This window comes from Chiloscyllium punctatum, chromosome 1 (genome assembly GCF_047496795.1).
Source record: "Chiloscyllium punctatum isolate Juve2018m chromosome 1, sChiPun1.3, whole genome shotgun sequence".
Classification (NCBI taxonomy): domain Eukaryota; kingdom Metazoa; phylum Chordata; class Chondrichthyes; order Orectolobiformes; family Hemiscylliidae; genus Chiloscyllium; species Chiloscyllium punctatum.
This window is the reverse complement of record NC_092739.1, coordinates 35,771,197-35,915,375: the sequence shown is the minus strand read 5'-3', so window position 1 is coordinate 35,915,375 and position 144,179 is coordinate 35,771,197. Positions and strand designations below refer to the sequence as shown.

General features: G+C 42.3%; 3 protein-coding genes and 1 pseudogene across 6 annotated transcripts; 1 reads left to right on the top strand and 3 right to left on the bottom strand.

Moving 5' to 3' along the window:
* Nucleotides 1-10,040: 10,040 nt before the first annotated feature.
* Nucleotides 10,041-13,437, bottom strand: LOC140492529 (interleukin-8-like). The gene is made up of 4 exons (XM_072591495.1): nucleotides 13,309-13,437; nucleotides 12,919-13,048; nucleotides 12,632-12,711; nucleotides 10,041-11,705 (listed from the first exon to the last, which is right to left on the bottom strand). The coding sequence occupies exons 1-4, from the start codon at nucleotides 13,367-13,369 to the stop codon at nucleotides 11,686-11,688; spliced, it is 291 nt and encodes a 96-aa protein (XP_072447596.1). The 5' UTR covers nucleotides 13,370-13,437; the 3' UTR covers nucleotides 10,041-11,685.
* Nucleotides 13,438-45,449: 32,012 nt separating this feature from the next.
* LOC140492450 (interleukin-8-like) lies at nucleotides 45,450-66,762 on the bottom strand. The gene is made up of 5 exons (XM_072591374.1): nucleotides 66,505-66,762; nucleotides 48,462-48,627; nucleotides 48,064-48,196; nucleotides 47,773-47,852; nucleotides 45,450-47,014 (listed from the first exon to the last, which is right to left on the bottom strand). Exons 1-5 carry the CDS (start codon nucleotides 66,553-66,555, stop codon nucleotides 46,995-46,997), a joined length of 450 nt encoding a protein of 149 aa, XP_072447475.1. The 5' UTR covers nucleotides 66,556-66,762; the 3' UTR covers nucleotides 45,450-46,994.
* Nucleotides 66,763-78,969: 12,207 nt separating this feature from the next.
* On the top strand, nucleotides 78,970-80,522 carry LOC140482186 (interleukin-8-like; annotated as a pseudogene).
* A 32,600-nt stretch (nucleotides 80,523-113,122) lies between these two features.
* LOC140492225 (interleukin-8-like) lies at nucleotides 113,123-139,780 on the bottom strand. Of its 4 annotated transcripts, none has more exons than XM_072591252.1 (4): nucleotides 137,916-138,161; nucleotides 129,435-129,561; nucleotides 127,069-127,142; nucleotides 113,123-114,093 (listed from the first exon to the last, which is right to left on the bottom strand). In XM_072591252.1, the coding sequence occupies exons 1-4, from the start codon at nucleotides 137,971-137,973 to the stop codon at nucleotides 114,074-114,076; spliced, it is 279 nt and encodes a 92-aa protein (XP_072447353.1). In that variant the 5' UTR covers nucleotides 137,974-138,161; the 3' UTR covers nucleotides 113,123-114,073. The 4 variants fall into 4 exon arrangements, 2 of the variants coding, with proteins under 2 accessions (XP_072447353.1, XP_072447272.1); XR_011963571.1 differs by lacking the exons at nucleotides 113,123-114,093; nucleotides 137,916-138,161 and adding exons at nucleotides 122,335-123,037; nucleotides 139,670-139,780; XR_011963544.1 differs by lacking the exons at nucleotides 113,123-114,093; nucleotides 137,916-138,161 and adding exons at nucleotides 122,335-123,037; nucleotides 138,873-139,077.
* Between the last annotated feature and the right edge of the window lie 4,399 nt (nucleotides 139,781-144,179).

Here is a 144,179-nt window from a genome sequence, read left to right as displayed (position 1 = left end):
AAATCTGAAATCGACTGCTCACAAGGCCTGTTTGAATGTTTACAAAGTTACGCAGAGACAACCTGTCCCTTGACTGCAGACTTCAGCAGGTTGCAAACTGTCAGAAAAGTTTTACATTTAGTAAAGCATTTCAGATTTCAGATTTGTTAATTTTCCATTTCACATTCCCAGCACCACACTCTCGGCTCTGATCTCCAGCATTTGCAGTCCTCACTTTCTTCTATCTATGTACCTGTCCAAATCTCTTTTAAATGCTGTAACTGGAACGACACGTATCACTTCCTCTGTTTTATATATGCACCAGCCACTGTGTGAAAAAATTGCCCTTCAGATCCCTTTTCAATCTTTCCCCTCATCTTAAATTTATGCCCTCTAGTTTTGGACTCCCCTACTCTGGAGAAATTATCTTACCTATTCACCTTCATCATTTCCTTTGTGAGTGTGACACCAACCTGATTGAAATTGAATGCGTTATCATCTATTTATGATCTATGCCCTCCATACCTCTACGTATTTTACCTGGATTGACAATTTAAATGACAAAGTTTCAAATTAGAAGAATTATCCTCAAATGACGAATGTGTTCAGCTAAACAATGACATTCCTCCTGTTGTGTGCAGACACACAGAGATGTGAAATAAAGATCACAAAACATACTGAAGATCCTCTGCAATTCTGGCAGCATCTGTTGATAGGGAAGTAGTTCATGCTGTAGATCATCAGATTTGACAGCTGGAATGCTTGTTCTTAATCTCACAACTGGATACACAATTGGTAAGTTGTTGAACTCCAGAAACACTTAGTGGGGCAAGTCAAACCATCAGAATTTCTTAGGAACTGAGTAACAGTCAAAGTGTCCCTGCTGGATGACCCACAGTGCTGTGATCTCTTCTGACTGTCTGCATGTGCCCTTTCACCTCGTCCACCCACTACTACATGGGGACACAACCAATCATTGAACAGTGACATGGAGAATAAAGTATCTGATTTCCTAGAATTCACACGGCTTCATCAACACCAGCTGCTGTTGAATGAAATCTGACTCTGCAATATTACTAACCACTGTACAAACCCAGGGGAGGAGTCAGCACAGCTGCAGGCCCAACACTGTTACAAGCATAAAATGAAACTTGATTCAGTTCCAGGCACTCTGGAATCTTTTATTGCCTCAGGGATAACATTTTACAGTTGTCATGATCTACATTTGGCATTGATTCCTGGGATTATATGATGAAGGAAGCACACACCTGAGTTGAAAGTCATGAATTGCATTCTGGGAAGAGTTACCTGGCAGTTTGTGTCACGATGATTCAGTCTAGGAACAGTATCCCTGCAGTCAGTGTCACAGTGAAGCATTCTGGGAAGGGTGTCGTCATATTTGGTGTCATGGTGAAGCAGTTGGGGAAGGGTAAAAACAATGACTGCAGATGCTGGAAACCAGATTCTGGATTAGTGGTGCTGGAAGGGCACAGCATGCTGCCTGAACTGCTGTGCCCTTCCAGCACCACTAATCCAGAGTTTGGGAAGGGTGTCAGCACATTCCTTGTCATGGTTAAGCATCTTGGGAAGAGTGTCCTTGCAGTTAGTGTCACAGTGATGCAGTCTGGGAAAGGTGCCCTCGCATTCAGTGTCCATGTGAAGAATTCTGGGAAGAGTGTCCTCGCAGTCGATGTCACAGTGAAGCATTCTGGGAAGAGTGTCTTCGCAGTTGATGTCACAGTGAAACAGTGTGTGAAGGGTGTCATGATGAAGTGGTCTGGGAAGGGTGATATGAGCCGTTCCAGTGCAGTGGTTGATATGGTTTTGTTCCAGCATCAACAAATGTTTTCTGTGACGTTTCATGTAAATTAACAGTAGAGGAAACAATCCTTGGATATAGCAGGCTGGACTCTGGATCAACATTGGGGAGCACTTGAAAATAATCTAGGACCAGAAGTCATTCCAGATTTTACCAGCACAAAGATGAAGTGTCAGCATGGTTGAGGAAAAGGAAGAGCAAGTTGCCACGAAGGACACTAAGAAAGCAATGAATAGGTCTCAGGCGAAGAGTGGCAAAAAGAGGAGAAACTTAGAATTTAAAAATCCCTACAGTGCGGAAAGAAGCCATTTGGCACGTACAGTCTGCAATGACCCTAAAAAAGCAGATTCCACCCTCATGTCATAACCCTGTATTTACCATGGCCAGTTCACCTAACCTGCACATCCCTGGATTGTGGGAGGAAACCAGAGCACCTGGAGGAAACCCATGCAGACACGGGGAGAATTTTTGTTTTTTTTATTTTAATAGAATCCCTCACTGTGGAAACAGGCCCTTCGGCCCAACAAGTCCACACCAACCCTCCAAAGTGTATAACCAATACCCCCATTCCCATTACTCTACATTTACCCCTGACTGATGCACCTAACCTACATATCCCTCAACACTATAAGCAAGTTAGCATGGCCAATTCACCCAATCTAATCGTTGGATTATAGGGGGAAACCAGAGCACCAGGAGGAAACCCACGTAAACAAAGGGAGAATGTGCCAACTCCACACTCTCTGTAACTCAGCTCAGCTGGCAGTCACTCAAGAGTGGAATCAAATCCAGGTCTCTGGCACTACAAAGCAGCAGTGCTAACCACTGAGCAACTGTGCTGCCCAAACATTATGGCACTCACATCTACACACTAATGAAATAGGTTTAGCCCAATACTAGGATCTCCTCCAAGGCCATTAGCTTCATGCTCTCAATTGTTAATCATATTTGAGAGCAGGGGGAGGCTTCCGGTCTGGCCCATTACAACCAGTGCAGTAACATCAGCTCCCTGGAGATCCACACCAACATGTACCTTCTGCTCCCACAGGAGCTGGCAAATTATGCTGTGGCAGATGGGGCAAAGTTCATCAGCTCTATGTGAAACACAACATTGTACTGAAATAAAACTACACCCAGTACTAAATAATACATGGAGTGATGTGTTGCAACTACATGGGACAAGGTGAACATCAGAGGGCCTACATGGACTAGGAAGAGATTATCAGGTTCATGATTGAAATTGGATAATTTGTATGAGTGCATTACACATGTTCATGAATATGGGACTGTGGTCATTAATTCATGTGGCTAAGTCAGCACAAGGGGTTCCATTGTGTGAGAAGCTTGATATATCTTGTAGTGTTGGTGTGGACTGGGAGTTTTGTTAGAAATCAGAAATATGCTTACAATTAGGTAAAAGAATGAGATTAGAAATGTCCTGAAATCTTCCCAAAGTTCTTGTAACAAACCAGTGAGATGATTGTTTTTAGGTCATGATCAATCGACCCAATCTGAAACATCGCCCTCAGCTGGGTAAATTCTTTATAACAGACAGAATGCATGTACACTTATTCTGTTCATAATTAGTATGTTTTACATGGTAAAAAAACCTGTGTGCATTTTCATACCATTGGTGTGTGTTTTCCAATTAAAAATTCATGAGTTCATGAGTTGAAAATGAAAGAAAGTTCATATACAGGGAAAAAAAAGTCAAAACAACAGCAATTTTAAAAGGGAGAAGAGCAGACAAAGGAAGCACAGGGTGAGGACAGAGAGAAAGAGAGAACCTGCATTTACTGCCTTTGCTGTTTGAATTTGTGTATCACTGGACATCGGAGTGCATCTGGGAAAATTAACAAACAGTGAAATTCACAACTGATCTTGGAGGAACTGTTGGGTGAAGTTCACAGCACAGAATCAGATAAATTAATTGTTGTTTTAAGTCTGTCCAAGAGAAAGGCTGCAGTAGTGAGTACAGTGGATTCTTTCTTGATTATATGCTTTTGGAGATAAGTCTTGTAATTAAACTTAAAATATAAGCCATAGCTATTAATTTAACCTGGGGCAGTGTTTGTAGAGGAATAAGACGGTGTTATTTTCTGTAGATTGTGAAGAAGCAAAAATGGCCTTTGCAGTGATATGTACTTCTTGTCAGATGTGGGAGTTTAAAGGGTTACTGTGGATTATATCAGCCATATATGCTGTTGGATGTGAATCTTATCAGATCGAGTGGATCAGCTGGAGAGACAGATAGAAGCGATGAGGAATTTGCAACAGCAACAGTATGTGATGGATGGCAGTTATAGGAAGGGGGGAATGTCTCAGATACAGTCACATAGATGGGTTAACTCCAGGAAGGGTGAGACAGGTCAGCACCTAGGGCATGAGTCTTTTGTGGATATACTCATTTCAAACAAGTATGCTGTTTTGGAAAATGTAGGGGGTGATGGATTCTCAGGGGAACGTAGCACAAACAACCAAGTTTCTGGTATTGAGACTGGCTATAACGCAACGAGGGGTACATTGGCTTCCAAGAGATCAATTCTGTTAGGGGATTCTGTAGTCCGAGGTACAGACAGACATTTCTGTGACCAGCAGAGAAAAAGCAGAGTGGTGTGTTGTTTCCCTGGTACCAGGATCAAGGATGTCTCAGAGCGGGTGCAGAATGTTCTCACGAGGGAGAAGAGGCCGGCAAGAGGTCATTGTCCACATTGGAACCAACGATATAGGAAGGGAAAAGGTTGAGATTCTGAAGGGAGATTACAGAGAGTTAGGCAGAAATTTAAGAAGGAGGTCCTCAAGGGTGGTAATATCTGGATTATTCCCACTACTACGAGCTAGTTAGGGCAGGAATAGGAGGATGGAGCAGATGAATGCATGGCTGAGGAGCTGGTGTATGGGAGAAGGATTCACATTTTTGGATCATTGGAATCTCTTTTGGGGTAGAAGTGACCTGTACAAGAAGGACGGATTGCACCTAAATTGGAAGGGGACTAATGTACTGGCAGGGAAATTTGCTAGAACTGCTTGGGAGGATTTAAACTAGTAAGGTGGGGGGATGGGACCCAGGGAGATAGTGAGGAAGGAGATCAATCTGAGACGGGTACAGCTGAGAACAGAAGGGAGTCAGGGCAGGTAGGGGCAAGGTAGGACTAATAAATTAAACTGCATTTATTTCAATGCAAGGGGCCTAACAGGGAAGGCAGATGAACTCAGGGCATGGTTTGGAACATGGGACTGGAATATCATAGCAATTACAGAAACATGGCTCAGGGATGGGCAGGACTGGCAGCTTAATGTTCCAGGATACAAATGCTACAGGAAGGATAGAAAGGGAGGCAAGAGAGGAGGGGGAATGGCATTTTTGATAAGGGATAGCATTACAGCTGTGTTGATGGACGATATTCCCAGAAATACATCCAGGGAGGTTATTTGGGTGGAACTGAGAAATAAGAAAGGGATGATCACCTTATTGGGATTGTATTATAGACACCCCAATAGTCAGAGGGAAATTGAGAAACAAACTTGTAAGGAGATCTCAGCTATCTGTAAGAATAATAGGGTGGTTATGGTAGGTGATTTTAACTTTCCAACCATAGACAGAGACTGCCATAGTGTTAAAGGTTTAGATGGAGAGGAATTTCTTAAGTGTGTACAAGACAATTTTGTGATTCAGTATGTGGATGTACCTACTAGAGAAGTTGCAAAACTCGACCTACTCTTGGGAAATAAGGCAGGGCAGGTGACTGAGGTGTCAGTGGGGGAGCACTTTGGGGCCAGTGACCATAATTCTATTCATTTTAAAATCGTGATGGAAAAGGTAGACCAGATCTAAAAGTTGAAGTTCTAAATTGGAGAAAGGCCAATTTTGATGGTATTAGGCAAGAACTTTCGAAAACTGATTGGAGGCAGATGTTCGCAGGTAAAGGGACGGCTGGAAAATGGTAAGACTTCAGAAATGAGATAACAAGAATCCAGAGAATATATATACCTGTCAGGGTGAAAGGGAAGGCTGGTAACTATAGGGAATGCTGGATGACTAAAGAAATTGAGGGTTTGGTTAAGAAAACTAAGGAAGCATATGTAAGGTATAGACAGGATAGATCGAGTGAATCTTTAGAAGAGTATAAAGAAAGTAGGAGTATACTTAAGAGGGAAATCAGGAGGGCAAAATGGGGCCATGAGATAGCTTTGGCAAATAGAATTAAGGAGAATCCAAAGGGTTTTTACAAATATATTAAGGACAAAAGGGTAACTAGGGAGAGAATAGGGCCCCTCAAAGATCAGCAAGGCGGCCTTTGTGTGGAGCCACAGAAAATGGGGGAGATACTAAATGAATATTTTGCATCAATATTTACTGTGGAAAAGGATATGGAAGACATAGACTGTAGGAAATGTCCAGATTATAGAGGAGAAAGTGCTGGATGTCTTGAAACGGTTAAAAGTCGATAAATCCCCGGACCTGATCAGGTGTACTCGAGAACTCTGTGGGAAGCTAGAGAAGTGATTGCTGGGCCTCTTGCTGAGATATTTGTATCATCGATAGTCACAGGTGAAGTGCCGGAAGACTGGAGGTTGGCAAACATGGTGCCACTGTTTAAGAAGGGTGGTAAAGACAAGCCAGGGAACTATAGACTGGTGAGCCTGACCTCGGTGGTGGGCAAGTTGTTGGAGGGAATCCTGAAGGACAGGATGTACATGTATTTGGAAAGGCAAGGACTGATTCGGGATAGTCAACATGGCTTTGTGTGGGAAATCATGTCTCACAAACTTGATTGAGTTCTTTGAAGAAGTAACAAAGAAGACTGATGAGGGCAGAGCAGTAGATGTGATCTATATGGACTTCAGTAAGGCGCTCAACAAGGTTCCCCATGGGAGACTGATTAGCAAGGTTAGATCTCATGGAATACAGGGAGAACTAGCTATTTGGATACAGAACTGGCTCAAAGGTAGAAGACAGAGGGTGGTGGTGGGGGGTTGTTTTTCAGACTGGAGGCCTGTGACCAGTGGAGTGCCACAAGGATTAGTGCTGGGCCCTCTACGTTTTGTCATTTACATAAATGATTTGTATGCGAGCAAAAGAGGTGCAGTTAGTAAGTTTGCACATGACACCAAAATTGGAGGTGTAGTGGACAGCGAAGAGGGTTACCTCAGATTACAACAGGATCTGGACCGGATGGGCCAATGGGCTGAGAAGTGGCAGATGGAGTTTAATTCAGATAAATGTGAAGTGCTGCATTTTAGGAAAGCAAATCTTAGCAGCACTTATACACTTAATGGTAAGGTCCTAGGGAGTGTTGCTGAATAGAGAGACCTTGGAGTGCAGGTTCATAGCTCCTTGAAAGTGGAGTCGCAGGTAGATAGGATAGTGAAGAAGGCATTTGGTATGCTTTCCTTTATTGGTCAGAGTATTGAGTACAGGACTTGGGACGTTATGTTGTGGCTGTACAGGACATTGGTTAGGCCACTGTTGGAATACTGCACGCAATTCTGGTCTCCTTCCTATTGGAAAGATATTGTGAAACTTGAAAGGGTTCAGAAAAGATTTACAAGGATGTTGCCAGGTTTGGAGGATCTGAGCTACAGGGAGAGGCTGAACAGGCTGGGGCTATTTTCCCTGGAGTGTCGGAGGCTGAGGGGTGACCTTATAGAGGTTTACTAAGTTATGAGTGGCATGGATAAGATAAATAGACAAAGTATTTTCCCTGAGGTTGGGGAGTCCAGAACTAGAGGGCATAGGTTTAGGGTGACAGGGGAAAGATACAAAAGAGACCAAAGGGGCAACGTTTTTAACGCAGAGGGTAGTATGTGTATGGAATGAGCTGCCAGAGGAAGTGGTGGAGCCTGGTACAATTGCAACATTTAAGAGGCATTTGGATGGGTATATGAATAGGAAGGGTTTGGAGGGATATGGGCTGGGTGCTGGCAGGTGGGACTAGATTGAGTTGGGATATATGGACGGGTTGGACCGAAGGGTCTGTTTCCATGCTGTACTTCTCTATGACTCTATGACTTAACTCAATCTACTGCATCATCCTTTCACCTTTCACCTTGCACCACCTGCTCTACCAAACACACAGAGACACACAGGCTCTACAACACACACACTCATACCCAACACACACACGTGTATAACATAAACATATATAGACTCAGACACACACACACACACAATCACTGGATACATAAAAATGTACAGCAAACATAGATGCAGATCAGGTAGAAATTAAAATTAAATCAGTCTCTAATTATATTCCTTGGTCTCCCACATAATCAGGCTTGTAGAGTTTGAATGTGTTTAATGTTTTACAATTGTATAGGGCATTCTGTAAAGTAAAAGATTAGTTGTAGGTTTTAACATTGGTTGTTTTTAGTGCAGTTTCGTGGAGGATTGTTCCACGAAATTAATTTGACTGTTTGATGACTTGTATCGAGTTTGTGATGTGGCCCTCTTCCCAATGACTGCTGGTGACTGACTGCAAACAGCTCTCAGCTGATTTTGTAAAATAGACAAAAACGTCACCATGAGGTATCAGGAAGACCATCTGTGCTGCTGCCACATGGGGAACCCTCTTTGCTTTGTGATCATAACCACCCAGGCTCCATGATTGATCTTACATGCAGCAGCTCGGCCTGGGTTTCCAGGCTTCGATCTAGTAAATTGCATTGGATTAGCAGCGTGGTCCCCTTGCCCAGCTCACCAGCTGAATGTATGATCAGGCTTGTTTGTGTGGCTGCCCAAAGGCCAAATCACCCCATATTCTCATGTTGAGGGACACTCAGCCCTGACCGGCCTGACAGTGTTCAATTGGAACACTCAATCTATCATGTTGGTTTATATAATGTTGCAGACTCTGAAAATTCTTGAAGATGAAAAGCTATTGCTTCTAATATCTAAAGATATAGTAGCTCTACTGTATTTACAACTGACCCTGAGCTTTTAAATGAACAAATGTATAGAATGATTATCCTCTTTTGCCACAACTTTCTTCACCAAAGCAGGTTTTGAGTTTTGAAAAAGACTTGGATTGCCAATTCAATAGGTACTTCACTGTGTAACACTAAGCCAGTCAGCAATTTGAGTTCAACAAGTAATATTTGCTAAAAGGTAAAAATAATTTCATAATGTTAAAAATGTACAAGTATATCCTTTCTCTGTTAACACGTGCATACATAATCAGCCACAAAGTATTCATTACAGAGTACTCGAGGTTGAACCTGGCCAAGTATGATGTAGATTAAACTGAAGGGAAGTCAGTAAAGATTCACTGATTTACCGACTGCTGCTGTTTTCCAGCTGAGGTTGTTGGTTTGAGGTTTCCCCAACATTTTCTGTTATCATTTCAGATTTCCAATCTGTTCCTTTCAAAAGAGTTAAACATAGTGGTCAGGAGACTGGCACAAAGTGAGATGCTTATTTGGAGAGTTGGGTGGCTTCTTCCTGCATTGTAGCAATCTTGTACTGTTGCAAACAGATTTATTAACCTGGGGCATCTTTGATTAAGGGAATATTACCATACTTAATTTGGGAAAAAAATTAATATCCTGCTATTGAATATCAAAAAATCCTCAACTAATCGAACCTCTTTCCCCAATGACAATGTGACCCTGTTTTATCTGAAAGTTAGTGTTGTGCTGAAGGAAATAGTCCAAGGGAGGTGCTATGAATGTGAGTCCAAAGCAAGACTGAAATTCATGGATTGAGGATGGTGTGGGTGGGGATACAGGGGTGGCCAGGAGACAGGGAGAATCTGGAGAACGCTCCATGTCCTTGTCACAAGATGAAATCCTCAGTTAAGATGATTAAGCTGCTTCCCACTGTCTCCACTGGTCATCTCCTCGACTCCTGCAGTGACCTGTCTGTTAGTTGGCTCAGGTTGACTTACTATTATCATAAATTCACGTTGAATATAGGATACACCCTGCACAGTTATTTTGAGATGAGTTACAATGGAAGGAACATGCACACAACTGTACCATCACAGACTCTGATAACATTACACATTAACACCCTGTTATTCAGCTCACAGCAGCGCCACTCTAGTGGATTAAGTCAGTGACTAGCCATGATACAGCCCATTGAAATTTGCCTGAATTGCACAGTTGTTTAGCTGAAGATTGTGAAATGGTGACAAGGCATTTTTCATGACATCTTTTTTATTTTAGTCACTTAAATACACTAAGTAGAAAGGTACAAAAAATACTTCAAACAATTATTAAACATACAATTCTAATGCATTTCTCAACTTCTCTGACTGACACTCATATTTACAACACAACTTTTACACAAAGTGTTCTGAGACTTGCAGTCAACGTAATTCAAGGCTGAAAATCTCTCAATACAAAAAATACCCCTTCACAGAGATGACTTTTACGTCATTACTTCCTAATAATATTACATGATACGTAGCAACATCTCACAAAACATAACCTTTTCACTTGCACATCATTTCTAGAAGATTTTCTTTCTATAGACTTCAGCTTTGGACAGATCCTGAGGTTTGATATCATATAAACAAAGTCCCGGGATACACTTAAAATGCCAGTGATTGATTATCACTGCAGCAATATCATGGAAATGCTAATGTCAGTCACTTGACCTTGAACTTTGACTGGAAACATTTCATTCAAACTGGAACAAAAGGATGTTTAATCAACAATTCAAAGTTTTACCTATATTTTCTCATCAATATATCATGTTGGATGCACAGGCTTTCAACAGCAAAAGAAAGATTGGTTTAAATTTGCATTGTAACTTCATTTGAAACAATGTCACATGGCAGTATTTCTAAATTCCCCCCAAACACTATGTCCATATTCTCCTATATTGTTCCAATACAACTCAGCATTGACTCATAAAACATTACCTCAATTTTATGACAGGACACTTGACAACCTCCAGAATCAATGTTAAAAAAATCACACAACACCACATGATTGTCACCTGATGAAGGAGCAGCGCTCCAAAAGCTAGTGTGCTTTCAGTTAAACCTGTTGGACTATAACCTGGTGTTGTGTGATTTTTAATTTTGTACACCCCAGTCCAACACCGGCATCTCCAAGTCCAGAATCAACACTATGGTAAACAGTTTCCAATCACAATCCCTGCTCCTCCATCTTCTCGTTGGACTGTAGCAATTTGTTCGCCGTTCTGTATTTTCCCATTTATACCTCCTCGTAACACAGCTCTTATTCCTTCACTTGTCCCATTGCTGTCTATTTTGCCTTGCTTTGCCATCAGATCTCTCCTCTCCTCACAGCCAGAAGAACTGCAGCAGATCAGCAAAGTCGCTTACCAGCACATTGACATCTGCATAAAGGAATGGGGGATAAGTGCTGGCTTTGGCAATGATGCACAAATTTAGTGAAATAATTTACCATGAATCAATAAATCAAATTATTGGAAAAATGACATCAATTGTCTTAATAACAAAAAGCATTTGAAACCTAATAGATCGGTTTCATTTTGATTCCTGCCATAGTATAAAAGTCTTTTAAGATTTCCTTTACTACCTGCAACTTTTTTTGATTGAAAATTATTTTCCAATACTTATGGAGATGGCTAACAAATTGCTATCGCGCAACAGCGCCAGACCACTTCAGCAAAATCGTACTAATCACATTCCATGAACAGAATCCCTCCAGCACTGTACAAATTTTCTTGATGGCAGTCTGATTTCTTAGTTCTGTGTAAACAATTATAGTACAAGAGGGTTGAACACTGAGTTAGATTTCAGAGAATCAATGCAGGGGAACTGCTCAAACAACATATTGAACAGTGATGTCAGAAAGTGAATGCCCTTCAGGGAGCTTCCTTCATTTCAGTGTTCACTGTACAGCAACTTCCTCAGGGGACAATCAAAAGAATCCCATTGCAGCTTCAATTCTCAGTTACGTCGTCTGGAACCTGAAATACAATTAAATAAAGTATTACTTTTCTCACAGCTGCAGATATTTACTTGGACAGTGAGGACAATGTTTTCGCCAAACATAATTATGGGACATTATCAATTGGGCTGACAAACAACATTGCAAACTTAAAAATCACAAAACACCAGGTTACCGTCCAACAGGTTTAATTGGAAGCACACTAGCTTTCGGAGCGAAAGCTAGTGTGCTTCCAATTAAAGCTGTTGGACTATAACCTGGTGTTGTGTGATTTTAAACTTTGTACACCCCAGTCCAACACTGGCATCTCCAAATCAACATTGCAAACAGTTGTGATTTTGTTAATAATTCAATAATTATAGAATATTATATTATTACATACAGTATCCACGGAAGGTGTGGCACCGACCTTAATTTGCACTTCAAAGGTTAATATAGAACAGATAGAAAAAGGTTTAAGAATTAGGCACAAGGGCTGTTTACAATGCAGAGCAGAATATCATGGAGCTGACTGTGAGGGAAGGAAGCATGAAAAGGAGTTGAAGTCCCTGTTTTGATCACTGGGTTATATTGAATAGGATGACCTCAGCTGGCTGCTAAAGGTATGACAACCATGGGTGCTGGAACATGGTATCGCTGAGCATTCCTGCACCTGATTACTAACCAGAGACACCCCATCTCCTCCTAGATTTACCACACATGGGTGATGGTGAGAATAGTGTAGGATTCAGTCCTTATGCGACTGTGGTTGAATAGCTTGTTAGCATTCACTGTCACAGCTCACGTGTAAATACCAGATTTTGGGACAGAGTAACAGAATGCACCAGGAGCCTGCACGATTGGGCAGCAGACTGGTATTAAAGCCTTGGCGAAGGAGCTGGAGAAAAGCACTACATTCAAGCATGTTTATTCAAAGATAACATATGTATGTTTAGAAGCACCAACCTTTTCTGGATTTAATGATAATCTTCACCCACTTGGCATCAGGGTTCACACAAACTTTCTGCTCATTTTTCTTGGTGATGCTGTTAACAGAAGATAAACCGTCAAAATCTAATTCACATAATTTGGATATCTCTCATGCAAGGTTAAAATCACAAACACAATTCATAAAGTCTGTTACGTAAAGAAACTGCGGATGATCCAACATGTTCATAAAAATGTTACAGCCATCTAAATTGAAATAGGAAAATAAGGAACATTAAAGGTGATATTCTGACCCATTTACTTACATTATCTCCTGTGTCTCACAATGTGGTCCTTTGGGAATGTATTGTAAATTCTTGATGGTCTTCAGACTGATAAAACTAGAGCTGGTTGTGGGACATTGACACCGTCCTAGAGTACCTGAGATTGGAATACCTGTGAATTAAGTAAATTGAATTTCAATTTTATGTTTGATTGCCATTAACAGAATCTTGATATTATACCTAAGCATTAAATTCAGTATTAAAACAAGCATTGTATTATCAATAACATGTACCATCAGTGACTATAAATCCTTTAACGAACAACCAACTAGCACACAGATATGTGTGCCTTCTCAGTAAATCAGCAGAAAGACTCCTTTCCATATGATATTGCAAGAAAAGCCAAAGCACAAGATAGAAATACTGACACACCTTGTGCAGCAATAGCACACAGGAGCAGGATGGCAGTCAGTACAGCTGTTGCTCTGTTCATTCTTGACTTTGTTGCTGAATAGATTTCTGCTGAAGATCTTCTGTCTACTTCAGTGTCACTCTCTCTGTTGAATGAAGTTCTGCTGAAGACAGGTCCAATAATTCTCCTATTTATGGAGCTCCCTTACTTTCATTTTGAGTAATCTCAAATGATGAAATCTTTCAAAATTCTGTAAAAGGGAATTTCCCTGCTCCTGAGTCAACGTTTGGAGTTTTCATGAGATTCAGGAGGTTACGTAATTCACAGCAGCAACAGGCAGGCCAGGTAAACTGAATGAATTAAATCTGGATTTTAAAATGTTAACTGCAACTTTCAGAAATTGTCACCTTTGCCAAAATACAAAAAAGGCATGGGCAGAGACAATGGCAAACTTGCCTTTGTTTTAGAAGCCAGTTTTGGTCCCCACACCTCAGGAAGGACATACTGGCACTGGAACGTGTCCAGCGGAGATTCACACGGATGATCCCTGGAATGGTAGGTCTAACATATGAGGAACGGCTGAGGATCTTGGGATTGTATTCATTGGAGTTTAGAAGATTAAAGGGAGACTTAATAGAGACGTACAAGATAATACATGGCTTGGAAAGGGTGGATACTAGGAAATTGTTTCCGTTAGGTGAGGAGACTAGGACCCGTGGACACAGCCTTAGAATTAGAGGGGGTAAATTCAGAACAGAAATGTGGAGACATTTCTTCAGCCAGAGAGTGGTGGGCCTGTGGAATTCATTGCCGCAGAGTGCAGTGGAGGCCGGGATGCTAAATGTCTTCAAGGCAGAGATTGATAGATTCTTGTTGTCTCGGGGAATTAAGGGCTACGGGGAGAATGCGGGTAAGTGGAGTTGAAGTGCCCAGCAGCCATGATTGAATGGCGGAGTGGACTCGATGGGCCGAATGGCCTTACTTCCACTCCTATGTCTTATGGCCTTATGGTCTTATGGGTGCCAGATCTACTGCTGAGTGATGGACGCATTTGTCAATTTTCCAAACACATTTAAATTGAATTATTTTCCCAATCATACAAGGTGTTTTTGTAATTAAGATACAATCAAGTCCTTTTGGTGTGGTCATAATACCTTTCTTTCAGTTAGCTTTCAATGACAATAAACAACTGTAAAACTCAAACAGTACCAGTTTTATGCTTTGTATTAATTTCCCAAAGCAGATTAACATCAGATGATCTGCAGAATATTCCAGTTCTTGATTTTACACCTCAATCACTGGGGACCTCTTCATCAACATAACATTAAAAATATTAATGGAACTGTATTTTAAAACGTACAGGGAATATTTCTGTTTTTCACTGGCTTTACTTTATGATGCGACTTTAAGATGGCATTCTGGATTTGTTTAGAGATTGCAGTTTTAAATCAATTTTAGATTGAGGATGCTGTCATGTTAGCTCTGGAAAGAAATACCTTCAAAATGTTTGTTCAAGCACAGAGGTGCAAGTCATTCACTCGACTTTATTTTGGTTGTTTGTTGTTCTAACCACATTATTAACATATTTACAAAGAATCAAAAAGTTTGCAGCAATCGCTTATCAAAATAATGTGGATTATAATTTAGGTATTCATCCCCTAAATGAATAGTTTCAAATTGACTGTGGCCAGTTTTAGTTCCTGATTTTGCAAGTGACCCAGAGTACAGCGTCAGGTTCTCCACTCGGACTGACCTCTGGGGATTATATGAGGAAGCTAGATCTGTAAATCGTGAATTACAAGAAATGGATCGTCCTATATTTGATAATACAAGCTACACAACTTGCTCATTTACAAAGCTCAAGTATCAATTGCAAATGCGGCGCATGTTAAAATAATAATTTTCACCTACAAAGCATTTTCAAAGTCTGCAACATTACTTAAGGCGAAGTGAAACACTTAGTATTTTTATGTAACAATATCAGGGTGATTAGGAATGGACTCACAGATGTGAAAGAGAAAAGGGCAAAGCACACACGGGCTCAGCCGCTGTTCGAATGAAATCTGATGAGGTTATCTCGCATTCAGCAGTAGCCACCCCTGGCGGATAAGGGTGTCATTGCAGGGGACAGGGTGAATGTTAGAGGGTCAGAATGGAGTAGGAGTGAGCATCAGGAACCTGATGGAACGTGTTAGATTATGTGACAGCACAATGCTAAATGCAAAAACCCCAAGAGTTTTGAACATTTGGGAAAGGTCAGCACTGAGGTTGGAGGGTGCTAGAATATGTTTCTTGTGGTGAATATTGTGATCATAGTCCATGTGCAGCACATGTCGTCTGTTTGTTTCAAAACAGTCGTGCATTGTAATAAACAGCATTTCCCTTTGTCTGATTGAAACAAAGAAGGCTCTAACAGGGTTAACCCAGCAAAACTCGCCGTAGTCTTGAGGTTGACTGCTTCCCATGGGTCTGACAGCCGTTAGTCATATTGCAGGGTCAGATTTCATTCAGACTGCAGCTCGTGTTGATGAACTCGTGGGAATTCCAGGAAATCCGATTGCTTTATACTCCCATGTAACTGGGTCAATAATTGACTTTGCTCCCGTACAGTAGTGGGTGGACGAGGTGAAAGGGCCCTTGCAGGCAGTCAGAAGAGATCACAGCCTTGTGGGTGGTCTAACAGGGACACAAAGAACTTTACTACTCACTTCCGAACAAATTCTGATGGACACAAAACAAAAATGCTGGAGGCCATGGGACAGGCAGCATCCATGGAGAAAAAGCAAGTGAACGTGTCCAGTCTAGAAGACACTTTATCGAGACTCAAAATGCCAGCTTGCTTTCTTGTCCATGGATGCTGCCTGACCCGCTGTCATCTCCAGCATTTTTGTTTACAGTACTGATTCCAGCATCTGCAGTAACTTGCTGTAACTTTTATTGTTATTCAGTACAGAACAAATTCTGATGGTTTGTCTTGACTGTGTATTTGGTTGTGAGATTAAGAAAGTTGTTAGCTCTGATTACCATTCCAGCCACAGGACACCAGGCTTCCTTGCTGCAGCATGAAAGATGGATCGCCAACAGAATAACATCAAGTGTACCAATTGAACGTGCCAAACATACTTGAGTCACACCTCTTACTGTCTGTAAACAGATTGAAAGGAGAAACACTGATAGTATCTCATGTCAGAGTCACATCAGATGTCATTTTGGAGACTTCATATTACAACGTTGAAGAAGCAATGACACAATGTTTCAGATTGATTAAGACTCCAAGATTGGTTTGTCTTTCTCAGTAATTATGATTCAGGAAGAGAGATCTTGAACAGGAATGCCATCCAATCATTTAACAGGGAAACAATCAACATTCCAACACTGAATATCAAAGACCTCCATTCAGATCAGCTCTTTCTTTTCATCCTGATGAGATCAACTCTTACAGATACAGGTTTGGACTGGGTAGTTTGTAATAGAAGGAAAATCTCTGAAATTCAACTCCACTGCTGACCATTCTCAAATGTTCAAAATTCCTGACGTTTTGGATTTTAGCATTGTGCTATCACCTAATCTATCAGGTTCCTGATGCTGTCTCCTGTTCCCTTCTGACCCTCTAACATTCACCTATCCCATGCAATGACACTGGTATCAGGCAGGGTTAGCTATTGCTGAATGTTGTCAAAACATGCTTTGTACAGTTCAATGCCACCTCCTGCCCAGAACCGATCCATCTCTGTCTTAAAAACACTGAATGACATGGTCTGCACAACCCTCTGCAGTAATGACTTCCAAAGATTCACCACTCTCTGGCTGAAGAAATTCCACCTCATCTCCCTTTACTTAGGCTGTGCCCTCAGATCCTAATCTCTCTAACAAATGGAAACATCTCCTCAACATCTACTCTGTCCCCCCCTCTCAGTATTCTGTAAGTTTCAATCAGATCCAATCCCCAATCCATATAAACACCAGCAAATACAAGCCCATAATCCTCAACCACTTCTCACATTACACGGCCTTCAGCCTTGGGATCATTCTTGTCCATATCCTCTGGACCCCCTTCCAAAACGAACACATTCTTCCTTAGTCACAAGGCCCAAAACTGCTTTATAGAGAATCAGCAGTGCAATCCTGCTCTGGTATTCTAGCCATCTTGAAAATGAAGGCTAATGTTGCATTTCCTTTCTAATTACCAACTAAACCTACATATTAACCTTAAGACAATCCTGAACTCGGACTCCTAAGTCCATTTGTGCTTCAGATTTCTGAAGTCTTTCTCCCTTTAGAAAATAGTCTACACCACATTCTTCCTACAAAAATACATAACTTCACATTTTCCCACATTATATTCTATCTGCCATTTCTTTGCTCACTTGCTTAGCATGTCCGAATCTTTGTAGCCTCCTTGCTACCTCAACACGAACTGTCCCTCCACCTACCTTTGTGTCATCTGCAAATTTACCAGCAATGCCCTCAGTTCCTTCTTCCAGATCATTAATGTATAACTTGAATAGTTGTTCTAACAATGATCCAGCAAAACGTCACTGGTCACAGGCTATTATCCTGAAAAAGGCCGCCTTTATCTCCACTCTCTGCCTTATACCAGTCAGTCAATTGATGCCAGTACCTTGCCCTTAACATCATGGGGTCTTACCATATTTAGCAGCCTCCTGTGTGGCACCTTGTCAAAGGCCTTCTAGAAATTCAAACAGATCACATTCACGAACTCTCCTTTGTCTAACATAATTTGTTACCTCCTTAAAAGTCCTAACAGATTTGTCAGGCAAGACCTCTCCTTGATGAAGCCCTATTTTACTATGCACTTTCAAGTACATTGGACTGTCACCCTTAACAATGGATTTAAATCTTACGAACAACCGAAGTCTTGTTAACCAACCAATAGTTTCCTGCTTTCTGCCTCCCTTCCTTACTAAACAGAGGAGGTACTGTAGCCATTTCCAATCCTATAGGACCCTCCCTGATTCCATTGATTCCTGAAAGATCATCACCAATGCCTCTACTTCTCCAACCACATTTTCCAGTGTACAATTCCACACTAGCCTCTCCCTTACACTTTAGGTATCTAAAAAAGTTCTAGCAATCTTCTTTTATATTGCTAGCTAGCTTATCCTTATGTTTCATTTTCTTCCCCCCTTATGCTTTTTAGTTACCCTCTGCTGGTTTTTAGAGGTTTTTAATCCTCTGGCTTCCCACTAATATTCACCACATTGTCTGCTTTTCCTTTTGTTTTTATGTTGTCCCTGACTTCACTTGTCAACCGTGGTTGCCTCATCTTCCTTTTAGTACGTTTCATCTTGCTAAAGGATGAATTTCTGCTGTCCATCCTGAATTACCCCAGAAACTCCTGCCATTGCTGCTCCACTGTCCTCCCTGCTAGAGATCCCTTCCAATCAACTCTCACCTTTTCCTCCCTCATGTCTTTGTAGTTACCTTTACTCAATTGTAATACCGTTACATCTGACTCCAGCTTCTGCCTCTCAAACTGCTGCTGAACTCTGTCATATTACAGTCATTGCCCGCTAGGGGTTCCTTCACTTTAAGCTCCCTAGTCAAGTTTGCCTCATTACACATCACCAAATTCAGAATTGCCTGGTCCCCACCACAAGCTAATCTAAAAAACTATCTCACAGACTTTTCACAAATTCCTTCCATTCGGATCTGCTACCAAATGATATTCCCCAGTCCACCTGCACATTGAAGTCCCGTAAGATGATTGCACGCCTTTTCTATCTCATGATTTATTTCCTGCCGCACATCCTGACTAACTGTAGGAGGCCTGTACACAATTTCCTTGAGGGTCTTTTTCTCTTTGCGGTTCCTCAACACTACCCATGCAGATTCTATGTGTTCTGACCCGATCTCACTTTGTACTATTGGCTTAACTTTACTTTGTTACTAACAAGATAACCACTCTGCCCATTAACCTGTCCTTTTGATAGGAAGCATATCCCTGTATATTTAGTCCCCAGAGCTGATCCCCTTGTAGCCATGTCTGATGCCCATAACATTGTATCTGCCAATTTTAACCTGGGCTACAAGCTCATTTATCTTTTTTGGAATATTGTGTGCATTTAACTACAACACTCTCAGTCCTACATTGACTGCCCTCCTTCTCATAATTGTTCCCTTATCTGCTGTCCTGAAGTTAGATTTATGACCTTTTCCACGCTTCTGTCCCATTCATTGCTCTGGTAGATTAGATTACATTAGATTACTTACAGTGTGGAAACAGGCCCTTCGGCCCAACAAGTCCACACCGACCCGCCGAAGCACAACCCACCCAGACTCATTCCCCTACATTTACCCCTGCACCTAACACTACGGGCAATTTAGCATGGCCAATTCACCTGACCTGCACATCTTTGGACTGTGGGAGGAAACCGGAGCACCCGGAGGAAACCCACACAGACACAGGGAGAATGTGCAAACTCCACACAGTCAGTCGCTTGAGGCAGGAATTGAACCCAGGTCTCTGGCGCTGTGAGGCAGCAGTGCTAACCACTGTGCCACCGTGGTAGTTAACTTCTTTTGTTTTCCTGATTCCTGTCAAGGAGAAAGTGAGGGCTGCAGGTGCTGGAGATCAGATTCAAAGAGTGTGGTGCTGGAAAAAGCACAGCCGGTCGGGTAGCACGCGAAGAGCAGGAGAATCGACGTCAATTCCTTTTGATTATGACTGAATTTCTGCATTCAAGGTGGTAAACAGTCATTTTGTTTTGTTGTGTAGAAGGGTCACAGGACCCAAAATGTTAACTCTGTTTTCTCTCTATAGATGCTGCCAGACCTGCTGAGACTTTCCAACAATTTCGGTTTTTATTTCAGATTTGCAGCATCTGTAGTTTTTTTGTGTTACCTTTGCTTTTTGCTGTTCAGTTCAACGAGCAAACGCCAGTAGTGCTGAAACTGTTTAGGTTAACCCCTGCCCTTATGTATTTTTCTAAATTCAACCTCTTCAGATGAATGATGACACAACTCAGAGCAGATAGGACTTAAACCCAGTCACTGTGCCGCAGGGAGCCCTCTTGTCCTTAAATAAACTTCAAAAGAGAAACCACTAGAGGTGTCTGGAAAATAATCCACGAGGATGCTTGCTGCTGAGCATGGGATGATTAGCCCCTTTTTACCTTTAGGGTCATGAGATCACAGCCTGTTTTGACTTGTCATTCCAAAATGATCCAGCCCTATTAACTCCAGAGTCATCCATTCACAACCTTGATGGGTTAGGAAAGAGCAGTTCATACTAGAGGAGTGCCATCTGCTTATAATGGGGTCACAGTAGAATTTGTATCTCAATGGAATATTTGTATCTCAATGGGTCCTCTCGTGTGCAAATGAGCAGCCACTTTAAGTTCATGTCAGTTTTGCAAAGCCACACTTTTTAAAAAGTTCTATGTATGACCATCTAACGAAATGATTATTCTAAACTTGACATAGCACATCTTCATGACAGCTGAAAGAGTCACATAATTAAAAACAGCCAGTGAAAGGAAGAAAGATTTCCTGTAAATCACAGGCTTTACTTCCACTAATTGGTCTGTGCTTTCTTTGACTTCCATATATGTGTAAAATCAGGAACTGCAGGGGGCCCACCCAGTCAGTTGGGCTCTGCTGACACCTCAGCAGAAGAGCTGGATAGTAAATGTACAGACTTGTATATAGGAAAAATAAATTTTGATGTCTGTATGTAAAGCAATGTAATGTGTGCACAAGAATGGCATGACCAATTGTATAGAGATCCAAATAATGTTATGAATAAAGTCTATTTTTGAAATAAAAAAAAGTAAAATCAGGAACTGGATTTCTCTACAAATTATTTGATACTCCTTGCGCGCGGGGCAGCAGTAAAATCATCAAATTTTTGAGACTTGAACTTACCAATATTTAGTTGTTGTTTAAAGCTTCTCCATTCAATATGTGGCTATTAGGATATGGGACTAAAATATTGCAATAAAATTCAATGATTTTTTTTATTTCAAAAATATACTTTATTCATAAATGATTTGATGGTCTGTACATTGGATCATGCCATACATATGTCCATATTTACAAACACAGATTCGACTTTATTCTTGTCCTTTACAATCCTGTGCATTTTTTCAATCTTGTATATATACATATATTTGGCTGAGGCATCAGCAGAGCCCAAAAAAACGTCTGTATGGGCCCCCTGTTCTTCTTTCGGCAGGCCGATCTTACACGGTGGTCTTTCCCCACCGCGCCTTGGCGGCAGCTGCCCCAAGCTTCAGCGCGTCCCTCAACACGTAGTCTTGGACCTTGGAATGTGCCAGTCTGCAACACTCGGTCGGGGTCAACTCCTTCAGCTGGAAGATCAACAGGTTTCGGACCGCCCAGAGAGCGTCCTTCACCGAGTTGATGATCCTCCAGGCGCAGTTAATGTTCGTCTCGGTGTGAGTCCCGGGGAACAGGCCGTAGAGCACGGAGTCCCGCGTCACGGCGCTGCTCGGGACGAACCTCGACAAGCACCACTGCATTCCTCTCCAGACTTCCTCTGCATAGGCACATTCCAGAAGGAGGTGTGTGACAGTCTCGTCCCCCCCGCAGCCACTTCGAGGGCAGCGTGCGGTGCGGCAGAGAGTCCGGGCGTGCATAAAGGATCTCACAGGCAGAGCCCTTCTCACCACCAGCCAAGCCACGTCTTGGTGCTTGTTGGAAAGTTCTGGCGATGAGGCATTCTGCCAAATGGCTTTGACAGTCTGCTCAGGGAACCGCTCGACAGGATCCGCCCTCTCCTTTTCCCGAAGGGTCTCAAGGACACTACGTGCTGACCACTTCCTGATGGACTTGTGGTCAAAGGTGTTTTTCCTCATAAATTTCTCCACGAAGGACAGGTGATACGGAACGGTCCAACTACTCGGAGCGTTCCGCGGCAGCGAGGCCAGGCCCATCCTTCGCAACACCGGGGACAGGTAGAACCTCAGTACGTAGTGACACTTGGTGTTTGCGTACCGGGGATCCACGCACAGCTTGATGCAGCCACACACAAAGGTGGCCATCAGGGTGAGGGTGGCATTGGGCGTGTTTTTTCCCCCATTGCACCGGTCTTTGTACATTGAGTCTCTTCGGACCCGGTCCATCTTTGATCTCCAAATGAATTGGAAGATGGCCCGGGTGACTGCGGCGGCACAGGTCCTGGGGATAGGCCAGACCTGTGCCACATATAGCAATACTGAGAGTACCTCACACCTGATGACCAGGTTTTTTCCCGCGATGGAGAGCGACCGTTGCCCCCATCTGCCTAGTTTCTGTCTCATCTTCCTGATCCGCTCCTCCCAGGTCTTGGCGCACGCCCCAGCCCCCCCGAACCAAATACCCAGCACCTTCAGGTGGTCAGGCCTGACGGTGAAGGGGATAGAGGATTGGTCGGCGCAGTTCCCGAAGAGCATGGCCTCGCTCTTGCCTCGGTTTACCTTGGCCCCCGAGGCCCGTTCGAACTGGTCGCAGATGCACACGAGTCTGTGCACGGACAGCGGATCCGAGCAGAAAACAGCGACGTCATCCATGTACAGGGAGGCCTTAACCTGCAGGCCCCCGCTGCCAGGAATAGTCACCCCTCTCAGGCTCGCATCCTTCCTGATGGATTCGGCAAATGGCTCTATGCAACACACAAACAAGGCGGGTGAGAGGGGGCATCCCTGCCTGACTCCAGATCTTACAGGGAAGCTATCTGATTCCCACCCATTGATTGAGACTGCACTGACAATGTTGGTGTAGAGCAGTCTGATCCAATTTCCGATTCCCTCCCCAAAGCCCATTTTGGAGAGGACATCCCTCATATATGTATGCGATATCCTGTCAAAGGCTTTCTCCTGGTCCAGGCTGATGAGGCAGGTGTCCACCCCCCTGTCCTGCACGTAGGCGATCGTATCCCTGAGGAGTGCGATAGTCTGTGTGGAAATTGGAGATTGCCACATCTGTCATGCATTAATTCACCTTAGATCAGTAGGCCTGGCATCTAGATCTCCCTTACAGTGAAGCTGATTGAATGTAATTTCAATGAATTATCTGAAATCTAGACATACTTAATTAAGAATCTATAATAACCAGCTACATGTCTGTGAGTGAGGTGAGTTGCAGAAAATTGTGAATATAATTCAAACTACAAAAGTGAAAGGAAGTTGTCTCAGGAGCAGGGAGATTCCCTGACACAATTTTGACGGTGTTCACTTCTCGAGATTATACAAAACAAAAGGTTTTCAATATATAGGAGTTTATTGGACCTCTCTTCAGAAGAACTTGATTCAACAGAGAGAGTGACACTGAAGTAGAGAGAAGATCCTTCAGCAGAAATCTAATCAGCAACAAAGTCAGAGATGAACACAGCAGTAACTGTAGTGTTATCCTGCTTCTGTGTGCTATTGCTGCACAGGGTATGTTAACATTTTCAATGTGTGGTTTATCTTTTTATTGCATTGTAGTGCAGAAGGAATCTTTCAGCTGACGTATTAATAAGCCATACATGTCTCAGTATGCTAGTTAATGGTTCATTAAAGAAATAAATGGTCAATGATCATATGTGCTACTGACAATATAGTGCTTGTTTTAACATTGAATTCAATACTTAAACAAAATGCCAAATTAGTGACACCAGCAATCAATACCTATCTTTAAGGTCTATTGATTTTATTTGCAGGTATTCCAATTCTAGGTACGCAAGGACGGTGCCCATTGCCCCAAGACCAGCTCTGAATTTATTATCCAGGAATCATCAAAAGTTTGAAATACATTCCCAAAAGATCGTATTGTGAAACACAGGAGATAATGTGAGTAAATGAGTCAGAATATCATAGTCTTTGAATCATACAGTCCTTTGGCCTAAGTCAGCCATGCCAACTAAATATCTTAAACTGAACTAGTCCCAATTTGCCTGTATTTGGCCCACATCCCTCTGAACTTTTCCTATCCATGTACCTGTCCAAATGTCTTTCAAATTTTGTAACTGTACCTTCATTTATCACTACCTCTGGCAGCTCATTCCACACATGTACCAGCCTCTGTATCAAAAAGCTGCCGCTCATATTCCTTTTAAATCTTTCCCCTCTAACCTTAAACCTATGTCCTCTAGTTTTGGACTCCCCTACCATGGGGAAAAACCTTATCTATACCCCACATGATTTTATAAACCTTTATAAGGTCACCCCTCAGCCTCCTATACTTCAGGCAAAAAAGTCCCAGCCTTTCCTTATGGGGCAGTCCCTCCATTATCGGTAACAACCTTGTAACTCGGTTTTGGATCCTTTGCAGGATAATAACATCAGAGTGACCAGAACTGTACGCAATACTCCAAATGTGGCCTAACCAATGCCTTGACAGCCGCAACATGATACCCCAACTCCTATACTCAATGCTCTGACTGATGAAGGCATACGTGACAAATCTGAAAAATGTGTTGCTGGAAAAGCGCAGCAGGTTAGGCAGCATCCAAGGAGCAGGAGAATCGACGTTTCGGGCATAAGCCCTTCTTCAGGAATGAGGAGGGTGTGCCAAGCAGGCTAAGATAAAAGGTAGGGAGGAGGGACTTGGGGGAGGCGCGTTGGGAAAGTGATAGGTGGAAGGAGGTTAAGGTGAGGGTGATAGGCTGGAGAGGAGGTGGGGGCGGAGAGGTCGGGAAGAAGATTGCAGGTCAAGAAGGTGGTGCTGAGTCCGAGGGTTGGGACTGAGATAAGGTGGAGGGAGGGGAAATGAGGAAGTTGGAGAAATCTACATTCATCACTTGTGGTTGGAGGGTTCCTAGGTGGAAGATGAGGTGCTCTTCCTCCAGGCATCATGTAGCCATGGTCTGGCGATGGAGGAGGCCAAGGACCTGCAGGTCCTTGGGGGAGTTAAAGTGTTCAGCCACAGGGTGGTTGGGTTGGTTGGTGCGGGTGTCCCACAGGTGTTCTCTGAAACGTTCAGCAAGTAGGCGGCCTGTCTCCCCAGTGTAGAGGAGGCCACATTGGATGGCCTCCTCTACACTGTCTCCCCAGTGCAGCGGATGCAGTAAATGATGTGTGTGGAGGTGCAGGTGAATTTGTGGCGGATATGGAAGGATCCCTTGGGGCCTTGGAGGGAAGTGAAGGGGGAGGTGTGGGCGCAAGTTTTGCATTTCTTGCGGTTGCAGGGGAAGGTGCCGGGAGTGGAGGTTGGGTTGGTGGGGGGTGTGGACCTGATGAGGGAGTCGCGGAGGGAGTGGTCTTTCTGGAATACTGATAGGGGAGGGGAGGGAAATATATCTTTGGTGGTGGAGTCCATTTGGTGGTGGTGGAAATGATGACGGATGATACGAGGTTGGTGGGGTGGGAGGTGAGGACCAGTGGGGTTCTGTCCTGGTGGCAATTGGAGGGGCGGGATTCAAGGGTGGAGGAGCGGAAAGTGGAGGAGATGCAGTGGAAAGCATCGTTAACCACATCTGAGGGGAAATTGCGGTCTTTGAAGAAGGAGGCCATCTGGGTTGTTCGGTATTGGAATTGGTCCGCCTGGGAGCAGATGCGGCAGAGGCGAAGGAATTGGGAATTTGGGATGGCATTTTTACAGGGGGCAGGGTAGGAGGAGGTGTAATCTAGGTAGCTGTGGGAGTCGGTCGGTTCATAGTAAATGACCGTGTTGAGTCGGTCGCCTGAGATAGAAATGGAGAGGTCTAGGAAGGGGAGAGAGGAGTCTGAGACGGTCCAGGTAAATTTGAGGTCGGGGTGGAAGGTGTTAGTAAAGTGGATGAACTGTTCAACCTCCTCATGGGAGCACGAGGTAGCGCCGATACAGTCATCGATGTAGCAGAGGAAAAGGTAGGGGGTGGTGCCAGTGTAGCTGCGAAAGATGGACTGTTCCACATATCCTACGAAGAGGCAGGCATAGCTGGGGCCCATGGCTACTCCTTTGGTTTGGAGGAAGTGGGAGGATTGGAAAGAGAAGTTGTTCAGAGTGAGGTCCAGTTCAGTCGGTCGAAGGAGGGTGTCAGTGGAAGGGTACTGGTTGGGTCGGCGGGAAAGGAAGAAACGGAGTTCTTTGAGGCCTTCATGATAGGGGATGGAGGTGTATAGGGACTGGATGTCCATGGTGAAGATAAGGCGTTGGGGGCCGGGGAAGCGAAAATCATGGAGGAGGTGGAGGGCGTGGGTGGTGTCCTGAACATAGATGGGGAGTTCTTGGACTAAGGGACACAGGACCATGTTGAGGTATGCAGAGATGTGTTCGGTGGGGCAGGAGCAAGCTGAGACTATGGATCGGCCGGGGCAGTCAGGTTTGTGGATTTTGGGCAGGAGGTAGAACCGGGCAGTGCGGGGTTGTGGGACTATGAGTTGGAGGCAGTGGATGGGAGATCCCCTGAGGTGATGAGGTTATGGATGGTCTGGGAGATGATGGTACGTGACAAATGCCTTCGTCACCATCCTGTCGGCCCGTGACGTCACTTTTAAGCTTCTCCTACTTTATTTAGAAGCTGTGCTTTTTATTGAAAACCTGTTGGATTCACCTTAGTTTGTTTTTGAGATGTTTTTAATTTGTTCATGGGATGTGAGTGCCACAGGCTGGACCAGTATTTATTGCCCATTCCTAACTGCCCTTGAGGTTGCTGGTGAACTGCCATTTTGAACCACTGCAGTCCTGGAGAGTAGAGTCACCTACAGTGCTGCTGGGAAAGAAGACCCAGGAATTTGACTCAGCAATAATGAAGGAATAGAGAATTATTTCCAAGTCAGGCTGGTGTGAGTCTTAGAGGAGAACTTGCAGGTATATTGCCATGTCTTCACTGCCATTGTTTTTCTAGGTGATGGTGGTGATAGATTTGGAAGGTACTCAGAGGTGTCTTGGTGAGTTGTCACACAGCATCTTGTAGAGAGTACACACTGCTACCATTATGCATCAGTGATGAAGAACGTGAATGTTGAAGGTGATGGAAGGAATGCCAATCAATTGGACTGCTTTGTCCTGGATAGTATAGAGCTCATGAGAGTTTTCAAACTGGATTCTGGAGCATATTTTATCTCATTCTTGACTTGTGCCATTAATATGGTTAGGTCGGCTTTTGGGAACCTGAAAGTTAATTACTTGCTCAGGAATTCCTCATCTCTGAACTGCTCTTGTAGCCACAATACTTATATGGCTGGTCCACTTCACTTCACACCCAGTGAAAGGTAATGCACAGGATATCGATTAGTGGAGGATTCAGTGACAGTAATGCTAATGAATGTCAAGAGAGAATGGTTTGATGTCTTCCTTGTTGGTTTCTCTCTGACTTGCATTGACTCCAGTTTTTCTAGCGCTCTTAGATGCCACACTCAATGAAACATTACTTTGATGACAAGGCAGTTGGGAGACATCCAATTTTAAATATTTATGTTCTCTTCACAGTGTCACCATGAAAAATGGGAATAAATCATGTGTGAGTCCTAATGTAGAGTGGGTTAAGATTATCACTCAAGCTCAGAAAGGTTGGTTTGGTGCCTGCTTTTTGACATAATTCAGATTCTCATGTGAATAAAAGTAAATACAATGAACTGTCTTTTTAAAATCATATTTGTCCTCTTGTGGGAAAGAGCATTAACTCCTGTCTTTAGCCCATTCCCACATGTTCTCAGTGTATTCTGACGCTTTGCCCAAGTGTCCTGTATTAATGTATGAGACATGAGACTCAATACTACAAGCTATTCAACCACAGTAGACATTAGGACTCGGTCTTACACTGTTCTCATCCCGTTTCTACACTTGGGAAATCCGGGAGGAGGCAGGAGTGTCACTGGATAGCAAACAGGTGTAGGAACCAAAAGAGAAAATGCTGGAAAATCTCAGCAGGTCTGGCAGCATCTGTAAGGAGAGAAAAGAGCTGATGTTTCAAGTCTAACTGACCCTTTGTCAAAGTTAAAAAATGGGAGAAAGAGGGAGGTATTTATACTAGGCTGAGAGAAGGTGAGTCATGGCTCCAGAAGCAAAGGTAGCGATAAAGAGGTGATAATGACAGTGCATAGAGAGATTATAGGGAGATTAGGAGCTGTGAATGACCAAGGCTGAAGCCAGTGTTAAATGACAAAAATATGTGGGGGATGGGTGAAGCTGAGGCAAAATGGAAAACAGGGGAGAAGGGTAGCAAAGGGGGAAGAGGAGAGGAAAAAGGTGATGAGAGAATGGGGAGCAAGAGAAAGAGAGGCAATCAAGAAATAAGAAGTACAGAACAGTGAAAAAATATTTTAAAAAAAGATAATTAAAGTAAATGAAATAAAATTGTAGAGCAGAATGAAAACAGAGGGGTCGAGATAGGATAATCATCTGAAGTTGTTGAATTCAATGTTGAGACCGGCAGGCTGTAACGTGCCTAGTTGGAAGATGAGATGCTGTTCCTCCAGTTTGCGTTGAGCTTCACTGGAGCATTGCAGCAGGCCAAGGACAGACATGTGGGTATGGGAGCAGGATTGGGTGTTGAAGTGGCAAGCCACGGGAAGGTCCGGGACCTGTTTGCATACAGACTGAAGATGTTCAGCAAAGCGATCACCCCAGTTGGCGTTCTGTCTTTCTGATATAGAGGAGACCACATTGGGAGCAACGAATGTAACAGACCAAATTGAAAGAGGTACAAGTGAAATGCTGTTTAATCTGAAATGAGTGTTTGGGGCCTTGGATGGTGAGCATGGAAGAGGTAAAGGGGCAAGTGTTGCACCTTCTGCAATTGCATGGGAAGGTGCCGTGTGTGATGGGAGGGTGCCGTGTGTGATGGGAGGGTGCTGTGTGTGTTGGGAGAGGTGTTAGGTGTGATGGGAGGGTGCCGTGTGTGATGGGAGAGGTGTTAGATGTGATGGGAAGGTGCCGTGTGTGATGGGAGAGGTGTTAGGTGTGATGGGAAGGTGCCGTGTGTGATGGGAGAGGTGTTAGGTGTGATGGGAGGGTGCCGTGTGTGATGGGAGAGGTGTTAGGTGTGATGGAGGAGTGGACTAGGTTGTCCCGGAGGGAACGATCTCTGCGGAATGCAGACGGGGGAGGGAAGGGAAGACATGTTTAGTGGTGGCGTCGTGTTGGAATGCTTGGTGATATCATAACACATAGGAATGGAAGTAGGGCATCAGCCATCATATCTGCTCTGCCATTCAATGAGATCATGGTTGACCTGACAACAAGAAAAGTGACAACTTATTTCATTCAGTAAGGATTCACAGAAGGATTTTCTGCTTTTGTTGAGTGTGTAATTTTATAGAGACTGCAGCCACAGCCTGAACTGAACTAACTACAGACAAGCTGAATTCAAGCTTGCAGCATTGGAAACCCAATGTCTCAACTGTGCCATCACGTCCAGCTTTCAAAAATATTATTTGCATTCCTCCTGCAGGGCAGCCTAAAATTCCACCACGAACCACCAATGCAACTAACGTTTTGTTGAGTTGATGTGCAACGCTCTATTACGCACAATATTGTGACCAATTCTTATAATTTCAGCAGCCAGCTGAGGTCAGCCAGTGTGACACATCCCAGTGAAATAGGGACTTTATCACCTTTTCATGTGCCTTTTTCGCGGTCAGTCTTGTGATGTTCTGCACTGCATTGTAAGCAAATCCTATGCAGATTACCTTTAAATTTTAGTTACCTGTTTGGTGTTACTCCTTCATGTAATATTCGACTGAATTCATTTTTTTCGAAAATTACTTGGCTCCTGCATGTGCTAAATCATTTTGTAAAAGCATTAATAAAATTGCAACCATTAACAACGCTGGAAACAGACCAGTCTATAATGTCCCGTAATTGCGTAGGGTGAAGTCATAAGTCCTTGATCTTAACTAAAATAAAAATCTGCTTTTAGAAGAAAATAATATTTTGTTTGATTTTATTTCAGGCGCCAAACCAAAACAACTGAGAAATGAACCTGCAATGGGATTCTCTGGATTTCACATTGAGCAATTTGCTGGAGAGTGAAAACTGAAATGAAGGCAGCTTTGTGCAGGGTGTTCACTTTCTGATACTACCTTCCAATGGGTTGTTTGTGCAGTTACCTTGTACTGATTCCTGAAACATCTTTAACTGTTTAATCCTGTTACAGTGCGATTGGTTACACACAGCCTAAAAAATCAGGCTGATGTTAATAAATCTTGTGCAAAGAATTCATTTTTTTTGCCACACTATATACAATTATTCAGAATTAAGTCTGGCATTGTTAAAATTTACCCTAGGGCTGACGTTAAACAATTCTGCAAAGTTTTTGGAAAATACAGGTTTTTTCGAAATATCAAAAGATGCGGGTACGAAATGAAATATGAGGGTGTCTCTTAATTTATGGAGGAATCAAATTTAAATAAGTTCAGCTGCTAAATTTTAATGGCTAAACTATAAGTGGGAATTAATACCAACTGGGAAATGATTCAATCTTTTTATTTATTATTTCATACAATTCATGTGCCTGTGCCAAAGCCAATCCTTACTGCTCAGTCATCATTTCCTTAATGATTATGGTGGTAGGATGGCATTCAACTGCTGCTATTGATGTAGTAAAGATGCATGCAGATAGTTCTGATGCTAACCTGATTCAAATTGATGTATGCCCTCCATACTTATATTTATTTTACCTGGAATGAGTGTGACAATTCTTAAAGTTTCAAATTAGAAGAATTATCCTCGAATGAACAATGTCATTAACCAAGCCAATACATTCCTCCTCTTGTTTGCAGACATACAGAAATGTGACATAAAGATCATAAAACATATTGAAGGTCCTCAGCAATTCTGGCAGCGTCTGTTGACAGGGAAGCAGTTCATGCTTTAGGCTGAAAGATTCTCAGCAAAATTGAAAGGTACCTAAAGATGTAACAGTTTTGAAAGCAGACATAGAAATTGGTTGAGAACAGGAAACAAAAAGAAAAGAAAATGTAGAACTTTTGTAGATAGATGTAATGACAAACTGGATGATGTAACAAGGCCAGCAGAGAGAGTAATGGGCCTGAGCATCTTCTTCCATGTCCTTTACCCACCTCCACACCCCAGGCATTGACATCACATGGGCTTGCTTTCAGTACAGCCAACCCATTTTCACTCACTTATGACCACCATCACCGGCTTTACTCCTTCCCTGGCCGACTGTTACCCATCCCTTTGTTTGCCCAACAGTTTTTCTCTCCCTTGGGCTCTGTCTGTTTGTATCCTCTCATTCTTTTACCCACACCTACCCAACCTCTGTCTTCAGCATACCACATTTTCTTAGCTATGATTAGTTCTGAAGAAGGAGTCAAATGTTAAATCTGCTTTGTCTCCACAGGTGTTGCCAGACCTGCTGAGTTTCTTCAACAATATAGATTTCTGTTAGAGGTAGTAATGGGGCAGGGAAAGAAATAAAAGTTATGTCTAGAGTAGGTACAAATGAGAAAATGCAGAATAACTACCAACCACTACAGTTGAAAGAAAAGGTATAGGGTGAGTGTTAGGTATGGAGGAGAGGTCATGGTCTGAAATTATTCATCAGAACGTTGATGCAGACGTCTGTAAGATGAGTAGTGTAAAGAAGAGGTTATGATACCTCAGTTACACCAAGTGTTTTTGGAAGCTTGAGTGTATCAGAATAAGGAGTTCCGAGTGAAAGTAAAGTGGAGATTTCCTGAATTGTGTAATGTCAAAACCAATCTGATGCAATCTTGTTTTTGCTGTCAAATGTTGCTATTCCATATGATATATTGATAATAAAGTATATACAGTAAGACAAGTGTTTTACTTGTAGACCAATTCCAATTTGAATGAAAGCTTTAAATTAAAATTCAATTCTTCTTAACAGTGATTCCAGTTTAGTGCAGAATTTATTGCTCATTGACGTTTTTACTGAACTTAGGGATATTATTTATAAAACTTTAAATTTTACGACCTATCTGAAACTAGAGTCTGTGAATAGAAATGATATTGTTTATAAAATATATTCATTTTAGAATGCTGCTTACATGAAATTAATGGGTGTAAATTGCTCATGTAAATAAATAAGGTTTTGGGTCTGAGGCAGTCCTGATCTGTGCAACTCATGCAGTTGTTTAACTCAATTGGGTTTCACACCCATCTCTGCACTGGTTTCTCTTCCAGTCACAAGCTGCCCCAGGCCAAGCCTGTCCTTTGGAAGAATTTCTCCAGATCGCAACCCAGACATAAGGAATGGTTTGATTTTATCATCCCATGTGAGAAGAGTCATCAGTTTAAAGATTTTTTATGTTCATTGTCAGGATCTCCATAGTTTCCAGTTTAAATATAGCAAAATCGATGAACTGAAGGTGTTCTCATTTATAAACTATCTTTCTGGACCATTTTGCTAAGAAAACCAAATCAATACCTGAATTCTGAATTGAGCTGAAATATTTTTGTTCGATTTTTTGACATTTTGATTACCAAATCTCCCAAATGGAATTTTAGTTGTCTATGATATGAAACATTATCACCTAAATGAAAGGAAATACAGCAATGCTGGAATTCTGAAACCAGCTCAGAGAATGCAGGAGAAATCTAACCCTTTAGACCCATCATAATCTGTTTGCAGACAGCAGAAGGCATTCCAAGTATAGTTAGCAGGTTTAAAGGATGTTTGATGTTGTTTGTGTGGTATAACCTCTTTCATGTTATGTCAAGCAAGGCATGGTGTGATTATCAGATTTGACAGTTAGATTGTTTGCTCATAATCTCACAACAGAATATGCAATATTGAAAAACACCAAGTTATTAAAAGCCAGGAACAGGCGGGGATGGGAGGTGGCCAGGGGAAGTCAAACCATCAGAATTTGTTACGAGCTGAGTAACAGTCAAAGTTATTTGTATCCTGGCTAGATCACCTGCAGTGCTGTGGTCTCTTCTGACTGTTTGCAAGGGCCCTCTCACCTTGTCCACCCACTGCTACAACCAACCATTGAACAGCTCCATGGAGTGTAAAGTCACCTGATTTCCTGGAAATCACACAGGTTCACCAATGCCAGCTGCTGTTTGAATGGAATCTGACTCAGCAACATTACCAACCACTGCACAAACCCAGGGGGAGGAGTCAGCACAGCTACAGTCCCAACACTACGTTACAAACATAAAGTGAAACTTAAATCAGCTCTGGGCAGTCTGGAATCTTTTATTTCCTCACGGAAATGCTGTTGTCATGCTCTCCACTTGGCACTGATTACTGGGATTATATGATGAATCAAGAACACTTAGCACTGCTGCCTCACAGCACCAGGGTCCCAGGTTTGATTCCAACCTTGGGTGACCGTCTGTGTGGAGTTTGCACATTCTCCCCGTGTCTGCATGGGTTTCCTCCGGGTGCTCCGGTTTCCTCCCACAGTCCAAAGATGTGCAGGTCAGGTGGATTGGCCAAGCTAAATTGCCCATAGTGTTAGGTGCATTAGTCAGAGGGGAATGGGTCTTGGAGGAGCGGTGTGGACTGGTTGGGCCGAAGGGCCTGTTTCCACACTGTAGGGAATCTAATCTAAACACACCTGAGCTGAAAATCATGAATTACATTTGGGAAGCGTGTCCTCGTATTTGCTGTCCATAAGATAGGAGCAGAAATTGGGCCATTCAGCCCATTGAGTCTGTTCCGCCATTCAATCATGGCTGATAAGTTTCTCAACCCCATTCTCCTGCTTTCTCCCTGTAACGGTTGATCCCCTTGATAGTCAAGAGCCTATCTGTCTCCATCTTAAATATACTCAGTGACCTGGCCTCCACAGCCTTCTGAGGCAATGAATTTCCATCGATTCATCATTCTCTGGCTGAAGAGGTTTCTCCTTTTCTTCATTCTAAAAAGTCTTCCCTTTCCTCTAAGGCTATACTCTCAGGTCCTAGTCTCTCCTACCAATGGAAACATCTTCTCAAAATCTGATCTGTCCAGGCTATTGAGTATTCTGTATGTTTGAATTAGATCCCTCAAACACAGCTCCCACCATCACCCCCCTCCCCACCCCCCAATCCATTCTTCTGAATTCCATTTTGTCCTCATGTATTAAGCTTTTGATTCCTGGAATAATTAACAATTATGGTGAACCTTCTCTGAACATTGTCCAGGGCCAGTGTCACAGTGAAGCGTTCTGGGAAAGGTGTCCTTGCAGTCAGTGTCATGGTGAAGCATTCTGGGAAGGGTGTTACGAGATATTCGAGTGCAGTGGTTGATATGATTCTGTAAAGTCAGTGTTGTTCCAGGGTCAACGATTGCTTTCTGTGAGATTTCATGTAAATTTACACTAGAGGAAACAAACACTTTGATGTTGCAGGCTGGATGGATTCTGGATCAAAATTCCAGAACATTTGAAAGAGATGTAGATGAGGAAGTCATTCCAGATTTTGCCAGCGCACAGAGCTTTGTTAACATGGTTGAGGAAAAGAAAGAACAAGTTGCCAAGTAAAATGCCAGGAAAGTAGTGAACCCATCTCAGGCAAAGAGTGAAAAAAGAGGAAAAGGTTAGGATCAGAGACCTAAGAATAGAATCGCTACAATGTAGGAAGAGGCCATTTGGCCCATATTGTCTGCACCGACCCTCTGAAATCAGACCACCCAGATCCCACCCTATCACCATAACCCTGTGTTAACCATGGCCAATCCACCTAACCTGCACATCTTTAGACTGTGGGAAGAAACCGGAGCACTTGGATGACACAAATGCAGACTTGGGGAGAAAATACAAACTCCACACAGACTGTCAACCAAGGCAAGAATTAAACCCATGTCCTTGACACCGTAAGGAGGCAGTGCTAACCACTGAGCCACTGTGTTGTCCAAATGTTACACCACCAACATCGATAAACTCATGAAGCAGGTTCATTCTGACACTGGGATCTCCTCCAAGGCCATGGGCTCCATGATCTCATTTGTCAATTATATTTTAGAAGATTACACAGGGAGGATTCCTTGGTGCATTACAATCAATGCAGCAACATCAGCTCCCAGGAGATCCAGACCAACATGTGCCTGCTGCTGCCAGGGAGCTGGCAAGGTACGGAGGGGGCAAAGGCAGGGACCAAGTTCACCAGCTCTGCATAAAACAATACATTGTACTGAAAAAAACACACACAGAGGTAGGTAATGCATGGGGTGATGTGTCGCAACTGCATGGGACAAGGTGAATGTCAGAGGGCCTGGATGGACTGGGTAAGAGACTATCAGGCTCATGATTGAAATTGGAAGATTTGTATGAGTGCATTGTGAATGTCCATGAATCTGGGGCTGTGGTCATTAATTCACGTGGCTAATCAGCAAAAGGGTGAGAAGCATGAAATCGCATGTAGCGCTGCTCAACTGGGAGTTTTGTTAGAAATCAGAAATATACTTACAATTAGGTAAAAGAATGAGATTAGTGCTGTAGGTTTTGTTTTCCTGAAATGTTCCTAAAGTTCTAATAACAAACCAGTGAGATGATTGTTTTTATGGCATGATCAATCAACCTGATCTGAAACATCGCCCTCAGCTGGGTAAATGCTTTGTAACAGATGGAATGTATATACACTCATTCTGTTCATAATCGCTACGTTTTACATGGAAATGAAATATGTGCCTTTGGAGTGTGCTTTCCAATTAAACTTCAACAGCAAGTTTCATGAATTCAAAATGAAAGAATTGTATTTATTCAGATAAACTTACCTCAATCTAATGTAACATCACTCACATTTTAAGTAAACCCCCCCCCCAACTCCTTGCCCCACAACATACTCGCCTATCAACAAATTCACACACACCTGCATATACATGCCCCACAATACACACGTGCTCATACACAGGCACACACATACCCACCCCACTCACAAACACACACACATACCCACCCCACTCACAAACACACACACACGTGTGCACACGAACACACTGAACTATGACTGAGTGCATAAAAATGTACTGCAAACACAGGTGCAGATCAGGAACAAATTAAAATTAACTCAGACTCTAATTTACTCTTCTTGGTCTCCCATGTAATCAGGCTTATGGATTTTGAAAGTGTTTACTGTCTGACAGTTGAATAAGGCATTCTGAAAAGTAAAAGGCTCATTTGTAGGTATTAATGTTGGTTGCTGATAGTGCAGTTTCTCAAAGAATAGTTCCCAGGTGAACTTTAGTTTGAAATAGGTTGGAAAGGAGACCATCTCTCTATAGGGTGCATTGAATTGAGTATATTGACAACCTTAAAATGACACAATCCGATGCTTTGGGGTACAAGACCAGGGAATATTGAACAGTTGGAAGGAGGACTGCCATCAGACCAACAGCTGCAAACTGTTAGTTATAACTCTCTGAGAGGTACCTGTCTGGAGAAGGAGTTTGTATAGAGAAAAAGATCAACACTAACCTGGAGAGCCAATCTAGCGATGAAGATAAAGAAAAGATTCGACCGCTGGCTGGTTTTAAAATTTGAACTTTTCTGTAAAATTTAATCGTGAGTTTTATCAGACTAGTATTATAGAAGTGAAGGTAAAAGATAGGTTAGAGAAAGGAATTGTAAATAGTTGGCAGATAATTATTCTCTGTTTTTTTTATTTCAAAAATATACTTTATTCATAAAATACTTTAATGGTCTGTACAGTTGGACATGCCATACATATGTAAACATTCCATTTGTTTGCATACCGAAACAGAGTAATCATTCCTATTTACAGGTCGGTATGATTACATTTTTAGCTGAGGCGTCAGCAGAGCCCAAATGACTGCGCGGGCCCCCTGTTCTTCTTTAGGCAGGCAGATGTTACACTGTGGTCTTTCCCCACCGCGTCTTGGCGGCAGCTGCCCCAAGCTTCAGCGCGTCCCTCAACACGTAATCCTGGACCTTGGAATGTGCCAGTCTGCAACACTCAGTCAGGGTCAACTCCTTCAGCTGGAAGATCAGCAGGTTTCGGACCCCGCCCAGAGAGCGTCCTTCACCGAGTTGATGATCCTCCAGGCGCAGTTAATGTTCGTCTCGGTGTGATTCCCGGGGAACAGGCCGTAGAGCACGGAGTCCCGCGTCACGGCGCTGCTCAGGACGAACCTCGACAAACACCACTGCATTCCTCTCCAGACTTCTTCTGCATAGGCACATTCCAGAAGGAGGTGTGTGACAGTCTCGTCCCCCCCCAGCCGCTTCGAAGGCAGCGTGCGGTGCGGCTGAGAGTCCGGGCGTGCATAAAGGATCTCACAGGCAGAGCCCTTCTCACCACCAGCCAAGCCATGTCCTGGTGCTTGTTGGAAAGTTCTGGCGATGAGGCATTCTGCCAAATGGCTTTGACAGTCTGCTCAGGGAACCGCTCGACAGGATCCGCCCTCTCCTTTTCCCGAAGGGTTTCAAGGACGCTACGTGCTGACCACTTCCTGATGGACTTGTGGTCAAAGGTATTTTTCCTCATAAATTTCTCCACGAAGGACAGGTGATACGGAACGGTCCAACTACTCGGAGCGTTCCGCGGCAGCGAGGCCAGGCCCATCCTTCGCAATGCTTCAAACCCACAGCACTCCAGCAAAATCTTCTTCACGAACAACGTCCGATCGACCGATGTGTGCTCCTCCACCTTCTTCACAGTCACCCTGACTGTAGTTCTTGGCCATTCAAATTTTTACAGATTACTGCACGTTTAAATCTTTTCTGTGTTGTTGGTTTTAAATTAAGCAGGACGGTTTACTGCATGTCGTAACAGATTTGGGGGCTCTTCTGACATTTGACCTGCTTTCGACAGATTCAAATAGATTTTGGAGTATGAAAATCCCAGCACATTTAAGCACTTACAGGTTGGTGTCCTAGCTCTTTAAATAAAACATAGGTGAGGCAATTGTTTTACTTTCAGTGACTTCTGGTTGGTTAAATTAAGAGTGAAAGAAATGGCTCTTAAAAGTACTAAAGACGTTCTGGGATTTGAATATGACTCTCAAATTTGCTAAGAAAGTTTAGAAGGAAAGAAAAAGGCTATACTTTTAGAATTAGCAAATAAGTTAGATTTGGGTTTAACCGAGGACCAAAATAAAGCTGAAAGTGTCAGGGAATTACTCAAACACTCAGGTGTGTCAGAGAAACAGACAAGTGCAGTAGAGGTATAAAAACTTAAATTACAATTGAAGAAAATGGAGTTCAAAGATAAACAAAGAGAGAGGGAGAGAGAAAGATAAAGTGAGAGAGATGAGAGGGAGAGAGAAAAAAGAGAGAGGAAAGCTTCTTGGCTGAGCAAAGAGAGAGAGAAGAAAGAGAGAGAAAAAGAGAGAGAGAAGGGGTGAAGACAGAGAGAGAAAGTTCTTAGCTGAGCAAAAAGAGAGAGAATTTGAGCTTGAGAAGTTGTGACTTAGTCAGCAAAGTCAAGTTAACAGGATAGATATTAAAAGAGAAGGTAATGATGTATATAACCAAGTCAAAACTCTGTCACATTTTGATGAGAAAGATGTTGAAGCCTTCTTAATTTCATTTGAAAAATTGACTAGGCAGATAGAGTGGTCTGAGGATTTATGGACAATGCTAGTTCAGACCAAACTGGTAGGCAAAGCTAGTGAGGTATTTGCTGCACTGTCAGATGAGAGGTCAAGAGATTATGAAGAGGTCAAACAGGCTATCTTAAGTGCTTATGAATTGGTACCAAAAGCATATAGACAGGCGGTTCAGAAACACAAAGAAGGAACCAGGTCAGAGATATGTTGAGTCTAAAGAATTAAACATACTCATTTTGATCGATGGGTACGTGCTTTGAAAATAGATAAGAATTTTGAGGCTCTAAGAGAGATTATTCTGCTGGACAAGTTTAAAAACCCACATCCAGAGAAGGTAAGATTTCACGTGGAGGAGCAGTAAGTTCAGGAAGTGAGGTGGGCAGCAAAATTAGCAGATGAGTACATGTTAGTGCATAAGACAAGTTTCCGGCCAGAATTTCGTCCTGTGAGGGATAGAAGTTGGGAGAAAGGGATATTCTACACTACGAAACCAAGAGTCGAGCGCACTGGTAAGATTTTACCACAGCTTAAAGAAGCCCATGAGGGTGTACAGGAGGTGAAAGCCCTCAGGTATTTTCACTGTAATGGAGTGGGACACAGAAAATTACAGTGCTGGTGGTTTCAGAAGGGCACCGGGAAAAGGTGTTTTCACTGTCAGAAGCTGGGATATGTAAAGTCACAGTGCTGGTTGCTAAGGAAAGGCAATGTGAGAAAAGATGTGGTAAAAGAAACTAAGCCATGGCATTAGTAAAGGTAGTCAAGGAGATCCCAAGAAGAGATGAGGAGCTCCAGGAGAGTGCACAGCCTAGGCAGGGGCTGGGTATGGAGTTAGTACCTGATCTCGACAAAGAATTTGTCTCTGTGGGTAAAGTTTACTCAGAAAGAACAGGGAGAGAAGGACAAGGAGTTATAATTTCGAGAGATACAGGATCTGACCAGGCGTGATAGTAAGGGATGAGCGAATATGCATTCTTTCTGACCTGTTACCCGAGAGTTTAGTAATTTGTGGGATCGACGGACAGGAATTTAACATTCTCCTATATAAGATCAGGTTGGAGTGCCAACTCAAGACTGGGGAGGTTACAGTGGGAGTGATTGACAGTGTGTCAGTTTCAGGAATTCAGTTTGTTCTTGGGAATGATTTAGCAGAGTCCAAGGTGGGAGTGACACCCCTTGTTGTGGAGCAGCCCAAGGAAGACCAAGAAACTGAGGAGTTAAAACAGAAATATCCTGGTATTTTCCCAAACTGTGTGGTAGTCAGATCCCACTATCATAAGTCACAGCACAAAATGAAAAGTAAAGAGAAAGATGAAGAAGTTGAGGTTCAGTTAGTGGATGCCCTGTTTGACATAATGGTGCAGGAAAAACCCTGAACAGGAGAAAGTCAGACAGAAGTGTTTACTCCTGAAAGACTAAGAGACTTTCAACACCAAGACAAGACAATAAAAGATATATATGTGGATGCATACTCTGAAATGAGGCCGAGAATATTCCGGAGGGTTATTATCTGAAAGATAGTATCCTAAGATGGAAATGGAGACCACAGCAGGTTAGTACAGAGGAGAAATCAGCCAAAGTGCACCACATTGTGTTGCTGGTAGCATACAGACAGGAAGCGTTACGGGTAGCACATGAACTATCCGTAGGAGGTCACCTAGGGATACGAAAGACTCCGGCTAAGGCACAAAAACATGTTTATTAGACTGGAATGCACAAGGATGTAGTTAACTTTTGCCGTTCATGTCATACATGCCAAATGGTAGGTAAGCCACAGATGGTAATAAAACCACCACCTTCATTGCCAATTTCCGCATTTGAAGAACCTTTCACATGGGTTATAATTGATTGTGAAGGTCCTGTACTGAGAATTAAAAATGAGAACCAGTACTTTTTAACCATAATGGATGCGTCTACAGATTTCCGGAGGCAATTCCCTTATGGAGTATCAAGATAAAAATGGCTAGTAGTGGAGTTAGTAGCTTTCTTCACATGGTATGGGCTACCCAGAGAGACTCAGTCGGACCAAGGGTCAAATTTTACTGCTAGGTTGTTTAAGGAAGTTATGGATAGCTTAGAAAAGCAGCACTTTAAATCCAATGAGTATCATCTGAATCCCAGGGATCTTTGGAAAGGTAGCATCAGATTTTGAAGACCATGTTGACGGCATACTGTCAGGATTACCTGAATGATTGGGATAAAGGTATCCCATTTGTATTGTTTGTCATTAGGGATGCCCCAAACAAATCTACTCAGTTCACTCCCTTTGTGTTAATATTTTGTCATGAAGTGAGAGGCCCTTTGAAATTAATTAAAGAAAAATTGACAGGACCAAAATCAGAGATCTCACACTTAGATTATGTATCAGAGGTGAGGGAGAGATTAAATAGAGCAAGTGAGTTAGCTAAACAGCACCTAAAAAGGGCACAGTGTAGAATGAAACAGTGGCAGATAAAAGCTCTGAGACTCAGATGTTTTTTCGAGGGGATGACAAGTGGTAGGCAATCCCTTTGAAGCCAGGTTTAGTGATCCCTATCAAACTGAGAAAAAGTTGAGTCAGGTGAACTATCTAGTAAAGATGCCAGATAGAAAAAATAGGTATTGTGTTTGTCAGGTGAATATGTTGAAACTGTATTATACTAGAGAGAAAGAACTGGAGAAACAGGTGTTAGTTACTGCCCCTCATAGTGAGGAATTAAATCCAGATGATATGGATTTTGATGTGCCTCAAAATAGATTAAAAATGAAGACATCCCTGAGGAATAGGATGGATTAGTAAACTATGTGTCTCAGGAGCACAGAACGCAGTTCAAAGATTTGTTACTGCAGTGCAAGAACATATGTAAGAAATAGATGAGGAGGACTAATGCTATTGTACTTTAGTACTTTGTGTGGAGCTGCAGAAAATGGGGGATATACTAAATGAGTATTTTGCACCAGTATTTACTGTGGGAAAGGATATGGAAGAGATAGACTGTAGGGAAATAGGTGGTGACATCTTGCAAAATGTCCATATTGCAGAGGAGGAAGTGCTGGATGTCTTGAAACGTATAAACGTGGATAAATCCCCAGGACCTGATCAGGTGTACCTGAGAACTCTGTGGGAAGCTAGAGAAGTGATTGCTGGGCCTCATGCTGTGATATTTGTATCATCAATAGCCACAGGTGAGGTGCCGGAAGACTGGAGATCGGCTAATGTGGTGCCACTGTTTAAGAAGGCTGGTAAGGACAAGCCAGGGAATATAGACCAGTGAGCCTGACGTCGGTGGTGAGCAAGCTGTTAGAGGGAATCCTGAGGGACTGGATGCACATGTATTTGGAAAGGCAAGGACTGATTCAGGATAGTCAATATGGACTTCAGTAAGGCGTTCAACAAGGTTTCCCATGAGTGACTGATTAGCAAGGTTAGATCTAATAGAATAGAGGGAGAAATGGCCATTTGGATACAGAACTGGTGCAAAGGTAGAAGACAGAGGGTGGTGGTGGAGGGTTGTTTTTCAGACTGGAGGCCTGTGACCAGTGGAGTGCCACAAGGATCAGTGCTGGGTTCTCTACTTTTTGCCGGTCAGAGTATTGAGTACAGGAGTTGGGAGGTCATGTTGCGGACGTATAGGACATTGGTTAGGCCATTGTTGGAATATTGCGTGCAGTTCTGGTCTCCTTCCTATTGGAAAGATGTTGTGAAACTTGAAAAGGTTCAGAAAAGATTTACAAGGATGTTGCCAGGGTTGGAGGATTTGAGCTATAGGGAGAGGCTGAACAGGCTGGGGATGTTTTCCCTGGAGCGTTGGAGGATGAGGGGTGACCTTATAGAGTTTTCCAAATAATGAGGGGCATGGATAGGGTAAATAGGCAAACTCTTTTCCCTGGGGTCAGGGAATGCAGAACTAGAGGGAATAGGTTTAGGGTGAGAGGGGAAAAATATAAAAGAGACCTACGGGGCAACATTTTTGCACAGCGGGTGGTACGTGTATGGAATGAGCTGCCAGAGGAAGTGGTGGAGGTTGGTACAATTACAACATTTAAGAGGCATTTGGATGGGTATATGAATAGGAAAGGTTTGGAGGGAAATGGGCCGGGTGCTGGCAGGTGGGGCTAGATTAGGTTGGGATAACTGGTCGGCATGGAGGGGTTGGACCGAAGGGTCTGTTTCCATGCTGTGCATCTCTTTGACTCTATGACTCTATCAGTAATCGTAGTGGATACTGCTCCAATAAAACAACAGCCCTATTGGCTTAATTTTTTCAAAGCCAAACAGGTCCAAATGGAGGGTGAGGCCATGCTCGATGAGGACATCCTCAAACCCAAGCCAAAGTTCACCAATCGTCTAAGTTCCCAAACCAGATGGGACTCAACGATTCTGCATGGATTATCGGAATGTCAACACCATTACAAAATCGGATTCATATACGATTCCTAGGTTGGAGGACTGTATCGAGCAAGTCGGACAATCCAGTTACATCACTAAATTGGACTTAATGCAGGGTTACTGGCAGGTATCTTTATCAGAGACAGCCAAAGAAATTTCTGCATTTGTAACCCCAAATGTGCTATATCAGTTTAAAGTGATGTCCTTTGGAATGAAGAATGCACCCGCTACATTCCAAAGACTCATGAAGAGAGTTGTAGCTGAGTTAACAAACTGTGCAGTCTATTTGGATGATGTAGTGATTAGATTAGATTGGATTAGATTACTTATAGTGTGGAAACAGGCCCTTCAGCCCAACTGACCCACCGAAGCGCAACCCACCTAGACCCATTCCCCTACATTTACCCCTTCACCTAACACTACAGGCAATTTAGCATGGCCAATTCACCTAACCTGCACATTTTTGGACTGTGGGAGGAAACCGAAGCACCCGGAGGAAACCCACATAGAAACAGGGAGAATGTGCAAACTCCACACAGACAATTGCCTGAGACAGGAATTGAACCCAGGTCTCTGGTGCTGTGAGGCAGCAGTGCTAACCACTGTGCCACCGTGCCACCCATCTTTAGTAAGTCCTGGAACAATGACGTGGTAGAGTTGGCAGAGCTCTTTGAACGAGTATGAGAAGTAAAACTGGTGACAAGCTTCGATAAAACTGAATTCGCGAAAGCAGAGGTGACGTTCTTGGGACATAACAGAGGTTGACCCCACAGAATGCAAAGACGAATGTCATCAAGGAATTTCCAGGAACAACCTCAAAGAAAGAAGTGCTTCAATTCTTTGGGCGTGGTGGATTCTATTGGAAGTTTGTTCCAAACCTCAGCAGTGTAGAGGTGCCATTAACTAATATGCTGAAGAAAAACACAAAGTTTTGGAGGACAGAACCATGCCAGGAGGCATTCGACCATTTGAAATCAATATTAACCACCAAACCAGCTTTAGCTCCACCAAACTTTCAAAACCTTTTGAGGTCGCCATTGATGCTAGTGACATTGGAGATGGAGCTGTACTCCTACAGGAAGATGAGGGTGGGATTGAACTGCCTGTTAGTTACTTTGTGAAGAAGATCAAAATGCACTAAATGAAATACTCCACGATTGCAAAAGGCCTATTGAACTTGGTATAGGCCTCACAACAATTTAATGTGTATGTCACGAAAAATATATTGGAGATGGTTGTGTACACTGAACACAATCGGCTTACATTCTTAGAATACTTTAAAAACAAGGATATGAGACTATTTTATTGGAGTCTTATGTTACAGACTTTTAATTTAAAAATCGTACATGTTGTGGGTCAGAAGAATGTAATCGCAGATGCGTTATCGCAGATTTAACTGATAGAGTTTAGATGAGATTTGTCTTTATTTAATGTTAAATATAGATATATGGGAAGAAGTTAATGTGAACTTATATTAAGTTTGTCTATATGTTAGGGTAATGTGTTTAAAATGTAGAGAAACATCTTTTCATTATGATGGTTCATTTTTTCTTAAGGTGGGGGGGGGAGCGGTGTTATGAAGACGTGGATGTACCGTACCTTTGAGACCGTAACAACTAGCATTGACAGTACCTAGTGTTCTCAATAAGACACAATGTAACTGGGGTAGCTAGTTGACTGGAAATGACAAAAACAGACTCAAATTAGGCCAATCAGTTTAAATTATTCCCTGAAAAATACCAAATTCCAATCAAGTTTGAATTGAGAATACTGACAATCTTAAAAACCAATGACACCATCCGACATTTTGGGGTATAAAACAGGGGAAACTTGAAAAGCTGGGAGGAGAACTGCCACCAGACCAATGGCTGCAGACTGCTAGTCAGAATTGTCTGAGTGGTACCTGTCCAGAGAAGGAGTTTGTACAGAGAAAAGCGTCAACACTGACCTGGATAGCCAATCTAGCGATGAAAATAAAGAGATGTTTCAACTGCTGGCTGGTTTGAAAATTAGAATTTTTCTGCCAATCTTAATTGGGAGTTTTATTGGACGAGTATAATAGAAGAGAAGGTTAAAGATAGGTTAGAGGAAGGAACTGTATATAGTTGTTAGTTAATTATTCTCTGCTATTGAGGTTGAATGGAAGGAACATGCACCCAACTTTCCCACCATAAGTTTCCACTGTAACAGCCTGTTCATTCAGGTCACAGCAGTGCCGGTCTAGGGGAGTAAGTCAGTGACTACCCATGATCAAACACATTGAGATTTGGCTGAAGGGTAATCTACCTGCTTTCACGCTGTCAAGGGTAGACTGCAACAGTGATATTTTCAGTCAGACCACGGAATATTTTGACTCAAGACATGCACAATTGTTTAGTTGAAGATTGTGAAATAATGACAAGGCATTCCTCATGAAATCTTGTTTATTTTTGTCACTGAAATACACTTAAAGATAAAGGTATAAAAATATCAAACAATTTATAAACGCACAATTCATATACAGTTTGCAATTTTTCTGAGTGAGAATCACACTCACAACACAACTCAACTTCTGAAACTCACAGTCAACATAATTCTAGGCTGAAAAATCTCTCATACAACAAGGTCCCTTCACAGAGATAGCTTGTATTTATAAATACCATTACTTCCTGTTAATATTACATGATAAGCACCAATATCTCCTAAAATGTAAGTATTTCACACACACATCATTTCTGCAGAGACATTCTCTCCACAGACTTCAACTTTGGAAAGATTCTGATATTATATCAGCAAAGTCCCGAGGTTCACTACAAGGTTAGTGATTCATAAACACTGCAATAAAATCGTGGCACTGTTAATGTCAATTAATTGAACTTGAAGTTTGATCTTAGTTCACACTGGAACCAAAGTATGTTTAGTCAACAATTCAAAGCTTTTACCTTTAGTATGCCATCAATACATCACGTAGGATACATAGGCCTTCAACAGCAATAGAAAGATTAGATTAAATTTGGATTGTAATTTAGTTTAAACAATGTCACATGACAGTATTTCTGCATTGCCCACCACCAGTTTCCCTCCCACCCTGCCACATTATCTCCATATTCTCCTGGATTGTTCCAATAGAGAGTAGCATTTGCTCAAGAAATCTTCTAACAACTTTGTGAGAGGGCGCTTTATTGCCTCCAGAATCAACACAGTGTTAAACAGTTTCCAATCACAATCCCTGTAGCGATTTGTTCGCTGTTCTATATTTTCCCATTGACAACTTCGCAAAACACAGTTCTTGTTCCTTTACTTGCCCCATATATTTTGCCTTGCACTCTCATCCTTTTTGCAATCAGACCTCTCCTCTCTTCAGAGCTACAAAGCTTGCAACAGTCCAACAAAGTCACTTACCAGCACATTCACATGTGCATAAAGGAATGGGGGATAAGTGCTGACTTTGGCAGCGATGCACAAATTTAATTAAATAATTTACTAATAGTTAATAAGTCAAATTATTAAAAAACAGTACTAATTATCTTAATAACAAAAGCATTTGATAACCAACAGATCTGTTTTAGTTTGATTCTTCCCTAAGTTCACAAGCATACTAATATTTTCTTGTCTAACTGCACCTTTGATGACCGGAAATAATTTTCCAATACTAACGGAGAAAGTTAACAAATTGCTTTCAGTTGTACAATATCTGCTCCAGTGCCAGACCACATTCAGAATAATCGTACAAATCACATCCCGTAAAAAGAATCTCTCCATCACAGCACAACATTTCACAACAGCAGCCGGGTTTCTTAGGCTCTGTGTAGACAATTACAGTGTAAGTAGGTTAAACAATGAAGTACGTTTCAGAGGATCAATACAGGGGAACTGCTCGAACAACATATCGAACAGTGATATCAGAAAGTGAGTGTCCTGCACAGAGCTTCTTCATTTCAGTGTTCACTGTACAGCAACTTCTGCGGGGAGGGGGCAATCAAGTGAATCCATCGCATCTTCAATTCTTAGTTATGTCGTCTGGAACCTGAAATACAATTAAATAAAATATTATTTTTCCCACAACTGAAGATATTTCCTTTGATAGTGAGGACAATGTCTTCATCAAGTATAATTATGGGGCATTATCAACTGGGCTGTTAAACAAATAGGTGTGATTTTGTTAATAATTCATTGATTTTACAATATGATATTATTACTTACAGGATCCAAGGAAGATGTGGCAAAACGTTAATATTTTTCAAATATCACTTTAAATATTAAAATAGAACAGATAACAAAAGGTTTAAGAATTATGCCCTGGAGCCTTTACAATGCAGAGCAGAATATCATGGAGCTGACTGTGAGGGAAGGAAGCATGAAAAGGAGTTGAAGTCCCTGTTTTGATCACTGGGTTATATTGAATAGGATGACCTCAGCTGGCTGCTAAAGGTATGACAACCATGGGTGCTGGAGCATGGTATCGCTGAGCATTCCTGCACCTGATTACCAACCAGAGACACCCCATCTGCTCCTGGATTTACCACGCATGGGCGATGGTGAGAACAGCATAGGATTCAGTCCTGATGCTACTGTGGTTGAATAGCTTGCTAGCATTCACTGTCACAGCTCACATGTAAATACCAGATTTAGGGACAGAGTAACAGAATGCACCAAGAGCCTGCACGAATGGGCAGCAAACTGGTATTAAAGCCTCGGTGAAGGGACTGAGGATCAACATGAGAACAGCACTTCACTCAAACACATTTAATCACAGATAACATATGTATGTTTACAAGCACCAACCTTTCCTGGATCCAATGATAATCTTCACCCACTTGGCATCGGGGCTCACACAAACAATCTTCCCAGTTTTCATGGTAATGCTGCAAAGAGAAGGAAAATCTTCAAAATCTATTTCACAGAAACTGGACATTCCCATGTAAGGTGAGAATCAGTGACATAAACATAATCCTTCAGATCTGCTACCTAAATAAACTGTGAGTGACCCAATATATTTACCAACATATTACAGCGTCTAAATGGAAAGGAGAATACGAGGAAGGTTAAAGATGGTGTTTTGACCCAATTACTCACATTATCTCTTGTTTCTCACAGTATGATCCTTTGGGAATGTATTGCAAACTCTGAATGGTTCTCGGATGAATAAAATTGGAGCTGGGGTTCTCAGGGCACAGACACCGTCCTTGAGTACCCGGGATTGGAATGCCTGTGAATGAAATAAATTGAACTGAAATTCTGACTGTGATTGTCATTAGCAGAATGCTAACATTTTATTTAAGCATTAAATTCAGTATTAAAACAAGCATCATATTATCAATAGCATGCACCATCAGTGACTGTTTAATTCGTTAATGAACAACCAACTGCCACACAGTCCTGTATGGCTGCTCAATCCATCAGCAGAAAGACTTTTTTCCCCCACTTTGTATTGCAAAGAAAAACTAAAACACAAGACAGAAATGCTGTCATACCTTGTGCAGCAATAGCACACAGGAGCAGGATGGCAGTCAGTACAGCTGTTGCCCTGTTCATTTTTGACTTTGTTGCTGAATAGATTTCTGCTGAAGATCTTCTGTCTACTTCAGTGTCACTCTCTCCGTTGAATGACGTTCTGCTGAGGACAGGTCCAAACAGCTCCTATTTATGGAGAACATTAACTTTCGTATTTCGTAATCTTGAAAAATGAAAGCTGACATAATTCTGTAAAAGGGAATTTCCCTGTTCCTGAGTCAGATTTGTTCATTTTGCAATTTTAATGAGAGTCACTATGTTACATAATTCACAGCAGCAACAAGCAGACTAGATGAACTGAATTAATTAAATGTAGATTTTAAAATGTTAATCACAGCTTTCAGAAATGGCCACTTTTGCCAAAATGCAAAAAGAGGTGTGATCAGGCACAAAGTCAAATTTGCCATCCGAAGAGTTTATTTATAAAAGCAATATAGCTGCCACATCTACTACTGAGTGATTAACATATTTGTCAAATTTCCAAACACATTCAAGTTGAATTACTATCCCAATCATTAGAAGTATTTTTGTAAGTTACCATAGAATCAAATCCTTTTGTGGTGGTCATAATACCTTCCTTTGATTATTAGTTAGCTTTCAATGTCAATAAAAAATTGCTAAAATGCAACCACATCAGTTTTAGGCTTTTATTGATTTCCCAAAGCAATTAACATCCAATGTTCTGCAGAATAATCCAATTGTAGATTTTACACCCCAATCACTGGGGACCTCTTCTTCAACATTTCCACTTTATATATTAACAATCTCAATGAAGGAATTGAGGGCATTCTGGCTAAGTTTGCTGATGATACAGAGATAGCTAGAGGGTCAGGTAGCGTTGAGGACTTGGGAAAGCTGCAGAAGGATTTGGACAGGTTAGCAGAGAGGGCAAAGAAGTGGCAGATTCAGTACAATGTGGGTAAGTGTGATGTCATGCACTTTGGTGGGAAGAATAGAGGTGTGCTCTATTTTGTAAATGGGGAGAAAATTCAGAAATCTGAAGTGCAAAGAGACTTGAGAGTCCAGGATTGTCTCAAGGTAAACTTTGGTGTATTGTGCGCAGTTTTGGGTCCCTTATCTCAGGAAGAATGTGCAAGCCTTGGTGTGTGTTCATAGGATGTTCAGGAGAATGATACAAGGAATGAAAAGCTTAACATACAAGGAATATTTGAGAATTCTGTGACTGAACTTGGTGGAGTTTAAAAGGATGAGGTGGGATCGAATTGAAACTTACAGAATACTGAATGGCCTGCACAGAGTGGATGTTGGGAAGCTGTTTCCATTGGCAGGAGAAACTAGGATCCGAGGGAACAGCTTTAGAATAAAGGGGAGACCTTTTAGAATGGAGATCAGGAGAAATCACTTCAGCCAGAGAGTGGTGAATCGATGGAATTCATTGCTACAGAAGGCTGTGGAGAACAGATCACCAGGTATGTTTAAGACTGACATAGAAAAGTTCTTCATTATCCAGGGGTAAAAGGCTACAGGGAGGAAGCGGGCGAATGGGGTTGAGAAACTTATCAGCCAAGATTTAATGGTGGGGCAGACTCAATGGGCTGAATGGCCTAACTTCTGCTCCTATGTCTTATGAACTTATGGCCTAACATAACAGTAAACACAGACAAATCAATGGAACAGCATCTTAAAATATTTCTGTCTTTCATTGGTTTTCCTCGATGATGTGTCTCATTGACCTGAATGTTCAGGTTTGGAAAGAGGAGAAATGGTGTAAATGTCAGTTTGGATTGGGTTAGATTGAGCGTGCTGTAACGTTAGCTCTGGAAAAGAAATATCTTCAAAACGTTTGTTCCAGTGAAGATGTTTAAATCATTCACTGTCAGATTTTATTTTGGTTGTTTGTTATAGAGGCAGAGGGCCATACAGCATGAAAACAGACCCTTCACTTCAACACATCCATGCTGAACATGTTCCCAAACTAAATTATTCCCACCGGCCTGTGTTTTGCCCATATCCCTCCAAACATTTCCAATTCATGTACTTGTCCAAATGTCTTTTTTCATTGTAGCTACACCTGAATCCATTACTTCCTCTGGCAGTTCATTCCATACACTAAACATGGTTTTTGTAAAAAGATGGCTGCCCCTCATGTCCTTTTTACATCTTTTTCCTCTCACCTTAAAAACATGACCCCTTGTTTTGAACTCCCCTATCTTAAGGAAAAGAACTTTGCTATTCATCTTATCTATGCCTGTCATAATTTTGTAAACTTCTATAAAGTTACCCCTCAACCTGCTTCACTTCAGTGAAAAAGGTCCCAGCCTATCCAGCCTAGTTTTATAACTCAAATCGTCCATTCACGGCAATAGCCTGTTATATCTTTTCTGAACTCTCTTCAATTTAATAATATTCTTCCTATAACTGGGCGACCAGACCTGCACACAGTACTCCAGAAAAGATCTCACCAACATCCTGTACAACCTTAACATGATGTCCCAACACCTACTCTCAAAGGTATGAGCTATGAATGTCAGTGCACTAAGCACCTTTCTAACCATCCTGTCGACCTATTACACAAATTTTCTTGAACACACTTAACGAATTCCTTACCACTCAAATCTTTAAGACTATAGCAGTCCCAGTCAATGTTTAGAGAATTAAGATCCCCAACTATTATACTCTTAGTATTCTTGCATTTATCTGGTATCTTTCTATGTATTTGCTCCTCAATTTCCCTCTGAATATTAGGGACCTATGGTACATCCCATCAGCTGATCATCCATTACATATTTCTGATTTCAACCCATATATTTTCACTGGAATATCCTTCAGAAATATTCTCTCTAATTACAGTAGTAATGTTTTCCTTCATCAAAAACGTACCTCCTTCTCCTGTCTTGCCTCCCTTTCTATCCTTCATATAGTATCTAAAACCCAGAATATTGAGCTGCCAGTCCTGTGCTTCCCTCAGCCAAGTTTCTGTAATAGCTATGACGGCCCAGTGCCATGTTACAAAACATGTCCTGAGTTCATCAGCCTTACTTGTAAGACCCCTTGCATTGAAATAAATGTAGGCAAAAGTGAGGACTGCAAATACTGGAAACCAGAGTCTAGATTAGAGTATTGCTGGAAAAGCACAGCAGGTTAGGCAGTATCTGAGGAGCAGGAAAATGGCCGATTCAGGCAAAAGCCCTTCATCAGGATTTTCGATTTTCCTGATCCTCAGATGCTGCCTGATCTGCTGTACCTTTCCAGCAGTACTCTAATCTAGACTCTTGAAATAAATGTAGTATAATTCTTCAGAGTTACCTTGTTCTCTGATTTGCTCTTTTCTGTTTTTTCCAATTATCTTACTCTTCTTCTGGTTTAGAACCATCCCCATCTGCTTTTCTATTTTCACTGTTACTCAGAAATCCCTTCCCCAACCCCCATATACCGTCTGCCAATACTTACAGCAGGGTCCTGAAATAAACTCGCAAATCTCCCCGAAGGACATAGGTCTCTTTCCAGTTCAAGTGCAACCAATCCCTTTTCTATTCCAGAACAGATCCCAATGATCTCAGAATCTGAGCCCCTGCACACTGCATCACTGCCTCAGACATTGAGTTATTTCTCGAGTATCAATCGTAAATGCAGTGGATGTTAAAGTAAAGACTTCCATCTGCAAAATCATTTTCAAAGTTTGCAACGCTACTTAAGGAAAAATGAAACATTCTAATTGAATGGCGCAGTGGGAGCGTGCTGGGCCCATCAACCGGAGGTCAATGGATCAAAACCATTCTCTGCTATTATCGAGTGAATCCTTAGAAGAGTATAAAGAAAGTAGGAGTATACTTAAGAGGGAAATCAGGAGGGCAAAACGGGGACCTGAGATAGCTTTGGCAAATAGAATTAAGGAGAATCCAAAGGGTTTTTACAAATATATTGGGACAAAAGGGTAACTAGGGAGAGAATAGGGCCTCTCAAAGATCAGCAAGGCAGCCTTTGTGTGGAGCCACAGAAAATGGGGGAGATACTAAACGAGTATTTTGCATCAGTATTTACTGTGGAAAAGGATATGGAAGACATAGACTAGGGCAATAGATGGTGACATCTTGCAAAATATCCAGATTACAGAGGAGGAAGTGCTGGATGTCTTGAAACGATTAAAGGTGGAAATATCCCAGGACCTCATCAGCTGTACCGGAGAACTCTGTGGGAAGTTAGAGAAGTGATTGCTGGGCCTCTTGCTGAGATATTTGTATCATCGATAGTCACAGGTGAGGTGCCGGAAGACGGGAGGTTGGCTAACGTGGTGCCACTGTTTAAGAAGGGCGGTAAAGACAAGCCAGGGAACTATAGACTGGTGAGCCTGACCTCGGTGTTGGGCAAGTTGTTGGAGGGAATCCTGAGGGACAGGATGCACATATATTTGGAAGGGCAAGGACTGATTAGGGATAGTCAACATGGCTTTGTGTGTGGGAAATCATGTCTCACAAACTTGATTGAGTTCTTTGAAGAAGTAACAAAGAAGACTGATGAGGGCAGAGCAGTAGATGTGATCTATATGGACTTCAGTAAGGCGTTCAACAAGGTTCCCCATGGGAGTCTGATTAGCAAGGTTAGATCTCATGGAATACAGGGAGAACTAGCCATTTGGATACAGAACTGGCTCAAAGGTAGAAGACAGAGGGTGGTGGTGGAAGGTTGTTTTTCAGACTGGAGGCCTGTGACCTGTGGAGTGCCACAAGGATCAGTGCTGGGCCCTCTACCTTTTGTTATTTACGTAAATAATTTGGATGTGAGTAAAAGAGTTACAGTTAGTAAGTTTGCAGATGACACCAAAATTGGAGGTGTAGTGGACAGCGAAGAGGGATACCTCAGATTGCAATAGGATCTGGACCAGATGGGCCAATGGGCTGAGAAGTGGCAGATGGAGTTTAATTCAGATAAATGTGAGGTGCTGCATCTTGGGAAAGCAAATCTTAACAGGACTTATACACTTAATGGTAAGGTCCTAGGGAGTGTTGCTGAACAAAGAGACCTTGGAGTGCAGGTTCATAGCTCCTTGAAAGTGGAGTCGCAGGTAGATAGGCTAGTGAAGGCGTTTGGTATGCTTTCCTTTATTGGTCAGAGTATTGAGTACAGGGGTTGGGAGGTCATGTTGCGGCTGTACAGGACTTTGGTTAGGCAACTGTTGGAATATTGCATGCAATTCTGGTCTCCTTCCTATTGGAAAGATGTTGTGAAACTTGAAAGGGTTCAGAAAGATTTACAAGGATGTTGCCAGGTTTGGAGAATCTGAGCTACAGGGAGAGGCTGAACAGGCTGGGGCTGTTTTCCCTGGAGTGTCGGAGGCTGAGGGGTGACCTTATAAAGGTTTACAAAATTATGAGAGGCATAGATAGGATAAATAGGCAAAGTCTTTTCCCTGGGGTTGGGGAGTCAAGAATTAGAGGACATAGGTTTAGGGTGAGAGGTGAAAGATATAAAAGCGACCTAAGGGGCAACCTTTTCACACAGAGGGTGGCACGTGTATGGAATGAACTGCCAGAGGATGTGGTGGAGGCTGGTACAATTGCAACATTAAAGAGGCATTTGGATGGGTATATGAATAGGAAGGGTTTGGAGGGATATGGGCCGGATGCTGGCAGGTGGGACTAGATTGGGTTGGCTTATCTGGTCGGCATGGACGGGTTGGACCAAAGGGTCTGTTTCCAAGCTGTACATCTCTATGACTCTAATTTACCAAGGTCAGGTGATCAAGGATTGATCAGGAATGAACTTAGCCATGGAATCAGAATATGGAGCAGATCTAGAATTTGTATAATCACACAAAGAGACCTCTACCCAAAATAACCAGATTCCCGGATTACACACGGATTCACCAGCAACCGGTCGCTGTTTGAATGAAATCTGATGAGGATGTGAACAGTGACTGCGGTGAACTTCTGTTGCTTCAAAAGGAATGATATCTGAAAAGGTTTCCATCCGTCAGTAGTCAGTCTCTCATGCTGTTTCACGGGTTAACAAGGGGAAGTATAAAACCTGAATCCGAAAGTATTGGTGAGGGGCTTCCCCGAGAGTGGGTATCAGTGGGATTGTACAATGTGGGCACTGGTTTCGCAGGTGGTTCCAGTGTCTGGGAACAGTTTCAGCAGAGAGGGAAATACAACTGTGTAAGGTGTATCACAGTTTTAGAAGTGCCATGTGTGAGATTATATCGCAGCTCAAAATGCAGCCAATTGCAGACCTGGGGAGAGTACAAATATCTGGAGTAATTTGTAGGCAATCCAGATTCAGAAATGGTCCAGATTCTGACAGCATTCAGCAGTAACCACCCCTGGTGGATAAGGGTGTCATTGCACGGGATAGGGTGAATGTTAGAGGGTCAGAATGGAGTAGGTTTGAGCATCAGGAACTTGATGGAAGTTGATAGATGATGGGACAGCACAATGCTAAAACCCAGGATCCTGGGAATGAGGAGTTTTGGACATTTGGGAATAGTCAGCAGTGAGATTGGAGAGTGCTAGAGTGTGGCTTTTGTGCTGAATATCACAATCATAGTCCACAATTAGCTCATGTAATCTGTTTGTTTCAAAACAGTCGTGCACTCTAATAATCAGCTTCCAGATTGTCTGGAGCTGATTCAAGTTTCACTTTATGCTTGTAACAGAGTGTTGGGCCTGTTGCTATACTGACTCCTCCCCCTGGGTTTGTATAGTGGTTAGTAATATTCCAGGGTCAGATTTCATTCAAAAAGCCGCTCGGGTTGATGAACCACGTGACTTCCAGGAAATTCGATTACTTTGTATTCGAAGCGGCTGTTTCAATGATTGGTTTTGTTCTCATGTAATAATGGGTGTATGAGGTGAAAGGGCCCCTGCAGACAGTCAGAAGAGACCACAGCATTGTGGGTGGTCTTGACAGTGTGTTTGATCGTGAGATTAAGAAAGCTGTCAAGTCTGATAACCTCTCCATCACCAGACTTCCTTGCCACAACATGAGGATGTTTTGAAGCAAACAGACCACATGTACTACATATGGACTGTGATCACAACACTCATCACAACAGCCACACTCCAGCACCCTTATGAAGGATGTTATTAGATTAGATTACTTACAATGTGGAAACAGGCCCTTCGGCCCAACAAGTCCACACCTACCCACCAAAGCGCAACCCACCCATACCCCTACACTTACCCCTTTTACCTAACACTACGGACAATTTAGCATGGCCAATTCGCCTGACTTGCACATCTTTGGACTGTGGGAGGAAACCGGAGCACCCGGAGGAAACCCACGCAGACACGGGGAGAATGTGCAAACTCCACACAGTCAGTCGCCTGAGTTGGGAATTGAACCCACGTCTCTGGTGCTGTGAGGCAGCAGTGCTAACCACTGTGCCACCGTGCCGCCCACAGAATAACATCCAACATCAAATTACCCGTTGAACCTGCTGAACAGATGCAGATCATCCCTCCTGCTGTCTGCAAACAAGGTAATTCTACTCTGATTAGATTAGATTAGATTCCCTCCAGTGTGGAAACAGGCCCTTCGATCCAACAAGTCCACATCAACCCTCCAAGGAGTAACCCACCCAGACACACTTCCCTCTGACTAATGCACCGAACACTATGGTCAATTTAGAATGGCCAATTCACCTGACGTGCAAGCTTTTGTGGGGGAGTGTGTTGGCGTGGAATTTGCAGATTATGTGACAGCACATTGCACAATTCCTCCTATGATTCTATAGGAGGAATAATCCCTGTCCTTCTAGGTTGAAGTGGTTATCAGTTTGGAAAGTGTTCTCCAAGGATTATGGGTGAATTTCTGAAGTACATCTTGTAGATGGTCCCTGCTGTTGCCACTGTGCATCAGTGATGGAGAGAGTGGATGTTTCCAAATGTGGTTTCAACCAAGTGACCTGCTTTGTCCTGGAATGTGACAAGTTTCTCAAGTGCTGTTCGAGCTGCACCCCTGAGGCAACTGGAGAGTATCCTGCCACACTCCTGTCTTGTGCCTTGTAGATCATGAGCAACTTTTACAAAATCAACACTAATACACTCCCCATCCTGACTTGGAATTTACATCAGAAAATGTTGGAGCAACTCAGCTGCTTCAGTTCCAAAGCAGAGTATTATTAGGCTCAAAAGGTTAACTCATGTTCTCTCAACACAGATGTTGCTAGACCTTCTAACGTGCTGCAGAACTCCCTGATTTTATTCCAGACCCACAATATCCACAATACTTTCAACTTGCCATTCACTGGGTCAATGTCCTGGATCTCCATCCCAACACAAATCACTACACCATACTGACTGCAGCAGGTCAAGAAGTTCACTTACATTTCCCAGGGTCATTAGGAACTGGTAATAAATGTTGGCTCAAATAGTAAAGCCCATAACCCCTACATAAATTAAAACCAATCACCTCGGCAGTGTCTTTTCTCAGTGTGAGGTTCTTGGTGGGCGTAGGTTTTCAGAGAACAGCCAGAGACAGGTAGCAGTTGCAAATGCATAAGCAAACTATACAGATCCTTTCTTAAATAATAACTCCACATTTTCTGTTGTTTCTTCTGCTTACAGTATCATCTCCTCTGAATAGAAACTTCAAATGAACATATATATAGAATTAAAATTTCTATAAAGCACAACCACATGCTCTGAACCACCACTGCTCCTGACCTTTAACACAGAATGAATTCTTGGCTGGTGATTTTTCCTGTTGCTGGCTTCTAAATCCCACACCCATTCTTAATCCTCCTGACCAGTCCTTACACAACACCAAAAGGTTTAGGGCAGGAGGAGACTCTGAATGTATAAAAATGTACAGATATGATAATAACTGACATATCACTGAAGTCCACAGGGGCTTTCCTTCCACCCACAATCTACCCCCAGACCAAACTTGTTTCTCAGAGCTGATTTCATCAGACTGAGAAGAAAGAGTTTGATTTACACACGATAAGTGAAAGGAGACAGGGCTGACCTGAATGGAGGGTTTGATGTTCAGTATTAGGATGTTGATTGCTCTTGAGTTAAATATGGCAACCAACCAAATGAAATATGTGCTCCTGTTCAAAATGTCTCTTCCTGAACCATAAGTACTGAAAAGTACAAATCAATTCATGAAGTCTTCATCTATTTGAAAAAGTATCATTGTATTTTTAACTTTGTAACAGGCAAAATGACATTGTGAGATCGTGTTCAAATAATGACTGACATCAGTGAGTGGTGAAAATAACCACATGTAGCACAACTTCGAGGTGCGAAACCCTCTGAAAATACAGTTCTAACAAGTGACTCTTTATACATAGTTCTTACATATATTAAAATTCCATTACTATGGTGTTACATCGTTTTATGTATGTTAGAAAAATGGGCTTCTGTCGGTCGGTTTACTATGAAACGACCAACTCCCACAGCTACCTAGACTACACCTCCTCTCACCCTGCCCCCTGTAAAAACGCCATCCCATATTCCCAATTCCTTCGTCTCCACCGCATCTGCTCCCAGGAGGTCCAGTTCCGATACCGTACAACCCAGATGGGCTCCTTCTTCAAAGACCGCAATTTCCCCCCAGACGTGATCGACGATGCCCTCCACCACATCTCCTCCACTTCCTGCTCCTCTGCCCTGAGCCCCGCCCCTCCAATCACCACCAAGACAGAACCCCACTGGTCCTCACCTACCACCCCACCAACCTCCATATACAGCGTATCTTCCGTCGTCATTTCCGTCACCTCCAAATGGACCCCACCACCAGGGATATATTTCCCTCCCCTCCCCTCCCCGTTCCGAAAAGACCACTCCCTCCGTGACTCCCTCGTCAGGTCCACATCCCCCACCAACCCAACCTCCACTCCCGGCACCTTCCCCTGAAACCGCAAGAAATGTAAAACTTGCGCCCACACCTCCCCCTTTACTTCCCTCCAAGGCCCCAAGGGATCCTTCCATATCCGCCACAAATTCACCTGCACCTCCACACACATCATTTATTGTATCCGCTGCACCCGATGTGGCCTCCTCTATATTGGGGAGACAGGCCGCCTACTTGCGGAACGTTTCAGAGAATACCTCTGGGACACCCGGACCAACCAACCCAACCACCCCGTGGCTCAACACTTCAACTCCGCCTCCCACTCCACCAAGGACATGCAGGTCCTTGGACTCCTCCATCGCCAGACCATAGCAACACGACGGTTGGAGGAAGAAAGTCTCATCTTCCCCCTAGGAACCCTCCAACCACAAGGGATGAACTCAGATTTCTCCAGTTTCCTCATTTCCCCTCCTCCCACCTTGTCTCAGTCAAATCCCTCGAACTCAGCACCGCCTTCCTAACCTGCAATCTTCTTCCTGACTTCTCCGCCCCCACCCCCACTCTGGTCTATCACCCTCACCTTGACCTCCTTCCACCCATCGCATTCCCAACGCCCCTCCCCCAAGTCCCTCCTCCCTACCTTTTATCTTAGCCTGCTGGACACACTTTCCTCATTCCTGAAGAAGGGCTTATGCCCGAAACGTCGATTCTCCTGCTCCTTGGATGCTGCCTGACCTGCTGTGCTTTTCCAGCAACACATTTTCAGCTCTGATCTCCAGCATCTGCAGTCCTCACTTTCTCCTTCTGTCCTGAGAGACAGGAGATGGGTTAAAACATGTGCTAAGTGTTGGCTGCTATTTCTGATGGGATTAAGAGTGTGTGCCTGCTCTGCTTGCGTAATTAAGAGGTGTCAGTCTTTTTGCCTTTTACGTTAGTAAATATTAGTAAAAAATACTAGGCTTGCATGCTCTAAATAGGTTAGAAATTGTACTTGTACTTAATAAAGGAATAAAGGATATTAAACACATTACCACAGCTGGGTTGTGAGATCTGTATACTATTTGCCAGTGTGAGTTTCATACATTCATGCAATTTCATGGAAGTGCTGTTTTGTCAGTTAGTTTCTTTAAGGAATAACAGCCCAGATCAAAGGTATTTAATAAGTACACTCTAACTGGGAAACTGGCGGTTTGTAATGTGTTCAGGTCTGGGAGATTTTTGGTAAAGGCTGATTAACATTATAATGTTTTGCGGAGATATGATGGTTGGGATGATATTGTTCTGTACGCTACTCTTATTCAGATGTAGCAAGGGCTGATAAGTTGTGAAAATGCCATAATGGTATTGAAAAGGTTGTCTTGATTAGAAGGGGTTGTTTTAAATTTGGTCTATACTACAGACCAGTGGTTTTATGAATGAATACATATTATTTTTTAAGATTAGATTAGATTACTTACAGTGTGGAAACAGGCCCTTCGGCCCAACAGGTCCACAGCGCACCCAGCGACGCGAAACCCACCCATACCCCTACATCTACCCCTTACCTAACACTACAGGCAATTCAGCATGGCCAATTCACCTGACCTGCACATCTTTGGAGTGTGGGAGGAAACCGGAGCACCCGGAGGAAACCCACACAGACACAGGGAGAATGTGCAAACTCCACACAGAGAGTCGCCTGAGGTGGGAATTGAACCTGGGTCTCTGGCGCTGTGAGGCAGCAGTGCTAACCACTGTGCCACTGTGCCGCCCATAAAGTAAGTAGATGTTTTTGGGTTTTTCCCCCATTCTGACAAGCACAATTTAACTGATTTTTGTTACATAGGTCAGCATGAACGAGGTTTAAATTCTGTTAGCTTTCTCCCCCATTTACTTTGTTTTTGTTGCTGATGCAGAAATTTGGTGGTGTTTCCAGGTGTATGGATAATTATAGTAGGGAGTTATGAATGAATGAAATGGGAATGCAGTATTTGCTTGTGAGTGGGTTAGTGAAGGGGTTATGAATGAATAGACATAAAGCACTTGTGAGTGGGAAATACGAAGCATTTGTGAATGGGGTTAGTAAAGGGACCTAGAATACAATATCTTACAACATCCTATATGACTTTGACATGAGACACTATATCACTGTGACATTGGCCCTGGAGTGGGGGGTTCAGAAGCGGTTCATGAAAATGGTCCCAGGAATGAGAAGCTTAACATACAAGGACTCTGCGTTTATACTCAATTAACTTTCGAAGGATACGGGAGGATCTCATAGAAACATACAAAATATTGAATAGTCTGACACTGTAGATGTTGGGAAATGTTTCCATTGGGAGGAGAGACTAGGACCTGAAGTCATTCCAGACTATGCCAACACAGAGAGCTTGTGTTAACGTGGTTGAGGAAAAGATATAACAAAATGCAAAGAAAAACACTAGGAAAACAGGGAACCCACCTTAGGCAAAGAGTGAAAAAAGAGGAGAAATTTTGAATCATAGAATAGACAAGGATATCACTGTATATCCTTTCCAATCTGTTTACAGACAGCAGGAGAGATGGCTCAAATATACCTGGCTGGATCAACATATACATTTGATGTTTGATGTTATTCTGGTGGTGGACCAACTTTCATGTTGCAGTAAGGAAACCTGGTGTCCTGTGGATGGAGTGGTTATCAGAGCTAACAACTTTCTTAATCTCACAACCAAACTCACTGTCAAGGCAAACCATTAGAATTTGTTAGGAACGGAGGAACAATCAAAAATTATTTGTGTCTCTGTCAGACCACCCATAATGCTGTGATCTCTTCTGACTGTCTGCAATGGGCCCTTCACCTCGTCCACCCACTGCTACATGGAGACACAACCAATCATCGAACAGCTACATGGAGTATAACGTCATCTGATTTCCTGGAAATCACGTGGTTCACCAATGCCAGCTGCTGTTTGAATGGAATCTGACTCAGCAACATTACCAACCACTGCACAAACCCAGGGGGAGGAGTCAGCACAGCTACAACCCCAACACTACGTTACAAACATAAAGTGAAACTTGAATTATCTCCAGCTCTCTAGAATCTTTTATTTCCTCATGAGCTAGCATTTTGCAGTTGTCATGATCTACACTTTGCACTGATCCCTGGGATTATGTGATGAAGCAAGCACACACCTGAGCTGAAAATCATGAATTACATTTGGGAAGGGTGTCCTCACATTCGGTGTCCATAAGATCATAAGGCATAGGAGCAGAAATTGGGCCATTCATCCCATTGAGTTGTTTTGCCATTCAATCATGGCTGAAAAGTTTCCTAGCCCCATTCTCCTGCTTTCTCCCCATAATCCTTGATACTCAAGAAGCTATCTATCTCCATCTTAACTATACTCAATGACCTAGCCTCCACAGACTTCTGTGGTAATGAATTTTCATAGATTAACCACTCTCTGGCTGAAGATATTTCTCCTTATCTCTGAAAGGTCTTCTCTTTAGTCGAAGGCTGTGCCCTCAGGTCCTAGTCTCTCCTCCCAATGGAAACATTTCCCAACATCTACAGTGTCAGACTATTCAATATTTTGTATGTTTCTATGAGATCCTCCCGTATCCTTCGAAAGTTAATTGAGTATAAACGCAGAGTCCTTGTATGTTAAGCTTCTCATTCCTGGGACCATTTTCATGAACCGCTTCTGAACCCCCCACTCCAGGGCCAATGTCACAGTGAAGTATTCTGGGAAGTGTATCATCACAGTCAGTGTCATGGTGAAGCATTCTGGGAAGGGTGTTACGAACTAATTGACTGCAATGATTGGTATGATTCTGTAAAGTGGATGTTGTTCCAGGGTTAACAAATGTTTTCCATGAGGTTTCATGTAAATTAACAATACATGGATGTTGCAGGCTGGATGGATTCTGGATCAAAATTCCAGAACTTTCGAAAGAGATGTAGATCTGGAAGTCATTCCAGACTATGCCAACACAGAGAGCTTGTGTTAACGTGGTTGAGGAAAAGATATAACAAAATGCAAAGAAAAACACTAGGAAAACAGGGAACCCACCTTAGGCAAAGAGTGAAAAAAGAGGAGAAATTTTGAATCATAGAATAGAATAGAATCCCTTCAATGTCGGAAAAGGCCATTTGGCCCATATTGTCTGCACCAACCCTCTGAAATCAGACCAGCCAGATCCCACCCTATCACCATAACCTTGGGTTAACCGTGGCCAATCCACCTAACCTGCACATTTTTGGACTGTGGGAAGAAACCAGAGCACCTGGATGAAACAAATGCAGACTCAGGCAGAAAATACAAACTTCACACAGACTGTCATCCATGGCTAGAATTAAACCCAGGTCCTTGACACTGTAAGGTAGCAGTGCGAACCACTGAGCCTCTGTGCTGCCCAAACGTTACACCACTTACATCGACGAACTAATGAAGCAGGTTCACACTGGCACTGGGATCTCCTCCAAGGCCATGGGCTCCATGATCTCATTTGTCAATTATATTTTCAAGCACATCACAGGGAGGCTTCCTGCCTTGGTGCATTACAACCACTGCAGCAACATCAGCTAGATAATGCATGGGATAATTTGTTGTAACTACATGGGATATGCTGAACATCAGAGGGCCTGCATGGGCTTGGAAGAGACTATCAGGCTCACGACTGAAATTGGAAGATTTGTATGAGTGCATTACACATGTCCATGAATCTGGGACTGTGGTCATTAATTCATTTGACTAAGTCAGCATGAGGGGTTCCACAGTGTGAGAAGCATGATGTCTCTTGTAGCGTTGGTGTGGACTGGGAGTGTTGTTAGAAATCAGAAATCTGCTTACAATTAGGTAAAAGAATGAGATTAGTGCTGTCTGTTTTGTTTTCCTGAAATCTTCCTTAGATTCTAATAACAAACCCGTGAGAGGATTGTTTTTAGGTCATGATCAATCGAATTGATCTGAAACATTGCCCTCAGCTGGGTAAATGCTTTGTAACAGGTGGAATGCAAATATACTCATTCTGTTCATACTCAGTATGCTTTATATTGAAATAAAATATGTGCCTTTTTATAGACTTGGAGTGTGTTTCCCAATTAAAAATTCAGCAGCAAGTTTCATGAATTCAAAATGAAAGAATTGTATTTCTTCGTGTCCAATTACCTCAGTCTAATGGAACATCGCACTCATTTTATGTATGCATCTCCCACACTCTACCCCACAACACACTCGCCTCACAACAAACACACACGTACCCACATATACATGCGTGACAATACACATGTGCTCACACATAGGTACAACCCATGCACACCACCAGCGAGGCCCCCACACCCTACCACCCCACTCCATCCCAACACACCCACCCACCTCCACCCCCACACACACACTCTCAGCAATGACAGGGTGAATAAAAATGTACTGCACACATAGGTACAGATCAGGAAAAAATTAAAATTAACTCAGTCTCTAATTTACACTCCTTTGACTCCCATGTAATCAAGCTCCTGGATTTGAATGTGTTTAACATCTGACAGTTGAATAAAGCATTCTGTAAATTAAAAGGATCATTCTAGGCTTTAATGTTGGTTGCTGATAGCGCAGTTTCTGAAAGGATAGTTCTCAGGTGAACTTCAGTTTGGAACAGGTTGGAAAGGAGACCGTTTCTCTATTGGGATGCCTTGCTTTCAATTAGCTTGGCTGTTTGCTGACTTGTATCTAGTTTGTGATGTGGCTCTCTTCCCAATGACTACTGGTGACTGACTGCAAACAGCTCTCAGCTGATTTTGAAAAATAGACAGAAATGTGTTGCCTCACCATGAGGTATCAGGAAGACCATCTGTGCTGCTGCCACATGGGGAACCCTCTTGCTTTGTGATCATAACCACCCAGGCTCCATGATTGATCTTACATGCAGCAGCTTGGCCTGGGTTTCCCGGCTTCGATCTCGTAAACTGCATTGGATTAGCAGCGTGGTCCCCTTGCCCAGCTCACCGGCTGAATGTATGATCAGGCTTGTTTGGTGTTTGTGCGGCTGCCCAAAGGCCAAATCACCCCATATTCTCATGTCGAGGTACACTCAGCCCTGACCGGCCTGACAGTGTTCAATTGGAACACTCAATCTATCACGTTGGTTTATATAATGTTGCAGACTCTGAAAATTCTTGAAGATGAGAAAATATTGCTTCTAAGTATCTAAAGATATAGTTGCTATACTGTATTTATAACTGACGTCAAGTTTTTAATTGAGCAAATGATTATCCCCTTTTGCCACAACTTTTTACACCAAAGCAGGTTTCGAATTTTGAAAAAGACTTGGACTGCCAATTCAATAGGTACTTCACTGTGTGACATTAAGCCAGTCAGCAATGTGCGAGTTCAACAAGTAACATTTGCTAAAAGGTAAAAATAATTTGAAAATGTTGAAAACGTACAAATATATCCTATTCCCTATTAACACGCGCATACATAATCAGCCACAAAGTATTCATTACAGAGTACTCGAGGTGGAACCTGGCCAAGTATGATGTAGATTAAACTGAAGGGAAGTCAGTAAAGATTCACTGATTTACCGACTGCTGTTGTTTTCCAGCTGAGGTTGTTGGTTTGAGGTTTCCCCAACATTTTCTGTTATCATTTCAGATTTCCAGGAGCTGCAATCTGTTCCTTTCACAGAGATTGGCACAAAGTGAGATGGTCTTTTGGAGAGCTGAGTGGCTTCTTTCTGTATTGTAATAATCTTGCACAGTTGCAAACAGATATATTAACCTGGAACATCTTCAGTTCAGTGATTATTATATGTATTATGGAGAAGATTAATATCCCGTTATTGCATATCAAATGTCACTAATCAGATGGAATGCCTTTCCCCACAGATATGACACTGTGACCCAGGTCTAATCTGACCACACACGAGTGAAAGTTAGTGATGTTCTACAGGAAATAGTAGAGAGGAGATGCTATGAATGTGAGTGAGAAGCAAGACTGACATTCATGGTCTCCACGGGATTGAGGATTGTGTCGGTGAGGAGACAGGACAATCTGAAGAATTCTCCATGTACTTGTCAGAAGATTCGTTCCTCAGTTAAGATGATTAAGGTGCTCCCTATATCTCCACTGGTCATCCCGTTGACTCCTGCAGTGATCTGATTGTTGTTTGGCTCAGGCAGACTTGTTATTATCATAAATTCACATTAAAGGTCGGATAAACCCTACACAGTTATTTGGAGTGGGTTTGAATGGAAGGAACATGCACCCAACTTTCCCACCATAAGGTTCCACTGTAACAGCCTGTTCATTCAGGTCACAGCAGTGCCGGTCTAGGGGAGTAAGTCAGTGACTACTCTTGATCAAACACATTGAGATTTGGCTGAAGGGTAATCTGCCTGCTTTCACGCTGTCAATGGGAGACTTTAGCAGTGATATTTTCAGTCACACCACGGAATATTTTGGTTCAAGAAATGCACAATTGTTTAGCTGAAGTTTGTGAGATAATGACAAGGCATTCCTCATGAAATCTTGTTTATTCTAGTTACTGAAATATACTTAAAGGTACAAAAACATCAAACAATTCATAAACTCACAATTCAGATACATTTTGCAATTTTTCTTCATGGGAATCATTATATAGCACAACTTGTCTTTTGTAACCCATAGTCAATATAATCTCGGCCTGAAAATCTCTCATGTAAACAGGTCCCTTCACAGAGATGAATTGCATTTATAAGTACCATTACTTCCTGTTAACATTACATGATAAACACCAATATCTCCTAAAATATAAGTATTTCATACACACATCATTTCTACATAGGCATTCTTTTCACAGACACTAACTTGGAGAAATCCTGAGGTTTAATATCATATGAGCAAAATCCCAAGGTTCACTTACAATGTCAGTGATGGATATACATTACAGAAAAATTGTGGCAATGTTAATGTCCATCAATTGATCTTGAATTTTGACTTGAAAGGTTTTGTTCACACTGGAACTAAAGTATGTTTAGTCAACAATTCAAAGCTTTTACCTATAATATGCCATCAATATATCACATCGGATACATAGGCCTTTAACAGCAACAGAAAGATTAGATTAAATTTGGATTGTAAATTAGTTTAAACAATGTCACATGACAGTAAGTCTGCATTGCCCACTGCCAGTTTCCCTCCCCCCGCCCCGCTAACACTATGTCCCTATTCTCCTGGATTGTTCCAATACAGCACAGTGTTTGCTTAAGAAACATTACTACAATTTTTTGAGATGACACTTTATTACCTCCAGAATCAACACGATGGTAAATGGTTTCCGATCACAATCCCTGCCCATCCATCTTCCGGTTGGACGGTAGCGATTTGTTCCCTGTTCTGTATTTTCCCATTTACACCTCCTCACAAGACAGCTCTTGTCCCTTCACTTGCCCCATTGCTGTCTGATTTGCCTTGCACTATCATCCCTTTCGTCATCAGATCTCTCCTCTCCTCACAGCCACAAGGACTGCAGCTGTTCAACAAAGTCGCTTACCAGCACATTGACATCTGCATAAAGGAATGGGGGATAAGTGCTGGCTTTGGCAATGATGCACAAACTCAGTGAAATAATTGACTAATAATCAATAAATCAAATTATTGAAAAAGCTGTAACAATTATCTTAATAACAAAAGCATTTGAAAGCCAACAGATCTGTTTCAGTTTGATTCCTCTGTAAATTCACAATTCTGCTAATATTTCCTTTACCACTCGCACCTTTTGACTATCGAAATTTCTTTTTAATATTATGGAGAGAGTTAACAAATTGCTTTCAGTTATCTAGTATCCAGTAACCCTGCCGGACCACATTCAGAATAATCATACATTTTACATCCCATTAATAGAAATCCTTCAGCTTTACACAATATTTCACAACAGCAGCCTGATTACTTAGGCCCTATGTCGACAGTTACAATATAAGCAGATGAACCACTGATTTCGGTTTCAGAGAATCAATGCAGGGGAATTGCTCAAACAACATATCGAACAGTGATGTCAGAAAGTGAATGCACTTCAGGGAGCTTCCTTCATTTCAATGTTCACTGTACAGCAACTTCCTCAGGGGACAATCAAATGAATCCCATTGCAGCTTCAATTCTTAATTATGTCAGCTGGAACCTGAAATACAATTCAATAAAACATTATTTTTCCCATAGCTGCACATATTTACTTTGATAGCAAGGTGTGGGAAAAGATTTGTTAATCCATGATAGGTTCCCAAAAGCAAAATTGGGCAACTGTACCAGAACACCCAGAATTCCCGAGCAGCTCTCAAGCTGGGTCAGACAGCACGCAGACAATGGAATACGCTTTAAGCTCCCATGGACATGACAGAGCATTGTAGATATCTCAAAGCCTTGAGGGCAGTTTTACAACCCGGCAATACCAAAGCCACACAAAGAGCAGGTCAGACAGAAAGGCATCAGCAAAGGACATGATCCCGGAACAGGACAATGGGATCACCTCACCACTTTAGAAGAGACTTTAACATCTACCTGTGGAGATGAATGGAACCATGATACTGTCAGGATGTTGCATTGTGTGAAGGAACAGGACAGTCATCCGATTAAACTGTTTTCCAATTAGCACCCTTGTAACTAAATTACTCCATTTCCAGAAACATTGTAGTTTCCCATTCCTTAATCAGTGTCATTGTGCAGCATTACTATAAAACTGGTCTCATCCTTGGCTCTGGGAGGAGAATTCTGATCTACCTGTAACAGACTGTCAGTTCAGTGTCAGCCTGGGTCAATTTCTCTTCCAGTGATATAGCTTGCAATAAATTGTTTGTCAATTTCGCTTCGAGCTGTGTTTTGTGATCTCTAACCTATTGGGCAAATTTCTCTGACAAAAGGACAATGTCATCACCAAATATAAATATCAATGAGCTGTTAAACAACATTGTAAACAGGTGTGATTTTGTTAATAATTCATTGTTTTACAATATAATATTATTACATCCAGGATCCAAAGAAGGTGTGGCCAAACATTGATATTGTCAAATATCACTTTGTACATTAAGATAGAACAATTAGGAAAAGGCTTAAGAACTATGCACTGGAGCCTTTACAATGCAGAGCAGAATATCATGGAGCCGACTGTGAAAGAATAGATTAGATTAGTTACAGTGTTGAAACAGGCCATTTGGGCCAACAAGTTCACACTAACCCTCCGAAGAGCAACCCGCCCAGACCAATTCCCTTACATTTACCCATTCACTTAACATTACAGGTAATTTAGCATGGCCAATTCACCTAACCTGCACATTTTTTGGACTGTAGGAGGAAACCGGAGCAACCCCACGCAGACAGGGAGAGAATGTGCAAACTCCACACAGACAGTCACCTGAGGGGGGAAATCGAACCCGGCTCTCTAGGGCAGTAGTGCCAGCCACTGTGCCACGGTGCCACCCCATGGAGAGAAGCATGAAAAGGAGTTGAAGTCCCTGTTTTGATCACTGGGTTATATTGAATTGTCTGACATCTGCTGGCTGCGAAAGGTATGACAACCATGGGAGCTGAAGCAAGGTATTACCCAGCATTCCTGCATCTGATTACCAACCAGGGACATCCAACCTTTGCCTGGATTTACCACACATGGGCGATGGTGAGAACAGCACAGGATTCAGTCCTGATGCCACTGTGGTTGAATAGCTTGCTACCATTCACTGTCACAGCTCACATGTAAATACTAGATCTAGGGACAGATTAACAGAATGCACCAAGAGCCTGCACGACTGGGCAGCAGACTGGTATTAAAGCCTCGGCCCAGGAACTGAGGATAACCATGAGAACAGCACTTCACTCAAACACATTTATTCGCAGATAATATATGTATATTTACAAGCACCAACCTTTCCTGGATCTAATGATAATCTTCACCCACTTGGCATCGGGGCTCACACAAACAATCTTCCCAGTTTTCATGGTAATGCTGCAAAGAGAAAGAAAATCTTCAAAATCTAATTCACAGAAACTGGACATTCCCATGTAAGGTGAGAATCAATGACACAAACATAATCCTTCAGATCTGCTACGTAAAGAAACTGTGAGTGACCCAATATATTTACAAACATATCACAGCGTCTAAATGGGATTGAGAATGGGAGAAAGGGTAAAAATGGTGTTTTGACCCATTTACTCGCATTATCTCTTGTTTCTCATGGTGTGATCCTTTGGGAATTTCATTGCAAATTCTCAATGGTTCTCGGATTAATAACTTTGGAGCTGGTGTTCTCAGGGAACAGACACTGTCCTTGAGTACCCGGGATTGGAATGCCTGTGACTGAAAGAAATTGAACTGAACTTTTGAGTGAGATTGTCATTGGCAGAATCTTAACAATTTATTTGAACTTTGAATTCAGTATAAAAACACGCATCATATTATCAATAGCATGTACCATCAGCGACTGTTTAATTCGTTAATAAACAACCAACTGCCACGCGGACTTGTATGGCTACGCAATAAATCAGCAGAAACACTTTCTTTTCCCACATTGTATTGCAAATAAAAACTAAAACACAAGTTAGAAATGCTGACAAAGCCTTGTGCAGCAATAGCTCACAGGAGCAGGATGGCAGTTAGTACAGCTGTTGCTCTGTTCACTATTGACTTCAGTGTCACTCCGTTGAATGAAGTTCTGCTGAGGACAGGTCCAATCAGCTACTATTTATGGAGACCATTAATTTTTGTATTTCATAATCATGAACAGTGAAAGCTAACAAAATTCTGTAAAAGGGAATTTCCCTGCTCCTGAGTCAAAAACTTTCTTTCATTTTGCAGTTTTAATGAGATTCACCATGTTACATAATTTGCAGCAGTAACAGGCAGGCCATGTAAACTGAATTAATTAAATCTAGATTTTAAAAAGTCAATCATAGCTTTCAGAAATTGTTACTTTTACCAAAATGCAAAAAGAGGTGTGGTCAGGCACAAATGGCACAAATTTGCCAAACAATGAGTTTAATTGTAAAAATGATATAGCTGCCACATCTACTATTGGGTGATTAACATGTTTGTCAAATTTCCAAACACATTCAAGTTGAATTACGATCCCAATCGTTTGAAGTGTTTTTGTAAGTTATCATAGAATCAAGTCCTTTTGTGGTGGTCATAAGACCTTTCTTTGATTATTAGTTAGCTTTCAATGTCAGTAAAAAAATGCTAAAATCCAACCACATCAGTTTTATGCTTTTTATTGATTTCCCAAAGTAATTAACATCCAATGATCTGCAGAATTTTACAGTTCTAGATTTTACACCCCAGTCATTGGGGATCTCTTCATCAAAATTTTCACTTTATACATTAACAATCTCAATGAAGGAACTGAGGGCATTCTGGGTAAGTTTGCAGATGGAAAAAAGATAGGTAGAGGGACAGGTAGCATTGAGGAGGTGTAAAAGCTGCCGAAAGATTTGGACAGGTTAGCAGAGAGGGAAAATGATTGGTAGATGGAGTACAACTTGAGAAAATGTGAGGTCATGCACTTTGTTAGGAAGAACAGAGGCATGGACAATTTCCTGAATGGGAAGAAAATTCAGAAATCTAAAGTGCAATGAGACTTGAAGAGTCCAGATTTTCTGAAGGTAAACATGCAGGTTGAGTCAGTAGTTAGGGAGGCAAATGCAATGATGGCATTTATTTTGAGAGGACTTGAATATAAAAGCAGGAATGTACTTCTGAGGCTGTATAAGGCTCTGATCAGATCACATTTGGAGTATTGTGCACAGTTTTGGGCCCCATATCTCAGGAAGGATGTACTGGCCCTGGGGTGTGTTCTAAGGAGGTTCATGACAATGGTCCCAGGAATGAAAAGCTTTACATATGATGAATGTTTGAGGACTCTGGGACTAAACTTGATGGACTTTAAAACGATGAGGTGGGGATCAAATTGAAACCTACAGAATACTGAATGACCTGCAGAGCGTGGATGTTGGGAAGTTGTTTCCATTGGTAGGAGAAAAGAGGACCCGAGGGCACAGTCTCAGATTAAAGGGAAGACCTTTTGGAATGTACATAAGGAGAAATCTCTTCAGCCAAAGAGTAATGAATCTATCGAATTCATTGCTGCAGAAGGCTGTGGTAAATATGTCATTGAGTATATTTCAGACTCAGATAGATAAGTTCTTGATTGTTAAATTGATCAATGGCTATGGGGAGGAAGCAGGAGAATGGGGTTGAGAAACTTATCAGCCAAGATTGAATGGTGGGGCAGACTCAATGGGTTGAATGGCCGAACTTCTGCTCCTATGTCTTATGACCTGATGGCCTAACATAACGGAAAACACAGACAAATCAATGGAATAACATCTTAAAATATTTCTGTCTTTTATTGGTTTTACTTGATGATGTGTCTCATTGACCTGAATGTTCAGGTTTGGAAAGAGGAGAAATGGTGTAAATGTCATTTTGGATTGGGTTAGATTGAGGGTGCTATAACATTAGCTCTGGAAAAGAAATATCTTTAAAACTGTTGTTCCAGTGAAGATGTTTAAATTATTCACTGTCAGATTTTATTTTGGTTGTTCGTTATAGAGGCAGAGGGCCATACAGCATGAAAACAGACCCTTCAGTTCAACACATCCATGCTGAACATGTTCCCAAACTAAATTAACCCCACTAGCCTGTGTTTCCCCCATATCGTTTCTAAACCCTCTCCAATTTAATAATATTTTTCTTATAACTGAGCGACCAGAACTGCACACAGTACTCCTGTACAACCTCAACATGATGTCCCAACACCTACACACAAAGGTATGAGCTATGAATGCCAGTGTACTAAGCATGTTTTTAACCATCCTGTCGACCGATTACACAAATTTCTAACAATGTCTCGATGTCACTCTGTTCTCCAACACTATTATAGCCCTATCATTAATTGTATAAGCCCTGTCCTTGTTCATTTTATTAAAATGCAATACCTCGTATTTATCCAAATTAAACTTCATCTGCCACTCCTTAACTCATTGACTCAATTGATTAAGATCTCTTTGTAATCTTAGACAACATTCTTACTAACTATGCCTCCTGTATTCTCATCCAAATTATTTATATAAATGACAATTAAAAGTGAACCCAGTACTGATCCCAATGGAACACCGTTCGGGGTGACAGGCCTCCAGTCTGAAACACAGTTCCCCACAACCACCCCCTGACTCCTACTGTCAACCCAATTTTGTATCCAATTGGCAAGCTCACCCTGAATCCTATGTGATCTAACTTTACTAATTAGTCAGGGGTAAATATAGGGTTGGGGAATTGGTCTGGGTGGGTTACTCTTCGGAGGATCGATATGAACTTGTTGGGTTGAAGGGCCTGTTTCCACACTGTAGAGATTCAATAATCTATGAGGTAATTAGTCTATCATGTTGAATATTATCAAAAGATTTACTAAAGTCCAAGTAAACAACATCTTCCTCACTGCCCACATCAATCGTTTTGGTTACTTCCTCAAAATACCCAAACAAGTTTGTGAGAAACGATTTCCCTCAAACAAAGCCTTGCTAATTGTCCCTGATCATTCCTTGCCTCTCCAAATGCATGCAAATTCCATCTTTCAGAATCACCTCCAAAAACCTGCCCACCACCAATGTCAGATTCATGGGTCTATATTTCCCACGTTTCTCAATACAGCCTTTCTTAAATAAAGGGACAATATTAGCCAGCATCTAGTCCTCTGGCACCTCACCTATGTTTACAGATGATACAAATATTTCTGCTAGAGGCCCTGCACTTTCATCCTTAACTTCCCACAATATCCCGGGATACACTTGTTCAACCCTCAGAGATTACCCACCTTTATGTTTTCTAAGGCCTCCAACACTTCATCTTCTGTAATTTCAAAACATTAATATTCATTTCACTGACTTATCTAGCTATCATTTCTTTCTCCACAGTAAAAGCTGATGTGAAATATTCTGATTGAATACGTCTCTCATATCCTGAGCTCCTTGGTACATATGACAATAAATTCAATTCAATTCAAGAATGACAGCCATGTGGTCTTTAAGGGCCTTATTCTCTCTAGTTGCTTTTTTGCTTTTAATGTACTAATACTATCTCTTCGAATTGTCCTTCATTTTATCTGCCAATGCCATCTCAGATATCCCCTTGAAACCTTCCTGATTTCCCTCTTAAGAATGCCCCTACACTCTTTTTATTCTTCCAGTGATTTGGTTGATCCCAGTTGTCAATATCTACGATATGATTCTTTCTTATTCTTGACTAGAACCTTAATATCTTTATTCATCCATTGTTCCCTCATCTTACCAGCCTTACCTTTCACTCTGAAAAGAACATAATCCCTCTGAACTCTTGTTCTCACAATTTTGAAAGCTTCCCACTTGTCAGTCATTCCTTTTCCTGAGAACAGTCTCCTATAATCAACTTTTGAAAGTTCTCTCATACCATTAAAGTTTGCCCTATTCCCAATTAAGAGCTTTAAGGTTTATGGAAGGCTTATCCTTTTCCATAACTATTTTAAAACTGATAGCATGATGTTCACTAGTCTAAATGTTTCCCCTGAATAACACTTACCCTGCCTTATTTGCCAAGAGAATGTCAGGTTTTGCTGTTTCTGTAGTAGGAACATTTATATATTGATAAAGAAGAGTTTCTTGAACACACTTAACAAATTCCTTACCACCCAAACCTTTAACACTATGGCAGTCCCAGTCAATGTTTGGAAAATGAAAATCCCCAACTATTACAACCCTATTATTCTTACATATATCTAGTATCTCTCTTTGTATTTGTTCCTCAATCTCCCTCTGACTATTAGGGGCCTATGGTACATCCCATCAAGATGATCATCAGTTTCTTATTTCTCATTTCAACCCATCCATTTTCACTGGATGATCCCTCAGATTGTTTCTCTCTAATTATAGTAGAAATGTTTTCCTTCATCAAAAACATGACTCCTCGTTCTCTCTTGCCTCCCTTTCTATCCTTCATGATCTAAGAATCTGAGGTCCTGCACATTGCATCATCGCCTCAGACATTGATTTATTGCTCGAACTGCATTATTAAACACAATTAAAATGTCGCAAAAGGTTTGCAGCCATCACTTATTAAAGTAAAATAGACTACATTTTAGGTATTCATCCCATAAATTTATAGCTTCAAATTGACTGTGGAAAGTTCTGCATTTTGCAGGTGACCCTAAGAACAATGTCATTTTCCACACTCCCCATTGACCCCTGCATGATGAAGGGGCCTGAGCTGAAAGTCCCAACTTACAAGAAATGGATCATTCTCTAATTTGACAATAAAAGCTGCAGAGTTTACTCATTTATAAAGCTCAAGCATCAATTGTAAATGCAGTGGATGTTAAAATAATGACTTTCATCTTCAAAAGCATTTTCAAAGTCTGCAACACTACTTAAGGCAAAATGAAACATTCTAATTTACCAATGTCAGGGTGATCAAGGATTGCTCAGGGATGAACTTAGCCATGGAATCAGAATATGGAGCAGATCTAGATTTTGTACAATCACACAAAGAGACCTCTACCCAAAATAACCAGGCTCCCTCGAATACACACGGGTTCACCGGCAATCAGTCGCTGTTTAAATGAAATCAGATGAGGATGTGAACAGTGACTGCAGTGAACTTCTGTTGCTTCAAAAGGAATGATATCTGCAAAGGTTTCCATCTGTCAGTAGTCAGTCTCTCATGCTGTTTCACGGGTTAACAAGGGGAAGTATAAAACCTGAATCAGAAAGTATTGCTGAGGGGCTTCCCCGAGAGTGGGTATCAGTGGGATTGTACAATGTGGGCACTGGTTTCGCAGGTGGTTCCAGTGTCTGGCAACAGTTTCAGCAGAGAGGGAAATACAACTGTGTAAGGTATATCAAAGTTTTACAAGTGCCATGTGTGAGATTATATCGCAGCTCAAAACGCAGCCAATTGCAGACCTGGGGAGAGTACAAATGTCTGGAGTAATTTGTAGGCAATCCAGATTCAGAAATGGTCCAGATTCTGACAGCATTCAGCAGTAGCAACCCCTGGCAGATATGGGTGTCATTGCACGGGATAGGGTGAATGTTAAAGGGTCAGAATGGAGTAGGAGTGAGCATCAGGAACCTGATGGAAGTTGATAGATGATGTGACAGCACAATGCTAAAACCCAGGATCTTGGGAATGAGGAGTTTTGGACATTTGGGAATAGTCAGCAGTGAGATTGGAGAGTGCTAGAGTGTGGCTCTTGTGCTGAATATCACAATCGTAGTCCACAATGAGCTCATGTAGTCTGTTTGTTTCAAAACAGTCGTGCACTCTAATAATCAGCTTCCAGATTGTCTGGAGCTGATTCAAGTTTCACTTTATGCTTGTAACAGAGTGTTGGGCCTGTTGCTGTACTGACTCCTCCCCCTGGGTTTGTACAGCGGTTAGTAATATTCCAGGGTCAGATTTTATTTAAAACGCAGCTCGTGTTAGTGAACCACGTGAATTCCAGGAAATTCGATTACTTTGTATTCGATGTGGCTGTCTCAATGATTGGTTTTGTTCTCATGTTGCGGTGAGTGGATGAAGTGAAAGGGCCCTTTCAGATCATCAGAACATTTCACAGTGTTATGGGTGGTCTTGACAGTGTGTTTGGTTATGAGATTGAGAAAGCTGTCAAGTCTGATAACCTCCCCATTCACTGGACACTAGGTTTCCTTCCTACTGCATGGAGGCCACCAGAATAACATCAAACATCAAATGTAGCTGTTGAACACCTGCCAAATATACTCGAATCATCCCTCCTGCTCTCTGCAAACTGTGCAATATTACTCTCCTGATTTTTAATTTCCAAGTCAGGATGGGGAGTGGGTCAGTGTGGAACTTGCAGATTGTTTCCTTCCTATGATTCTATTATCTCTGTACTTCTCGGTTAGTGGTCATCGGTTTGGAAGGTGTTGTCCAAAGGAATTTGGTTGAATTTCTGTTATACATCTTGTAGATGGTTCCTGCTGCTTTCTTGTCCACCCATTATTATGTGGGCAAAAAATCCATCATTGACACAGCTACATGGAGTATAAAATAATTCTAAAATTATGTACCGAGGTACCTTTGAGCTTAAGATGGTGCTGTAACTGGTGAGTTGGAAACTTTTCACCGTACTGATGTGAATACATATTTCTTTAAACCTAATTCAATTCAATTCAAATGATTGGATTTCTTGGAAATCACATGGTTCACCTGTACCAACTGCTGTTTGAATTAAATCTGACTCTGCAATACGACTAAGCGATGTACAAACCCAGGGGGAGGAGACAGCACACATATAGCCTCAATACTGTCACGCTTTTTGCTGGGTTGACCCTGTCAGTGCCTTTTTTGTTTCAATCAGCCAAAGGGAAATGCTGTTTATTACAATGCACGACTGTTGAAACAAACAGATGACATGTGCTACATATGGACTATGATCACAATATTCACCACAAGAGCCACACTCTTGCACCCCCCAACCTCAGTGCTGACCATTTCCAATGTTCAAAACTCCTAGTGCCTTGGGTTTTAGCATTGTGCTGTCACATAATCTCTCAACTTCCTAAAGGTTCCTGATGGACACATCCACTCTTTATTAATCCTCTAACAATGACTCAATCCCATACAGCAACACCCATTTTGACGAGTGTTAGCTATTGCTAAATGCTGTCATAATCTGGATCATTTTTGATTGTGGATTGACTATAAATACTCCAGACATTTGTACTCTCTCCAGGTCTGTCACTTTGAGCTGCGATATAACCTCCTCATCAGAAATGGAGCTTATGCCGGTAATGTCGACTCTCCTGCTCCTCGGATGCTGCCTGACCGGCTGTGCTTTTCCAGCACCATACGTTTTGACTCTGATCTCCAGCATCTGCAGTCCTCACTTTCTCCTCATACATGGTGCTGTGACACACCTTACATGGTTGTATTAACCTCTCTGCTCAAACCGTTGCCAGACACCAGTTTTGTGCTTCCCCTTGTTAACCTGTGCAACAGCATGAGAGACGGACGACTGACGGATGGAAACCTTTGCTTCCTTTTGAAGGAACAGAAGTTCACCACAGTCACTGTTTACATGCTCGTCAGATTTCATTCAAACAGCAGCCAGTTTTCAGTGAACCCGTGTGTGTTCCAGGGAATCCAGTTATTTTGGATGGAGGTCTCTTTATGCGACTCCATCAAGTAGAGATCTGCGGTATGTTCTCATTCATCCCTGATCACCCTGATACTGCTGAATTTAAATACAAAATGTTTAATTTTGCATGAAGTAGCGTAGACTTTAAAAATATTTTGCAGGTGAAAATAATTATTTTAACATCCACCGCATTTGATTTGATTTGATTTATTGTCACAGGTACCTAAGTACAGTGTAAAGCTTTGTGAGCAGTACAAGCAGATCAGAGTAAGGAAGGACATACAGATCATAGGGTGCTAGGATAGAGGGAGCCAGACAGGTTACAATTTTACAATTGATGCTTGAGCTTTGGAAATAAGCTAACACTGCAGCTTCTATTGTCAAATTATAGAATTATCCATTTCTTGTCATTTACTCAGACACATGTTTCCTTCCTCATATAATCCCAAGGTTCAGAGCTGAGTATGGACAATGGCATTGTTCTTTGGGTCAATTACAAAATGCAGAACTAAACTTTTCCATAGTCAACTTGAAACTATTTATTTTGGGGAAGAATATCTAAAATATAACCAGTTTGGTTTCTGATAAGACATTGCTGCATATTTTGTATAAATGACAGTGATAATTTAAACATCAGTATTTGAATAAAAAAAATTGAAGATATTTATTTTCCAAGGTTAAAATTACTGCAGCCTCAGTGCAAACTTTAATTAAAACTGCCATCTCCAAACAACTCCAAAATTACACTTACACCACTTCACCTCTTTCCACACCTTAACATGCAGGTCTGAGAGTCACATCATAAAGTAAAGTAAATGAAAGTCAGAAATATTGCCTCTATATTTTAAGATGCAGCTCCTTGATTTGTTTGTGTTTACTGCCATGATGATGCAGAGTTCACCAGTGACTGAAGTGTAAAATCAAAAACTAGGTTATTCTGCAGTTTTTCTGGTGTTAATCTGTTTTTGAAAATCAATAAAAAGCATAAAATTAATGCATTTAATTTTAGCAATTTTTAATTGACTTTGAAAGCTCTCCAAAAATGAAATAAAAACATTATGACCACGCAAAAGGTCTTGATTCTATGAGAATTTGCAAAATAACAAGATTGAAATGTTGGGACAAAAAAATTTGACTTGAGTGTGTTTAGAAGTTTGACAAACCATGTTAATCACTCAGCGATAAATCTAGAACCTCTATACCTTTGCCAATTATACCAATCAGAGGACAACTTATTCATGTTGCCTCTCCACACTTCTTTTTGTATTTTTGCCAAAGGTAACATTTTCTGAAAACTATAATTAAAGTTTTAAAATCTAGATGAAATTAATTCAGTTTACCTGAACTGCCTGTTGCTTCTGTGAAATACTGAACAGGGGTGGACATCATTACATTGTAAAATGAAAAAAGTTGACTCAGGAGCAGGGAAGTGTCCTTCCACAGAATTTTGAAAGCTCCCACTGTTTGATATTATGTAAAGCAAAAGTAAAGGATCCCCATAAATAGGAGTTTATTGGACCTGTCTTCAGCAGAATTCATTCAACAGAGAGAGTGAAGTAGACAGAAGATCTTCAGCAGAAATCTATTCAGCAACAAAGATGAACAGAGCAACAGCTGTAATGACTGCTATCCTACTCCTGTATGCTATTGCTGCACATGGTATGTCAACTTTTCTGTCTTGTGTTTTAATTTTTCTTGCAGTTTAACATGGAAAGGAGTCTTTCTGCTGATGTATTGAGCGGCCTTACATTTCTCAGTGAGCTGACTGAATTAAACGGTCACTGATGACATACATTATGGATAAAATGATGCTTGTTTTAATACTGCATTCAGCACTTAAAGGACATGTCAAGATTCTGTCAACTGCAATCGAAATTGAAATTGAAGTTTCATTTATTTCATTCACAGGTAACCCAGTCCTAGGAACTTAAGGACAGTGTCGGTGCCTCAAAACCACCTCCAATTTTATTGATCCAAGGACCATCAAGAATTTGCAATACATTCCAAAAGGACCACATTGTGAGACACAGGAAATAATGTAAGTTTATGGGTCAGAATATCACCTTTAACCTTTTTCATTTTCCTATTTCTACTGAGATATTGAACTTCTTTGTAAACATGTTGGATAAATCATAGTTTCTTTACGTAGCAGATTTGAAGGATTATGTTTGTGTCACTGATTCTCACCTTACATGGGAGATGTCCAGTTTCTGTGAATTAGATTTTAAAGATTTACCTTCTCCTTACAGCATCACCACAAAAAATGGGCAGAGGTATTGTGTGAGCCCTGATACTGAGTGGGTGAAGATTATCATTAGATCCGGGAAAGGTTGGTATGTGTAAACATACATACAGTGTCTCTGATCAAACACGCTTGAGTAAAGTGCTTTTCTCATGTTTGCCTTCAGCTCCTTGGCCAAGACTTTAACACCAGTCTGCTGCTTGTTTGTGCAAGCTCTTGGTGCATTCTATTACTCTGTCCCTAAATCTAATAGCTATATGTGAGCTGTGACAGTGAATGCTAGCAAGCTATTCAACCACAGTGGCATCAGGACTGAATCCTACACCATCACCTATGTATGGCAAATCCGGTGGGGTGTTCCTGGTTAGTAATCAGGTGCAAGAATGCTGTGTGATACCATGTTCCAGTACCCATGGTTATCATACCTTTAGCAGCCAGCTGAGGTCAGCCAATTCAATATAACCCAGTGATCAAAACTGGGACTTCAACTCCTTTTCATGCTTCCTTCCTTCACAGTCAGCTCCATGATATTCTGCTCTGCATTGTAAAGGCTCCAGGGCATAATTCTTAAACCTTTTGTTATCTGTTCTATTTAATATTTAAAGTGATATTTGAAAAATATAAATGTTTGCCACATCTTCCTTGGATCCTGTATGTAATAATACCATATTGTAAAATCAATGAATTCTCCTTGGATGCTGCCTGAACTGCTGTGCTCTTCCAGCACCACTAATTGAGAATATTAACAAAATCACACCTATTTGCAATGATGTTTAATGGCCCAGTTGATAATGCCCCATAATTATATTTGTTGAAGACATTGTCCTCACTATCAAAGGAAATATCTTCAGTTGTGGGAAAAATAATATTTTATTTAATTGTATTTCAGGTTCCAGACGACATAACTAAAAATTGAAGCTGCGATGGATTCACTTGATTGCCCCCTCCCCGCAGAAGTTGCTGTACAGTGAACACTGAAATGAAGAAGCTCTGTGCAGGGCACTCACTTTCTGATATCACTGTTCAATATGTTGTTTGAGCAGTTCCCCTGTATTGATCCTCTGAAATGTACTTCATTGTTTAACCTACTTACACTGTAATTGTCTACACAGAGCCTAAGAAACCCGGCTGCTGTTGTGAAATGTTGTGCTGTGCTGGAGAGATTCTTTTTACAGGATGTGATTTGTACGATTATTCTGAATGTGGTCTGGCACTGGAGCAGATACTGTACAACTGAAAGCAATTTTTTAACTTTCTCGATTATTTCTGGAAAATAATTTCTGATCATCAAAGGTGCAGTTAGACAAGGAAATATTAGTAGGCTTGTGAACTTAGGGAAGAATCAAACTAAAACAGATCTATTGGTTATCAAATGCTTTTATTATTAAGATAATTGGTACCTTTTTTAAATAATTTGACTTATTGACTATTAGTAAATTAATTAAATTTGTGCATCGCTGCCAAAGTCAGCACTTATCCCCCATTCCTTTATGCACATGTGAATATGCTGGTAAGTGACTTTGTTGGAATGTTGCAAACTTTGTAGCTCTGAAGAGAGGAGAGGTCTGATTGCAAAAAGGATGAGAGTGCAAGACAAAATATATGGGGCAAGTGAAGGAACAAGAACTGTGTTTTGAGGAGTTGTAAATGGGAAAAGGGAGAACGATGAACAAATCACTACAGTCCAATCAGAAGATGGAGGGGCAGAGATTGTGATTGAAAAAGTTTACCACAGTGTTGTTTCTGAAGACTTCAATGTGTCCTGTCATAAAATTGAGGTAATGTTTCTTGAGCTAATGCTGATCTGTATTGGAACAATATGGGAGAATATGGGCAGAGTGTTCAGAGAGGGAATGTAAAGGTATTGTCATGGGACAAACTAAGTTACAATCCAAATTTATTCCAATCTTTCTGTTGTTGTTGAAAGCCTGTGTATCCGACATATATTTTGATGGCAAACTGTAGGTAAAGACATTGAATTGTTGACCAAACATACTTTAGTTCCTGGTTGAATGAAACATTCCAGGGCAAAATTTGATATCAATTAATTGACATTAACATTGCCATAGTTTTACTGTAGTATTTATGAATCACTGATATTTTAAGTGAATCTTGGGACTTTGCTGTTATGATATCAAACCTCAGGATCTATCCAAAGTTGAAGCATTTGGAAAGAATGTCTCTGTAGAAATGATGTGCGTGTGAAATATTTGCATTTTGGAAGATATTGCTGCTTATCATGTAAACAGGTAGAAATTACATTGATAATGAAAAGTCATCTCTGTGAAGGGACGTTTTTGTCCTGCGAGATTTTCAGCCTGGAATTAGGTTGACTGCAAGTCTCAAAAGGAAAGTTGTCTTGTGAATGTGACTGTCACTCAGGAAAATTGCAAAATGTATCTGAATTGTATGTGTATGAATTGTTTGAGGTTTTTTACCTCTTTATCCTTAAGTGTATATAAGTAACTAAAATAAGCAAGATTTCATGAAGAATGCCCTGTCACCATTTCTCAATCTTCAGCTAAACAATTGTGCATTTCTTGAGTAGAAATGTTTAGTATTAGTGGTCTGACCAAAAATAGCACCCTGTTCATTGTCATCCCTTGAAAAGTGTGAAAACGAGCACATTTTTGCATGGAGAAAGTGTTAAGATTACATTTCAGGCAAATTTCAATAGCCTTTATCATGGGTAGTCACTGTTTATTCCCCAGCCCTGAGTGGCTGTGAACTGAATGAACATGGTGTTAAAGTGTAACTTTATTGGAGTCCATGGTGGGAAAGTTGGGTGCATGTCTGTTCCATTGTAACTCATCTCAAAATAACTGTTCTGGGTGTATCCCACATTCAATGTTAATTTATGAAAACAGCAAGTCTGCCAGAGCCAAACAACAATCAGATCACTGCAGGAGTCAATGGGATGACCAGTGGAGATATAGGAAGCACCTTGATAATCTTTACTGAGGATTTCATCTTGTGACAAGGACATGGAGAATTCTCCAGATTGTCTCCTGGCCTCCCCTTCTGACACCCAGACCATCCTTAGTCCCATGGAGACCATGAACTCCAGTCTTGCTTCTCACTCGTGCTCATAGCATCTCCTCTCTACTACTTCCTCCAGCACAACACTAAATTTCACTGGTATTCGGTCAGATTATACTGGGGTCACAATGTCATATCTGTGGGGTGAGAGGTTCCATTAGTTGAACAACTTTTGGTATTCAATACTGGAATATTAATTTTCTCCCCAACGAAATGTAGCAATAATCAACCAACTGAAGACAGTCCAGGATATCTGTTCCCACACCACAAAATTGTTACTGTTCAGAAAGAAGCCATTCAGCCCATCATGACTATGCCAGCTGTCCAAATAAGCATCTCACTTAGTCCTATTCTCCTGGCTTCTCCCCTTAAGTTTTACGAAAGGAAAATATTGAAGATCATGGAGATCTGAAGTAAAAACAGGAAGTGCTGAGGAAACTTCAAAACAGTCTCAGCTGCAAAACAGCACAAGTGGATAAATCAGTGTACCTTTACAGACTTCCTTTTTAATCTGCATCTTACTTGGCCAATTCAGCCTCCAGTATTCTATAAAAGGTTTTTTGTTGTTCCCTCTCCCCATAGCTTCTGTTTCCTACTTTCTATTTATTGCCCCTTCTACATCTCAACATGTTGCTTCAAGTTTCTAGAATGAAGTTTCCCAACTTGCCTGTTGTAGGGGTGACCCAATGACTTTCATTGAGCTGACACCCCTGAATAATTGTGCCCATTCCCCAGACCGACTTCCACGAGTATCCCAACTGATGAGTGAACGGATCCCGGACTGACCTCCTGAACTAACTTATGTGACTGGTTACACTGGACCTGCACAGCTGAGCACAGCCCACTCCTCAGTCTATAGCGTTGCACACCCTCTGACATTGATTAACCAAGTTGCCAACTGACAATGGGCAAGTCCTTGAATTGATATCTGCTGCCGCTTTGATCTGCTGAGCTGAGTCCTCTGAACTGTCTCCTGTGACTTGACCAAGGACTACTCTTCTTACACATAAAGACATGGCCATTTGGTTGTAGTAATGGGAGCATGCTTGCTCTGGAAGCTACTGGCATATGGCATAGGTGTAATATTGACACAGCAACATATCCACACCATTGACTTACCACTGCCGTTAACTATGATGAGTTATCTGGTGTAGTGTCTTCACTAGACAGCAAGAAAATGGCAGAAATAGCATGAGTCTTTGGGCTCTGAACGTGTGAACAAAGTACCAATGGGAAAGCAATACAAGACAGTGAATGATGGGTTCAGAATGAGTTAATGGTGTTACTGCAAGCCAGATGCCCGAGGTGCACCCTGGTCAAATCCAAGAGTTGGATGCCGGTCCCTCCACATAAGGTGCCCTGGCAGCAGCATTGCAATCCAAGGTGCCAGTGTGCCCCAAAATGCAGCCTTGAATGACAGAACTGTATTGTAATTGAGGTGGAGATATGCCATGTGGGTGCAGTGAGGCATGTAGATGACCGATGTCAGCCTCCATGGATAGAGATTGTGGCCCATGGAGTCTGCCCTGAGATGTGACAGAATGCTGTCCAAGATGGTGGTGCAGGGGAGAGAGCAGCGAACTGCAGATCCCAGCTGCCGGCTCTGACCGGTATGTGGGGATTTATTGCCATAAGTCTAGTGTTTCAAGGAAAGTAAAATACATCTCAATGAGACGATATTAGGTATTCATAGAATTTAAATGCATGAAAATAGGCTTCTCACTGCTCACTAGCGAGATAATTGTTTCACTATTTCAAATTAGGTTGATGAATGGAAATTTGTGTTTCGAAATCGAAAATCTCGTTACTGCTGTTTATGATTTGTAACATGTTGAGACCTGAGACTATAATGACTCCATTTCCTGGTGTTTCATACAGCGGTTAAGCAATTTCCAGATTTGGATTTCATTCAGACAGCAGCCTGTACTGGTGGACCATGTGAGTTCCAAGAATTCAAATTATTTTCTACTCCCAGTGTTTCTTTAAATCAATGTTTGACTTTGCTCCAGTCTACTTCTTCCCAACTACTTATTTGAAGTCTTTGCTGTTGGCAGCCTGTTTTGATGTGGCAGGGATTCTGCGAGACTGTGCTGTGTCCCAGTGCCCTGCTGCACATGCTGAAAGCCCTTGTCTCAAATGAAGTGCTTCAGGCATCGTGGCCACAAAGAGTCACTGGGGCACATTCTGTGAGATGCCAAGGTCGGCAATGGATGTGTGGGGCAGGAATGGATGTGGTTTGTGTAGGGAATCGCACATCCAAAAACAAAGGGATTGCAATGTCTTGGGTGATCTGACAGGGAGACCTCATAAACTTTACCCTGAGGGTTGCTGCAGCTGGATGGAGCTGGATCAGACTATCTCGAGGCACAAGATGTTTAGATTTATGGTGAGGTAATTAAACTGCAGACCACCCGCAGTTTATAAATCAGATGAGATTTGGGATGAAAGAGTAAAAGAATGTGAAAAGATAGATTGGGTGTGAGGATATCAGCAATCCCAGTAATCCCCAGCTCTGGTGATGAACACCAACTGGCCATTTTAATACGAGCTAGCGCTGTCTCACCCCTCAGAGTGAGGCCATGTGACCAGGTCTGTGCTGCATGTGTTCACATGTTTGTCTGGTGTTCTGCTTTACCTTGACATTCCAAGAGACGGCAGTGTGTCAATGAGTACGGTGGGATGTGATCGAATGTCATGGTTGAATAAATGACAATGTGTGTAAGCTGGGTTTGAGGCTCACAGCAATGAGGGAGGCTGATGAGAATCTCTAAATACACCATTTATTTAAAAAGCATCTTTCATAACGACTATGTTAAACACCTCCAGCAATGCACAGTGAGGTTATTAAAGGCATAGAATACATTCTGTGCCGGGGAACACCTTGATTGGCAGCAAGAGTAGCTCAGCAGCTTCAGAACTGACTGAGCTGGCTGCCATCTGAAGGACATAGCTGCCAGTGAGAAAGTGGTAAGAAAGAATAAAGGGATAAATGTATTTGACCTCATCCATACCAATTTACCTTTCACTGGTGCGTCTGTCTACGATAGTAATGGTTAGAATGATCATCACACAGTCCTTATGGAGACAAAGTCCTGTCTCACATTGGTACCACCCGTTATGTTGTGTGGCGCTATTGTGGAATAAATGGAATAGAATCAGAACTAATTTATTTGCTCAATATTGGTTATTGAAGAGCTGCGTGGAGCAGCAGTATTTTATTCAGCCATCATCTGTCAGCTCATGGCCTAGCATATCTCCCCCTTTACAGTTACCATCAGCCCAGGGGATTAACACTCGTTCAATGGAATGTGCAAGCCCAAAAGAGCAGTGTCCACCTCATGAAGCTCCACCACAGAACAATTTGCCTGTCAAAGAGCAGAAACAGTATGCGATAAACAGAACTAGGTGATCACAAACAACTGATTAAATTAAAACTCTGAGGTCTTGCCACATCCAGGTGTGAATGGCTCATCATTGTAGAAAAAAATAAATGATCACTATTCAACTTTCAAAATTCGACTACTTTAATACCTGAGACTGTCATAGACTCAAAAAGTACATTGCCGACTAAAATTAGCTGCTGTGATCACCTGACAAATCCAGACAACTCATATGGAATACACACATGTGGTCACCTCAGAATTACCATGTTAATCAAAAAGCACTGTAATTCGGTGCTATAGGGTGTCCAGAAATTTGCATCACATAAAGCCATCTTCACATATTGAAAATGAAAGGCGTCGATATGAATAGAAAGGGTTTAGAGTGTTTTGGGCCAAATGCTGGCAAATGGGACTGGATTAATTTGGGATATTCAGTTGGCAATTCTGTCAGTATTTAAGCTAAAAAGGAAAATATAAAAATTGTTATTAGTTGCAAATGTTAAGTTTAAAAAAGAGGGAAACCTAATCCTCTCAACAACCTGATCATAATAATTACAGAGTTAACAGAAGAAGAGACACCACAAATATCCTCATGTGAGGTCATTATGCCTTTAAGAGAGATTTGTTCGATGCTCTTTTTCTTGCATGAAGGTGTTGCCACAGTGGTGCTGGAATATCTGCTTCAGAAGCAGTTGGTGAACAGCTTTGAGCTCCCTGAGTGTTTTTTTTTAAATTAGATAAACCCAAAACTTGAGTGGGTGGAGTCAGCCTCACACAGACCCAGGGTTTTCGTTTTGCTTTCAGTTGGGGTTTGGAATTGGCGGTTGAAGCTCTCTCTCTATTGCAACAAAAAGCTTGAGTTCTCTCTCTGCTGTTAGAATGTTTCTTTCTGTATTCCTTTCACCTGGACTGGAGAGGAAATAACACGTGAGGAAAATCTGTTTTGCCAAATTTGCCTTTGCCAAGGGTGTGTTTGTGACATGCTATTTTACTGGAATAGTTGATGCTTAGTAGTCAAATAATATGTTATTTTATTAAGTATTTAAATAGGGTTAAAGTTATGCTATTTCTTCTTTTTTGTTTGTATTTTAACTGTATTAAGAATAAAGTGTGTTTTTGCTTTAAATCTAATACTTGTGGGCTTGTTGGGCCGAAGGGCCTGTTTCCACACTGTAGGGAGTCTAATCTCAACTAGCAGTCATAAATCGAATCACATCTGGAATTCAAAGCCTTACACTTGTCTTAAAATTAAATAAAAATTAGGGTTTAGGCTATCTCCTTGATATGTTTTGAGGGGCTTCCAACCGGTCCAGAACACCCATCCTTAAATATGGCAGAGGTCAGTTCATTGATGTAGAAATCTGGATTTAAAATCATCTTCAGCCAAAGTTCCCAGCATCCCAGATGCCAGTTTTCAACCATGCTGATCTAATTCTGTGTGATATCAAGAAACACAAAGCACAGAAGACGAGCATATGGGCCCTGACAACAAAAGCACTGAAGATTTGTGCTCCAGTATGAGCTACTACCCAAGCCAAGCTGCTCCTGTACAGAAGAAGCAGAATAAATACCACAAATCTTTCAATCGTCAGCAGAATGATGGAGGGTGCTGTTAGACAGCACATACTCAGCAACAAACTACATACTGTGGCCAGATTGGCCACTCAAAATGATGGAGTTATGAGAAAAGGAACAATAAATGAGGCATGTTGGTAAATTGAGGCAAGCTGTGGCCAAAGTGACTGTGCTTGAGGACTCTGAAATAATAAGCTGCTGAATCTAGACAGGCTACAGCTACAGAAAGACAGTATGCAACTGACCCAACAGCTGCAGACAAAGCAATATACAACTGAATTGGAATTGAATAGAGTTGACCGGAATGCCATCCCCAGGACAATTGGAAAAATCGAGTTGTTTACCAGGCACAGGGGCGCCTCACTGCCTTATTTCCTAACACCACCTGGAATGGATGCCTAAGGACCACCCTGCCATCGACATGTCAACATCTGGTTGGGTCCGATTGATCAGGGTGATCACGGCCTAGTCAATCTATTGGTGGACGTCGAAGATCCTTTCAATAGGGTGTGAAGACTTCTAAGTGTACAAATCACTGCAACCCGCTCCCCCCTCAGGAGCAGTAACTTGAGACCAGTCACTGTGAAGAGAAGACACCCCTGGGACCTCCAGGAGAAGGAGATCATCACCACGTGGATCAAGGCCAAGATCTAGTGCAGTGGGATATGATCATCCAGAATAATGTTAAAGCACAAGATAATTGATTAGGTTTATAGTGTAAAATTGTTGGTTTACAGTGTATTTTGTTGTTGTGCTATTAATTGTGTTAAATAAATAAATAATATCATTTATTACTATTAAGAGTCGACTTGCAGTTTCTTTGTTAGATAAAACAGCTAAAACACACTGTGTGCCAGGTGCAACAATATCGATGTTCAGAGTGGGCTCTCTCAGCACCAATCCGGTTTGTTAGTATTTTTGGCTCTCGGACTAAGCTATTTTCAATGAATAATGATGCTGTACACATGAATGAAGTGAAACTAATCTGGAATATTTACACCTTAAATTTAAAATTTAAAATGCGCCCATGCTATCATTCAGCTCTAAATAAGCTTTCCACCAATGGCAACGACTTTGGACAGGAAAGTTGCGGCCATGATGCACAGCCTCCTCCCGACTTTCAAGCTTACCTCGAGCTGCAGTACTTTCAGCTGAAGACATGTTTCACCATCGCTTGTGTGTCCCAGCTCTTCAAAATTCTTCATTGTACTTGTATGGGAAACGGGAAAAAGCAAGGGATTGCCCAGGGTAGAGAATGGCACTCTGTTGACTAAATTCCTCCCCATGATTCTGCTTTAAATTAAGCTCCCAAAGCTTGTGATCAACTCTTGTATCTACAAGAGAAAACAAATTGATTTAACAACATAAGTGGGATCCAAATTAAAGAACAGTATGTTAAGATTTTAAACTTACCTTGCTTCCACCTTCATACCACAGTTTGCTGATAGTTTAATGTGTGGACCTGAGTTTTATTGCTGCACTATAAATGTGATTTTGTGATTAAACTGTGATTGCATCGATTCTGGATTAAAGTGGTGCTGGAAAAGCACAGCATCTGAGGAGCAGGAAAATTGACGTTTTGGGCAAAAGCCCTTCATCAGGAGTAGAGGCAGAGTGCCTGCATGATGGAGAGATAAATGAGAGGAGGGTGGGGTGGGGAGATAGTAGCATAGAGTACAATAGGTGAATGGGGGTGGGAATGGAGGTGATAGGTCAGAGAGGAGGGTGGAGTGGATAGGTGGAAAGGAAGATAGGTAGGTAGGATAAGTCAAGGGGACAGTGCTGAGCTGGAAGTTTGGAACTAGGGCGAGGTGGGGGAAGGGGAAATGAGGAAACCGGTGTAGTCCACATTGATGCCCTGGGGTTGAAGTGTTCCGAGGTGAAAGATGAGGCGTTCTTCCTCCAGGCGTCGGGTGGTGAGGGAGCGGCGGTGAAGGAGGCCCAGGACCTCCATGTCCTCGGCAGAGTGGGAGGGGGAGTTGAAATGTTGGGTCACAGGGCAGTGTGGTTGATTGGTGCGGGTGTCCCAGAGATGTTCCCTAAAGCGCTCTGCTAGGAGGCGTCCAGTCTCCCCAATGTAGAGGAGACCGCATTGGGAGCAACGGATACAATAAATGATATTGGTGGATGTGCAGGTAAAACTTTGATGGATGTGGAAGGCTCCTTTGGGGCCTTGGATGGAGGTGAGGGAGGATTTGTGGGCGCAGGTTTTGCAATTCCTGCGGTGGCAGGGGAAGGTGCCAGGATGGGAGGGTGGGTTGTAGGGGGGTGTGGACCTGACCAGGTAGTCATGGAGGAACAGTCTTTGCGGAAGGCGGAAAGGGGTGGGGAGGGAAATATACCCCTGGTGGTGGGGTCCGTTTGGAGGTGACGGAAATGTCGGCAGATGCGGATGGTTAATGCGAAGGTTGATAGGTTGGAAGGTGAGCACCGGGGGGGGTTCTGTCCTTGTTACGGTTGGAGGGATGGGATCTGAGGGTGGAGGTGTGGGATGTGGACGAGATGCGTTGAAGGGCATCTTTAACCACGTGGGAAGGGAAATTGCGGTCTCTAAAGAAGGAAGCCATCTGGTGTGTTCTGTGGTGGTACTGGTCCTCCTGGGAGCAGATACAGCGGAGGCTGAGGAATTGGGAATACAGGATGACATTTTTCCAAGAGGTAGGGTGAGAAGAAGTGTACTCCAGGTAGCTGTGGGAGTCGGTGGGTTTGTAAAAAATGTCGGTGTCAAGTCTGTTGTCATTAATGGAGATGGAGAGGTCCAGGAAGGGGAGGGAGGTGTCAGAGATGGTCCAGGTAAATTTAAGGTCAGGGTGGAATGTGTTGGTGAAGTTGATGAATTGCTCAACCTCCTTGCGGGAGCACGAGGTGGAGCCAATGCAGTCATCAATGTAGCGGAGGAAGAGTTGGGGAGTGGTGCCGATGTAATTACGGAAGATCGACTGTTCTACATAGCCGACAAAGAGACAGGCATAGCTGGGGCCCATACAGGTGCCCATGGTTACCCCTTTGGTCTGGAGGAAGTGGGAGAATTCGAAGGAGAAATTGTTAAGGGTGAGGACCAATTCGGCCAAACGAATGAGAGTGTCGATGGAAGGGTACTGTTGGGGACGTCGGGAAAGGAAGAAACGGAGGGCTTGGAGGCCCTGGTCATGGCAGATGGAGGTGTAGAGGGATTGGATGTCCATGGTGAAGATGAGGTGTTGGGGGCCGGGGAAACGGAAATCTTGGAGGAGGTGGAGGGCATGGGTGGCATCTCAAACGTATGTGGGGAGTTCCTGGACTGGGGGGATAGGACAGTGTCGAGGTAGGTAGAGATGAGTTCAGTGGGGCAGGAGCATGCTGAGACAATGGGTCGGCCAGGGTGGTCAGGCTTGTGGATCTTGGGAAGGAGGTAGAATCGGGCAGTGCGGGGTTCCCGGACTATGAGGTTGGAAGCTGTGGATGGAAGATCGCCTGAGGTGACGAGGTTCTGTATGGTCTGGGAGATGATGGTTTGGTGTGGGGTCATGGTCTAGGGGGCAGTAGAAGGCGGTGTCCTCGGGTTGGCGTCTGGCTTCAGCAGTGTAGAGGTCAGTGCGCCAGACCACCACTGCACCCCCTTTATCTACTGGCTTGATGGTGAGGTCGGGTTGGAGCTTGCAGTTCTTCATATCTGCCACAAGGTAGCAGCAGTCAGGCTCAGTGTTCTGTACAATGTTTACACAGGCAGGCAGCCAGACAGCAGAGGCAGCACAGAACAGAGCACTGTCGATAATTTTAATCAACCTGTTCAGACTTGTTCTGGCACATCTTTGGAGAAGGTAGGACTTGGATCTGGACCATCTGGCTCAGAGCTAGGAATCCTACCACTGCTACACATACCCTAAAGACAGTGCTGCAAACATAAAGAAATATATTGACTGACTCCACCATTATCCTAAAATTATTCTCCGAGCTCAGGAGTGTTTTCACTCGAGGACGATGGAGCAGAAGCACCGAGAGGGTTTGCACACAAACTGTTGCAGAAGGCAGGGCAAGTTGAGAAAGTGATACATCAGTCACGTGAACCCCTTATAAACAGAGACAGAAGACTGACTCTCACCATATTTTGGCTGTCAATTTTGTCGACTTTCATCACAAGTTTCTGTCCGTGAGACCTATCTCGCTGTCATCCCAAACTTGTCTCATTACCTACCTTTCCCATCCTATGGTGTCCCTCTTGTTCAATGCCAGTCCTATTCTATCACTTGATATAACTGGAAAAATGGTCCACCAGCTAGATGTCCTGAAATAAACAAAGTTAAAAATCACACAACACCAGGTTATAGTCCAACAGGTTTAATTGGAAGCACACTAGCTTTCGGAGCGATGCTCCTTCATCAGGTGATAGTGGAGCGTCGCTCCGAAAGCTAGTGTGTTTCCAATTAAACCTGTTGGAGTATAACCTGGTGTTGTGTGATTTTTAACTTTGTACACCCCACTCGAACACCGGCATCTCCAAGTCATGACTGAAATATACAGAGGAACATCTAGCAAGGCCACCTCATGCACTGTCAGATACTGGCACCTTGGTGGGTATTATAGCTACATTACAGTCAGCAACACCCGCTGGTGAGCACGTCGCTGCCACATCTCTGTAGCTGCCTGAGGAAAACATGTGCCAGGCCACCGGCACTTGGAGGATTGCCAGAGGTCAGTGTGACACTATAAGCTTCAGAACTTTATTAACTGTTCATGGATTGGAAGAATCAGAGATTATACTTTTGCTGGAACAAACTGTTTCCTGAAATAAATGGACCCAGGATAAACTGTTATAAAGGAATTAAAAATAAAAGACAGCTAACACCAAATATAACATGGAACAGCTTTCTCCATTCCTTGTTACATTTGGTGTTGGCTATCTGTTCAAAACACAACCTGTCCTGCCATTTATTCCTTAAATTCTTCTGCAGGCGTTCTTACTTGCTCACTATCACAATGCAGCTACTTATCAAGCAGATGTTAAAACAATTTGTTTATAGAGCTTTGAAGCCTTTTCCCCAGGGTTGATAAATTGGCATGTTGCCTTTAATTCCTTGAGAACACTTTATAACAGGAGAGTCTGTTCCTAAGAAGAAAGTAGGCTTCTGACTTGGTGACTTCGGAAGTGTCATAAATAATATAAACTGTATGTTTATTAAGACAGAAAATCCTATAAGAATGCAACTTTGAGATTTTTCAGCAGCAGAATTCCAAAGAACAATACTGCGCAAGGATCAAATCCTAAATATATCCAGAAACAAATGCTGTTGGTTGGAATTATAGTTAAATTCTATCGTTAATTGGATAATGGCTAGTCTGGGTTATGGGCTTAACTTGCTCAGCTGAAGGGACTTCTTTTGGTTGCTTTATGGAATAAAGTTTAAATAATTGTTTCGGAATTTGAGTATCTGTGAGATTTCTTATTAAGTAGCTGAATTAAAGTTAGCTTGTGTAATTTACACACAACGCCAGTCACCTCTTCAGCCCCAGGTAGGAGAGAACCTTGTGGTGCTAGCAATCATGGAGTTTGTCCACATGTACGAGAGGACACAGGAGCAGCAAACAGGGACAATGGCTACCATACTGCAGTGGCTGCATGACTGTAGCAACACCATCTTTGGCTGTCTATGGGGCAACCAACTAGATCAGGAAGGTGCATTCGTCTTTGACAAGACAGACACTTGGCAAGTCTGGGAAATTTAGACTCATGCAAGGGGCCTGCTACTCTATATCTGTCCAAGTGCACAGATATTGCTACTGCATCACAGACACCAGTGGCGGTCAATCGCGGCTTTCAAAAAGGAAATGGGAAATTGTCTAAGAAGAGAAAAGACAGGAGTGGGACTAGCTGAGTAGTTCTTTCAGACGGCCTGCACAGGGTGTGAATGATCTCCTTTTGTGCTGAAACTATTGTGTGGTTGCATGATTCTCCCAATACCATTGACTTTCATTATTCCCACTCTCAAGGTGCTCCTATTATATGACACAAATTTCATGAAGTCCCATGTTATTTTAGAAAGAATGACCAAAATTATCAACCACATTCACTGACCTTCTGAATTTGTTACCAGATTGATTTTATTCTCTGGACGGACAAGTGATTTCTGTGATTTTATGGAGAATGATTTTCTAGTGGTTAATCTGTACTGAAAGAAGGGAATCACCAAGTGTATTAAAGTATTAACTTAATAATCGATGTACAGCATACACAGCTGCTGATCTGAAGATCACAAACACATCAGTTGTTTTTGGTTTTGATGACATGAAGCCAAATTATTATTTTTAAAATTATTATAGTTTACAACATAATAAGACAATGCTAAAATTGTGGACTGATTTAAAGACCATCAAGGGAGGACAACAAATGGTTGTGGTCTATTCTATTTAATTTCATAATTCTCTTTCTGCCACAAATAGGTTTTTCTTACTAATGTTTGCACAGCAGGTAGAGTACTGCCGCCAAGCCACCTTTGTGCTGAGTGTAAGAGCTTATCTCAGTAGCAGTGATAAAGCACGACTGAATTTGAACCATGATATGGAGGTGCTGGTGTTGGACAGGGGGGACAAAGATAAAAGTCACACAACACCAGGTTATAGTTCAACAAGTTTATTTCAGAAGTATAAGCTTGTTAGACTATAACCTGATGTTGTGTGAATTTCAACAAGACAAGGCACTTACACAATGGGATGCCGTTTGTTGCAAAATGGGATTGGGTGCGGATTATGTTAACAAGTGCAAATAAAAAGACCAAAGTGAGCTAGAGATAAGCCATCGTCTCCATCAGGATCTCATGTTAGACTACCTCTGCCCTGCCATGAAAAACTACTGACTTCATCAGATTGGGTGGAATTTCATGCATCTGCAATATTCACAATGCAGAATCATGACCTTATTCAACTATTCAGTATGATAATTCTATTGATTTACAGTGAACTTTAAAGCCTCCAATATTATAAGGATATGAAGAATTAGTGTTTTCTTGGGATATTCATTAATTCTTTACTTTATTAGAACCACCATACTTTTAAAAAAAGCTAATGGCTTCAGTAGAGCGCAGAATGACATAGTAAGCATTCATCCACTTATCATCCACCACAATGTTTTGGCTCAAAGATTTTGCTAAAATCTTGGTCTGTTTGATATAGGTTTGCTTGCTGAGCTGAAAGGTTCATTTCCAGATGCTTTGTTACCTTAATTAACATCTTCAGTGGACCTCACGTGAAGCAATGCCGAAAATTCCTGCTTTCTATTTATATGTTTGGGTTTCTTTGGGTTGGTGATGTTAGTTCCTGTGGTGAAGTAACTTCCTGTTCCTTTTGGAACCCAATGGGTGTATGAGGTGAAAGGGCCCTTGTAGACAGTCAGACGAGACCACAGCATTGTGGGTGGTCTTGACAGTGTGTTTGATCGTGAGATTAAGAAAGCTGTCAAGTCTGATAACCTCTCCATCACCAGACTTCCTTGCTACAACATGAGGATGTTTTGAAGCAAACAGACCACATGTGCTACATATGGACTGTGATCACAACACTCATCACAACAGCCACACTCCAGCACCCTTATGAAGGATGTTATGCCACAGAACAACATCCAACATTAAATTACCCGTTGAACCTGCTGAACAGACTAGAATCATCCCTCCTGCTGTCTGCAAACAATGCAATACTGTTCTGATTAGATTCCCTACAATGTGTAACCTGCCCTTTGTCCCAACAAATCTACACCGATCTTCTGAGGAGTAACCCACTCAGACCCATTTCCCTCTGACTAATGCACCTAACATTACAGGCAATTTAGAATGGTCAATTCGCCTGACCTTCATATCTTTGGACTGTGAGAGGAAACCGGAGCACAGGGAGGAAACCCACACAGACACGGGGAGAATGTGCAAACTCCACATAGACAGTTGCCCAAGGCTGGAATTGAACTTGGGTCCCTGCCGCTGTGAGCTACTGCCCCCTCTCTTTAATCTTAATTTCCAAGTCAGGATGGGGAGTGGGTTGGTGTGGAACTTGCAGATTATGTGACAGCACATTGCACTGCTCCTGACCTTGGCTGGTGATTGTTCCTGTTGCTGGCTTAAAATTCCCACACCCATTCTTAATCCTCCTGACCAGTCCTTACACAACACCAAAAGGTTTTGGGCAGGAGGAGACTCTGAATGTAGAAAAATGTACAGATATGATAATAACTGGACATATCACTGAAGTCCACAGAGGCTTTCCTTCCACCCACAATCTACCCCCAGACCAAACTTGTTTCTCTGAGAGCTGATTTCAGAGCTGACTGTGAAGAAAGAGTTGGATTTACAAACGATAAGTAAAAGGAGACAGGACTGACTTGAATGGAGGGTTTGATGTTCAGTATTAGGATGTTGATTGCTCTTGAGTTAAATATGGTAACCAACCAAATGAAATATATGCTCCTGTTCAAAATGTCTCTTCCTGAACCATAATTACTGAAAAGTACAAATCAATTCATGAAGTCTATTTGAAAAAAGTATCGTTGCATATTTAACATTGTAACAGGCAAAATGACATTGTGGGATCATGTTCAAATAACGACTGAAATCAGTGAGTGGTGAAAATAACCTCTTTTGTTCAGCAACCACATGTAGAACGAGTCTGAAGTGCAATATAATCCCAAAATATAGTTCTAACAAGCGACTCTTTATACGTAGTTCTTACATATTTTAAAATACCATTACTATGGTGTTACATTGTTTTATCTATGTTAGAAAAATGGGCTTCTGTCCTGGGAGACAGGAGATGGGTTAAAACATGCGCTAAGTGTTGGCTGCTATTTCTGATGGGATTAAGGGTGTGTGCCTGCTCTGCTTGTGTAATTAAGAGGTGTCAGTCTTTTTGTCTTTTAAGTTACTAAATGTTAGTAAAACATACTGGGCTGTTATGCTCTAAATAAGTTAGAAATTGTACTTGTACTAAATAAAGGAATAAAGGATATTAAACACATTACTGGGTTGTGAGATCTGTATACTATTTGCCAGTGTGAGTTTCATTCATTCATGCAATTTCATGGAAGTGCTGTTTTGTCAGTTAATTTCTTAAAGGGATAACAGCCCAGATCAAAGGTATTTAACAAGTACACACTAATTGGCTTAAAACACACACAACACCAGGTTATAGTCGAACAAGTTTAATTCGAAGCACTAGCTTTCAGAGCGCCGCTCCTTCATCAGGTGGCTGTCAACCTGATTTTTAACTTTGTCCACCCCAGTCCAACTCTAGCATCTCCAAATCATGACATTAATTGTGGAAACTGGTGTTTTGTAATCTGTTCAGGGGTCCAAGCGATGTTTGGTAAGGGCTGATTAACATTGTAATGTTTTGTGGATTATTCTGTACACTACTCTTATCAGAGGGAGCAAGGATAAGGTGTGAAAATACAATAACAGGTTTGAAAAGGTTGTCTTGATGAGAAAGGGTTGTTTTAAATTTGCTCTATACTGCCGAACCGTGGTTTTATGGATGAATGAATGAGATCGTATTATAGTAGGGAGTTATGACTGAATGAAATGGGAATGCAGTATTTGCTTGTGAGTGGGAAATATAAAGTGCTTGCGAATGGGGTTAGTGAAGGGACCTAGAATACAATATCTCACAACATCCAACAGTTCTTTCAATAATGTGATTTATTGACTATTAGTCAATTATTTCATTGAGTTTGTGCATCATTGCCAAAGCCAGCACTTATCCCCCATTCCTTTATACATGTGTGAATGTGCTGGTAAGCGACTTTGTTGAACTGCTGCAGTCCTTGTGGCTGTGAGGAGAGGAGAGATCTGATGACGAAAGGGATGATAGTGCAAGGCAAAAACAGACAGCAATGGGGCAAGTGAAGGGACAAGGCTGTCGTGTGAGGAGGTGTAAATGGGAAAATACAGAACAGGGAACAAATCGCTACCGTCCAACCAGAAGATGGATGGGCAGGGAATGTGATTGGAAACAATTTACTATTGTGTTGATTCTGAAGGTAATAAAGTGTCCTCTCAAAAAATTGTAGTAATGTTTCTTGAGCAAACACTGCGCTGTATTGGAACAATCCAGGAGAATAGGGACATAGTGTTGGGGGCTGGGGGGAGGGAAACTGACAGTGGGCAATGCAGACTTACTGTCATGTGACATTGTTTAAACTAAATTACAATCCAAAATTAATCTAATCTTTCTGTTGCTGTTAAAGGCCTATGTATCCGATGTGACATATTGATGGCATATTATAGGTAAAAGCTTTGAATTGTTGACTAAACATATTTTAGTTCCAGTGTGAACAAAACCTTTCAAGTCAAAATTCAAGATCAATTGATGGACATTAACATTGCCATGATTTTACTGTAATGTTTATCCATCACTGACATTGTAAGTAAACCTTGGGACGTTGCTGATATGATATTAAACTTCAGGATCTATCCAAAGTTAAAGTCTGTGGAAAGAATGTCTCTGTCGAAATGATATGTGCGTGAAATAGTTACATTTTAGGAGATATTGGTGCTTCTCATGTAATTTTAACAGGAAGTAATGGTATTTATAAATACAAGGCATCCTCTGTGAAAGGCCTTTGTTGTATGAGAGATTTTCAGCCGAGAATTATGTTGACTGCGGATTACAGAAGGAAAGTTGTGTTATATAATGATTCTCAAGCAGAAAAATTGCAAAATATATCTGAATTGTGAGCTTATGAATTGTTTGATGTTTTTGTACCTTTATCTTTTAATGTATTTCAGTGACTAAAATAAACAAGATTTCATGAGGAATGCCTTGTCATTATTTCACAATCTTCAACTAAACAATTGTTCATTTCTTGAATCGAAATATTTTGTGGTCTGACTGAAAATATCACTGTTGCAGTCTCCCATTGACAGCGTGAAAGCAGGCAGATTACCCTTCAGCCAAATCTTAATGTGTTTGATCAAGGGTAGTCACTGACTTACTCCCCTAGACCGGCACTGCTGTGACCTGAATGAACAGGCTGTTACAGTGGAACTTTATGGTGGGAAAGTTGGGTGCATGTTCCTTCCATTCAAACCCACTCCAAATAACTGTGCAGGGTTTATCCTACCTTTAATGTGAATTTATGATAATAACAAGTCTGCCTGAGCCAAACAACAATCAGATCACTGCAGGAGTCAACGGGATGACCAGTGGAGATATAGGGAGCACCTTAATCATCTTAACTGAGGAATGAATCTTCTGACAAGTACATGGAGAATTCTCCAGACTGTCTTGTCTCCTCACCGACACAATCCTCAATCCCATGGAGACCATGAATGTCAGTCTTGCTTCTCACTCACATTTATAGCATCTCCTCTCTACTATTTCCTGTAGAACATCACTAACTTTCACTCGTGTGTGGTCAGATTAGACCTGGGTCACAGTGTCATATCTGTGGGGAAAGGCATTCCATCTGATTAGTGACATTTGATATGCAATAACGGGATATTAATTTTCTCCTTATTAAATGTCGTAATAATCGCTGAACTGAAGATGTTCCAAGTTAATATATCTGTTTGCAACTGAGCAAGATTGTGACAATACAGAAAGAAGCCACCCAGCTCTCCAAATGACCATCTCACTTTGTGCCAGTCTCCTGATCTCTGTGAAAGGAACAGATTGCAGCTCCTGGAAATCTGAAATGATAACAGAAAATGTTGGGGAAACCTCAAACCAACAACCTCAGCTGGAAAACAGCAGCAGTCGGTAAATCAGTGAATCTTTACTGACTTCCCTTCAGTTTAATCTACATCATTCTTGGCCAGGTTCAACCTCGAGTACTCTGTAATGAATACTTTGTGGTTGAGTATGTATGCACGTGTTAATAGGGAATAGGATATATTTGTACATTTTTATCACTTTGACATTATTTTTATCTTTTAGCAAATGTTACTTATTGAACCCACAAATTCCTGACTGGTTTAATGTCACACAGTGAAGTACCTATTGAATTGGCAATTCAAGTCCTTTTCAAAATTCGAAACCTGTTTTGGTGAAGAAAGTTGTGGGAAAAGAGGATAATAATTTGCTCATTTAAAAACTTGAGGTCAGTTATAAATACAGTGGAGCAACTATATCTTTCGATAATAGAAGCAATATTTTCTCATCAAGAATTTTCAGAGTCTGCAACATTATATAAACCAGCATGATAGATTGAGTGTTCCAATTGAACACTGTCAGGCCGGTCAGGGCTGAGTGTGCCTCGACATGAGAATATGGGGTGATTTGGCCTTTGGGCAGCCGCACAAACACCAAACAAGCCTGATCATACATTCAGCTGGTGAGCTGGGCAAGGGGACCACGCTGCTAATCCAAAGCAGTTTACTAGATCGAAGCCTGGAAACCCAGGCCGAGCTGCTGCATGTAAGATCAATCATGGAGCCTGGGTGGTTATGATCACAAAGCAAGAGGGTTCCCCATGTGGCAGCAGCACAGATGGTCTTCCTGATACCTCATGGTGAGGCAACACATTTCTGTCTATTTTTCAAAATCAGCTGAGAGCTGTTTGCAGTCAGTCACCAGTAGTCATTGGGAAGAGAGCCACATCACCAACTAGATACAAGTCAGCAAACAGCCAAGCTAATTGAAAGCAAGGCATCCCAATAGAGAAACGGTCTCCTTTCCAACCTGTTCCAAACTGAAGTTCTCCTAGGATCTACCCTTTGAGAAACTGCACTATCAGCAGCCAACATTAAAACCTACAATGATTCTTTTACTTTTACAGAATGCCTTATTCAACTGTCAGACGTTAAACACATTCAAAATCCATAAGCCTGATTACATGGGAGACCAAGGAGTGTAAATTAAAGACTGAGTTAATTTTAATTTCTTCCTTATCTGCACCTATGTTTGCAGTATATTTTTATTCACCCAGTCTTTGTTGAATGTGTGTGTGTGTGTGAGAGTTTGTCTGCGGCGGGGGGGCATGGGTGGGTGGGGCTGGTGGTGTGTGTGTGTGTGTGCACCTGTGTGTGAGCACATGTGCATTGTGCAGCATGTATATGTGGGTGCGTGTGTGTTTGTTGTGAGGCGAGTGTGTTGTGGGGTAGGGTGTGGAGGATGTGCACACATACAATGTGTGTGCTGTTTCATTAGATGGAGGTAATTGGACACGAAGAAATACAATTCTTTCATTTTGAATTCTTGAAACTTACTGCTGAATTTTTAATTGAAATACACACTCCAAGGGCAAAAAGAAGGCACATATTTAATCTCCATATAAAAAAAACAATTATGAACAGAATGAGTGTATATGCATTCCGTCTGTTACAAAGCATTTACCCAGCTGAGGTTGATGTTTCAGATCAGGTTGATTGATCATGACCTAAAAACAATCATCTCACTGGTTTGTTATTAGAATCTGAGGAAGATTTCAGGAAAACAAAACAGATAGCACTAATAATCTTCCTTTTACCTAATTGTAAGCATATTTCTGATTTCTAACAGCACTGCCAGTCCACACCAACGCTACAAGAGACATCATGCTTCTCACACGATGGAACCCCTCGTGATCACTTAGCCACATGAATTAATGACCACAGCCCCAGATTCATGAACATGTGTAATGCACTCATACAAATCTTCCAATTTTAATCATGAGCCTGATAGTCTCTTACCTAGTCCATGTAGGCCCTCTGACGTTCACCTTGTCCCATGCAGTTGCGAAACATCACCCCATGCATTATCTACCTCTGTGTGTGTTTTTTTTCAATACAATGTAGTGTTTCACACAGAGCTGGTGAACTTGGTCCCTGCCTTTGCCCCCTCCATACCTTGCCAGCTCCCTGGCAGCAGCAGGCACATGTTGGTCTGGATCTCCTGGGAGCTGATGTTGCTGCATTGATTGTAATGCACCAAGGCAGGATGCCTCCCTGTGTAATCTTCTAAAATATAATTGACAAATGAGATCATGGAGCCCATGGCCTTGGGGGAGATCCCAGTGTCAGTGAGAACCTGCTTCATTAGTTTGTCGATGTAGGTGGTGTAACATTTGGGCAGCACAGTGGCTCAGTGGTTCGCACTGCTACCTTACAGTGTCAAGGACCAGGGTTTAATTCTAACCATGGATGACAGTCTGTGTGGAGTTTGCATGTCCTCCCCATGTCTGCATTTGTTTGGTCCCGGTGCTCTGGTTTCTTCCCACAGTCCAAAGATATGCAGGTTAGGTGGATTGGCCATGGTTAACACAGGGTTATGTTGATAGGGTGGGATCTTGGTGGTCTGCTTTCAGAGGGTCAGTGCAGACATTATGGTGCAAATGGCCTCTTCCTACATTCTATGCTGTTCTCTGATCCTAACCTTTTCCTCTTTTTTTTCTGTGCCTGAGAATGGGTTCACTGCTTTCCTACCATTTTTCTTAGCAACTTTTTATTTCTTTTCCTCAAGTATGTTAACACAAAGCTCTGTGCACTGGCAAAATCTAGAATGACTTCCAGATCCACATCTCTTTCAAATGTTCTGGAATTTTGATCCAGAATCCATCCAGCCTGCAACATCAAAGTGTTTGTTTCCTCTCGTGTAAATTTCCATGAAACCTCACAGGAAACATTTGTTGACCCTGGAGCAACACCCACTTTACAGAATCATATCAACCACTGCACTCAGACAGTGTGCAACACCCTTCCCAGAATGCTTCACCATGTCATCAACTGCAAGGACACTCTTCCCAGAATGCCTCCCTATGACACTGGCCCTGGAGGGGGTTCAGAGGAGGATCATGAGATTGCTCCAAGGAATGAAAAGCTTAACACATGAGGACACTGGGTTTATACTTGATGAAGTTTCGAAGGATGAAGGTGGGGGATTCTAATCTAAACATAAAAAACATTGAATAGCCTGGACAGTGTAGATGTTGGGAAGATGCTTCCATTGGTCGGAGAGACTAGGACCTGAGGGGCACAGCCTGAGAGTAAAGGGAAGACCTTTCAGAACGGAGATAAGGGGAAACATCTTCAGCCAGAAAGTGGTTAATTTATGGAAATTCATTACCACAGAAGGCTGTGAGGCGTGGTCATTGAGTATATTTAAGATAGAGATTGATAGATTCTTGAGTATCAAGGATTACGGGGAGATAGCAGGAGAACGGGTTTGGGAAACTTACCAGATACGATTGAACAGCAGAAAAAACCAATGGGCTGAATGGCCTAATTTCTGCTCCTATGCCTTATGATCTTATGGACACCGAATGTGAGGACACCCATTCCACATGTAATTCGTGATTTTAGCTCAGTAATGTGCTTGCTTCATCACATAATCACAGGGGTCAGTGTCAAGTGTAGATCATGACAACTGCAAAATGCTAGCCCCTGAGGAAATAAAAGATTCCAAAGAGCTGGAACTCATTCAAGTTTCACTTTATCTTTGTAACGTAGTGTTGGGGCTGTAGCTGTGCTGACTCCTCCCCCTGGGTTTGTGCAGTGGTTGGTAATGTTGCTGAGTCAGATTCCATTCAAACAGCAGCTGGCATTGGTGAACCACGTGATTCCCAGGAAATCAGATGACGTTATACTCCATGTAGCTGTTCGATGATTGGTTGTGTCTCCATGTAGCAGTGGGTGGACGAGGTGAAGGGCCCATTGCAGACAGTCAGAAGACATCACAGCATTATGGATGGTCTGACAGAGACACAAATAATTTTTGACTGTTCCTCAGTTCCTAACAACTTCTGATAGCTTGACTTGACAGTGAGTTTGGTTGTGAGATTAAGAAAGTTGTTAGCTCTGGTAACCACTCCATCCACAGGACACCAGGTTTCCTTGCTGCAACATGAAAGTTGGTACACCACCAGAATAACATCAAACGTCAAATGTACATATTGATCCAGCCAGGTATAGTTGAGCTACCTCTCCTGCTGTCTGTAAACAGATTGGAAACACCTCCCACCTTGTACATGGCAGGTACTCATGTGACCCATCCAACATTGTCTATCTTTTACGTTGCAGGCAAGGATGCCCAGAGGCATGGTACATTGGGGAAACCGAACAAAGGCTACGACAACGGATGAGTGGGCACCGCACAACAATCAACAGACAGGAGGGTTCCCTCCCAGTTGGGGAACACTTCAGTGGTCCAGGACATTCAGCCTCGGACCTTCGGGTGACCATCCTCCAAGGTGGACTTCGGGACAGGCAGCAGAGGAAAGTGGCCGAGCAGAGGCTGATAGCTAAGTTTGGTACGCATAGGGAGGGCCTCAACTGGGACCTTGGGTTCATGTCACATTACAGGTGACCACCATTGCACTACACACACACACACAGATATTACTACACACACACACTCTCACATACACATGGACACAGGTACACACAGACGTGCACACAGACACCCACACACACCTTTATAGACACACACACACTCCCACACATGCACCCCCTCACAGACTTAAGACACTCTGCACTCACTATGCACACGCACACACTCACAACTCCCACCTCAGACAGACACACACACAGACAGACAAAGACCCACATGCACACATATATTTTGTGTGGTGAATTTTTTTGTACTTGCAGAGTTACATTGCACTTTGCTCAAAAACCACATACATTCATGTAGAACTCTGAGCTCAAAAACTGCATGAATTTATGTAAACCTCCGTAATCTCACTTTTTAGATTGGAATCAATCTAAACATCAGGTCATAGACAGAGAACACAGGGGGCTAACACCTTCAACATATTGTCTAGCTATCACCATTGTTAACAGCTAACCCAAGAATGCAACTTTAAAAAAAGGGTTTTGTGATTTACACATGAAAGAAGTGAAACTATCAATGTATTCTAACAGATGAAAGGCTTAACAGACAATCAGCTCTTCAATGTATAATTTCAGTTATATCACACTGCAAATTTTTGCTATAAATTCTGTGTTACGATCGAGCCCTCCACAATCACCTGATGAAGGAGCGTCGCTCCGAAAGCTAGTGTGCTTCCAATTAAACCAGTTGGACTATAACCTGGTGCTGTGTGATTTTTAACTTTGTACACCCCAGTCCAACACCGGCATCTCCGAATCATCACAACATCCAATGTGACTTTGACATGAGACACTATCACTGTATATCCTTTCCAATCTGTTTACAGACAACAGGAGAGGTGACTCAAATATACCTGGCTGGATCTACATGTACATTTGATGTTTGATGTTATTCTGGTGGTGGACCAACTTTCATGTTGCAGCAAGGAAACCTGGTGTCCTGTGGATGGAGTGGTTACCAGAGCTAACAACTTTCTTAATCTCACAACCAAACTCACTGTCAAGTCAAGCTATCAGAAGTTGTTAGGAACTGAGGAACAGTCAAAAATTATTTGTGTCTCTGTCAGACCACCCATAATGCTGTGATGTCTTCTGACTGTCTGCAATGGGCCCTTCACCTCGTCCACCCACTGCTACATGGAGACACAACCAATCATCGAACAGCTACATGGAGTATAACGTCATCTGATTTCCTGGAAATCACGTGGTTCACCAATGCCAGCTGCTGTTTGAATGGAATCTGACTCAGCAACATTACCAACCACTGCACAAACCCAGGGGGAGGAGTCAGCACAGCTACAACCCCAACACTACGTTACAAACATAAAGTGAAACTTGAATTATCTCCAGCTCTCTGGAATCTTTTATTTCCTCAGGGGCTAGCATTTTGCAGTTTAGATTAGATTAGATTAGATTAGATTACTTACAGTGTGGAAACAGGCCCTTCGGCCCAACAAGTCCACACCGCCCCGCCGAAGCGTAACCCACCCATACATCTACACCTTACCTAACACTATGGGCAATTTAGCATGGCCAATTCACCTGGCCTGCACATCTTTGGACTGTGGGAGGAAACCGGAGAACCCGGAGGAAACCCACGCAGACACGGGGAGAACGTGCAAACTCCACACAGTCAGTGGCCTGGGGCGGGAATTGAACCCGGATCTCAGGCGCTGTGAGGCAGCAGTGCTAACCACTGTGCCACCGTGCCGCCCACCCACTTTTGTTGTCATAATCTACACTTGACACTGACCCCTGTGATTATGTGATGAAGCAAGCACATTACTGAGCTAAAATCGCGAATTACATGTGGAATGGGTGTCCTCACATTCGCTGTCCATAAGATCATAAGGCATAGGAGCAGAAATTAGGCCATTCAGCCCATTGAGTTTGTTCTGCTGTTCAATCGTATCTGGTAAGTTTTCCAACCCCATTCTCCTGCTATCTCCCCGTAATCCTTGATACTCAAGAATCTATCAATCTCTATCTTAAATATACTCAATGACCACGCCTCACAGCCTTCTGTGGTAATGAATTTCCATAAATTAACCACTTTCTGGCTGAAGATGTTTCCCCTTATCTCCGTTCTGAAAGGTCTTCCCTTTACTCTCAGGCTGTGCCCCTCAGGTCCTAGTCTCTCCGACCAATGGAAGCATCTTCCCAACATCTACACTGTCCAGGCTATTCAATGTTTTTTATGTTTAGATTAGAATCCCCCACCCTCATCCTTCGAAACTTCATCAAGTATAAACCCAGTGTCCTCATGTGTTAAGCTTTTCATTCCTTGGAGCATTCTCATGATCCTCCTCTGAACCCCAGTGTCACAGGGAGGCATTCTGGGAAGAATGTCCTTGCAGTTGATGACATGGTGAAGCATTCTGGGAAGGGTGTTGCAAACTGTTTGAGTGCAGTGGTTGATATGATTCTGTAAAGTGGCTGTTGTTCCAGGGTCAACAAATGTTTCCTGTGAGGTTTTATGTAAATTTGCCCTAGAGGAAACAAACACTTTGATGTTGCAGCTGGATGGATTCTGGATCAAAATTCCAGAATATTTGAAAGAGATGTAGATCTGGAAGTCATTCCAGATTTTGCCAGTGCACAGAGCTTTTTAGGAAAAGAAAGAAAAAGTTGCTAAGAAAAATGGTAGGAAAGCAGTGAACCCATCTCAGGCAAAGAAAAAAAAGAGGAAAAGGTTAGGATCAGAGAACAGCATAGAATCGCTACAATGTAGGAAGAGGCCATTTGCACCATAATGTCTGCACTGACCCTCTGAAATCAGACCACCCAGATCCCACCCTATCAACATAACCCTGTGTTAACCATGGCCAATCCACCTAACCTGCATATCTTTGGACTGTGGGAAGAAAGCAGAGCACCGGGACCAAACAAATGCAGACACGGGGAGGACATGCAAACTCCACACAGACTGTCATCCATGGCTAGAATTAAACCCAGGTCCTTGACACTGTAAGGTAGCAGTGCGAACCACTGAGCCACTGTGCTGCCCAAATGTTACACCACCTACATCGACAAACTAATGAAGCAGGTTCTCACTGACACTGGGATCTCCCCCAAGGCCATGGGCTCCATGATCTCATTTGTCAATTATATTTTAGAGGATTACACAGGGAGGCATCCTGCCTTGGTGCATTACAATCAATGCAGCAACATCAGCTCCCAGGAGATCCAGACCAACAGGTGCCTGCTGCTGCCAGGGAGCTGGCAAGGTATGGAGGGGGCAAAGGCAGGGACCAAGTTCACCAGCTCTGTGTGAAACACTACATTGTATTGAAAAAAAACACACACAGAGGTAGATAATGCATGGGGTGATGTTTCGCAACTGCATGGGACAAGGTGAACATCAGAGGGCCTACATGGACTAGGTAAGAGACTATCAGGCTTATGATTGAAATTGGAAGATTTGTATGAGTGCATTACACATGTTCATGAATCTGGGGCTGTGGTCATTAATTCATGTGGCTAAGTGATCACGAGGGGTTCCATCGTGTGAGAAGCATGATGTCTCTTGTAGCGTTGGTGTGGACTGGCAGTGCTGTTAGAAATCAGAAATATGCTTACAATTAGGTAAAAGGATGATTATTAGTGCTATCTGTTTTGTTTTCCAGAAATCTTCCTCAGATTCTAATAACAAACCAGTGAGATGATTGTTTTTAGGTCATGATCAATCAACCTGATCTGAAACATCACCCTCAGCTGGGTAAATGCTTTGTAACAGACGGAATGCATATACACTCATTCTGTTCATAATTGTTTTTTTTATATGGAGATTAAATATGTGCCTTTTTTTTTGCCCTTGGAGTGAGTATTCCAATTAAAAATTCAGCAGTAAGTTTCAAGAATTCAAAATGAAAGAATTGTATTTCTTCGTGTCCAACTACCTCAATCTAATGAAACAGCACACACATTGTATGTGTGCACATCCTCCACACCCTACCCCACAACACACTCGCCTCACAACAAACACACACGCACCCACATATACATGCTGCACAATGCACATGTGCTCACACACAGGCACACACATGCACACACACACACACCACCAGTCCCACCCACCCATGCCCCCCACCCCAGACACACTCTCGCACACACACACATTCAACAAAGACTGGGTGAATAAAAATGTACTGCAAACATAGGTGCAGATCAAGAAGAAATTAAAATTAACTCAGTTTTTAATTTACACTCCTTGGTCTCCCATTCAATCAGGCTTACGGATTTTGAATGTGTTTAATGTCTGACAGTTGAATAAGGCATTCTGTAAAAGTAAAAGAATCATTGTAGGTTTTAATGTTGGCTGCTGATAGTGCAGTTTCTCAAAGGATAGATCCTAGGAGAACTTCAGTTTGGAACAGGTTGGAAAGGAGACCGTTTCTCTATTGGGATGCCTTGCTTTCAATTAGCTTGGCTGTTTGATGACTTGTATCTAGTTGGTGATGTGGCTCTCTTCCCAATGACTACTGGTGACTGACTGCAAACAGCTCTCAGCTGATTTTCAAAAATAGACAGAAATGTGTTACCTCACCATGAGGTATCAGGAAGACCATCTGTGCTGCTGCCACATGGGGAACCCTCTTGCTTTGTGATCATAACCACCCAGGCTCCATGATTGATCTTACATGCAGCAGCTCGGCCTGGGTTTCCCGGCTTCGATCTAGTAAATTGCATTGGATTAGCAGCGTGGTCCCCTTGCCCAGCTCACCGGCTGAATGTATGATCAGGCTTGTTTGGTGTTTGTGCGGCTGCCCAAAGGCCAAATCACCCCATATTCTCATGTCGAGGCACATTCAGCCCTGACCGGCCTGACAGTGTTCAATTGGAACACTCAATCTATCATGTTGGTTTATATAATGTTGCAGACTCTGAAAATTCTTGAAGATGAGAAAATATTGCTTCTATTATCGAAAGATATAGTTGCTATACTGTATTTATAACTGACCTCAAGTTTTTAAATGAGCAAATTATTATCCTCTTTTCCCACAACTTTCTTCACCAAAACAGGTTTCGAATTTTGAAAAAGACTTGGACTGCCAATTCAATAGGTACTTCACTGTGTGACATTAAGCCAGTCAGGAATTTGTGGGTTCAACAAGTAACATTTGCTAAAAGATAAAAATAACGTCAAAGTGATAAAAATGTACAAATATATCCTATTCCCTATTAACACGTGCATACATAATCAGCCACAAAGTATTCATTACAGAGTACTCGAGGTTGAACCTGGCCAAGTATGATGTAGATTAAACTGAAGGGAAGTCAGTAAAGATTCACTGATTTACCGACTGCTGCTGTTTTCCAGCTGAGGTTGTTGGTTTGAGGTTTCCCCAACATTTTCTGTTATCATTTCAGATTTCCAGATGCTGCAATCTGTTCCTTTCACAGAGACTGGTACAAAGTGAGATGCTTATTTGGAGAGCTGAGTGGCTTCTTTCTGTATTGTAATAATCTTGCACAGTTGCAAACAGATATATTAACTTGGAACATCTTCAGTTCAGTGATTATTATGACATTTAATAGGGAGAAGATTAATATCCCGTTATTGCATATCAAATGTCACTAATCAGATGGAATGCCTTTCCCCACAGATATGACACTGTGACCCAGGTCTAATCTGACCAGACACCAGTGAAAGTTAGTGAGGTGCTACAGGAAATAGTAGAGAGGAGATGCTATGAATGTGAGTGAGAAGCAAGACTGACATTCATGGTCTCCATGGGATTGAGGATTGTGTCGGTGAGGAGACAGGACAATCTGAAGAATTCTCCATGTACTTGTCAGAAGATTCGTTCCTCAGTTAAGATGATTAAGGTGCTCCCTGTATCGCCACTGGTCATCGCGTTGACTCCTGCAGTGATCTGATTGTTGTTTGGCTCAGGCAGACTTGTTATTATCATAAATTCACATTAAAGGTAGGATAAACCCTGCACAGTTATTTGGAGTGAGTTTGAATGGAAGGAACATGCACCCAACTTTCCCACTATAAAGTTCCAGTGTAACAGCCTGTCCATTCAGGTCACAGCAGTGCCGGTCTAGGGGAGTAAGTCAGTGACTACCCTTGATCAAACACATTGATATTTGGCTGAAGGGTAATCTGCCTGCTTTCATGCTGTCAATGAGAGACTACAACAGTGATAGAACATAGAACATAGAACATAGAACAATACAGCACAGAACAGGCCCTTCGGCCCACGATGTTGTGCCGAACTTCTATCCTAGATTAAGCACCCATCCATGTACCTATCCAAATGCCGCTTAAAGGTCGCCAATGAATCTGACTCTACCACTCCCTCGGGCAGCGCATTCCATGCCCCCACCACTCTCTGGGTAAAGAACCCACCCCTGACATCTCCCCTATACCTTCCACCCTTCACCTTAAATTTATGTCCCCTTGTAACACTCTGTTGTACCCGGGGAAAAAGTTTCTGACTGTCTACTCTATCTATTCCTCTGATCATCTTATAAACCTCGATCAAGTCACCCCTCATCCTTCGCCGTTCCAACGAGAAAAGGCCGAGCACTCTCAACCTATCCTCGTACGACCTACTCTCCATTCCAGGCAACATCCTGGTAAATCTTCTCTGCACCCTCTCCAAAGCTTCCACATCTTTCCTAAAGTGAGGCGACCAGAACTGCACACAGTACTCCAAATGTGGCCTAACCAAAGTCCTGTACAGCTGCAACATCACCTCACGACTCTTGAATTCAATCCCTCTGCTAATGAACGATAATACTCCATAGGCCTTCTTACAAACTCTATCCACCTGAGTGGCAACCTTCAAAGATCTATGTACATAGACCCCAAGATCCCTCTGTTCCTCCACCTGACCAAGAACCCTACCATTAACCCTGTATTCCGCATTCTTATTTGTTCTTCCAAAATGGACAACCTCACACTTGGCAGGGTTGAACTCCATCTGCCACTCCTCAGCCCAGCTCTGCATCATATCTAAGTCCCTCTGCAGCCGACAACAGCTCTCCTCACTGTCCACAACTCCACCTATCTTTGTATCATCTGCAAATTTACTGACCCACCCTTCGACTCCCTCCTCTAAGTCATTAATAAAAATTACAAACAGCAGAGGACCCAGAACTGATCCCTGCGGAACTCCACTTGTAACTGGACTCCATGCTGAATATTTACCATCTACCACCACTCTCTGACTTCGACCGGTTAGCCAGTTTTCTATCCAATTGGCCAAATTTCCCTCTATCCCATGCCTCCTGACTTTCCGCATAAGCCTACCATGGGGAACCTTATCAAATGCCTTACTAAAATCCATGTACACTACATCCACTGCTCTACCCTCATCCACATGCTTGGTCACCTCCTCGAAGAATTCAATAAGACTTGTAAGGCAAGACCTACCCTTCACAAATCCGTGCTGGCTGTCCCTAATCAAGCAGTGTCTTTCCAGATACTCGTAAATCCTATCCCTCAGTACCCTTTCCATTACTTTGCCTACCACAGAAGTAAGACTAACTGGCCTGTAATTCCCGGGGTTATCCCTATTCCCTTTTTTGAACAGGGGCACAACATTCGCTACTCTCCAGTCCCCTGGTACCACCCCAGTTGCCAGTGAAGACGAGAAGATCATTGCCAACGGTACTGCAATTTCCTCTCTTGCTTCCCACATAATCCTAGGATATATCCCGTCAGGCCCGGGGGACTTGTCTATCCTCAAGTTGTTCAAAATGTCCAACACATCTTCCTTCCTAACAGGTATCTCTTCTAGCTTATCAGTCCGTTTCACACTCTCCTCTTCAACAATACGGTCCCTCTCGTTCGTAAATACTGAAGAGAAGTACTTGTTCAAGACCTCTCCTATCTCTTCCGACTCAATACACAGTCTCCCACCACTGTCCTTGATCGGACCTACCCTCGTTCTCGTCATTCTCAGGTTTCTCACATACGCATAGAATGCCTTGGGGTTATCCTTGATCCTATCCGCCAGGGATTTTTCATGCCCTCTCTTAGCTCTCCTAATCCCTTTCTTCAGGTCCCTTCTGGCTATCCTGTATCCCTCCACTGCTCTGTCTGAACCTTGTTTCCTCAACCTTATGTAAGCCTCCTTGTTCCTCTTTACTAGACATTCAACCTCCCTCGTCAACCAAGGCTCCCTCACACGACCATTTCTTTCCTGCCTGATCGGTACATACATATCAAGGACACGTTGTATCTGCTCCTTGAAAAAGTCCCACATTTCCACCACATCCTTCCATGACAGCCTATGCTCCCAACGTATGCTCCTCAAATCCTGTCTTACAGCATCGTAATTTCCCTTCCCCCAATTGTAAAAACTTCCTTGTTGTGCGCACCTATCTCTCTCCATAACCAAGGTGAAAGTCACAGAATTGTGGTCGCCATCACCAAAATGTTCACCCACTAACAAGCCCACCACTTGTCCCGGTTCATTACCGAGTACCAAATCCAATATGGCCTCCCCTCTGGTTGGACAATCTACATACTGCGTGATATTTTCAGTCAGACCACAAATATTTCGATTCAAGAAATGAACAGTTGTTTCGCTGAAGATTGTGAAATAATGAAATCTTGTTTATTTTAGTCACTGAATTACATTAAAAGATAAAGGTACAAAAACATCAAACAATTCATAAGCTCACAATTCAGAAATATTTTGCAATTTTTCTGCTTGAGAATCATTATATAACACAACTTTCCTTCTGTAATCCGCAATCAACATAATTCTCGGCTGAAAATCTCTCATACAACAAAGGCCTTTCACAGAGGATGTCTTGTATTTATAACTACCATTACTTCCTGTTAACATTACATGAGAAGCACCAATATCTCCTAAAATGTAACTATTTCACGCACATATCATTTCGACAGGGACATTCTTTCCACAGACTTTAACTTTGGATAGATCCTGAGGTTTAATATCATATCAGCAACGTCCCAAGGTTCACTTACAACATCAGTGATGGATAAACATTACAGTAAAATCATGGCAATGTTAATGTCCATCAATTGGTCTTGAATTTTGACTTGAAAGGTTTTGTTCACACTGGAACTAAAGTATGTTCAGTCAACAATTCAAAGCTTTTACCTATAATATGCCATTATTATGTCACATCGGATACATAGGCCTTTAACAGCAACATAAAGATTAGATTAAATTTGGATTGTAATTTAGTTTAAACAATGTCACATGACAGTAAGTCTGCATTGCCCACTGTCAGTTTCCCTCCCACCGCCTCCCCCCCACAACACTATGTCCCAATTCTCCTGGATTGTTCCAATACATTGCAGTGTTTGCTCAAGAAACATTACTACAGTTTTTTGAGAGGGCACTTTATTACCTCCAGAATCATCACGATGGTAAATGGTTTCCAATCACAATCCCTGCCCATCCATCTTCCGGTTGGACGGTAGCGATTTGTTCCCTGTTCTGTATTTTCCCATTTACACCTCCTCACAAGACAGCTCTTGTCCCTTCACTTGCCCCATTGCTGTCTGTTTTGCCTTGCACTATCATCCCTTTCGTCATCAGATCTCTCCTCTCCTCACAGCCACAAGGACTGCAGCAGTTCAACAAAGTCACTTACCAGCACATTGACATCTGCATAAAGGAATGGGGGATAAGTGCTGGTTTTGGCAATGATGCACAAACTCAGTGAAATAATTGACTAATAGTCAATAAATCAAATTATTGAAAGAACTGTAACAATTACCTTAGTAACAAAAGCATTTGAAAACCAACAGATCTGTTTCAGTTTGATTTATGTGTAAATTTGTGTAAATTCACAATTCTGCTAATATTTCCTTTACCACTCGCAGCTTTTGACTATCAAACTTTTTGGTAATATTATGGAGAGAGTTAACAAATTGCTTTCAGTTATCTAGTATCCAGTAACCCTGCCGGACCACATTCAGAATAATCATACATATTACATCCCATTAATAGAAATCCTTCAGCTTTACACAATGTTTCACAACAACAGCCTAATTACTTAGGCCCTGTGTAGACAGTTACAGTATAAGCAGATGAACCACTGATTTCGGTTTCAGAGAATCAATGCAGGGGAATTGCTCAAACAACATATCGAACAGTGATGTCAGAAAGTGAATGCACTTCAGGGAGCTTCCTTCATTTCAATGTTCACTGTACAGCAACTTCCTCAGGGGGCAATCAAATGAATCCCATTGCAGCTTCCATTCTTAATTATGTTGGCAGGAACCTGAAATACAATTCAATAAAACATTATTTTTCCCATAGCTGCGCATATTTACTTTGATAGCAAGGTGTGGGAAAAGAAGTGCTAAACCACGATAGACCCACAAAAGCAAAATTGGCCAAACTGCACCAGAACACCCAGAATTCCCGAGCAGCTCACAAGCTGAGCCAGACAGCACGCAGAGAATGGAATACGCTTTAAGTTCCCATGGACATGACAGAGCACTGTAGATATCTCAAAGCCTTGAGGGCAGTTTCACAACCCAGCAATACCAAAGCCACACAAAGAGCAGGTCAGACAGAAAGGCATCAGCAAAGGACATGCTCCAGGAACAGGACAATGGAATCACCTCACCACTTTAGAAGAGACTTTAACATCTACCTGTGGAGATGAATGGAACCATGATACTGTCAGGATGTTGCATTGTGTGAAGGAACAGGACATTCATCCGATTAAACTGTTTTCCAATTAGCACCCTTGTAACTAAATTACTCCATTTCCTGAAACATTGTAGTTTCCCATTCCTTAATCAGTGTCATTGTGCAGCATTACTATAAAACTGGTCTCATCCTTAGCTCTGGGAGGAGAATTCTGATCTACCTGTAACAGACTGTCAGTTCAGTGTCAGCCTGGGTCAATTTCTCTTCCAGTGATAAAGCTTGCAATAAACTGTTTGTCAATTTCACTTCGAGCTGTGTTTTGTGATCTCTAACCTATTGGGCAAGTTCCTCCGACAATCAGTATCCCCACGAACTTCACCTGTAACTTGATCGGAACCCTGCTGATGGGTACTAGCCTCCTGTGTGGCTTGCCCGTGTCCAAGTTCCTCGGCCTCAGCTCCACTTTCCTCAGTGTTAGAGTTAGTTTGTGCTGGTGGGAGAACTTTTCACAATGATTAATGTGGTACCTTATGTATTGTCCTTCTACTTGGATTGCAGTAGGTAATACCTTAGTCAATACCAAAGGTCCCTGTCTCCTTGGCTCATTCCAGCGTCATAGAAAAACCCACACATGCACCCAACACCTGGATTTAATAGGTCCTTTTTCATTGACAGGTGTCTGTTCCCTTTGTGTTTCCTGCAGGTGGATAGTCTCATGTATCATAGTTAGCTGCTGCAAATATTGCTTAAGTTCTAAGCTTAACCGCTCTAAGTTAGGCCCTTTGTATGGGCCTCTCCACCTGGGTACTGGCAGAGGTCTACATGTGAGCATCTCATGCAGTGTCAGATTGGTCATGCGATTAGTCTGCATGTGATAACTCATTAGTGCCAGCGGCATTGCATCGACCCAATTAAGGTCGGTGCTTGCGCAGATCTTGTTTAATTTGGCTTTCAATGTCCCATTAATCCTTTCCACCATACCCTGTGACTGGGGATGATACACGCATCCAAACCTCTGTTTGATTCTCAAAGACTGCAGCATCAACCTGACTTTCTGAATGAAGGCCGACCCATTGTCTGAACTAATTTCCAACATTATACCAACCTTGGGATCACTTCATTTATCAGAAATTTCACTACTGTCCCAGCTCCTAGTTTCAACCATATTCCCACTGGGTTAGCTGATTTCACTCTCCCCAGATCTGTATCATGCTGCAATCACAAAGTGGTTAGTAATGCATCCAATTGCTCATTACCATATTGATCATCTTCCTGCACTGTCACTGGCCTGCTCCGCTGGGATGTGACCTTGACTTCCTTTGGATTGCCTGTCAAGTTGCAGCATGCTAGGATTTTAATATAGCTGCCATCCTCAGATTCCCAAACACCTGTCGTGAACATATGCCATTCCCTAACTGTTTCTACATGCCTGGCCATAGGTCCTAAGTCTTTAGGTTGATATCCCTTATTTACCAGTAAGGTTACATGTGATGCGGCACCTGGTACTCTAAACCACTTTTCCAGGAATGCATTTCTCTCTATTTGCAGGGTCACTCCCTGCCCCCACCCCCACCCCCAATACTATTGCTTCACTTCTCACATGTTGTGGAGCAGTGACTTCCTGCTGCCACTACCTCTTTAACACCTCATCCTGAGACTCATCAAATATCACTGCACAGTGCTTAGGTGGTCTTACTTAAATCAACATTGTCAACACTTCTGCTTCCCACATCCCCCAAATATCTTGAATATCACTTGCTATATCCCCTGTCAAATAAACATTAACATCTTTTAACTTCTTGCATCATTAATTGTGTACTGGCCTTTTCTACGACCAAGCCCTGCTGTGTGCACTCCAATCTTACCTCTAACTGTAGTAAAGCATCCCTACCTAACAAGTTAATTGGCGTCTCTTTAGACACTAACATTGGCAGAACTATCTCCCTGTCTTCCATTTCTAATCTTACTGGAGCTGTAAATCGAGTTAACTGTGATTTCCCTGAGAATCCGACAGTTTTAACAAATTTACTTGACATGGGAAGGTGAGAGGTATACTGTGGCTGCACACAAGTGTATGTAGCTCCAGTATCTATCATCACCGGTGTCTGCCACCCTTCTATATTAACTTGTATTACTGGTTCTTGATCAGCCTCCCATGCTACTACAGGGTAGTGCTCCTTCCCACCCAGGTTCTCAGGGCACCCCTAACACATCCCATATGGGTTAACAGGTTCTGCTGGGCCTGTGGGTGCCTGGGAAGTGGCCACTGGGGATTCCCACCATCTAGGCCCGCTGTAGGGCAGAGAGGGCCCAGTCCAGTAAAGGCAATTCCTCCTAAAGTGGCCTGGTTGATGGCATTCCCAGCACATCATTTCTGGCCCCCCTTGAGCCTGATTATTTATCATGTACCTTAGTCCCCCATTCCTACGTCCCTGACCTTGGGGAGTCTAGTTCTGTTCAGGCTGTTGTTTAAATCTGCCCTGCCCCGGATACGTCACCTGCGGGAAAGCTTCTCTAAAAATCTCCATTGTTGGAATGGGACTTTCTGGCTGATTAGATTAGATTAGATTACCTACAGTGTGGAAACAGGCCCTTCGGCCCAACAAGTACACACCGCCCCGCCGAAGCGTAACCCACCCATACCCCTACATCTACATCTACCCCTTACCTAACACTACGGGCAATTTAGCATGGCCAATTCACCTGACCTGCACATCTTTGGACTGTGGGAGGAAACCGGAGCACCCGGAGGAAACCCACGCAGACACGGGGAGAACGTGCAAACTCCACACAGTCAGTCGCCTGAAGCGGGAATTGAACCCGGGTCTCCGGCGCTGTGAGGCAGCAGTGCTAACCACTGTGCCACCGTGCCGCCCACCGTGCCGTGCTGTCTGGCTACCTGATAGGACCCCCCCTCCTTGCGCCGGCACTTGGTTCACCCCAATGTTGATTTCTCTGTCAGTTCTTACTGGCAACCCCTTTTTAGCCTTCTCTTTTTCTTTCTTTTTAAGCTCTTCAAGCTGCATTTGCGCCAGCTTCCTTTGCACCTCCTCCTGCTGTTCAGACAGGTTCTCTTTGTCTTTTCGAAACCTTTCAACTGCATGAGCTACATGGTCTCTAAATTCCTGGTGGTTCATTGATGATGTCAGACCCACCACCACCTCCAGTCTTGACCTGACTTGGGAGGGCATTGCCTCAGTGATGGAATTTTGGAACATTGTGGTCAGCAACTGATTAGTCTCTAGGTTTTGCTCTGTTTCCAGCCTCCAAGTAAACTGTTTCTCCAAGTAGGCAGCTGAGTTTTCACTTTCTCCCAGTGGATCTCCTCTCAGAGCCTGGGGATCCATTTTGGGTGGATAACAGTCTCTTAAGGCCTGCCATATATTCTGTCTCACTTGATCAAACCCGACCCCATCAATCATTGGATTCTCTGCCGTATTTTTCAAACGGGCTTGGACAATTATTTCTTTTAACTTCGGAAGCCCTACCAACCTCACCAGCAGTGCCTTCAAGTCTCCTATAGCCAACAATTGCCCTGTGGTCTCATCTTCAAAAGCCCTGATCCACCTTCCTACTCCCTCATATAAACTGGGCAGCGCATTCTTCAGCCCTTCCAGATCCTGAGTTCCCCAAGGAATGTATTGTGGGTTTCTCCCCTCTTTTATGAGGAGCGGTAGCATCCTTCCCTGTTGGCCCTTTTTCCCTTTACCAACACTACTTCTCAATAATTCCCCCTCGGGCTCTGAGTCCGATGCTATTTCTAATTCCTTCCATTCTTTAGGTACTGGGGCCTTTTTCTTTCCTTGTCTGCCGTCATCCCTTTCTGCTTGCTCTGCATCACCTTCACTGCTTTTCTCTTCAGCTCTTCTTTCATATCACAATGAGTATTCCTCAATTGCTTTTTGTTCCCTTAGCCCACGCAGCACACTAATCTCATGTTTCAGCTTTCCTTGCTCTTGTTGTAAGTCTTCTATTTGCTCCTGCCTGTCCCTTTTCTCTCTTTCTCTTCTTTCCCTCAGTTCATTTTTATCTTCCGCACTTCCATCCCATTCTAACTGTCCCTCTATTTCTATTGTTTCCTTTATTACTGGACACTGCTTCAATGCCTCTTTATTTGAGTAGGGAGGAGGTCTATTCAACTCCTCCACATCTGGGTATGAGGTGGGGACTGATTCCTGCTTTTCTGTTTCCTGTAACTGCTCAGCTTGTTCTTTTGCAGCTTTCCTAGTCACCACAGGTACCTGACAAGCTACCTTCAGTTCCTCACCCTCTTTCTGGAAAGTTTCAATATTTCCATCTCCTGATCCCTCTTTTGGTTTCTATTTTTAAATTTATCTTTCAGCTTATAGTTCTTAATTAGTCCTTCCATCTCATTGCACATATGTATATCAAAGGTACCTTCTTTTGGCCATTTAGTCAATAAACCCTTAGTTCTTTTTTCCCATTTCTCAGAAATTTTTACAATATCATTTCTGGCCACTGGAAATTTCTTACTTAGTATCTCAACTGCAGTCCTTTATCCATCCTAATGTACATTTCAGTCCAGCTAATTATTATCTTTGCTCTCATAAATCACTTCCTCATATCATTCAAGTCCGGTAGTGCTTTGTCAATAGTACAAGCAATCTCTAACTTTATAATTTGCAATTGTCCCTTACCAATCTAGCAATTCCTAAACATCCTCAGCTGCAGCTAGTTAATCTAATACTTCAACTTCAAAATGTACCAATCACTAACGGTCTCTTGAGAAATTTCTCTCTCAAAAAAAACTATTTTAAATTCTTACAGTGCAAAATAAAATCAAAATACCCCTGGATCTGTAGCTCCAGGGAAACAAAACACAAACATTGAACCACCAACAAACAATTATGCATACAAATCAGATCACAATGAATAAACTATAAACTCTCTCTCTCACAGACACACACACACACAGCCTTGCAACAAAAAATCAAGAACTCGTAAATCAATATCTCTCAGCCCGAGCCTTACTTAAGCAAACCTTTTGTTCATTTCCAAAAGTCTAATTATCCTACAGGCCTTATTTAAAACATTTAACAGTCTAGTAACATTATAATGCTATGACTACTCTCTGCTATTTTACTTTTAATCATCCACTACCGATCTGCCGGCTTTCTAAACAGGTCTATCAGCGCTTCCAGTAAAACAATTTCCCCTTACTTATTCTGCCCTATCTATTTATAGGGTCTTATAAAACAATTTCCCCTTATTTATTCTGCTCTATCTATCTATAGGGTCTTATATACACCACATAGACTTTTTACTCAGACAATTGCTACATTCTATTCTTACTCACTCCTTACCCCACTGCGCAGTTTTCTTGACCAATTCTCCATGTCTCCTTCAGCCGCAATTTACCCCTCGCCTTTGGACCTTGGATCAGAGAGACCCTTCGGCAGGTTCCCACAACTCTGAGTTCCCAAGGACCACTCCAAGCCAACAGAATATAGTCCGAATTCACAGCAAAAATGCTAACCTTTCTTTTACTGGGCACCCTTATTCTGTCAGTCTCGGGAGTGCTCCCAGTGGACCGAGAAGCGCCCTGTTACTGCTGCCCTCTGTCTAGGTGGGTCTCAGCATGATCCTGCTCAGAGTGCCAAATTTGTCATGAGAAAATATCGAGAATCATAAGGAGACACAGAGAGTTCTTCAAGAAGTAGGTCTTTTATTTGCAAACAAAAACCGTGACACTGAGAAAGCAGATTCTCGAATGCCCACGAACCTCTGGGTCCGTGGATTTTTATATTTTTTTAATCATGTTTCTGTTAGCTTATCAGCATGTCCAACTATATGAATCAAAGTACCTCACTCTTGCTACACAAAAATCCCAGTGATGTTAGTTCCCATTATCTCTTTAGTTGTATATTCTACTTAATGTTATTTTAATGTCATGGTTAGATATTTATTACTAACTCTTTGCAACAATGGTCTTTCATTCCAGACCCTACTAAATATTTTCCTAATGTCATGATTAGATATTTATTATTACCTCTGCTACAGTGATTTTCCATTCCAGACAAACCTGTCATGATAGATGTTTAGCTATTCCAACTATTACAATAGTCTCCTCTCTTAAGCTGACTCTACTAACTATTAATTAGATACTTTAATGTCATGTCCTAAATATTTATGGTTCCAATCCTGTCATAATAACACTTAACAGGAAAACTACTCAACTGTATCTCATCTCGCCATAGTGACCTTTCAGCCTTAACCTTACTCTGCTAATTGGTGTAAAAGCGTTCCACTATTCTTATCCCATCCTGCCTTCCACAGACCACAGATTGCCAATGGTCTTCATACTTTAACCCTCCCAATCTTTCATGTTCTTTATTTTTCATAGTGTGCAGTACGTTGTCACTGGTACACGTCATGATACCAACAGATTAATTATGTCTTGCAAGCTAGCTCCCAAGTATCAGTCCAAATCTGGATATTGTCCTGCTCCTGGTGTAGATTATCATGGATTAATTAATTAGTAATGAAACTATGAGCAGAGTTGAACACTAAGAAATCGTAGAAACATGTTTCATTCCTGAATTAATTAACAGAGGGTAAGGCGATAATATATCAATTGAAAACAAAAACCATTTTCTGGTTATTCCTGTTTGTTTTAGTGGAAACTACAAACCTGGAATTCTGCAAACTGTTGGGGTCGATATCAGTGTGAGAGTCAGGCTGACCCAGCTTGATGAGTCGTGATGTGGAGTATTTCAGTTGGGTGCTGCCATGTGCTGTGTTCAGTTCATGGAGCTGCTTCCTCATATCGTGTGTGAAGTGATCTGGATTGGTTAGATACCTTCGCTGGGGGTGTCGGGTGGACTTCAGAAGGAGGATATGCTACATCTTCTACTCAACACCATTTCTGAAAACCTCAGCCTTATCTCTGGCATTTACGTATGAGCTCCATTGGGGTTGAAGTCAGGATGATTTAAACACCACTCCCTTCGTGAGCTTGTTTGCAAGTTGATTTACAAGCCTGAATTATTACAAGCCTGGGCCTCACAGCCCTGCTGCCTCACAGCACTAGGGTCCCAGGTTTGATTCCAGCTTTGAGCAACCGTCTGTGTGGAGTTTGCACATTCTCCCTGCATTTGCTTGGGTTTCCTCCAGGTGCTCCAGTTTCCTCCCACAGTCCAAAGATGTGCAGATCAGGTAATTTGGCCATGTTGAATTGCCCATAGCGTTAGGTGCATTAATCAGAGGGAAATGGGTCTGGGTGGGTTATTCTTCAGAGGGTTGGTGTGGACTTGTTGGGCCGAAGGACCTGTTTCCACACTGTAGGGAATCTAATCAAATCTATTCCTGCTCTGTTATTGGACTCGTCAACTCAATTGGTCTAACTTGTTACCAAAACTCAGAGGGATCAGGGAGGGTATAAAAGTTAAGGCAAAACCTGGATCTACTGCATTTCTGTCCCACTCTCCTGTACTGCAAACCTGAAATGTTCACGGAGGATTAAGGTTAGGGGAACCAATTTCTGGCCTTTCCAACTGTGAACAGATTAGTACCTGGTAGTAGATGCAATCATATTTGTTGTTCATTTTCTGCTTATAGTTTCTTGATAAACACCTCTATCTTCACGTTATTGGGATTTTATTATACAGATGTCTTGAACTTTTGAGTTGCCATCAGTTTGGACAATGAGCAGAGTAGCTGTAGATGTTCCACAGGTCCCCACATGTATTTAAGACCACACGTTACCCTCTGCACTGTTTGGTAGTGCAACTGTTCATTGAGATGATTGATGCGGCTAGGGAATACTTTTCTTTTCAGAAATCTTTATTTAACAATATCACAGATTTCTGACAGTACAGTTTATATTTCAGTACTGTCTTACAAATCTTACCATTTACCTAGTACTTGAATGAACAACATAATATTCTCACTGAAATACACACAAAGTGTGGATGCTGGAAACCTGAAACAAAAGTGAAGGGTGCTGGAGAAATCCTGCTGGTCTGGCAGCATTTGTTGAGAGAAAAGAAAGAGTTAACATTTTGAGTCCAGTGCTGGGATGGAGGGGTGTGAATACAGTACATGGAGACAGAGTTCAGAGAGACAGGAGGAGAGAAAAGACAGAGAGAGAAAAACGAAGCGGGAGAGAAAGAGATATAAAGGAGGGAAAGAGATTGAGAAAAATTAGAAAAAGAGCATGTGGGACAAAAGGGGATGGGCAAACAAAGAGGTAGCTGATGATAAGCTAAGAAAGAGTAGGGTGCTCATTAGGAGTGAGAATTATTGAAAATGAGCTGACTCTGTAGGGAACAACCCACACAATGTAGGACCTAGAAGTGTGTAGTGAAGCTAACTGACATGGAGGAGGATAATCACATTCTGAGATTGTTAAATGATTAAAATATTCCACTGTTATTCAAGGGACAAGTAAAGTTGTCATTTGCAACCATGAAAAATATTACTGTGTGGAACATTGAGATAAGAATTTTCTTCAGCAATTTTTATGGCATGTGAGTAATAAATTCCTAACATATCCCAGGACATTCATGATTGTTTACTTTCTTCAGCCTGTAGTTGGCTCTGGATGCCTAAAAGCAAAAAAGAAAAAGGCACTTTTATTTCTCATAAATCTGCTGTCCCTCATTTCCCAAGTTTTGTCCACTTTCCGGCCTTCTGCAACTCTAGAGCATGGGTGATGGGTGGTGGACCTGTTCCTGGTACTTTCATCAATGGGGGTCCTCAATCTAATTAAAATGAGGCAGTCAATAATTGCAAAAACACTAGTTTTCCTCGTACCCGAAAGTACTGCTCAGTCTCCACTTGCCATCATCACATGACAGCCTAACTCTAGTCGGTCACTGAGAAACAAGGAAGAAATTTAACTTCAATCCCACTTCCCTGCAATGCACTTACATCCTGCACTTCTGACATTTTAAATGAGGTAAATGTATTTCCCTAAATTTCCAATGGAAAGAATAATGATGAAAAATTAAATGTTGGTGATACTAACTTGCCAAAGGTGATCACCCACCCATTACATGGGTGAATTTTATTTAAATAAATTCATTGTAATAGACATCAGTCAAGCTCTAGAATTGCCACGCGATCTGTCCTGCCTGGTTCTCCAGGCATGTGGTAATAGCTGGAATTTCCTCCAGTATTACCGAAGCACTTTGTGCACAAGGTTCAGGGTAGAGATTGGGAATGGTAAGTTACAAACATCTTAGGCTTCAGCCCGCTGATGGAATAGAGGCATTCGGCAAAGCAACCATCTAATCTACATATGGCCCCCTCAATACAGAGGAGGCTGCAGTATCAGGATTGAATACAGTGCATTTGATTGAAGGAAGATGAAGAAATTATTCATTTTCATCAAATAGGTGATTGGGCTGTAGTTTGGGAAGAGGTGAATGAAGCTTTTGCAGCCGTATGGAAAGTTGCAATGATAGATGAATGAACCGGAATTTCACAGGGAGAGTATATCTTCCTGGAAACTGCAATGGAGGATACAGGGAGTTTAACTTTCACCTTCATCCAGAGCTCAGGTGAAACATTGGAGGGGTGCAACAAAAGTGTCCAGCAATATTAGCCTGGCAAGGAATTATTTCATGTGAATAGGCAAATGGGACTTTAAGGGTAACATGATTAAACATCCAGTGAGGAGAAACTTCCTTCCTCGGCATGTGTTAGAACATAGAACTTGCTTCTGGAAGGAATAGTCTGAGATAAGTTGAAATGGCCAGTATAAATGCATTTAAAAGGAAGTAAGACAAGGGGAAAAGAATGAATGTGTTAGTTGGATTTGATGAAAAGGGTCAGCCATCTATCAATTGGGCGGAATGATCTGTTTCACCCTATATAGCTTTATGTGTAGGTGTTATTTTTACTGTACAATATTCTTGTATTAATATTTTAATATTAAATAGGCATTCACATTTTTAACAATAACGATCAAACTGCATTGGAAAGAATCTGTAGTAAATAAAAACATACAGTCAGAAGGTCAAGCAAAGTTTGATAGGGAGAAAATTTTGGTGGGAGGGGGGATGAAGGATTGGAGAGTTTATCAGATGACAAGAAAGGCTCCATGGGGAAGAGGAAGCAATGTTTCAGAAAAGAAAATGGATGGGAAGGAATCCATCAGTGGAGAGGGGCGAGGCTAACAAAAAACATATTTGTGGGAAGGCAGTGTAAGTATTCTCATTGGGAAGGAGTTAGACAGTCACAAGGGATAATCTGCAGTAACTCAGGGTAACCAGTGATCAGCATGTAATGTCATAGGTCAGTGGTTAGAATTGGATGTGCCTAATGATTACAGTATCAAATGGCCTGGAAATACAAAACACCACTATCTCCAAAAATAAGAATTTCAGTGTTGACTTGCAAAACTAACACCACGGGTTAAGATTGAACTACAAAGGGGATGGATTCTGGGGCAGGTATTTCATTTTGGGGAGAGTGAAAGAACAACTTCAGCTACACTAAGTGATCATTGGAGTTACAAACAACTAAATTATTATTGTTTTTGAAAGCAAACTTTCACACAAGACACAACATAAATTTGTTATTTACTGACAGGCAGAGTTTCATATAACCCAGGCAAATGAGCAGGGAGGGGGCAGCAAAATTCTTCAGATGTCCTTCCCACTGGGCTCACTCCTGCCCTGCTCTCATAGAATCCCTACAGTGTGGAAACAGGCCCTTCGGCCCAACAAGTCCACACCAAGTAGTCACCCACACAGAGCCATTCCCCTACCCTATTACTCTTCATTTACCCCTGACTAATGCATTTAACCTACACATCCCTGAACACTATGGGCAATTTAGTATGGCCAATTCACCTAATCAACACATCTTTGGATTATGGGAGGAAACAGGAACACACGGAGGAAACTCACGCAGACACGGGGAGAATGTGCAAACTCCACACAGACAGTCGCCCGAGACTGGAATCGAACTTGGGTCCCTGGTGCTGTGAGGCAGCAGTGCTAACCACTGGGGCCATCATTTTGCAGTAGAGTAGGTGAAGCCTCAGCCAGCCTGCCCTTCCTTGCTCCAATTGAGGCCTTTAAATGGTCAAGAAATAACCACTTAAGGGCTGTTCCTCTCCAAACTTAATGTTTGCACTGGGAGGTAGAGTTGAGGGGCTCAAGGGAAGCCTGCAAAGTGTACCTGTTTCCTCAGTGCCTTTTTAGGGGGGGGGTGGGGGAAGGGGCAGGAGTATTAGGGGTACAAGTCTCCATTCACAGGTGCCTCTCAAGACCAGGCACACTGTGGGTACTCTCACATTTCTGCTCACTCCATCAACACTTGCCGGGGGGTTGGTCAGCAACTCCCAGAGGCAGGACTTGCTTCCCAAAGCAGGGCAGAGGGCAGAACATATTAGGCCAATGATGAACGAGGAGAATGAGGAGTAATTGGAAAACTCTTTCTTGAGCTGCCGTAAGCAGGATGAGCTGATTGGGCTTCTTTCTGTGTCCTAAGATTTCTTGGGCCTGTTTTGTCATTGTGAAAAAGTGAACATGTTTAGCAATCTGAATTCTGTATCTACCATGTCTACTGCAGGATTTTCAGGGATGGTCATGAAGGCCCACCCATTTCCAGGAGCCAGGCCAATAATTGAAAGATTTCAATTGGCAGCTCAGTGGTTAGTGCTGCTGCCTCACAGCACCAGGGTCCTGGATTCAATCCCAACCTTGGGTGACTGCCTGTGTGTTGATTGCATATTCTCCCCATATCTGCATGGGTTTCCTCCCGGTGCTCTGGTTTCCTCCCACAGTCCAAAGATCTGGATTGCCTGTGGTGTCCAGGGATGTTCGGATGGATTACCCACTGTAAAATGTGGAGTCAGAGGTTGGGTTTGAGCAGAATGCTTTTCAGAGGGTCAGTGCAGACTCGAAGGTCCAAATAGCCTGTGGCCACACTATTGGGATTCTTTAATTAGGTTCAGATTTAATCCATTTTTGTTTAACATGATCAGCCTGGTTGTCAAGGCCTCGGGATACCTGGCAGCTGAGGTGAGGTGAGGGCAGTATTGAGAGGAAGGTAAACATTTTTACAGCACTGCTTGTGGGTCAGGTGTAACCAGAATTCCTCCAGTACCTTCAGCAATTCCATTCAAAAGATTGCTGGGATCAGGGATCAGACTCACTAAGGATCAAATGACCTTCACCAGCGAGGTTGGGAATTAATCCACTGCCCTTCCCCAATTTCCACTATATCAGGAATGTAACTCACTCCTGTAACCTTCCTCATATTGACCCTACCCGGATCCAAACCAACTCTGTCCATCTCCTTGACTTCCAGGCACCAGCCTTGAAAAAGGACAGCTGTTGTGGCGTAATTCAAACACCACCACATCCAGGGAATCATGGATTTCCAGATTTCCCATCCAAAACACCAACCTTCCCTTGTCTATGCAAAAGCTTTTGTTAATAGCCAGGCATGTGACATCGTGTTCAATTGAGAATACAGATCACCTCTGCCCCCTACAGGCATAGCAGGTACTGCATGGCCTTCTGTTCCAGACCTAGTGAAATTAATATGGACATTGTTGAAATATTTTTGCACGTCAACAGTCCAATCCATATCGTATTAAGAAATAACATTATAGACCTACCTTCTCTTTTGACTTTTTTCAACCACTTTGCATGAGGGTTGAGGCAGACTTCATGTCCAGTTGTTAAAACAGCACTGGAACAGAGCAGAAATTGTACATATAATGGATGAGTAGCAACAATTAGAATACATTTGAAGTAATACACTAAAAAGCAAAATGGTTGTAGTATTAAAATAGTGATACAGTACGCTTCAAATTCACTGCAAAATTTTGTTAGCTGACAGCAGATTAACTAATGACATTAATATACATGGAGGGGTAGAGAGTGAATGTTACTGCTGTTAACAAAATATGAGAAGATAATTTCAGGCAGGCGTCCATGGATGATTTGTTTAGACAACTGAATCAAAATGTGAGTCTTGGATTTCCTTTTCATTGAAAATTCTACATTCGTCAGTCTTATGGCCAGTAAAAAATTAAAGTGAAGGAAGAAAAGCATCAAGCCGGGTTACATTGCTTTCCGCTTTCAAATGAGAATCAGTAATATCTGTGTGTTAGTCGGTTTAATTCTCTCATCGTGGACTACAGTTAGTTTAGCAGCTCAGACTGTGAATGGTTAGCACATGCACCTGCAATCTGCTCCAACAATTGGGGAGAACATTATAGTCTGCCTGACTTTTTCTTTCCCTTAAAATAGGCAGCTCTGGAGTTGGATGTTACGAAGGCTACAAGTTTAACTCCAGCATAATGCCTGGTGAAATGGCACTGCCAGATTCAAGCTATTCTGACTCTAGGAGCTGACCAATCTGCCACCTTTTCCACTTCATGATCAAAATTCATGGCGGATGATAAGAAATCATTGAATATCCTGAGGACTGAAGACAATTGCTAGCACAATGTTGAAGAGTATGGTGCTGAAAAGCTCAGCCAGTCAGACAGCATCCGAGGAACAGGATAATTGACGTTTCAGGTATAAGCTCTTCATCTGGAATGAGGGGGTGGCTCAAGGGGGCTGAGAGATAAATGGGACGGGGGTGGAGCTGGAAGGAAGGTAGCTGGGACTGTGATAGGTAGATGGAGGTGGAGGTGAAGGTGATAGGTCAGAGTGGAGGGTGGAGCAGATAGGCAGGAAGAAAGATGGACAGGAAGGACAGTTCAAGAGGCTGGTGCTGAGTTGGAGGGTTGGATCTGGAATAAGGTGGGGGGAGGGGAGATGAGGGAACTGGTGAAATCGACATTGATCTTGTGTGGGTTGGAGGTCACTATTTTAAAATTACAAGGCAGAAGATGAGGCTTCTTCCAGGCTTCGGGTGGCTAGAGTTTGCCCATGGAGGAGACCCAGGACTTGCATGTCCTGGGCAGAGTGGGAGGGGGAGTTAAAGTGTATGGCCAAAGGGCGGTGGGATTGTTTAGTGCGTGTGTCCCAGAGATTTCTCTGAAATGTTCTGCTAGTTGGCGTCCTGTCTCCCCAATGTAGAGAAGACCACATCGAGAGCAACAGATCCACTCCGGCAAGGACGTGCAAATCCTGGGCCTCCTCCACTGCCAAATTCTAGCTATTCGACACCTGGGGAAAGAACACTGCATCCTCTGCTTTGCGACCCTCCAACCACACAGGATCAATGTCAATTTCACCAGTTTCCTCATTCCGCGCCCTCCCCCACACCCCCCCCGCCTTATCCCAGATTCAACCTCCAACTCGGCACTGCCCTTTGAACTGTCCAACCTGTCCATCATTCTTCCCACCTATCCGCTCCACCCTCCACTCTGACCTATCACCCCACCACCTTCAGCTACCTAACGTATTCCCAGCTATCATTCCCACAGGCCCATCCTCCTCCTATTTATCTCTCAGCTTCCTTCAGCCACCTCCACATTCTGATGAAAAGCTTACGCTCGAAATGTCGATTCTCCTGATCCTCGGACGCTGTCTGATGGGTTGTGCTTTTCCAGCACCACACTCTCAACTCTGATGTATAGCATCTGCAGTCTTCACTTTCTCCTGCTAGCACAACGTAGATGGCAGGATGGGGGCTGGTTCAGAGAAAGCCTGGTTTTTTTTCTTTGAGTGCCTCCAGTTTAACACTCTCTGGAGACACTCAAAATAAAAGCCCAAGCCCACACATGCTCCTCCTGCCTTTATAAGGGAAAGGAAGCCAAAGTTACCGTTCTCAGCCTCATCTGGAACTGGTTGACTTCCATTCCAGATTGATCAGGCTGAAAAACGGTCGAATCTTCCCTGTTTAGGTCTCAGTGAAAATTGTAGCTGGATCCTAGAAAGAAGGACCTGCCACTGATGGGTGGGTAACCTAGTTGCCTATTTGCAACGATAGTTAAAACTGCAGATGGCAGGGTCCTCCCCGGTTTCAGCTAGGTGTGTAATGCTAGAGTTTTATCCCAATGTACTGATTGGAATGATTACTTACATCACTTGTTCTTTGAAGCAGCGAGGGTGCCTGGTGATAAATTTGATGTCCTTGATATACCACAAAGGAATGGAGGCTGTTGTCGCTCTTGGGCAATGACAACGGCCTGCTCTCCTTAAAATGAATCCTGTATATTAAAAAGAATCCATGAGTTTAAAGGGAGAAGTCTCAGGCCTGAAGAATAGGTTGTTCATCGACCTTTGGACCATGATCTATCAAACATACCTACCTTAGGGACTCAGCAGAGATATTCTCTTTGTTTTTAAATAAAAATATAATTTTATTGAAAAATAGATTTTTAAATTTTACAATAAATACAAAACAATACAATTGAAAACAGTACAAAGAAAGAACACCAAAAAAAGTAAAAAACCCAAACCTCCTTCAAGTACAAATGTATAGAAAAGTATTTTAAAAAGAACTCCAACTAACAACATAAATAAATAATAACCAACAACAAACTAATAAATAATAATAACTCAGCTCAGCCAAACAAAACACTCACTCTCAAATATCGAGAGCATTAGTTTTCACTTATTCATACGTTTGCAGTCCCCCTTCCCGGGATACTGGACATGTAAAGCGCAATCATTATGGCTATATACAAACCTTTATTAGTGTGGCAGATAAATCTGTGTCCAGGTATTCCAAAGAGGGCCACCATGTCTTATAGAAATTCTCAGTTTTGTGGTGTACCGTACTTGTAAGAAAATCCAAGAGTATAAGCTCCATTACAATCTTCCGCCAAACGACAGGCCCGGGGGTTTTTCGGACACCCAACCTTACAAGATATTCTTTCTTGCGCAGAAAGTGAGGATGTTGAAAAGTTTTTTTCTTATGGGAACACACTGAGAAGGCCAAGAAGTAGAGAGATTGGGTCCATCTCCACCCTTACACTCAAAATCGTCTCCGTTGCATCCACCACAGTGCTCCAGCATGTTTGAAGCCTACCACAGGACCAGAGTCAATGGGTAAGAGTGCCCCTACAGACCTTGCACTTGGGACATGTTGATACTCCTGCTTTAGATTTTGAAAACGACCCAGAGCCAAGTGGACCCTGTGGAGAATCTTCAACTGTAAAGCATGGGTCCTATTACAAACTGATACATTCCTTGCATTTTCCCAAATATCTTCGCATGCCTCTGAGGAGACCTCAACACCTAGTTCTCTCTCCTACACCCTGCAGAGTTGATCAAACTCATCTGAGGCTGGGACCCCCCAATTGATGATATAAAGTGATGACAGAAAGTGGACGCTTAGGACTGAGCACCCTCCTCTCTAAGTCGGATTTGTCAGGATCAGTCAAAAGTGTGGTTTTTTTTGAATAAAATCCTTAACTTGAAAAAAATGGAAGATGTCCCTGTTAGATAGTTCATATTTCCATTCTAACTGATCAAAGAACATTATTGTGTCTCCCTCAAATAAATTGCCCATGCAAGAAACACCCCTAGCTGCTCAGTGTTTGAATCCTGAATCTATCATCCCCGGTTGAAAACCCAGTATACCCACTACAGGTGTAAGAGAAGATGTTTTGCCAATATTGCCTTCCCATGCTTTAACAGTATTGATAACTATTGGGTTAATAAGGGGTTGTTTACGATGCCAAATAAAAGAGCTGAAACAGCTATTCAGTTTCCTGAACATTTGCTTATTTAAAATCAGGGGGAATATCCGTATAGGGTACAACAAACAGGGAGCATATTCATCTTAATAAGCGCCATCCGACCTAACCATGAAACAGGAAGTGCCTCCCATCTTTGAAGGTCTTTTTTGATTTTGTTGAAAAATTGAACAAAATTAGCTTTGAACAACCAATCAAGAACCCGAGTGATGAATATGCTCAAATACATAAACCCCCCCAACCCGTGACCACTTAAAAGGGAATTGAAATTTGCCCTCAAGACCTAGCACCTTTGTAAGACCATCCATAGGCATAGCCTCTGAGTTTGCAAAATTAATCTTGTACCCTGAAAAGGTGCCAAACGAGCTGATGCATTGTGTCAGGCGAGGCACCAAAATTGCTGGATTTGACAAAAAAATTAGGATATTGTCCACATACAATGAAATCTTATGTATGTTTGGCCCCACTTGAATTACATTAAGCAGCCTTCTAATATTATTGGAGGATCTGTAGCCCTTTATGAAGCCTGTCTGGTTCTCTTTAACTATAGAAGGTAACACAAGAGCCTTAGAGAGGATTTTGAAGTCCACATTTAAGAGTGAAATAGGCCTGCATGAAGCACAGGCCTCCGGGACCTTCCCTTTCTTAAGAATAAGCAAAATATTGGCCTCTCTCAGAGATGGCAGGAGATGACCATGACCATACGAGTCACTGAACATGTTGAGCATCAGGCCTGACAATATGATCATAAATTTCATATCAACAGGGAGGTCCGTTAGGACTGGATGCCTTTCCACTCTGAAGCTGTTTCACAGCCTCCTGTACCTCTTGCTCTGATAAGGGAGCATTGAGAAAAGACTCTTGTTTGGGGGTCACGCCCAGGAGCTCCAGATCCTTAAGAAAAGACTCTATCTTGGCCTGTCTCTCCTCACAACCCTCAGATTGATATAACTTAGTGTAATATCTCTGGAATGCCACATTAATCTATTTGGGTCCCCTGGAAAATTCCCACACCCTTCCCTAATTGCTGTAATTGCTTGAGGGGCATTCCTTTTCCTGGCGAGATATGCAAAGTATTTAGCTGGCCTGTCACCATGCTCATAGAACATTTGCTTTGTGAAAGTAAGTTCTTTCTTTGCTTCTGCGTGAGCATGGAATTCAATGCAGACTGCAGCGCCATAATCCTCTGTAGCTTGACCAACGAGGGCCTGTCAAAGTAAGCCTTCTTGGCTGCCTTCAACAGTGCTTCGAGGAGACATTGCTGCTCACCCTTTTGCCACTTCCTACTGGCAGAGTAGGAAATAACTAACCCCCTGGCATAGGCTTTGGCAGTTTCCCAAAGGACGGACAGCTACTAACCGAGCCTGAGTTAATCTCTAGGAATGCCCGCTATTTCCTAGAGAATTAATCCACAAACATCTTATCCTTAAAGATAAAGGGACCCATTCGCCAGTGCCTTGAACCCACAACAGCGTCCTTAATCTTAACCAACAGGTCCACTGGAGCGTGATTGGAGATGGTAATATCACCGATCGTACAAGATACCACCAAGTCTAGGGTTGCCACAGGGGTCAGAAAGAAAATCAATCCTGGTGTGACAGCTGTGTGGATTGGAAAGAAATGTAAAATCCCTGCATGTAGGGTGGAAATGCTTCCAGACGTCCCACAACCCTAACTCCGCACAGATCCACTAATTGTTTAGTTTGTACAGAGGATATCAGGGCAATAGGCAATCTGTCTACTGTGGGATCCATGAGAGAATTAAAAGCCCCCCCTTTAATGATGTGCCAGGACTGATCAGTTCCAAGAACGCATCAACCAGAAATTTGAGGAGATGGGCCAGAGGGCAATAAACATTTAAAACAACATATTCTTCCCCATTTATCAGGGCTTTGAGAATTACAAACCTCCCGTGTGTGTCTTGAACACACTCTAGTAACTTAAATGGGAGATTCCTCCGAACCAATATAGCCACTCCCCTACTTCTGGTATGAAAAGATGAAAAATAAACGCGATCAAAGCGATTCTGCTGTAGTTTCAAATTCTCCCTATCATCCAAGTGTGTCTCCTGTAACAAAGCAATATCCACCTTTTCCTTTCTGAGACTCAAAAGTACCCTCTTCCTCTTAATTAATGAGTGACTGCCCATGATGTTCCAGGTACTCCACTTAATCAAGTCATAGAGTCATAGTCATAGAGATGTATAGCATGGAAACAGACCCTTCAGTCCAACTCGTCTATGCCAACCAGATATCCCAACCCAATCTAGTCCTACCTGCCAGCACCCGGCCCATATCCCTCCAAACCCTTCCTATTCATATACCCATCCAAATGCCTCTTAAATGTTGAAATTGTATCAGCCTCCACCACATCCTCTGACAGCTCATTCCGTATATATACCACCTTCTGTGTGAAAAAGTTGCCCCTTAGGTCTCTTTTATATCTTTCCCTTCTCACCCTAAACCTATGCCCTCTAGTTCTGGACTCCCTGTCCCCAGGGAAAAGACTTTGTCTATTTATCCTATCCATAATTTGGTAAACCTCTATAAGGTCACCACTCAGCCTCCGAGGCTCTAGGAAAAACAGCCCCAGCCTGTTCAGCCTCTCCCTGTAGCTCAGATCCTCCAACCCTGGCATCATCCTTGTAAATCTTTTCTGAACCCTTTCAAGTTTCACAACATCTTTCCGATAGGAAGGAGACCGGAACTGCACGCAATATTCCAACAGCCGCAACATGACCTCCCAACTCCTGTACTCAATACTCTGCCCAATAAAGGAAAGCATACCAAACATCTTCTTCACTATCCTATCTACCTGTGACTCCACTTTCAAGGAGCTATGAACCTGCACTTCAAGGTCTCTTTGTTCAGCAACACTCCCTAGGACCTTACCATTAAGTTATAAGTCCTGCTAAGATTTGCTTTCCTAAAATGCAGCACCTCACATTTATCTGAATTAAACTCCATCTGCCACTTCTCAGCCCATTGGCCCATCTGGTCCACATCCTGTTGTAATCTGAGGTAACCCTCTTCATTGTCCACTACACCTCCAATTTTGGTGTCATCTGCAAACTTACTAACTGTACCTCTTATGCTCGCATCCAAATCATTTATGTAAATGACAAAAAGTAGAGGGCCCAGCACCGATCCTTGTGGCACTCCATTGGTCATAGGCCTCCAGTCTGAAAAACAACCCTCCACCACCACCCTCTGTCTTCTACCTTTGAGCCAGTTCTGTATCCAAATGGCTAGTTCCTCCTATATTCCATGAGATCTAACCTTGCTAATCAGTCTCCCATGGGGAACTTTGTCGAACGCCTTATTGAAGTCCATATAGATCAAATCTACTGCTCTGCCCTCATCAATCTTCTTTGTTACTTCATCAAAAAACTCAATCAAGTTTGTGAGACATGATTTCCCATGCACAAAGCCATGTTGACTATCCCGAATCAGTCCTTGCCTTTCCAAATACATATACATCCTGTACGTATACGTTCTGAGATGCTATCAGCTTTACTCCACGGTTTGAGAACCAGGGGGATCCGTATTGGGATTTTGGATGAGGCGAAGATGACTGGCAGAGACATGTGGTTTTGGTTTAACCCTAAGTGAGATGCTAAGAGACTGGTGTGTGGGATTAATGACGTAACCATGTAAAGGTGTCTATTCATTGAAGCCCATTTGGACTTCAAACAGGCACTACAACTGGCTTTGACATTAGAAAATATGGCAAGTGGGACAGCTAGGGTATGCTGATGGAAGTGAATACCTTTGCCAGAATGACTGAGCTTGGAGAACACCATTTGAGTGAAGGCAATTGCATAGCCAAACTTGGGACATATCCTGAACAGAGAGACCCTAGGTCAGCCCACTGAAAAACAAAACCAAGCCTTGGATAAATGGTTAAAATTTTCCTGAGGATCCGGGCTGGCAGGCCATTCTAATTGCTGCCGGTATGTGGGTTCGAGACAGTAAAAGAATGCCCCCAGACCTGAATTGAATAAGACAACTCATAGGCTGGTATCCAGGAAGGTGCACTTCTTGGAGAGTCGACCTACAGCTGATTTGAGAACAGTCAAATTGCTTAGCGCCAACCAAATCAGAACCAATCAAAATAAATGTCCGGTTAAATGGACACCCAATACTAATGGACAAAACGTGCCACCAGTGGCTTCCCCACATTTGTGGGAATGGCTGGGTAAATCCAGGACTTGGTTACACATTAGATACACTGTTCCTTTCATGGGCCCTAAGTTTTTAGTCATCGTGGATGCCCATTCAAAGTAGTTGGATGTGCATAGAGTTTATTTGTCAAATGCAGGGGACAATGATTGAAAAGTTGTCAGCATGTTTTGAAATACACAGACTCCTGGAGGTGTTAGGCCAGATAAGGAGTCGTCGTTTACCAGCAGCGATTTTGAGTATTTCCTAAAGTCGAATGGCATGCGGCATGTAAGGACAGCTCCACATCATCCATCACGCAATGCTCTGGTGGAAAGAGCAATCTAAACTTAGGAAGAAGGCTTAAAGTTTCATTCAATGCCAATCTGTCTCAGTTCCTGTTGATTATAGGACCCCCACCACCCCCACCACCACCATCCACCCTCCTCCCCCAACTAGCGAGATGCCTTCAGCAGAGTTGCTAATGGGGAGAAGACTCTGCACCAGGTTAAATCTCATCTTCCCGGACCTGGGGGCAGGGGGGTAGGGATGGCGGCAAAGGTGAAACAGCAGTAGGAATGCCAACACCAGACACCAGACTCCTCTAAATTAGAGAGGCATATTCCTTCAGGGGACAAAATTTGGTGTCAAATCCACAGGAATAGCCCTACATGGCTAAGAGGTAAGGTCGATGCAAGATCAGATCCTATGACGTATAAAGTTCGTGTAGGTGAGGCAGTCCTGAACGAGCACGTGCACCGCATGAAAGCTACAACCTCGCAAAGAGGGCAAGAGCGAAACATACCCGGCACTTCCAAATGCCATGCAAGGTTGTCAGAACCTGTGTGTTCTCCCCCTCTGCCTAACATTGAAGAAATCTCTGAGGACGAGATTGCAGATGTGGATGTCTTGACACCGTGAATGTGAGTTCCCTGACTGGGGCTGTCAACCTGGTCCAATCAGGGAGTCGTGACTGATAGTTAAGAACAGGAATGTCAGTGGCTCTGCTCACTCTCGGAGCCAGTCCTGTGCAAGCTTGGTCAGTGTCATGTACTTTGTATGTATAAATAAAGGGAGACTTGGTGATGGAATATTGGCCTTAATGGAGTTATTTCAACTCTGATAAGAGATTAAATTATGATAAGACCAATTCTAAAGAGGTAGGCAATCTGTTCCATGTGCTTTACTGTCCCAACAGCAAATTTAGAACTTCCTCCCATTTTTCTTATTTTGGATTTGGATTCCAAATTGGAAAAATATCAAGCTAATCCTGATATTTTGGTTTCTGTGGAAATATTGTTATCATTGGTAGATACTGGTTATCTGAATTGTAGTGTTTAGATCAGAGTGGTGCTGGAAAAGCACAGCAGATCAGGCAGTATCTGAGGAGCAGGAAAATCAATGTTTTGGGCAAAAACCCTCCATCCTGATGAAGGACTTTTGCCCGAAACATCGATTTTCCTGCTTCTCGGATGATCTGCTGTGCTTTTTCAGCACCACTCTGATCTAAACTCTGGCTTCCAGCATCTGCAGTTCTCACTTTTGCCTTTCTGAATTGTAGTCAACTGAGAAGAAAATAATTTGCATGAGTAGATTTACAGCATTTCCTTGAGTAGGAGGAGCACTGTAGGTGGCTGCCTATTTGAACCACATGCCTTTTTTCATTGATATCAATGAGAAAAGCCATATGGACCACACAGGTAGAATAACATGAATAAAATTCTCCCAAGCAGATCCAGAGATCATGCAAGTATATTATACTTAACCTCACTGACACTAAATGTACTGTAAGTCTACCCACTCACATTTTTAATAATTCTAAATGATAAATAAATGAAGAACAAACTTTAATGTAAATACAATATGCTTTCTGAACATTTTGTGCTATTACCGTGAATGAAATTCAGTCACTACTGCAATATAGCAAATTGGAAAAGCCACCTTACCCTCACCAAGACCTACAATTTACAACTAACTATTTACAAATCACTAGATTATCTGTTTCTTAAAATGTTTTTATTTAATATTGACCAAGATAACAGGAGGATGCTCCAACTTTGGATTCATTGGGAGGATGACATCTCTTTAGTATTCCATTAGACTTTGTTTAGCTACGGATATGAATGTCGGGAGTGGAGCTTGAATCCAAGACCTTCTGACTCAAAAGTGAGAGTGTGAGTTGGGGCTGATATCTGTAAATGTTGGAGATACAAGCTTTCAAATGTGTCAATAACTGGACTTCGTCTGGCGTCACAGGAAGGAAGGGTTCACATTTCTGGAACAGAGGAGCACAACACACCCTCCCTCAGACTGCACCCCAACCCTCCTACAAAACCAAGATCTCTTGGGTGTCAGGGATTAGGGAGCCTTGAGGTCAGAGAATGGGCCCCTGCTCCACACCTTCAGTAGCAGCTGCATGTTCCCTATCTATCAGGAAGCTAAGTCCATCAGGGTACTTTTGGGTTAGGAATCCTGGAAAAATGATCACATATAATGTGGAGGCAAAACTGCAGCCAACCTAAATGACTTGTCTCTCTGCGATGACCAGGGTAAATGTCTAATTCTATATTTATCTCAATAACATTCACACCCTTGAATCAAGCCTGATATCAGATAATAAGGTTTACAGTGAACTTCCATTATTCATGCAGAAAATGATCCTTCTTAATCCTGATAAAGAATATAGCTATTTACATATACCTTGAGCAACTGCACAAAGAAGCAGGAGCAGAATTATCACGGTGGCTTCTCTGTTCATCTTCTTGCTTCTTCTGAATTGTGTGTGCAATTAGCACTGTGGTCTGACTCAAACTCGTGTTCTGCACCTCCACTTGTCTGAAGATAAATAGCTCAAGAGCACTTACATAATCAGACTGACAACCGATGTTGCTCCTGCAATCGTAGATAGCATGTCCCCTTAGCAGCCCACACTTAGCTGGGCAACTGAAAATGAAAGGCAGGGAAGATGCTCTGCAGACAAGCAAACAACATGTTTACGTAATGTCCTTTTCATGATTTTACATCTTGGGTGGTAGCGAACACTTTACCAGGGAACCAGTAGCCTGTTCCATTTTTGACCTGATTTTATTCCCTCTCTACAATTTTTATAAACAATGATTACTAAAGTACATAATTGGCTCTGCTTTTGTTCTCTATTTCTATTTATAATGCCTCGGGTAACAATTGCCCTCTCTCTCATCCTGCTCTCCCATTTTAAAATATTTTCTATCTACACACGCACCAAATAGGCTTTTTTATTTTTTGCTGATAAAAATGACAATTTTCTCCATGCTGTGACTCCCTCATAACCACAAACCTGCTAATGTTGAAGGGGCCATTTTGAAAGCTCTACCCCTAGTCAATACAACATCAGCTCAATTCTGTATGTGAAGTCTTCCTCACCCTACTCCCTGATTTTCACTTCCGTCAGCCTTTTTCCCTTCACCTCCTGCCCTCATTCACCTCTTTACCCCCTCACTCCTTTTAACCTCCAAACCCAATATCCAATTTGTGGACAGAACTCAGGAGCTCTTTATTAACAACAGTTATCTTTTTGAAAAAACGTAAAATCTTCCAAAAGTAACCAAAATACTTGAAGATATAGTCAAAAAATATTTGCTTAATAGATCATGAATTTGTCAAAACAAACAAACTTACATTTCCCCAGGACAAATGTGAAATCAAACCCTGAAGTGCAGAATTCAGTATTGCCTTTGAGAGCAGCCGAGTCATCAACTAATGTTCCCAAGATGGCTCTCTCAATGTGGTGTAGTGCCTTTGAAGACAGCCAAAGTCTCAGAAATCTGTTAAGTAATCCAAACAGCAAAACAGATGGCAGAGCTGTTTTATAAAGAGCAACACTTCATCCATCCAGTGATTTAACACATCTGACGATTTTGCCACTCTTTAGAATCCTGTTCACATGACAGCTTGCTGTTTCTCAGAATTTACAAGTAACAACATGACAACACATTATGTAATGGTCACATATATTTTCTAATCTCTTCACTGTCATCATCAATAACAGTAAAAATAGAAATAATCCATTGAATCCCTACAGAGCAGAAAGACGTCTTTCGGTCCATCGAGTCTGTGCTGATCCTCCGAATAGCATCCCACCCAGAGCCATGTGTTCCCCCCTCCACCAAGCCCCACAACGCTGTATCTGCCATGGCTAATTCGCCTAACCTGCACATCCCTGATGTGCACATTGATTTAGCATAGCCAAATCAACTAACCTGCATAACTTTGAACTATGGAAGTAAACCAGAGTATCTGACAAAAGTACATGCAAACATGTAGAGAACATGCAAACTCTATACAGACATTCGCCCAATGCTGGATGCTGGGTCCCTGGCATTGTGAGGCCATTGTACTAGCCACTGTGCAATCATGTCACCAATCTACAGCATTGAATGATTAAGTTAAAATGGGACAATACCATTTTTGCTCACCTTTTATAAAAGTCCTGCCTTCAATCTGTGGTTAATTTCCCCACTCACCAGGGATGATTTCGAGAGCCTTTCAAAACGTGGTCATATCCAAGGAGATTTTAGATGCTCTGAAATGTTCACTTTCAGAATGGTCTCTGTAACCTTGAAAGAGAAGCATGCAGGACTCTTGTCCTACAATTGAAAATAGCTTGAAATGAAAGTGGGTGGGACTTCTCGATCCACGCTTTGATCACCATTTTGTATCCCACCTTATCTGGTGTAGTCTTAAATTAGGAGCACAAAATCTCACCCTGAATGTGTGAATATTTATTGGACTGTCTGATTCTCGTACACAGGAGACATTACCGTAATCGGATGCTTTGACTCAGTTCAAGTAACGTTTCCAGAATGGATGTTTATGGTATTTTATAGATTTATCAACTGATCTTCCTCAACAAGTGTAAGTTCATCTGAAATCCTTCCTCAGTCAAATAACCATTATTTCTGAAAAATCACATCGCACTTCTAAGAAGGATGGTCAGCATTCAGGAAAAGAGGAATTGAAAGACTGGCATTGTGGAAATTACTAAGACAGCCATGCACAAATATTGTGCAAGTTTTCACATTTCTGTGCATGCATGTCAACAGTGATCAGCTGCAGCATGAAGCCAATGGACAGCTCGACATTTATTAAGTTAATTGGGTGTTTAGTACAAAGCCATTCATTCAGCTGTTTGGGAGGAACAATGTAGTTGGCACAGAGCCCACAGAAATCCATCCACCAGCTGGTAAAGCACCCAACAACTTGTTCATATTGCTAATCCATTGCCAATGACAATATGATTTCACAAATGCATGTTTAAAAATATACAACTACCCTATTTATTAGCAGGATTACTTTTACTATCATTACAAAGTCTGGTCCTATGAAGGTTCCGTACTTTTTGATAATTTAGTCATTAAGTACACTTAACTGTATTTCACATAAAATGTGAAAAGTTGCCTAATGCAGAAAAAGGAACTATTCTGAGCTATAGTAGTTTTACCTTTGGCGATGTTAACAGCAAGTACAGAGGCAGTGATAAGTTGTTGAGGGCAAAGAACTAAAGGGAATGTTTGTGGGAGAAATAAAAGCATGAAATTTTGGAATGCCCAGCAACTTCAGGAGAAATAAACAAAGTTAACATTTCAGGTCAATTACTTTTTGCTGAGAAACATTTCCTATTTTCTGAGTGCTTTCTGTTTTTATTTTGGATTTCCAGCACCTGTGGTACAGCAATGTATGCTGCTTTTGTAAGGTAAGTTGGAGTGCAGAAACTCTGAAATGATAAAAGGAATGATGATGAAAGGCGAAGGGTGCTGGATGTGGTAAAGGTAAAGAAACAAAAGATTGGTCTTGACGAAGTATAAAGAGAAAGCAGAATCATAAGTAATTAAGCCAACTAAAACAATAAAATGTCAAAGGAAATAAAAATTAGGCAGAGTTTGTGGTCTAATATTATTGAACTCAGTGCTGGGGTCAGTAAGCTATAAAGTCCCGAATCAAATGTTGAGGCTTATGTTAACTTCCTTCAAACACTAAAGGAAGCTGAGAACAGAGTTGGTGAGAATGAAGACTTCGTGGTGACAATGGAAGCTTATTTCATTTTATCTGTATAACATTGCATTGGGCAAAACCAAATTTTCCTAGACCCTGAATGATGTAGGATATAGTAGGAAATCCACGAAAACCATGTGAGATATTGGCTAAGGGCCCAACAATGGGCCCAACAAGTTACATTTTCCAGCAGAGTTCCAAACCTCAAGGTGAGGTTCTCACCAGTGAACAACGAGAGGCCTATTAATGGGGATTATCATTCATTGCTACTCCCATTACCATGAATCTCACTTCATTACTGTGTGGTTTGTCTTTCTACCATGAGCTGGATGGAAACTGGAAGCTAAGTATTCCCAACATGAAAGTGCAAATTGGGACCTGGCGACTCCAACTGGCTCCTACAGACCAGTCAGCACCATCAGGCCATGTCTCCATGGGTATGACTGCATGTGCACCATGTGCAGTGACACTGGCATCTGACAGATGCCTGGCTCTCTGCACCCTCATGCTACATCACCAATCACTTTACAGTATACTTCTGCACAGCCATGCTTCATTTTCAGTTGTTGCAGCAATATCATTGCAATCCTGCTTTAAGGATGCTGTGTGCAGAGGGACAGCCACACGGTCACAGATTGAACCAGGTTGCAACTTAGGGCTGCTTACTTCAGCTCTTGATGTTCACTCACTTTGCACTTTACAGATGATCATAGTGCCCCTGCCTTCCCTTGTTTTTGCTGTTTAGCATTTTGACCCCTCAGAAACAGCTTAAAGAACTGTTTATATTGTTTTACCTATGCAAAGCATCCACACAAAGCCAGACAGCTTGTCTTGTTAGCAGTTATCAGATATGGGGACAGACATGTTTCTGTATGGCATCTTGCTAGGTCAATCTCACACTTCCTCCATGTGCCAGTGTCTGTGAACACTGAGACCATGCAGCCAGGTGGTGCTCGGTGCCCAACATGGTGGTCCTGAGGAGCGAGCTGGGGTCACCAGCAATCTGCTCTGTCTTCCGTGCTGGAAATTCTCAGTTTCTTGCTTCTGTTTGATGAGACAAACATACTGCCTGTGCTGTAAGCAAACAACCATGTCCAGAGTCTAAGGAGACTCATCCTCACTGATATCCAGAGGCAGTATAATTTGGGAACTTTGAGACAGTAAGTCAAAGGAAGCTGCCAATATCAGTCCAGGGGGTTGGACACAGTCAGGCATCTGGTCAGGACAGTCCAGGGTTTCATACCTGTCTAGTCAGGGAGTGGGTCATGGTTAGTCCAGGGGCTATATCCACTACGAGTGAAAGGGAATTTTTGGGGCTAGTGCTTCAGGATGGATGCTGGGCATCTTAATTATTTGGACCGGAGGCAGAATGCTCAGATGCAGAGGGAGACAACAAATACTGTTGAGGAAGTCTCCATATACAAAGGGAGAGGGAATGAGATCATGGTTGGGGTGGGATGGGGAAGGGGCTGTTGGTCAGAAGTGAGCAATACCCTAATATCTGGGATGCAGTGAACAACCAAATGTGGCAATGTTTGAGGCTGGGGAGCATGGACATTTGCGGATTCAGGTAGATGGGTTGGGTGGGATGCAGGGGAGGTACAATACTTTTGAGGTCAACCAGGAGGGTCACCCAGAAGAGAATGTCTGTGCCAATTCACTTTGGTATAATGGGGGTGCTGTGATGAAAGTGAAGCCAAAGTATATTCAGCATAATTTCCATTTCACTACTGCTCCATTTGCATCTAAAAATGGGGGACATAGCTCAGACTTGATTGAAGGGAAGCAAATTCTGCTTTAGGAAAGAATATGGACATTTTTTCTATTAATCCAATATATAAGCAAAAGGTCAACTCAGAACTTCTGTTAAAAAATGATTTTTGAATCCCTACTGTGTGGAAATAGGCCCTTCAGCCCAACATGTCCACACCAACCCTCCAAAGAGTAACCCACCCAGACCCATTCCCCTTCATTTACCCCTGACTAATGCACCTAGCCTACACATCCCTGAACACTATGGGCAATTTGGGATGGCTAATTCACCTGCACCTAGCCTACACATCCCTGAACACTATGGGCAATTTAGCATGGCTAATTCACCTGACCTGCACATCGTTGGGTTGTGGGAGGAAACCCACGCAGACACAGAGAAAAATGCAAACCCCGCACAGACAGTCACCTGAGGCTGGAATCCAAGCTGGGTCCCTAGTGCTGTGAGGCAGCAGTCATAATCATTGAGCCACCATGCCACCCCTCATTTGTATCTATATTTCAACACAAAGTTAAGAACCAAACTTCAGGTAGGCAAGGGTACTGGCTTAATCATGCTATTTAGTTTGAAAAGATAGGGCAAAACTCACAAAATTAAATTTGAAATGAGTTCAATTGGCATAAATTTTCATGTTTACATTGCACAGAAGTGCAGTCAATGTCTTAACTGCAGATTGCCATGCACCCTAGACAAAATATATCAGTCCACAGATCCACAGGAGGTCCAATTTGTCCCGTTACTTATTATAGCTGTCTGATATATTTGCCTGTTCCAGTGCACTCATTCCTCACTCCTAGTAGAATCTGTGTGGCTATCCCCAGGGCAATGCCTTCAAGAGGCAAAGACTGGGTCAATGGTTCACTGCCAATTTTTCTCTGATGTGGAGAAGGATGTGGAGAGAAGTCAGTCTTTCAGGTGAGTTGTTTGGATATATTCTTGGCTTTGTTTTTCTCTGTACATTACAGGAGTGCAGGCTGGGACATGGGAGATTTGACTGTTTAAGGAAAGGCTCACTGTAGTGTTGCTCAAATCAGTCACAAACAGTAATGAGAAAACTCTCAGCTTAACAGCAGATAATGAAACTGGAAGGAAGATTATGTTATTTGGTAAGAGAGTGTTGAGGATTATGACGTTTAATGAAATCAGGCAACTGGGCAACAGAT

What these genes read in the sequence shown, in the direction of transcription:
- LOC140492529 (XM_072591495.1), bottom strand. Translation starts at nt 13,369, where the DNA reads ATGAACAGAGCAACAGCTGTACTGACTGCCATCCTGCTCCTGTGTGCT. An exon ending in TGTGAGACACAGGAGATAAT is followed by an intron (nt 12,712 to 12,918) that starts GTAAGTAAATGG and finishes TTCTGTTAACAG; the next exon opens with CATCACCAAGAAAAATGAGC. An exon ending in TATCATTAAATCCAGAAAAG is followed by an intron (nt 11,706 to 12,631) that starts GTTGGTGCTTCT and finishes ATTGTATTTCAG; the next exon opens with GTTCCAGACGACGTAACTGA.
- LOC140492450 (XM_072591374.1), bottom strand. Translation starts at nt 66,555, where the DNA reads ATGGGCAGGGATTGTGATCGGAAACCATTTACCATCGTGTTGATTCTG. An exon ending in CCATCGTGTTGATTCTGGAG is followed by an intron (nt 48,628 to 66,504) that starts GTAATAAAGTGT and finishes CTCCATAAATAG; the next exon opens with GAGCTGTTTGGACCTGTCCT. An exon ending in TATCATTGGATCCAGGAAAG is followed by an intron (nt 47,015 to 47,772) that starts GTTGGTGCTTGT and finishes ATTGTATTTCAG; the next exon opens with GTTCCAGACGACATAACTAA.
- LOC140492225 (XM_072591171.1), bottom strand. Translation starts at nt 137,973, where the DNA reads ATGAACAGAGAAGCCACCGTGATAATTCTGCTCCTGCTTCTTTGTGCA. An exon ending in TCTTTGTGCAGTTGCTCAAG is followed by an intron (nt 129,562 to 137,915) that starts GTATATGTAAAT and finishes TTTAATATACAG; the next exon opens with GATTCATTTTAAGGAGAGCA. An exon ending in GAAAAAAGTCAAAAGAGAAG is followed by an intron (nt 123,038 to 127,068) that starts GTAGGTCTATAA and finishes TTTTGCTTTTAG; the next exon opens with GCATCCAGAGCCAACTACAG.